Genomic DNA, 116,067 nt, shown 5'->3' on the forward strand with positions numbered 1-116,067 from the left:
TTCACAGCTCCCTGTACTTTAACGAAGGGAGTTAATTTGCGCAGTGTAATTGAGACAAGTATCAACGGTTATCTCAATTACGTGGATATAAGGTATTTATGAATAGAAACAATAAAATCTATGAGACGATCCTTTTTGAAGCACAAAACACAATAAAAACATTAGCAGACTAAGTTTAAATATAATCATTTAATGGACACCAATATCCCAAAGGATCATACATAATAACAATGTGGGATACGTCTGACAGCAGGCACACAAACTGCTGTTGTGTTAGTATATCAGATCTATAAGAAGATTCTTTGGAAGCATTGAACAAAATAATAACAGACTCGGTTTGATTTAGTCTGTTTGTTCAAGAGACTACTGTAGTGTGCAAAATACCTCAAGTCCCCTTGCAACGACGTAAGCGTCTGAACTCTATTATGCATGAATATGAAATGATAGCCTCAGACTTCAAAAATCACTGAGTCCAGGGGAGATTTTTCATAGCCGCACCACGTCAGTTAATGAACCGTCTTGTGATAGAACTTAGTTTAAAAGTTTAGAAGACCATGTTAAAATATATATCAAGAAGTTTTATAGAAACACTGGAGCTTTTTCTAACCTTAACATTTTGAAGTCAGGTAAAGTTTCTGTGCGTGACATTGTACCTTGCGCGAGTAAATTAGGGAAAAATGTTTATATTGCTTATGCTGTTGTGAATACCGTCATCATATTTACATCATATCACTGGTCAGTAAAATGGGCCGGCCGCACCATGAGAAAACCAAAATAGTGACCAACATTGGATTCAGATCAGCCTGCGCATCCGCGCAGTCTGGTCAGGATGCGTGCTGTTCGTCAACGGTTTCTCTAATTGCAATAGGCTTTGAAAGCGAACAGCATGGATCCAGACCAGACTGCGCGGATGCGCAGGCTGGCCTGGATCCATGCTGGTCGTAAACGCACTATGTTGGTTTTCTCATGGCGCGGCTCATTTATAAAGATTAGGATTCATCAACCATTCTCACTGTACCATATAAACAGAAAATAAGCTTGTTCTACATGAAAAATTAACTATCTGTTACTGGCGATGTTAATGGCGATGTGAATTTGCCACTTGCAAACGATGTATCTTTGATAAAAAGAACATCGTCATTTTCAAAATGTCAATGATAACAATTCGAGTTTTTGGTTTTGAAATGCAAAGAAGTTGCTGGTTTTTACAACGCTTAAGAAAATATCTCTGAGAGTCTATGTGAAGCGAAATGAAGAGCCCTATATGGATGACTGTTATAAAATCACGTGAGCATCAGTTTGCACGTTCATAGGTTTCTGTTCCGTTGTGACCATGAAGTCCATTCACAGTATATAAAAGGATTTCGCCGACACGAGTAACGGATGTTGCACATTGTGAATAATTTCCATAAAACCTGGAAATGTAACTTTCCTATTTTTCACTATAGCCTTCGCCGCTCTGAAGCTGCAACTGTCGTGGATTTAGAATTTTTATTTTGTTTTACGAGACCCTTTGGGAAATAACTATGTAAAAACGATCTTGTATGTATGTCTCGCTTGTTGTGCTACTTAACAGAAGTTTGCGCCGAATGCGAAGCATATACGGACATACATAAGGTTTATTTCGCCTGTAACTTAAAGCCTGCTTGTGACTGTTATGAATTGTCATTTATTAATAAAAGCTCATCTAGCAAAATTATTTGTTTTATATTAAATAATTTCTCACACATTATTAACAGTTTCATATTCATACAATAGTGGCGTTACCCTAAAACGCCATGTAGTTAACACCCCTACTAACCAAATAGTTTTAAATGTAAGTCATGAACTCTTGTTTCAGCGCAAAAAAATCTTATTTATAAATTCGTTTTATTTTAGTTCCTGCGGGTTCTTGCATGCGTAATGGATAACATTACAGAAAGATTGTTATAAAGTTGTGACGGTAATAAGATAACTGATATATTGATTGATTGAATTTATTGTGATAAAATAGACAATATGTCATAAAACAAATACAAATTCAATGTCAACATAATAGATGTGAAAATTAAAGTGCAATTGTAGATGAAATATAATCAATAACAAGGATAACACAAAAAGAGAGCATAGCGCTTACTTATTTCCAAGAATTGATCATTTGACATCGGAAAGGCAAATTAATTAATCAAGTATTACACATGTTAGATTAAATTTACATAGCACATATCTTTAACATATATCTTTAACATTTTTATTATAATATCATAGAAAGTCGTTTGACATTGAACAGATAATACTAAGACTAACACACTAGACTTAGAAATAACTAAATGCCAGAATAAAAATATTGACCACTTGGATTTGTATAAACTGTGGAATTCCAAATGTATCCACCGCTATGTCTGGGAGTCTACATGAATTTTCAACGTCAAACCCGTTTGGCGAACTATCGCGGAATGAAACAAACTCAACTGAAAATTTTCAGGTGAATACATCTACGCCTTTGAGAAAACCTGCGAACTCGTTCTTAATAAATAGAACAGGTTTAAAGTTAGTTACAATAGTTAGATCAGACAGTACTTCATCTCGTGAAAATAGTCTTGAAACTGATCCCGAGTCTAGTTTAGAATCTATAAAAACTTCAGTTGGAAATCATTCGTCTGGGAATATTACTCAACCTAGTAGTTTGTGTAATACAGATAATAACACTCTTAAATTTTGTGTCATAAATTTCCAAAGTATTTCAAAAATACCAAACTTGTTATCAAGCTTTGAACCGGATGTTATCCTCGGAAATGAAACTCATTTAGATCCTGAAATAGTTGATGCAGAAATATTACCATACAAAATCCCGAGTGACTATCAATATAAGATATTCAGGAAAGACAGGAAACTTTTAGTCGATAAAAATGGCGGTGGTGTCATTGTGTTAATTAAACCAGGCTTAGAATGTGAAGAATGTTTAGACTTACTAACAGTGAAATCAAATGGGTGAAAATCATTACCTCAAAGGACAAAATCCTAGTTGGGGCCTTTTATCGCGAACCAAAATCGACACTGGAAGCACTAGAAGAACTTGAGACTTCATTAACAAAAATTTCAAATAACCCAAAATACAGACAGTGTAAGTTATTTCTAGGTGGAGATTTCAATCTTGGTGATATCAATTGGGAAAGAGGTAGCCCAGTATCAGGGGCTAGAGACAAAGGTCATTGTGAAAAATTGTGTTCGATCATTAACACTTTTTTTTTTGGAACAGATAAATTGCTACCCACACGCCTTGATCGTACTTTTGATTTATTTATAACATCTCATCCAAACCTGATAACTAAATACTTCACGGATCCACCACTTGGTTTAAGTGATCATGATGTCATTTTTGTGACTACCAGCCTTCGTGCACTTGTACGTAAAAAAAACAGCAAGAACAGTTTACGACTTTAAGAAAGCTGATTGGGAGAAATTCAAAAATCTCACTAGCGATTTCAGAGATGAATTTTTGTCTGGCAATCACCAAAATAACACTGTGAATGAAAATTGGTTGAAATTCAAAAACTCACTTTAACTCACTTTTTGAATATATGAATGCTTCCATTTTAGCTAAAAATCTGAAACAGAAGCAAGACATTCCATGGATGGCAAAAGCGACAAAATAGATAATAAGGAAGAAGAAACGCATGTATAAGAAAGCGCGAGAAAGTAAAACTATTGATGATTTTACAGAATTCAAATCGTACCGTACGAAAGTTAGGAACAAACTACATTCAGAATAAAATCCTAGACTCGGAAGAAGATAAGACATCTAAAGAATTTTTGAAATATATCAAATCTAGAAAACAGGACTCTGTCAGTGTAGGGACGCTAAAAGCAAACGGAATAGTATCTGAAGATGCGTGTAGTAAAGCAAACCTTTTAAGTAATCAGTTCACATCGGTTTTCACGTGTTATAGTTCTAGTGACTTACCAGACAAAGGTCCATCTCCGTTTATTCCTATGAAAGACATTTTGATTCATGAAAATGGTGTTAAAAAGCAATTGATAGATTGAATAAAAAGAAAGCTAGCGGGCCTGATAAAATTCCAATCAGGGTTCTAAACCAATGTTAATCTGAATTCGTGTGAATTTTAAAAGTAATATTTCTACAATCCTTGTCAACTGGGGAAATCCTGCTAAACTGGAAACAAGCGAATGTTGTTCCAGTATTCAAAAAAGGTGACAGGACAAAACCAGAAAATTATGGACCAGTTTCTTTAACTGCTGTAATATCAAAAATGTTAGAACATATCATTGTATCGCAAGTGATGGATCATTTAGATTCGCAGAATATACTTCACAAAAACCAACATGGCTTCCGCGCAGAAAGATCTTGAGAGACAATCATTAATGACAACTGATGATATTTCTAAACACCGTAATTGTGGTAAACAAGTTGATATGGCCATTTTAGACTTTTCAAAGGCCTTTGAGAAGGTTAGTCACAAACGATTATCCTTAAAACTGGAATATTACGGAGTATCTGGTAAAACTAAGGATAGACTCCTTTTTGTCGAACAGAACTCAAGAAGTTGTCGTGGACAATGCTAAATCTGAAACAACATAAGTAAAATCAGATGTGACACAGGGGTCGGTATTCGGTCCTACACTCTTTTTACTTTACATAAATGACATAGCTGATAACATCACATCGACCATCCGTTTATTTGCCGATGATTGTGTTCTTTACCGGCCAATTACAAGTGAATCGGACAGTCTTTTACTCCAAGATGATCTTCTCAAACTTGAACGCTGGAGTGATATCTGGAAAATGGATTTTAATGTTAAAAATGTGCTATTATGCAAATCTCAAGTTCATCAAGAAAAAAGCATTTTGAATATAAAATGAAAAATGAGGCCCTTGAAATGGTAAATCACCATCCATATTTCGGAGTTGAATTAAGTGGTAATATGAAATATAACATTCACATTGATAATATCACAAAAAAAGGCTTCAAGTATTCTAGGATTTTTGAGACGGAACTTGCGTTACTGCCCACAAAAAGTGAAAGAAAAGGCTTATGTCGGGTTAGTTAGACCTAAAATGGAATATTCTTCGACAATCTGGAATCCGCATAAAAAAAACACAGATTAAACAGATTGAGCAAATTCAAAGAAATGCTGCTCGATGAGTAATAAATAAACCTTTTGAACCACACAATCCAACCACTGTGACGGAGTTAATAAAAAAGATTGCAATGGCCTAACTTACAACAAAGACGTTTTTGGGCAGATGTTACACTATTTTACACAGTTGTGAACTTTCTCGTGGCTGTCCTGAACTCCTACCATCCAGTTAGTACAAAATGTCAATTCAACACGACAAAGCCATAGTTTAAAATTTATTCCCTATCAGACGAGAATAAATAGTTATCAATACTCTTTTTTCCCGAGGACTGTGATTAGTTGGAACCTCATAGCGAACTCCTGTGCTATTTCTTCAAGCCTGGAGCAGGGTTGTAGTAATGCTAATGCTAATGCTAATGCAAATGCATTAATAATGCATTATTTTTTTCAAATAATGCCAAGTAATGATTAATGCCACAATTTTAGCATTAAAAATAATGCTAATTTAATGCCAAAGTTAGTAATGCTAATGCTAATGCTTAGCATTACTTAGGCATTATTTTCTGTATCACTGGAAATCCCAGGTTCAAGTTAACTTGGTGTGAACCAGATCAGATCCAGAGATATACCACAAACCTCAATCTGAAGGACATAAAACACAATCCAAATGTTCAGGTATGCACAATATTTTGCCTAAATACTGATAAAATTTAAATCATATATGGGCTATCTAGTTATGAAACATTTCTGAACATACAATTTTACTTAAAACACTAGCACTATTTGTTTGTAACCAATTAAATTTTCAATAACATTTACAATGTATCTAATGCAAATTAATGCATTGAACGATACATTTAAAATCTGGGACAGCTCCAAAGCGCAAATTCATAATAACAATTAAAGTGTGACATAATTAGTTTTGTCAACCAAAATATCAAACAGAATCATTGTTATCTTTTGACACCTTTTTATCAATTAACAGTATGCCACTGAAAGTGATGTTAAAGACCTTAAGGCAGCTAGCTTTTACATGTCATGTCAACTAGGCTGTTAGGGAGTCATTAAACAGGTACTTGAGTCATTAAGTGTTTTTTTATAAAGTAATGGTAATGGTAAAAGAAAAATTCAGATATAATATAAGAAAGTCATGCATGTATTTGACTTTAGATTACCTAGGTAAATACTGAAAAGCAGAGTAAACGCTCAAATCTTTGAGCAGCTCATGTTCATAAAATGCAACAGTGATAAACTATAATACATTAACAATATCAAGCACTGGAGACATAGACAGATATAAAAAATACTGAAGAATTTAAATGCTGTGTTTCTTATGGTGCTGTTGGATCATTTCAAGTATTTCATACAAATTATATATAATCCCTAGTTGGTAGATTTGATTCATTACAAATGATTGTCATGTGTTGCAGCTATGAAATAAACAACTAAAATGATTATATGAAAAACAAACAACAAACAAATAGTGATTCGGTTATAGCATGCAATGATTCACAAAAAGTAATGCTAATGCTAATGCACCCTATGTAATGCTAATTTAATGCATTATTTTAACAAAAATGAGTAATGCTAATGCTAATTTAATGCCGATTTTTTCTAAGTAATGCTAATTTAATGCATTACTTTTGCAAGTAATTATTAACAACCCTGGCCTGGAGGCATTTAAATCCTCCGTGCAGCTTGTACCATTCACAGTGTAAGGAAACTGAAAACTGTAGAGCTTAAAAACAAGTTGATCATCAGATCGTTTTTAAAGTGTAGTGTGAAACAATACACTAGATTCTGGCATTACAACACCGATAAATGTATATAGCTTTTTATTTTCCGAAGCACTTCACACTACACAACTGTAAAGTCACCCTTGGCATAAATGTCCACACTAGGATGTTGCCAAGTACTACTATTGAGGATGAGGTTTGAGGACCAGATAAAAGGACTAGACTGACACAGTTTGCATAAAATGTTTTTACAACTTTTTTAAAAATGATTAATATTATGTATAGATCTAAAACTAGACGGTAACCTATTCTACACCTGACATCCGTTATAAGCGAAAGATTTCTTCCCAAAACCCTTAGCCGTAGGAATGGAGTAACTGTTACTATCGAATAAGTGTGGACATTACTTGCTGATTTGAAATGCTCATAGCTGGGTGCACTTATTAAAGTGTATCTTATGAACATGACCAAGGATAAGAAGATCAAGCCTCAAATTACTGGGAACAAACCAACTTCCTCGAAGTGGGCCCTCCCAATAAGATAATAACCAATACAAGTGCTAACGAGTCGATTTTAAACAATACTTTAGACTACATATACCAATCCTCAGATAGAGTTATAAAATACTTTACATCTGTTTATGTCAAGTTACCAAAATAATATAAAAACCGTCTTAAGCCAGGCAAAGTTAATTTACAACCATCACAACATACTGCTTTCATTTGATATCAAATTGTTTTAGATCATCTTCCAAAATTAACTCTGATCTTGTAAGATTATTGAAGTTTTATTAAATATGGTTTATTTACATAACTTTTGATTTTTTGTCAATTAAAACTACCTGAGGAGCTGCCAATAAACCCACGCCCACAGTAGTAAACATTTCAATGAAACTTACGTAACAGCAAAAATATTCACATTCGTCAACTGCCATAAAATACTGACCCTAAATGCCAGCGACATACATTGATAAGATTCAATACTGTGATCTTCAGCGGGTAGTTTGCCCACGTAAAATTGATACAATTTCAATAAGTAGAACTCCTAAATATAGATAAATTATAAACCACAGGGCTTTGAAATCAGCCTCTTGAAAGTGATTATACCATGACTCGATGTTAAACTTTATTCTTCTTACCCAAGGGTCCACTGCCGTTTGGGTTTGAAAGAGAAATGAGCCGCGCCATGAGAAAACAAACATAGTGGCTTTGTGACCAGCATGTATCCAGACCAACCTGCGCATCCACGCTGTCTGGTCAGGATTCATGTTCTTCGATTTCAAAGCCTATTGTAATTAGAGAAACGGTTAGCGAACAGCATGGATCATGACCAGACTGCGCGGATGGACTATGTTGATTTTCTCATGGCGCGGTTCAAATGTAACTTGTTCTTGAACTTTCAGCCTTTGAAATGATATTTAGGTAAAGTTTGTAATAAATGGTTTTACTTTATGATTCTTAGATTAGTGAATAGAAACAAAAAAAAAATATTTTCCATGTTTTATTGTTTTATTTTGATGATTTGTTATATATATTAGCGATTTCGTATGTTATCTGTAATCTCTTAAACTGTTATTCCGTCTTTTCAAGTAATCACTTTATAATTTTAATGTATGCTATATAATTCCTTTGTCTTTACTTTTTTCTTTTAGGATATGTACAACTTAATTACAAATTTCGGAAAGTGGGTGATTTTAAAAACAAAACAAAGATAAATCTAATGTAGAATTCAAAACTAAGGTAGTGCGTAATACACGTGTTTGGTTGTACGTGTTTGTTTGCGAATTAGCAGATTATTTGCAAGAAATAATAAGCATGTTTATATCAGATTCTGTAAAAAATAATTGTTATTACATACTCGTTTCTATTTCCCGTTAAGTTACACTGGTACCGGAAACGTCAATATTTTTCCATACACTGACGCCTGAATTTCATATCGGGGGCGTGACGTAATTCAGTATGTGTTGTTGCACTATTGTTTCTATTTAGTTCAGTATTATGAATCCTGTTCAGGCTATTGAACATATTTATGATATTTACATAATATTTATACGTGTAGATGCGTATGTTATAAAAAGGTTATTATCTATGCATCGGGAAATACGCACTCGTTCTTCTGCAGAAGAATATTGCGCTCATAAAGTCGCGCAATATTTCCGCTGAAGAACTCTTGCATATTTCCCGATACAAAGCTAATAACCAATAATTATTGGATTTTTGCTATTTTTAATGTAAGATTCTTTCACAGGTTTTATGTGCAGATGGGAATATCCGGTTCAAGGATAAATGTTTAGATACTAACGAGGTTCTGCCGGGTTGTCGAAAAAACGGTTCGCACACAAATATTGTTTTAATCTTTTTTCTACCTTGCCATGTTCAACAAAAAGTAATAAAACTAATGGTTTTTTGATATCACACTGCCTTACAGTAGCGTATTTAGGCAAAGCGCGACAAATTTACGACCAAAAACGTGAAATACCTGATTACATAACAAAGGCAAAAACAACGTAAGATTTCCAGTTTGACTGAATCATCTGCATAGAAACGTTTTGTCTTTTTTATTCTTCTTCTGTTTATTGTTATTGTTGTTGTTATTCTACTGTAAAATAACGTTTTTGAATCGAGAAATGTACTACACGGAACGCAAAATATTTGAATTTTTTATCCAATTTTACGTAACAAAATACAAATAACTGCACGATTCTGTTACACAAATGTAGTTTTTACACGTCATGTACACAAGAGTCATCTTACAGTGGCGAAACATCAGAAGCTCCCGTCTAGAATGCAAGAATAATAATATCAGGACTTCATGTTTAAAAAAAAGATATCAGCTCAAAATATATAATAATTATTATATATGATTTTATAACAATTAAGTTTCATTGTGACTTGTCAGTTATAATAATGATTGTATATCCAATCTACGGTTTCACTGATAACATTTTGTATGTCATAAAGTGGTATGCAAAAGTTCGGGGGTTTTTATTCTAATTTTTCGACTTGCAAAACATAACATTTACTTTCACCTTCTGCAATATATGAATTTTATATCGCCGTTCATTGTTTCTTATCCCTGTGGAATTCGGCCATCGATTAGGCAAAGTGTTAAAGGTAAAAGGTCACATATCTGCAGGCATTCGAACCTCGATGCTTCTGAGGGATTGTAAATAAAGACATAAGATAAAAATCCATCCACACAATAGCGGAACGTCGCGTCATTTTGGGTGGGTTTAATATAACCACCTGCAATTGCAGTATTTCATATACTTAAACTTTGATATATATATTACAGAATTCCTTATCTGTGTTCACTTCAGTCTGAAACGTCGCGGTCAGAACTTTAATTATTTATTATTCAAATATTAATTTTAAATGTTCTAAAACTCATTTCTTGTATTTCAAAATTTATGTTTGTCAAAAAATTCTGTATAACGATGTAAAAATTTAGAAATTATTTTTTGTTTTGTTTAGAATGGATTAAACTAAAATATCAGTTTCAACTTCGAAAAACCCACAAAACCTCTGTGACTGGCTAACAATTACCTGTACCTAGAGTAGAATTAACATAACTCGCGTTTTATTTCTTTATTTAATAATTTTATTTGTAGACAGGTGGCCATGGACGGAATTCCAATAGTTTTATTCATCTTCTCCATTTTTACGGCAAGGATTGCAGATGGCGCCAGTAAGTTTTCCTTTTATTATTTTGTTAATTCCAAGTGTAGTTTTCATAACTATGTATATCTGTTTTTCTTAGATGTCGAGTCATTGGCCCTCGTCATTAACCCTTTAAGAAAACAGAAATGCCCATCTATATCACACTAATATTAACGAAACTCATATGCGCACGTGGTTGGATTTTAAGGCATTCATTTCTTTTTTCCATCTGTTATATCGTAGCATTTTATTTCCTCTTGAAAGTTTGTCAGCTGTATCATTATTTTGTTAATTGCTACTGTAAGTAAATATATAATATAATCTTGCTGAAAAATACTCATTTGATTGGTTGTGAGGCTGCGCCCGCGGGTGCGCAAAAATCGACAGTGACTCGAATTCTTTCACCATTGGTATATATGATAATAACTGTTGATTTTTGTTTCTGTCAATATGTATTTTTTTCATAAAATTTACTTGACAGATATGTGGTCAACAGCTTCGTGTTTTGAATAAAATAAAGACATTTTAGTAATAAAATAAAGACATTTTAGTATTTCTTGATATGCATTATCATAAAAAGTTTAAGACTGAGGAGTGTCACCTCTAAAGATTGACTCGGTCATACCGAGTACGCTGTAATTTGGTTTTCGATGTTGTAATATGCTTTCACTGGACTTTTCATAGATTTATGACCATCTCATTATTAGTCTTTGATTTGTCGTGATGCGTAATCCCTCCCTCACCCCCACCCGTTGGACTCAGTGTTGATATATGTTCATGATCATGGAGTCCATTCGATATGTGTATGTAAAGGAGTTTAATCCGTTGCTAGGTAGTGTTGGGGAGTTTTATTACCTCTAATGTACAGATCGAGAATGCAGTTGGTTGCTTTATATGATTCCAATGATGGGTGGGGTTGGTGGGGGGGGGGGGGGGTCTCCTTATATGTTTTTTTAATTGTTTAGTGAATTTTAGCAAAGCATCCTTATAACAACAACAACATTATTTTGACAGGAATATAGCGTCTTAACACTTTTAACACTGTGGAAAAAAATATCATTCATTTTCAAAATGTGTTTAACTACTTTCACATTCGTTGAAATGAGACAAGCATATTAATGTATTGGTTATATTTGTAATCAAATACTTGTTTCATATCGGAAGCATTATCCCAATACGATGTTTAGCTATTTTCACAAAAGTTAAGAGTTTATGCTGCGCTAGGGTGTATATTGCAAATGAAATAATTAACATGTTTATTCGCAAAATATTACTGACATCTTGATTAATATACAACGGAAATAATAAACATATTTATTAACTCGCCAAGTATTTCTTACATCTTGATTTATATACCATGGAAATAATAAACATGTTTATTCACCAATAATACTTACATCTTGATTTATATACAATGGAGTACTAATTATTACACGAATCCTTATATAAATCGCCGGTCCATAGTTTGTCCTATTGACCGGTCTAAAAAATGTGAATCTGAAAATTTATTTCTAATTTAACGTAATAAAACTTATTGAATGGCTTGCCGGTGAAAAATCTAAATATATTGACCGGCAAGCCTTAGATATGTGTAAATCATGATACCATATGTTAGACAGATTACAAATTCAGAATTATTCAGGTAAGTCTGCAAATTTTAATTCAGTATACGATATATAAATTCATATTTAAATACATCATAGAGATGTAAAACAGATGCTAAGTCACTATCAAAATATTGTCGATGTTTACGGGATAAAAATTGTCCTGTTATAGTTACATGCCTGGTCAAATCACGACACTGAAATTTCATTTAAAGTGATCACGTCAGTCAATATTATCATAACCCTTTGTCCGGTATAATACCGTGTCTTTATAAACTTTAGACCTCCAGATAAGCCCTCTTGTCAGGGTGAAAAGATTAATATTTGCTCGTTTAATGCTATAAAGGGTGCTACCCGGACACCATTAATGGGGAGATAATATTTTTGATATCGAAATTTTAATCCAGCCCTTGTGAATTGATTCCTGCATACCAACAAATTGTTTCATAATCTGATAGTACGTCGTTAAATGTGATAAAGTGTTAGAGATATGGACACGGGATTTGAAGGATGCCTAAGGCAATTTTAGAATTGACAGAAATCGAAAAAAAATAATGTACTGATCACAGACATGATGAAGATGGCAAATTTTAATTTGATGACAATTCGGATATATGTACCGCCGTTCTATGAATAAGAATAAATAGCCCCCAGTAGGAGACCTGTATGAAATATAACATTCTTTCTAAATATAGACACTGTACATAAATAAAAGTTGTTTTTTCTTCATTCTAATATTTGATTTTTGTTTGTATTTTAGCTACCCTGAGACCTGGCTAGAACTACTGCTTAAATACATACTAATATAAAACAGACATATATTATTGTAAAGTGACATATGTACGTTTAAAATGTATGGTAAAAAGTACGTTTTAATATTACACCTCTATTCTTGAGACATTGTCACATGTTTGTCTCATCCAATAAAAATATGTTTTCTTTTTTAAAATGTTGCTTTTTTAGTACTTTTTAAAAAGATGGTATTTAAATGTGCTTTTTGAACTACAAAACACTTTAGCAATGTATTTAATAAAACATTTTTACATTAAACAGCACAAATTTATGTTTAACTTGTACAATATCACGTACTTAGCTCGACTGCCATGAAATCACGTTCCAATTTTTAATTTTATCTTTTTATCTGTGTTGAAATTGTCATTAATGCAATACCATCATTAATTTGATACTATTGCTTAGTGTGGCATATTATTTTAATCTTCCAATCGTAAACCTATATTCTCAGCTGCGGTTATTTTTCTTGTTATACAAGCATTCTAGTTCCTTTGGTAAATCGTGTAAGACTTCTGTAACAACACTTACTGTGCCGTCACATCTAGTTTTGTTGTTGTTGTTGTTATTGTTGTTGTCGTTTTTTTTTTGTTATCAAAATAATATAGAGTGTATTCAGTAATATTTATACATTCTTTTTTCGATATTAATTTATAAATAGTGTCTCGGATAGTTGTCGGTATTTTTTAATCATTTAATGAATTACATTTTAAAAAGTAATGTGAAAGTTTCAAGCTCATGTGGCAATAATAACAATACATATCAATATTGGGACATGTAAAAGAACCTACATTCTCATGACACATGGCAGTTTCTCATAACGATAATATAATTTTGAAAATTCAGCAAAACAGAATTGCTATTCAGTAAACAATTTAATAAATGCATCTACAAATGCGCGGACATATCTGAATTTTAACGCTCTGTCCATCACATGCACAGAGCAAATAATTAACTATGTGTAAACCTTTAGCCTGCTGGTGGCAAGTGGTTTTGTCTTTGCGACCAGTGCAGACAAAGCCTGCACATGGTCTGCAATGTTCGCTATTCATCAGTAAATTTTCAGTAAACGCCCCTTCGAATACTAAATGGTATTGCCTAAATTGAATGATAGACCAGTCCATTTTAGAAATTTAGCATGGTAAGGGTTTAAGGGCTCATATAGCTAAACGCATGCCTCCCTAAAGTTTGAAAATACTCAGTGACATAATTATCACAAATAAGCTATACACTACGGAATTTGTAAAAGTACATTGTTTAAAATCAAGTTTCAAAATTACCGGCAAAATATGTTACTAAATCACTGTTGTAACACCAGAACTAGTAAACTACACTGCTGCTAACATTTGTTACTGAATATAAATATAAACTAAGACAAAATACTACAAAACTAGCATTATTTGTTATTTTGCTAGACTAGCCACAATATTGATTATAAAGTTATTATTTCCTTATTTTTTCACTTTTTGCCTGATTACTTTTCGTAGAGATAAAAGTCAGTCTATTCTAGTGATTTTCTTTGAGGAATAATGTGAAAAAATAGCATATGATAGTGGACATAGGATATAGACTGTTAAGTTACAAAATATTTAATAAAAGGCCGTTTTTTTTTTTAATTCAGAGCAAATTAAAGTAATCTGTAAAAAAACGCAAGATTGACAATTTGGTAAAATATGCACACGGCACTTGAGAAGTTATTTAAATACGTAAGATGTTTTGGAAGCATAGTACGTAACAAAGCTAAACATATACAGCCTCTGAGTTTGTATACAAGAGGGCATGAAAACCACAACACTCCCTCCTCCAGGCCGCATCCTCATACCAATCACGGTTTAGCCGAACCCTGTCATTAAACACATTGAATGGATTTCCATCGTGCCGAAGGACCAGAAGTGATGGCAACACTAAAGTTTTTATTTTGAGTGTACAGTATAATTATGTACTCGAAGATGGTATGAATGTTTAATATCCAACTGATAAATCAATTCAGTCTGTTATCTGTCAATCTGTATGCATACTAGGGCTCATTTATTGTTCTCCATGGAGGACATATGAAATATCTAGATAACGAAAAACTTAAGGTGAATGAGCGGTGAGATGTCAAAATTGATAGATTTATTTCATTTATTGAAATCTCTTAACAAGGATTATTTATTATCTATGGTTGGGCGTTCCTAATTTCGTTTTTTTTAAATCTTATCACGCATTTCAATTTGTCAAGGTTGGTTATAACGATGTTTATTAAGAGTTTATAAGCGTAACAAAAATAATTGAATTTTAAAATATTGGTGGCATTATCAAGAAATTACACCGTTTTCTCTAAGAAATATTTTGTACTTTTTCATTTGTATGCAGTGGGAGCTAGGGGTAGAGGTTGTAGTCTGTCTGGAGACAATCTGGTGTTAAACTTTTGATGGGAAAAGATATTCTTTTTGAACTGGCATCTATTTGTACTGCTGTATGTTGCTGCAAAAGTACTTTTTATGCAGACACGATTTTTATCCTGCAATATTTTACCATAATTTTATACAAGTCACCTCCGTAGAAAACGATTCAAGTAGTACCTAGTATCTAAACTAATATGCTATTTGAAATTTAATGTTTGACCTCACAATCCTTATAGAGCCATGCGCGCGTGTATCACCCTAGCTTATTGTGGTGTTGTGCGTAGGCGCATCAATGAGCCCTTTCCCTCTTTGCCAGTAAATTTAGTGTTCTGTTTGAACTGAAAGGTACTTGTTTATCCAAATGATACTTTATGTGTATAATTTCATTTATCTATATTGGGCTAACCATATTTATTGCTTTAAATGAACCCTTTCGGAAACGATTTTTATGACAGGTTTATTGATATATATGTTTTCGTGTTGTGCAATGGATGTGATAAATTTTATGAAAACTTTTCGACGTCTGTCAAAAACCCTTTACTGTAATAAATATTTGAATATCAATATATTTTAGGATTATAATTCATATTATTGAATTAGATATTAAGTATAATATTATGTACTTGTGTATGCAATATTGATGATATATCACATAATATAAACATTTAACCATTTGTATATGACACCGAATAAAACGTAGCATTTGTCCTATAAATAAGTCATTTAACTTAGAAGAATACTGCGAAATCTCATGAAAAACGAGAACGACTGTATGGCGATATTATTAATCAATCCCAGGTATAAGAGAAAATGCAGTTTTTAAAATATAAATTGATAATGTTATTTGCCAGGAAACAATTCTCCGTTTTGAAATCAGTTCTTCATTCTACGCAGCTTGAAATAAAACTACATGTTTTTTATTTACAATCATCTGGTAGCATATGTTAAATGCAGGTTCTGGTACATATGTTCACCGCAAATGAGAGTAACCCTTCCTTGATAATAATGAATTTTAAAAAAAATAATACATTAAACTTATATAAAAAGAGACAAACACGAAAATTTATGCATATAAGTATTTATAATATATACAAATGCTAGTGTAATTTCAAAAAGCATGTGTCCAGATTGACATATATGATAAAATATAAAGGTTTTGTTTTGTTGCTTTTTTCAACTGCGTAAGTCAAGTGAACGTTTGAAGTTCTCGTTGTGGTGATTTTAAACAAAGAGCTATAAAAATAAATTCTTTGTTTTAAATAATAAAGATATGTGACTTCTGATTTTTAGTTTTACAATGTTATTAATGAATGGTTCAGTTTTAAATGAGCCAATTCTCGTTATTTGTGCTTATCCTTGTTGTTATTTGTTATATTAAATCATTTCTAGTGGCATCCGGTTTTTATCTAACTATATAAGCAAAAATTATTTTCACAGAAAATTGCATCCTTGTTTGCCTTTAATAATGCAATAACTGGATCACTTTTTAAGATTGGACGTAGGAGGAATAATTTTTATATCGCAAATGTCACCTTCATATCTTATCGCGTCAAGGGGTGAATAAGTTTGTTTCTATATCAAAAATGCTTACTGCAGATAATCAATTTACGGTGCAATTATTGACAGAATGATATTTCTTTAGAGTACAATTTTGTATTGTGTATATTCGTTACTGAAAAAAAACTGGTATATAACTGAAAAACAGAATTAAATCCAGCAAATCATTTGCCCAGGATGTCAATTAAAATTTCTGTAAGCTAATGTTTAAGAGTTTATAATTATGTTTCACGCGTAGAAAATTCTATTAACATTAAAATGATTCAAGTTTTCATTATGCACTTAAATAACCTTAGAGGCATGTGAAATATAATCAGACATGCATGCTGTGTAATAAACATAACGTTATATGTAGGCAGGCTCTTGTAAATCTCTACCCTCTTATATTTATTTTCTTAAACTGAACTTCCACATATAGGTACATATTTTATAAGATGGCACTTCATGATTTATTTTATGGGTAGGCTTATTTACTTGCGAATCCAAATGATTTATTTATCATGTCACCAGTCTTTAAATCTTTTGGGGATACATACTGTCAAGTGCTCTTAGACATGTTATGTCACAAATGAATGACGGATGCAATAAATTGCATAACAAACCTTCTACGTCTTAAAAAAATAATCGAGCCGCGCCATGAGAAAACCAATACATAGTATAGTGGCTTTGCGACCAGCATGGATCCAGACCAGCCTGCGCATCCGCATATTTTTTTTAATAAAAGCCCAGAAGCACAACATCACATACTGACTAACATTCATCAAGGGCGGATTCAGCGCCGGTGTAATGAAGTATTTCGACCCCCATAGAATAATGACCCCACGGTCATTATTCTATAGAAAAAGTGACCCCCCGGTCATAGTATTATGACCTCCAGATCATAGTACTATGACTCCCCCACGTGAAGTAAACTGAACCTCACGAAGAATATTGACTCCCATAAAAAAAACGACCCCCGGTCATTTGGTCAAATTTAGTGATAACTCATGTATCTAAGGCCTAATTGCTGCATTTTATGCCCCCACTCGGGGGAGGGGGGGGGCATATAGATTTGCCCTTGTCCGTCCGTCCGTCCGTCCTTCCGTTTGACCATTAGCCCCAGATACCATCACTTGACACAGAAATCAGAGCATTCCGCAACGGGAAAAGGGATTCTATTTCTAGACGCTGTATCTTGGTGTATACATTTTTTTCAGGAAAATAACAATTCACAATACGTTCACAAAACACACCAGTGTCAATAATCCCTGCAAACTTCGGTATGAAGTAATTCTTCAAAAGAAAACTGCACAAGAAACTGCTAGCATAGAACTTAGTATTAATAGAAGTTGCAATACTTAGCAGTGGCAGTAAAGTACGGTAGCGGCAACAATAGAAAGTAGTAGTAGTAGTAGTAGTAGTAGTGGCAGTGGTAGTGGCAGTTGCAGCAGCAGCAGCAGCAGCAGAGGAATAAGTGACAGCAACAACAGCAGCAGGAGAAGAAGAGGTAGAAGTACAAGACGTATTAGTGGAAGCAGGTATAGTAGTATCAGTAGTAGCAGTTGTAGTAGTAGAAGTAGTAGTAGTAGTAGTAGTAGTAGAAGAAGAAGAAGTACATGTAGTAATAGCAATAGAAGTAGCGGCACCAGTAGTAGTAGTACAATCAAAATGTTAACTATTGGCAATGGGGGTATTAGAGTTGTACATCTAGTAAAAGTGTCCGTTAGGTTTGGTGGGGATCACTTTTTAATAGATATTATCGTCGAAAGTATTTTTAGGAGCCGGTGTTTTACACGGAAAGAGTAACTTTTTTAAATAGAATAATGTCCGGGAATCGATATTGTATGAGAATCCGAATGTAGTAATTTCGGCAGTGAGTATTTTACATGGAAGGAGTCACTTTTTCTATAGAATAATAACCGGGGTCGTTATTCTATGAGATTCGAAGGGAGTCATCTTTAGGGAGTCAGTATTTTACTTGGAGGGGTCAGTTTTTCTATAGAATAATGACCGGGGGTCGTTATTCTATAGAGTTTTCAAAGGGAGTCAGTTTTTTATAAGGAGAGTCAATATTTTACAAGAAAGGAGTCACATTTTCTATAGAATAATGACCGGGGGGTCGTTATTCTATGGGGGTCGAAATACTTCATTACACCGGCTGCGACACACTCCTGCTCGTCCCCTTGCTAAACGCTTGCATTTTTATATTCGAAAAATTGAGATATCAACCATTTTCGTCATTTTTTTTTGACTCGCTTCGTTTGCAAACCTTTATATCAATAGTATTTGTAATTACTGAAGTGGTTGGAGCAGACAATGATCAGATCAACTTGGTCAAATTGCTTTAATGAAAATTTACAAATCTAAAATATTCATGCTCGAATATGTCAAATATACTTTAATATCTGACGGGTTGGGGATCAGGGGACATGCCCCCGGACACCCCTACAAACTCCACGCCCCTCCCCTAAACTCGTATTGTGGATCCGCCTCTGTTCCTGTAAATTCTTTGCTATACGTGCAAAACAACTTTTGTTGACAAAGCAAAGGGACATAACTTTGGTGATATGGGTGAAATCCAAAACACCCTCGGGTACAACACTTGTTACCATTGGTGATGACACTTAAGTCAAGTATATATATGTACCTTTTTGAAATATCTACGACACAAAGTTGGTCGGACGGACGGATAGGACCGTCGGGCGGACAAACAATCAGAAAATGGCGAATCTAAGCTTAGTGCCCTCCCTCACCTAAAATGTTTGTCATACAGAGAATGCAGAAGTCGATCCCTGTTAGAAATAAATATGTTATTGTGATTTTATATTACTCTCATCCAACCTTCCCATATTTTTATACTAGTAATCGTTTTATTTCGACATAATTTCAAGTTTTACTTTTCCATTTTGGTAGATATTGTAGTATTTTAACAATTTGGACTGAAATGCAAGTTTCAAGAAAGTTTAAAGCTTTTGAACTAAATTTATCTATATATAATCTGCCTTAGTTCCGCAGCCAAGATGTACCAACGGGAGGTAATGATATGTTTACAAACGAACATTTGTAATGACTTGCTATTTAAACGAGTAATCGTCTTTAATCGTAAATCTTTAGTTTATACTAATTTATATAAGCTCAATTGTAATCTTTGACGAATGTAATGTTCTTGAGTTTCCGTATACAAAATATATTAATCAAATTTATATTGATGCTAAAATAACTCTATCTTGGTTGGGCAACCATGTTAGAAGAATTATGTAATATGAATATTTAAAGTGGACTGTTTACATGAATTAAGTGAATATAAACACGCGTAAATGATCAGTCGTTAAAGTTTCAAACCAGTCTATTATATGGTCGAAATCAAATTGACCCATTTTAACAAAATATAAGAAATATGGTATAAATCAGAATGAAAAATGGATATACTTTCATTCTAATTTCTATCTTATAACCTGGAGCTGACGTAAGAGAAATGCAAACCTGTTAAAAAGCTAGTTGCACTTTGTGATTTGACAGCGGTATTAGATTTGTCTAAACTATTTTTTTTTACAATTTAAAACATTGTTAGGTTACAATTACTTATGCATCTAAAGTAATTGACAATGGCATTAAACATGCATAAATTTGCATTTCTTTTACTGAGGCATGTTTTACTAAGTGTCGCCTCTCAAAATATCGTCGCAGATGAAATGAATGAATCGCTATCACAATGGTTCGTCAGTGTAGTGCATGCATATTTCTTATCTAATTGTGCCACTGGGTGAATTAGTTCGTTTCTACGTATAGAGAAAACAATGATTTTGCATTTACCATTTAAGACGGTAGGATATTCATTAAGGGATCGGTTCTAGATCAGTAACCACTATTTTGTTGCTGAAATTTGAAGATGAATCTGAAATTTGCAGATGAGTTTATTTGATTTATTCAGATTTATTCAGGTATAAGTCAGTAACACATTCCAATGAAACCAGGCAGTGAGTTTGTGTAGGTGCACAATGGACCTTGAATCGAAGAAATAAAGGCCAAACCGTAACAATATTTCTCTCATAAATATTACTTTTTTGTTTACACTTGCATAGTTTAGAAGCTCCGTTACATCCAAATGATGTTTTATATTTGATTTTTGATACAACGTTTCTTTTGCTTTAGCGAATCCTAGGTGATTTGTTGTTGCGTAAGTGAGATAAATGCATGTTATTAGTAAGTATGTGCAGATTTCCTATCTAGTGGAATCACGATAAGTTTGTTTCCATATCCAGAACGCTTACTGTGGATAAAACCATGGATAAAACTTTCAATTCATGATACGAACATAGACAATTAGGTGTATAAACCATTCTAAGGTTGGAGGAGTGGGTTATGCAATGCGCAGCTGAACTTCGGGAATATAATTGATGAAATATGTTTACAATAGATATACCCGCAAGCATTGATAACCTGCTTATTTCATTCAGTTTGTTAAGTATATTTACGTTTGTTTGTTATAGTTTGAAATTAATTCTAAAACTGTGTTATGTGAAATGTGGTGTTGATAGAAAATTCACTTGTAACATTAAAATGATTAAAATAGAAAAAGTGGAAACTCCACAGGTCGCTCAACACGACAAAAATGTTGCAGGCTCGGTTTTATTGAGCCTGTTCAAGGAAGATAGAGGAAATGCACGCTACCGTCCACGCCCTATTATAAACTTGCATATGATTGAATCATTTGAAGCCTACCCCATAAAACTAAAATTCTGCGTGGGTGAGCTTTTTTCAAATAAAAAACTAACCTCAATCACTGCCATTGAGATATTGCTTCCTATAAATCGTCTTTGTTTCCTATTTAAACATAAAAGATAGGTATATTTGTTTGTTAAGATGTTACTTAAAAGTTAATTTTAGGCTGTTATTTTGCTTTTCGTGATTTATTAAACTTCAAAAGGCTTGGGAATAAATATTACCATATGCTCTCCAAAATATTCTATCATCGTTGGATAATGAATGCAATAAATTGTATGACAAACTTTCTACGTCTCTAAACAATCAGTAACAGAATACAAAATCAGAATGGAAACTATACTTGATAATTGAATGTACATCATTTAACTGAATATTAAACATTACATTAATGCAGTTCATTGTACATCATTTGCTCGATGGCTTTTATATACTCAATTGACGTCTTAACATTTAAAGGAAATGCAGACCATCAAAATTATGTCCATATAGCTATGTACAAATACAATCTTACAACAGGATAAAACGTTAACCGCCATTACCCTGATATTTGTTTGTTTGTTGCCTTGTCACATTATGCCGCAAATGCAATTAATGTATCATTTCAAAAGAATGCGGGAGAGCCGTCGTGCAGACTTTTTTTTATAAAGTAGTCGGTTTTACTTCAAATCAGAAGAACTAATTCGGATACAATAATGTGAAGAAGACAATTTTTAAACAAGAAGACATTTAAGCAAATAGAGTTGTATCAGAAATTCACATATAAAATGATGTATTTTGTACAAACAAAATTTACACAATTATTTCATTGTCATTTGCATACGGTACCAAGAGCATTACCAAATAATGTGTCCATGTGTCCATGTGGCGGTTAAGAAATGAACATTGTCTTTAAAGCTGATCCTATAAATGACCCTACAGGACGTTGAGATAAATGCATGGTAGGTTATCTGTTATTTTAGGCTTATAAAATATAGTGAACCATTTCCATGCCATTATATGCAAACATACTTTTAATCTATATATATGCAAGAAAAATGTTTATAATATAAAATAAATGAAAAGCACTTGTTTATCCAAATGATATCTGATTGCATATGATATAACATAAAACCAATTAGTAAAGTAATCACTGTTTCTCTTTTTAGTATTTATCCAAAACATTTGATTTTCTCAAAACATAAACAAGTATTTTTCTGTCAATAGTTGCATTATCATCGTTACATATACTTGGAAAAGCAGAAATGACCCCAACAGGAAAGTCCGTATTCCAAGAACACATACCCTCAAACCAAAGCCCTACAGCTTTTTTTGTGTGTGTGTATAGATGTATTCAAGTTAGACATGCACACAAACATATGTAGACAAAGTAAAACACAAAGACGAAACAAACGTATACAAGAACACAGATTTTATAATGCTATATATATTATCTTAAGTAGTAATAATATATTTTTACTGTTTCAAAGGCAATTTCACCTAACTTTAGTGGCTTCAGTTCATGTCTCGAGCAAAAGTCATTAATTTTCCTAAAATGCCTCACGTCCGTTATGTTATCAAATACTTTTGTAAATAAAAGTTGTAAATCACATTTAATTGAAATGAATGTACAACATGAAATAAATGCGTGGGCGTAGTCCTTCAATGCACTCAGTGCAGTACACCTGATAAATTTGTTAGTTTACATGCTGAAAACTCGATAGAAAACAAGAAATAATAAAGTCAAAATATCTTATCTTTACAGATTGTAATATTATATTTATTGAAAGAATGGCAACAGATATCATGATTTCAGATTTGAACCATAAACTGATATTTTTACTAAACTGAATTGGATTTTAGATATCTTCTAGTAAAGATCTAGGTTTACGAGACGGTATACCAGACGCAGCAAGTACATACTGTATAAGTCAAAAAAGCACGTATAAAATGTCTTAGTATGCCTTTAAGCTTCAAGATAATATTTCTGAGCTGATTCTGGTTACTTAAACCAGTAATATTAACTGATTCCGCCGAAAATTCACGATTAGAAGTAATACAATCAAACAAAATCACTTTTCCATATTTTTTCTTTTATTTTCAGGTTGCAATACAAAATTCAGTGATGCATCATTTCTGAAAGATTTCGGCCTTAAAGCTTCAAGCGAATCCACAGAGAACAAGGCATCTCATGCTTTCACTGGTTTGTGTTAAGATATAACATATATTATATACTCGTTTCTATTCTCCGTTAAGTTACAATGGTACCAGAAACGTCAATATTTGTCCATACACTGACGCCTGAATTTCATTTCGGATGCGTGGCGTAATTTAATGTGTATCGTTGCATTAATTCTTTTATTTCGCTCAGTATTGTCAATCTTATTCAGGTTATTGAACAAATTCATAATCTTTACATTAAATTCATGCGTGAAGATACGTATGTAATAAAAAGTTTATTATCTTTGCATCGGGAAATATGCACTCGTTCTTTAGCGGAAGAATATTGTGCTCCTAAAGTCGTGCACTATTTCCGCTGCAGAACTCATGATACAAAGTTAATTATCTATAATTATTACCTACTCGTTTCTATTCCCCACTGTGGAAATGAAAACGTCAATAATTTTCCATATTGACGCCTGAATTTCATTTCAGGTGTGTGTCGTCATTTTGTTGTTGCATTAACTCTTATTTAGTTCAGTATTGTCAATTTTATCAGACTGTTGAACAAATCATAACATTTACATGATATTTAAAACTGTAGATACGTATGTAATAAAAAGTTATTAGCTTTGCATCGGGAGATATGCACTGGTTCTTTAGCGGAATAATAATGCGCTCCTAGAGTCGCGCAATGTTTTCGCTGCAGAACTCGTGCATATTTCCCAATACAAAGCTAATAACCTATAAATATAAATTTGAAGCTATTGTGTTTACATTCAGTATATTTTGATTAATGATAACAGTTTGGACATTCGGCAATAATTTCGATTTAAATACATTTACCACAAATGTATCTCTGATGTATGCATTTTCTTTCAGTCTTATTTTGTTGATTAAGTCTAATCATTTTTTATCAGTTGGTTGGTGTTCTGGTACAAATGTCGGATCACCAACTTTAGAAGTTGATTTTAAACAACCATATGGTATCAGTAGCATTCTTGTCAGTGGGCCCACAAACAGGGACGGTGACCCATACCCAACCAATGTGCTGGTCAAGTATGTACCCAACGGAGGCGATGTCAATAATTTCGTACATTTTCCGCTTCAAGAAGGAAAACTGGTAGGCTTCAAACTTAATTTGTAATGTTATTCTCTATATGAGTCAGTTCAAATATAGGTTATTGTGAAGCAGCAATGAAACATTATTGTCATAGCAATGGTTAGTTTTATCTTTTATTAATTATTTTGTCCAAAGTGCAGAATTTGGTAGTCTTTCATATTTCTTACAGTTTGTATTTTGTTGTAAATGACACGAAATTCAACGTGTTGTAAAATAGTTAATATATCTTGCAATCAATGGAAGATTTTCAATTCGCTTCACTGAAAAGTCAGTATTAATGTCGTATATTAGAATACGTGGTTTTCACCCAATGAAGTTCGAACCCACGACCTCTGGATTAAAAAGGACGTCCCCTAAACTATTGTACAACACGGTATTACTGATATCATTGTAGGAGATAAAACTGACTGAATATGGAACAGTCCAGAGCAATTTTGGCCAAGGAATTGCCGCAAGAAAACTTCAGTTCACAATACAGAGTTTCAATGGGGACGCTTGTTTAAAAATTGATTTACTTGGATGTACAATAAATGGTGAGTTGAATTAGATATGTAGCCTACAAGTACATAATACAACATACTATTTAACAGACGCAAGGAACGGATGCTTTATTCTAAAGACATTGAAGAGTGCGCCCCTGTGTGCAAGGGGTGATACCGTCTCACATGACTAACATCTTCCCATTTTCATCACAAAAAGAAATGAAAACACATTTATATCATTTCAATTTCTTTCTTTCTTTCTTCCTTGTTTTTTTTTTTTTTTTTTTTTTTTTTTTTTTTTTTTTTTTTTTTTTTATGTTAAAAACTTATGATGCAGCTATCTAAGTAGACGTAATGCATATTTACATTGTTTGAGAATATATGCTTTCAGTAATACATAATTATAAACTAATATAGTTCAGTATGGCCATAAACGGAGGTTATAAACAATGGATTCATTAATACTTTCCACTACGTTAATCAATAGTCAAAGTTTTGGCAAATATATGAGAAAAAAATATGAAAAATAGGATTAAACAAGAAATAGACATATTTTATGATCGTAACAAAAATTGGCAGTCTCTTTTTAAAAACAAAGGCATTATGAGCCTTTGATGTTTCTTGCAGAAAACAAAATACACAGAATCATGTCTAATGCACAGCATAAATCGATATAAATATATATTAGATGTACAATTATTTCAAGATGCAGCTGCAACGTAGATAAGATGTGCAAGTGTTATCTTATTTAATTGATACAAAATTTCTTACCTGATTATCATTTTACAAAACCTTTTCAGAAGAACTGCGATATTTAATGAAATGAAATATTGAACATATCAAATTTAAAACATGCTGCCCATGAATCCACCGTTTAGGGTAAATATTCGGGTTATGACCCATGTGTTGGTGCAAAAAATAAACAAAATTGACTTTTATTTCCTACATCATTTCCATAGATCTGTGCACTGGCGGTTGCCAAAATGGCGGGCTTTGTATGATGCAAGACACATGCCAATGTCCACAAGGGACATTAGGCAGCAGGTGCGAATCAAAAGGTAACTCTTCATTTTTGCGCGAATCTTTGACAAGAACTTGTCTTGAATATTTAAATGTATGCACTGTATTCCTAGGTATATGTCAGGTACACGTCAGTACATTGATGTAGTGATAAACTGGATTGAACCTATATAAATTTTTATTCTATACAACCGGAAACTGGACACTAATGCCTCACTTTCTCGTCTGTCTGGCTGAAATAGGATTATTGTGATTGAGCATGCTCTAAGCTTGTTTAAACACCCCAGTTCCCTTTACTAAGGCTAGTACTTGTTCAAAGGCACTTCCCTGTTTTTAACTTTTGCCCAAAAGTTTATTATGTATTCATTGCTCTCTTACAAGCTATTCATTGGTCCAGTGTTAATCCCCTCTCTACAGTACATCATTCCTCCTTTCCCAACTATTTCCACGCCATGGTACGTAATAAAGTATATGAGGCTCATCCTTTGTTATACATCTATATTTTCACTACAATGTTAGTTTGTGTGTCGATAGTGACATTGTTGCGCTTTTCCATGGATTTTTATTTTGAAACTACGTTCATTAATTTTTGTGAAACAGAATGCACACCTGAAGATCTAGGACTAGCAGACGGTCGTATTGGACCTGATCACATCCATGTCTCGTCTGAAGATCCTGTATATAATAAAGCTGAAATGGGAAATAGTAAGTTCCATTGAATATTGAAAGATTAAGATTCTTCACAAGTTTATCAACAAACATTTGTATGCTTATTACGAATACATGACGATCTCCTTATGGTAGTTCTGGACAATTAATTACAACGTATATTTTGATTTGATCCTGATTTTTTTAAAACTTCAGAATATACTAAGAAAAGTCGGCAAATAAAAAAAATAGGGTCGTGTGTGTGACTTTTTGCTAGACTGATTTGAAAAAACAAAATCTTGAACCTCGCACAAGTTTTCATAATGGTCGAATATGGGTAAATCACAATTTTGATAACATTTTTACTCAAACACGTTTTCTAAAATGTAGATTTTAAAGAAACGTTTCTGAGTGTTGCCATAAATTCATGAAACGATTTTCATTTCCCAATACCAGTCCAGACTTTATTGTACGCTATTATCCGGATAAATGACGTTAAGATATTACTTCCGGTGTATCGAACGTGCAACACTATCTTATATTTCATTTGTTGATGACTATAATACAAAGATACATTCAAGAATTGTTTTCAAAGTACTTTTTTTTTAGTAAAATGTATAAAGTTCCACTTTGTTGTCACTTTTATTTTTGAAAGTAACCATCTTATAAATTGTCTACACATCATTTCAGCCGGATCGAAGAAAGGTTGGTGTCCATCCGTTACAGATACGAACCCATGGGTAATGATCAAACTTGATCAACCGAAGGCTGTGAGCGTGTTTAGTTTCAGTTGGTCAGCTCAAGGCAATATCAATATTATGACAGAGTTCGAGTTCCAGTATATAGCACCTGTTGACACAGCAAGACGGTTTAGAACATTTGCTACGGTAATGTATAATCAGAAGTGACAAAATATCATCATATTTCATAACCAATGACTTGCTTGATAGGTTTTATTGAAGTCCCGTATTTAAAAATTCAGACCATTGTCTCTGGACAAGGAGATAACACAGCGTCTGTGCAAATGACAGAATATCATGCATAAAGGGTGTCAAAAATCTTAGTTGATTTTAGAGAAATAAAAAAAAGTTTGTCTAAAGCATGGAAATGGAGGGAGAAATGCATATGCATTCAACTATATATAATACTAATATATTGACATATTGATCACACAGAAAATTGGTTTATTTCTTATGTTCTTACTGGAGAAAATTCGTGTATTCTGATACATCAGTGTCGATCAACATGTGAAAATAAATTAGCATTACTTCATTCATTAATCATTACAATAACATTTTATGCCATCTCTTTAACAAATGTCTGTGTACTGTGAACACAACTACAATACTTTAAAGTAAGACTAACTTCTAAATATATTGCCACCTGACAGTTAGTGCATTTTCGGTCATATTATTGTAAAAAGTTGTTCCGGAATGTCTAGAACTTGTACTGTTCTAAATAAAATATGGTGCAGACAGAACCAACATTCGCTTGATAAAAATTTACATCAGTGAAAAATATGTCTTGGTTCTTATTAACTATAAATAATCGTAATAGTGCTAGGTACCAGAGCTCAACCATGTACTATTTCATTTCTTTGACATTAATTAGAAGATAACTCTAGAAATTGTATAGAATACTGTTCTAAAAAGTCAAGAGAATATGACCTTCCTTTTTCTTCAACGTTAAATGTTTAACTGTCAACGGATGTCATAAATTATACAATAGTGTAGAGTAATAAAACCAAACATATGATCATAGGTAATACTTCGGCGAAACAATTATGGTGAAACACATTACAACTTAAAACCGTCAATAAATTATATCTCTGCAATTACTTAAAATTAAAAAGACTTGTAAACTCTGATAACAAGTTTATACAGTTTTAAATCAATTAGCGTATGTTGAAATTTAGTAATATACTGTATTATGAATTACTCTTCTTCGATTATATCCAGGAGATACCAGCAATGAATAGCACTCATATTTTCACAGTAACTACACAACCTGTAGTTGTCACAGATACCATCCGTATAATACCGTCTAAATCGGAAGGTAGAGCTTGTTTCAAGCTTGAGATAAAGGGCTGTGACCCAAAAGGTAAATAACTCCTACTCTTTTACTTTTGTACACGTATCTGAAATATACTGATATGTCACTCTCTAAGCTCTCATCAGCATCAAATAAATATCATTTAATGGCAAACAATAACCTTTTAATGATCTGAGGTTTTGAATATTGAAGAATTTTAATGTTTCCTTATTATAATATGAAACATATATATTATCTTTAAGACTACGTATCACTTTCAATGATAGGCAATTTTTAAATTGAAGTTTTATAAACGTATAGGCCTATATATTGAGAAAGAATACAAATGCATGTAGTCAGCTAGTAATACTAACTTCATAATTGTTGTGAACATCTAATCAAATCTATAAGAAGCTTCATTATTTTGAATGGTAGCAAGCAACCAAGCAAAAAATATTAGATTTGGTTTGTTGAATCTGTTCATAAGAGGTATAAGAGGTATGACACTTTCAACACCTATCACGCCACCTAGCAACGGACCTAAAGACTGCTTCTGTGACAGTTAGTAAAATCATTTAAGTTGTTGAAATCTAATACAGATATCTCACGACTTTTTTTTTCAGCATTATGCTCCACTGGATGGTGTCAGAATGGAGGAACGTGTATGGGAGAGAACGTTTGTCTCTGCCCTTCAGGCTTCTTCGGCAGCCGGTGTGAACAAACAAGTAAATATTTTACTATAATTTCCTTATGTTTTCATAAATGTTAAAACATGCCTCTTCATAAGGTGACATACAAAGCTTTATAAAATTGTATTCGATAAAATTCTTTGAAAATGCTTTTAAAGCCTCTGTGCCTTTTCTACGATATCTAGGAAGTTTATAACCATACACACGTTGTGGAAACTCTAAAAAGATAAAATAAAATTGATCATAGAGCTTATGTCTACAAAAAATGTAGGTCACTAAAGAAAATAAAACATTTTACCAAAAGGTAACTAAGTTAACTTATGTGTTAGACTGTATAATTTCATTATGTTGTATTCAGTTTAATCGTGTATTTATGTGTCTTTTTGATGTTTTAATATTTTACATTACTACTTTAACCCAAGATACCAGAGGGTATGCATTTGAACTTGAGCGAAGGTGTATTCACATTTCAGAATCGGCCTATTCATCAGTTTAGCTTAAACACATTTTATGACTCTGCACATATGAGGGCATAAAAAAAATTCACATATCGCAATTCTGGGATACGATCCCATCAAGCCCGGAATAGTGTCTTTAGTGCTGTAAAACTCTTGGGGTAAGGGTTTATCCCTAGCTGTAAGCTTAAGTCAAAAACTAATTATGCACTTAACTTATTACTTACAGCTAGTCAGATCACAGTAACGAACATGACGTTTGTGAAAATTGAGCACAACGTTATAGTGACAACAACGACAACATTGCAATTTCTGGTCACCGGAAACGTTCAACTTAACGTGGTAGCAAACAAACCAGTGGTCTCTCTCAATGGCAATAACAGCTTCATTACACTGAACCAAACAACTGGATCGCCTTCTTGTGTAACTAACGTAAACCTATGTACAAACGGTTTTACATTTACCATTGATGTCAACTTTGGACATCTTCTAGACAACACGTACATAGTCTCCAGTGGTGGTCATCTTCCAGGACATAGTGGCATCACACTTTATTACACAAAAAACCAACTTATTTACATAGTCAGCACAAGTACACAAGTATGGACTCTAGTCGTGCATTACACGCCTGTGTTGCACATTTGGCAACATTTTGAAATCACTTGGAACAAACATCTTGGAGTAGAACTCTTAGTCAATGGCCATTCCCTGGGATCAAACTCAAGACCAGCTGGCCAGCCGACCACCACACATACGGTGGATTTATGTATCGGCTGCAGTCATACAGCTACCAATGTGAATATCAACATGCAAATAACAGCAATTCATACATGGACCATCGACCGAACTGAACTTGTAAATGCAGGCGTAAAAGAACGTAAGTATACTGTGGCATTATTGATATTGGTGTCGTCTGCATCTGTTCGTATAAATGTTTTATAATTGCCTGTTTGTTGCAAACATAAGCATATTCTTCTAGAAAAAAGGTATTTACAATAAGTAGAAATGTAGCTTAATCAAAGAAACATAAAGATCAAAATGTACAATATATATCACAGATATGTTCTCTGTTAACATGCAGCTGATGAACGTTCATGAAAAATTGATAGGCAAAAATAGACTATTAATTTCATTTTTTGTCTTAAGAAATATTAACTTAGATTTCTTAAATAATATATTTTACTGAGTATATAATTGGTTCATATGCGTTCTTACTCACTGCCAAAAGTAGAATTACTCATAACTCGTTGTTATCTATAGGAAAATGTATTGAAAACATTAGCTTATATCATAAGTTAGCAAGTGTTGTTCTTTTCTATAAAACTTTCTTGTCGTTCTTTAGCCCCAGCGACAGCCACAACACCTTTGCCATCAACAGCAACAACTGTCGCGAAAACAACAACAATAGCACCATCCACACCAACGCCAAGTAAGTTGCCCCTATTTCCAACTATCTCTGTGCGATCGTAATACAGTTTATGAGGCGTATCCTTTGTTATACTTCTATATTTCCACTACAGTGTCAGTTTGTGTGTCGATATTGACTTTGGTTGCGCCTTTACATGGATTCTACTCTTATACTTTATATTTTGAAACTACATTCATTTTATTTTTGTGAAACAGAATGCACACCTGAAAATCTAGGACTAGCAGACGGTCGTATTGGACCTGATCACATCCATGTCTCGTCTGAAGATGCTGTATATGATAAATCTGAAATGGGAAATGGTAAGTTTTATTGAATATTTAAAGATAAAGATTCTTTATAAGTATGTTAGCAAACATACCATGTTACCGGTCCTTGTGGCTCTTGTGGTATTTCATTTGCTGATGACTATAGTACAAAGATACATTCAAGAAATAGTTTTCAAAATGCTTTATTTTTCTATTAAAATGTATAAAGTTCCAACCGACTTTATTGTCACTTTTATTTTCTAAAGTACTTATCCTTATAAATTATCTACACATCATTTTAGATGGATCGAAGAAAGGTTGGTGTCCATCCGTTACAGATAAATATCCATGGGTAATGATCACACTTGATCAACCAAAGGCTGTAAGCGTATTTAGTTTCACGTGGTCAGGCAAAGGCGGTCACAATATTATGACAGAGTTTGAGCTCCAGTATATAGCGCCTGTTGACTCTGCAAGACGGTTCAGAACATTTGCTACGGTAATATGTAATCAAAAGTGACAATTTATCATCATATTTCATAACCAATGAATTGCTTGATAGTTTTATTAAAGTCTCATATTTAAAAAATTCAAACTATTGTCTTTGAGCAAGGAGATACTAGAGCATCTGTGCTAACAACGGAAATCAAGCTCATCAAAAGGGTGTAACAAAAAAAAAATTATTGTTGCTTTTTGGAAAGTACACAAGTGTAGCAAAAACATGAAAAGTAAGACATGCATAAGTTTTCAATTATGTAAAATGCTAATATATTATAGTTATTATAATAGTAGCTAGATCTGGGATACTGTATTCGGCTCGAGTAAATTTTTTCAGGTCGGATAACACAGCCGAGTGTAAAATCCACTAGAGTCGAATATGTAATCCCAGATCTAATTACTGTTATAATGATCCTTTCATTATACACCTCCGCCTTTATGTTTATCGTTTTGTTATCGTTTTGTTATCGAACGAAATCTTCAATCTTTTAAAGACCTACCACAAAATAGTGACCTACTTTTTCACCCACAAAATCTTCATGAAAATCATTCTTATAATAGGTAATATACAGCTATACTACAAGTTTTCAGACGGACAATTTATGCTCTTTCTGAATTAATGTGTTTTAACAACTTCATCTGCAAACTTATTCAGTCAATCTCTTTTCAGCATAGTTTTAAAAATATAGATGAATAACTATCTTACACTGTAGAAACAAAATTTGATTGAAATTTAATTAAATACACTGATTTATGTACAAATGTACATATGCTACATTAATTCAATAAAATGTTAAGACATTAAACACTCTTTCTTGGCCTAATATATGTCACTGTCAATTTGAAACTAAATTCTTTTATATCTCATATTTTTCATGCAAATCGTGTATAATTACCATCATGAAAATACAAAAGAATACAGTTATTTTGTGGCGCGTCTTTAAAGCGCGTCTTTAACTGTATTCTTTTGTATTTCCATGATGGTAGTTATACAATGTTTGCATGAAAAAATTGATTGAGAAATACCAAGTATCTAGTTACAAATTGTTAGTGACATATATATATATTTAGATTACAATAGTAGATGTAAATATCACATAGGGGATTGAATTAGAGGGTATATGTTTATCCTTTAACATAATAGTAATAACCCTTTTGTGATAGCATGCAATATGGGTTTTTTTATAAGTGCAATATAATGTGGAGTTTGTTTTATATGATATAATCTCTGATATAATTTATATCATGATATATAGTCTCAAGTAACTCAGTATTGAGTGGCAGCATTAAATATGTTATAAGATATTATATGTATTACAAATATGTACTGTGATTTTATTTATGTATGCTGATGAGACTTGAATAAAATAAAATATATAAGGCCAAGACAATGTGTTTAATGTCTAAATATATTATCAAATTTGTATGCACAGTACTTGATGTATTAAGGTGAGTTTAGACCTGACTTTGTTTCTACAGTGTAAGATACTTATGTACCATGTATTTAAAACTATATTAAAAAAGAAAAAGTTTGAAGATGAAGTTATGAACACATATTAATTCAGGAAGGGCCTAAATTGTCCACCTGTCATCTTATAGAATAGCTGTATTATAACAGTATTGTTAGAATGATTTTCTTGAAGTTCATGTTGGAGAGAAATGTAGGTCACTAGGTTGTGGTGGCTCTTTAACAGTTTATCGATATTAAATAAGACGCAAATGTGGTTTTTGTTTGCGCTATTTATATAACTGTGTCAGGTCATGCATATTAAATGAAAATAGTCCTGCAACATGCAATACAAAAGGTACAATACGGATTTTTTTTCTGCCAGTTTGCATTTAGTTATAAAATACAAGCCGCATTTTTTGACAATACAATGAATTCTGATACATCAGTATTGGTCAGCTTTTGAAAATAAATGAGCATTTAATTTCATTCATTGATCATAACAATAACATTTTATCCCAGCTCTTCAATAATTGTGTGTTCGTTTACTGTAAACTAGTTACTTTAAAGCAAGACTAAAATCTAAACATATTCTCCCCTGAAATTTAGAGAACATTTCGGTCATTTTCCTTTGACTTCTCCGAAAAAAACTTTACATACTCTTAGTCAATGGTGTGAAAATGAGTAGTGTTCCAAAATGTTTAAAATGTACACGGACTGTTCGAATTAAAATTTTGTGCAGACAGAACAGCCACGTAATAAACATTTACTACTGAGTGAAAAGTCTTGGTTCCTATCAACTATGGATAATCTCAGTAGTGCTGGGTACCAGAGCCGGACAGTGTATTATTTCATTTGTTTGGCAACAATTAGAAGATTGTTCTAGAATATTAGAACAAGTCAAAGGAAATATTGCCTTCCAAATTCTATAAAGTTACATGTATGGAGGTAAACTGTCACCGGCTTAATCTGGTTCCCTGTCCTATAATGGTTCCAATCAAAATGGCTTCCCGCTATTTTTTCGAAGTTCGCAAGGGACAAGTCTATCACCGACTTTAGTATTTAGGTGAAACAATACTGGTGAAGCAAATAACAAGTGAAAACCATCCATTAATGATATTTCTTCAATTTCTTACAAAGAATAAAGACGTATAAACGCCGGTAATGTAAGCCCATAGTCTGAAATTTTCGGCAAATTGGCTAATGTGAATACCGTTTTGAATTAACTACCGTAAGTTGAAATTTTGTTAATATACTATAATATGTATTACTTTTCTTCAATCATATCCAGGAGATACCAGCAATGAATAGCACCACTGTCTTCACAGTAACTATACAACCTGTAGTTGTTACAGATACCATCCGTATAATACCGTCTAAATGGGATGGTAGAGCTTGTTTCAAGCTTGAGATCCAGGGCTGTGATCCCAAAGGTAAATTCACGCATCACTCTTTTAATCTTTATTTCTTTTATACGTGTATACATATGAAGTATACTAAAATGCCACTCTCCAAGCTTTCATCAGCGTCAAATAAATATTATTTTGGGGGGAACAATGACATTTTAATATGCCGAGTTTTTTTATATATTAAAGAAATTTACCTTCTTTTCTTTTTATTGTAAAATGTATTTGAATATATATATTTTTAATTATATACGTATGAAACTAACATAATATCTTGAAGACTATGCATAAATAATATGAACTAAGGCAGCGCCTAGAATGGGGATTTATCGTTAATAGCGAGCTGGAGAATCGAGCTTTACGGTAAATACAGTGAATACTGATTGGAGTTTTAAGTAAACTGTGCGTAGTGCAATCGTTTTGTTTGTAAACAAACAGACGACAGGAAGTATGTCAGTTGACACGCGTGCGTTATCATGATGACGTACCTACTGGCCGGGCACCTGCGATGTCGGTGCAGTTCTGTTTTGTTTTTGTTTTTGTTTGCACTCTGCGCAGAAACTTGACGGCCTTCACACTGCCTTACTGTTTAAAAGATATTTTTCAGTTGCATATACATTTTCAAATCGGAATAAAAATAAAACAAACATGTTGGCACGGCTTATGAATTTCTGTAACTGATTTGTGTGCTCTGTTACTCATGCAGACAACCAGTCTGCGAAAAAGACATAAAATGGAACCGGAAGACAGCGAAACAATTGCCTCGGTATATTCAGACAACAAAGACGAATAACTATATACGGACGTTACCGTCTCGGGGATTTTCATCACCTATTATACTATTCATCAATGAAAGGCAATTTCCAAATGGAAAATTTCGATTACATATACGTATGTCTTGAGAAAGAATATAACTGTATAGCCAGTCCTTAATACAAAATTCATAATTGTTGTGAATATCTAAAAAAAATCTATACGAACATTCTTTTGAATGATAGCAAGCAGCCAAACGAAATAATAGTAGACTCGTTTGTTGAATCTGTTCATGAGAGATAATGACACTTGCAACACCCGTCACGCCCCCTAGCATTGGATCTGAACATATACGGTTTAAGTATGGCTAAAAAAGACTGCTTCTGTGACAGTTAGTAAATTCATTTAAGTTATTGAAATTAGATGTATTTACCATATGAATTATTTCTTCCAGCATTATGCTCCGCTGGCTGGTGTCAGAATGGAGGAACGTGTATGGGAGAGAACGTTTGTGTCTGCCCTTCTGGCTTCGTCGGTAGCCGATGTGAACAAACAAGTAAATATTGTACAATAATTTCATATGTTTTACCACAGTCCTGAATGTTAATCCGTGTCTCTGAATAAGGTGACATATAAAGCTTTATAACATTTTATTCGCTAAGATCCTTTGAAAATGTTTTCTAAAGATTTGTATCTTTTTATTATATCTAGGAAGTATATAACCCTACACACGTTGTGGAAAGGTCTTATAAATCTCTAGATATAAAAAAATGAGCATAGAGCTTATGTCTAAAAAAGTATAGGTCAGTGAAGGAAATAAATATCTTACCAATAGGTAACTAAAGTGACTTATATGTTTAAAGTTAGACAGTGTATTTTCAATATGCTGTATTCAGCTTAATCGAAATCTTTTTTATATGTTTTAATATGTACTTTAACCCAAGATACAAGAGGGTATGCTTGAATACGCATGTTTGAACTTGAGCGAAGGCGTGTTCATATTTCAGTATCGGCCCATTCATTAGTATAACTCAAACAAATTTTATGAGTCTGCACATATATGGGCATAAAATAAATTTACATGTCAAAATTCTGTCATACGATCCCTTTAAGCCGGAAATAGTGTTTATAGTGCTGTAAACTTTTTGGAGTAAGGGTTTATCCCTGGCTGTATGCCTTAGTCCAAAAATAATTATGCACTTTATTTATAACTTACAGCTAGTCAGATCACGGTAACGAACATGACGTTTGTGAAAATTGAACACAACGTTATAGTGACAACAACGACAACATTACAATTTCTGGTAACCGGAAACGTTCAACTTAATGTGACAGCAAACAAACCAGTGGTCTCTCTCAGTGGCAATAACAGCTTCATCACACTGAACCAAACAACTGGAGCACCCTCTTGTGTAACTAACGTAAACTTATGTACAAACGGCTTTACATTTACCATTGATGTCAACTTCGGACATCTTCTAGACAACACGTACATCGTCTCCAGTGGTGGTCATCTTCCAGGACATAGTGGCATCACACTTTATTACAAAAACAACCAACTTATTTACATAGTCAGCACAAGCACACAAGTATGGACTCTAGTCGTACATTATAAGCCTGTGTTGCACATTTGGCAACATTTTGAAATCACTTGGAACAAACATCTTGGAGTAGAACTCTTAGTCAATGGCCATTCCCTGGGATCAAACTCAAGACCAGCTGGCCAGCCGACCACCACACAAACGGTTGATTTATGTATCGGCTGCAGCCATACATCTATCAATGTGAATATCAACATGCAAATAACGGCAATTCATACATGGACCATCGACCGAACTGAACTTGTAAATGCAGGCGTGAAAGACCGTAAGTATAGCGTGGCTTTATTGTTCTGGTGCCGTCTGCATCTATTCGAATAAATGTGTTATAATTGCCTAAAGATTATGCACTTTCTACTAGAAAAAAATATATAACATATATCAATTAATAGAAATGTACCTTAATCAAAGGAACATAAAATGTAATATATTCTTATCTGTTATCTATAAAAGTTCATGAAACATTGACAGGCGCAAATAGATTATTTCATACCATAGCTGTTAATTTCTTAACAAACCAAAGTACATGTATACGAATAATGTCTTGTACTGAGTGTATAAATTTGCTTTAGTTGTGTACTCATATCTCGTCTTTACCAAACGGAGAATGTATAGTAAACGTTTGCTTATACATTAGCAAGACTTAATGTTTGCTTTATTTTTCAAACAATGTTATTATCGTTCCTTAGCCCCAGCGACGGCCACAACACCTTTGCCAACAACAGCAATACTAACAACAAGTAAGTTTACTGAGACATACAGTCAGAACAAAGATATCTACCCAAAAGCACTAGTTGTTTATTACTATAACCTTACCTTTCATGCTTCGCATTCATGTATGAAATACATGTTCGAATCAATGTATGAACATGAGCTATACGTAATCGGAAACTTCCATGCTTGCTTTATCCATTCCTTAAATTGCTTAATGTTCTTGCACACTTGATTCAATTAAATTACAGTAAACACTCTTTGAATCGGCAAAGCAATGGCTTTGTAAGAAATAAAATTTCTCCGAATTTCGCGATATGTACATAAGACGGAATGGAGACCTCAAGTGGAGTTATTCATGTAAGATAAATAACAATTTTTGGTTAGAGGTAAGACATAACTCGCAAAATGTTAACCTAGAACCCTACAAATCGACATCAATAGTTGCCCTTTCCTAAGCCTGTATAATAGTGATGGGCAAATCGGTTAGATTTGCCAACCGATTAATCGGCATAATCGGACAAGCCAACCGATTCGATTAATCGGATATAATCGGATAATCGGTTACTCTAGTTGCATATCTGTAAGTTCACATCACAATGTATGTTTTATGTCATTCCTTAAGAAATGAACCTCACACACATCAAATATCCAATTTCTATTGTATTCCTTCATAAATATGAGTAAGTTAACAGCATAAAAGTAAAATATTTGTGAAGATAGTAACCTTCAAATCAGGTACTGTCTTAATTTCACCAGGGACTTATCCAGTGCTATTATGTTATTAAATTAAAATTATTTGGAGCAAAAAAAGTATTAACGATTTATTAATTCTTAGTTAACGACTGGAATGATTTCAATCCCACAAAATCAAAACATTGAAAATACTTTTGCTAATATACTTGCGTAAGTCTTACGTTATGCTATGCATACCGTCATACTAATGTCAAGAGTTTAGGCTGATGGTTTTCCCGGCTTAATTTTGTAAAAGCCATATATCTTCCAAAATCTCGGTGATCACAGATGACATCAATTTCTTTTGACACTTTGGAGGAAGCCATATTTACGTAGAGTAGTTTCCCTTGGCGAAATTGCCCCCAAAGGACCGTAAATAACAGAAAGAAAAAGGTCAGAAAAAACTAAATTATCCGTTAGGGTGACAAGTAATTAATTGGCCAGTGATAAATGAAGTCGTTGATAGCGCTCATGAATGCAACGCCGACGATTATCCGATTGTCGCCGATTGTCGGCCCATCACTACTGTATAAAGCAACATTTACTTGCATTCTGCTTAATTACTTTCACCTTGCTTTATGTATTTTCGTTATTGAAATAATAGTACCGTCGACCACAATCACACAGAATGTTTACAACATCAGACAAGATCAAACAACAATGGAAACTGGCTCAAACCTTCCGTACACTCAAACAACAATACTGAACTCCCAAACAACTGAAACGGCAACAGAAACATCAACAGAACTTCCACTTTCTAAAGCTGTTACTAAAACAATTCCCACAGGATCTATTGACGAAACAACTACAAATATTAAATCAACAGGTAAAATTACAGCTACAACAATTACGCCAGATGTAAGTCTGGAAGAATCAACAATATCTACACCTTCAGGACCAAGATATAGCTCCACCACGACGTTAAGCTTAACATCAAGTATAAAGCCCAATGTAACAACGACCACAGAGATTCCAACTTCCATAACACCAGATCAAACCAGCTACACATCAACATCAAGCAAGGCAAGTACCACAGCTATAACAAAGAGCCAAGGTGTATCAGAGAAAACGTTAGCTTTGACTTCGCAAAAATTGAAAATCAATCTAACAACAGTGACTGGCAGTGTGAATGTATCTGACTCATCTACTTTACTTCAAAGAAGACCTACGACGAAACGAGGTACCCCAATGCTAGCCTCACAGATAGATAAATTTAGATGATTTGTGTTTGCTATCAGAAAGAATTTTATATTTCAGATGAGAGGATGTTTATGTATGAATGATATTTTAGGATTACTTTATCTATTTATGGTTTTAATGTATTGTAAACCCTGCCGAATAACGCACGCATTGAATAGAAAACCAAATATGAAAATTGTATATGTTTAATGGCAGGGTTTACACATTCATAAACACCAGAAACAAAATAATTTAATCATTAGTATTCCAAGTAAACATGTTCCCGCATCAAACAACTTTTTCGAAACCATCATTATCGGATAGGACATTGTCTAACTATATAAGATAAAGAGAGTCCACAATGTTTTGTTCAGAAATAAGAAAGTTGTCTAATTTTACTAAATTTTGATGCGGCATTGATGCAATGCTGAAATACACACATCAATACAAAAATGATGAAAAGGCGTTCACGTACGTTTCGGCTAAACCAATGAAATTGCTTGAATTAATAGTATTAGATGTTGGAATTATATGGCTGTATTCACATACATATTATATGTAGATTTGCTAGTAACTAGTTATCCGGTTTATGCATTTGAATGTGGATTTTCTTAATTGATAAACTGATACATTATACATTTTTCATAACATAAATCTTTTCCTAGCATTTCAGTGTTGTATTGTATTCAATTTTCATGATGTTTTAATGATAAAAATACTTTTCTGCATGTATGGTATACAAACTAGTTTCAGAAAATAGTGTAAGTGTTGTAGAAATGCATGACATACTGTTAATTGTAGTTTCTTTTGAAATTTTATATTTTATGATTCTGTTAGATATTTGCTTCGAATTTGTATATAAATCTGTATTACGTAACAAAGCATTCATAAACTTAATGATGCCATGCTTATTTAAAAATAACGCCAATGTAAGGTGTCCAGTTTTGATATACTAGTACCCGGTATAAGTAAAAATCATATATAGCAATCTTTGCTTCGCGCATTAGCACTAGATATTCTTAACTAACTGATACTGTAAAAAAACATTTCATTTGCATATCTGGCTGCATGTGATTATCTACACACTGTGCAATTTTATTTCAGCACAACCAGCGACATCTCCGCCACCGTTTCTACAGTACAATTTGACGTTTGTTGCCATAGTAGATAACATTCTTATCACACCAACCTTTAACTTTACTTTACACAATAAACCAACTCTTGAACTCCAAAATAACAGTCACACTGCTTTAGTCCTTGACTGCTCTAAACAACAGTATGTCGAGCTACCAGACACAGGAATCCCGTGCTTGGAGAACCTGGCGGACTGCGAGAAAGGGTTTACATTTAAACTCGAGGTCATGTTTACAAAACTTGAACCTGCAAAGAAGGCATACATTTTATCAAGTGGTGGTGATGTTTCCGGCACAAATGGAATGGCGATATATATCCAAAACAGCCAGGTCATATTTGGTGTTAAGAAGGGATTTAACCACTGGCATGGCACATATAATATGACTGGTATTGTTAAGACAGACGTTTGGTATAAGCTTGAAGTAAGCTGGAGTGCAGAAAAAGGTATACTGGTCTTAATAGACGGATATGAGGTTATTAAAACCAACCAATGGACTCCAAGTCCCTCAGCTGCTGCTACAAATCCTGTTCTCATTGGCAAAACGGAGGGTTCAAACGAAACAACCTGTATGAAAGTAAGAGACCTGTTCACTTGGACAACAGAACGTGAGGTTTTGGTGGACCATGGCATAGTACAAGGTTTGTATATAGATGATATAGAATAAATATGGTGTTGATTTTAATGCGTTTTCTACACTTGCTTAGCCAATCTTCTTTACTTGCACACTTCGCACTTATTCTTTCAAGAACGTCAATGGATAATGCTCTTTTTTCTAATATAGCTTAATGTTTCTTGCATGTGCAACAAAACACTGTCGTTTCATAACACAAACGTAGAAAGGAAGTTTATTTCTACTTGACAAGAATGCTGTAGTGAAATATTTTTTTCCGTTACAGATGTAAAACAACTATAATTAGTTGATTACTACACATTAATATACTGAAAAAAATATTCATATGTCATATATCGTATTATGTTTCATTTTTTAAGCTCCTAAAACTACATCACCAACAACACCAACAACAACACCAACAACAACACCAACGACAAAAGCTACGACTACTATTCCTACAACTACACAGATACCGGTACCAACCTACACGTGGAACTTTACAAGTATTACAGACAATATTATTATCGGAAATCACTACAATTTAACTGTACATGGCGCACCTCTTGTCATAAACGGTGGAATCCAAATAAACAGCACCACACAGTATATAGAATTCGGTTCCCATGAGCACAACTGTTTGATTAAACCAGAAACATGTTCTCATGGTTTGACCATTCAGTTTACGATTCAGTTCAACAAATTTGAAGAGAACACCTACTTTTTCACAAGTGGTGGCCAACTCCCCGATGGGGTAGGTCTTGCAGTAATTTATCGATTTGGTAAAATACAGTTCATTCTGACGACAGTAACACAATCCTGGTTCATCAACTGCGGTAAAAACCATGTAAGTCCGAATACACCCCACACAATCATGTTGTCATGGCAACTGACAACAGGACTGGAAGTGTTTGTCAACAATATCCTGATCGAGGCCACCAAGGTTCCATTTCCACATCAGTCTGTCTTAATGAACGCAACGACAGTGTATTTTGGAAAACAGCCGACAACTTCAGTAAAAGTTGACTTTTGGCTGCAGACGATCACCATTTGGTATGTGCACATAGATATCCTGGTAGAGCAGGGCAAGTGTGAACCGCCTGTCCGTCCAACAAGTAAGAATACCTTCTGTTTTCTAAAAAAATATTATAGATTGATAATATATAAAGGAAAATATGCTGTAAAACATAAATATTCATAGTGAATTGAAATCATTAATGTACCTTCGAAGTAGAAAGTAGAAGCAAATCTGTGCTGATAATGTGTCGGGCATGCAAATGAGCGTTAAAAAAATAGAAATACACTTGATCTTTTTACAGTGTGTTTATTTCTGAACTAAAACCTCTTTGATTATTGTATTAAAACTCTTAAGTTTTAATGACATTTGTAGGACATTTTATTTTTCCGAAAATTATCAACATGTCCATAAAGGTACCATTTATAAGTTTGTATCTTAATATTCTTCAGTATAAAAAAAAACATACATATTTCTTATGTCAGCGGCTGCCCCAACACAGTCGACAAAAGCACCAACAGTGACGTCTAAGCCCTCAGCAAGTACCAGTCGAGCAACCTTCACATCACTAGCAACAAAATCGAGCACCCAACAATGCCCTGCAGGATGCGTCAGTATAAGTAAGTCTCCATAAGTACTAAACGTAAACCACAGCTTTTACATTGTACCAGATACGCATTCGCCTGGGGAAAAAAACATTTTCAGTGATATATATATATTTGGGTAAAATTCGAGCATATCCATATCTAATCCAAAAAAAAAAATAAATAAATAAAGTTAGTTCTTGGCGTGATTTTATCTGTATCACCTTTTTATGTGTGCACATGCTATTTTATCAATATCAATACTTGGACAGATTTGATGTTCAAAAGATTTTTTTATCAAAAGAAATTGTTTTCAAGACAATAAAGGCAGACGACGTAAAATTCGTTTTCACTCCCTAGAAACTTGTGTATTTGCAAACTTGATTCAGTCATTACCTGTTGGTAATTATTTATACTTAATAGCAACTGCGCAGTCACAGTCATCTTCGAAACAGCCAGTTACAACAGCAAAACCGCCGGTAACCAGTGCAAATCCACCAGTTACAACAGCAAAACCACCAGTTACAACAGCTCAGCCTCCAGTCACAGCAACATCCAGAAAACCCACGACACCAAAGCCTACAACCAAACCAAAACCGCCTTCCACTACCAGTTCTTTTGTACCAACACCAGACACAGCAACTCCTCCTCCGCCAACGACAAGAAAACCTATCCCAGACTTCAGCGTTATTCCTAACCTACATGTAACAGTTGAGAAAGATAAAAATGCTTATATAGCTTGTGTGTTCAAACCAACATCACAAAAAGATGTACAGATAAAGGCTTCGCTCTATGTTGAAGGCAAAGTCAGGCTGGTACTCACAGTCGGTGGTAACACGGGGATTGCGATGTTTGCTGTGTCTAAAGTAGACATGTACATGTACCAAAAGAAGGTATTTCATCAATTTTTGGTTTTGCTTTGTTAAAACTATGAAATTATGATAATAAGATTTAAGGGAGATGACCCATAATGACACTCGGCATTTTCCGTATGTTTACCTACTCTCGTTATGAAATTCGGCATCATCCGGGCGTAAATTTAGCTGAACACGAACATCAATCAAAGCGCTGACAGCGCAGAAAGGTTGAAACCCGCATTTGATGTGCAATACACCACTCCGCTGTAACAGTTCAAGTCACCTCCATGAAGCAGTATAACATTCAAACTATTTGCATCCATGTTACATTATATACTAGAAATTCTGCTCTGACTAAAACCATCAAGTGTCTTGAAACACACTGACAAGTTGGGTAAGGCAACCCTATATCGCCTTAATTAAAATTTACTATAATAATATCAATGAAAAAATAAAGTGTCTGTTTCATTAAAAACACAAATATTCAAAGAGAATATAGATAACAGAAATATTAGATATTCAAATTTAACAGTTAAAGGCACTGGCCTCAAGATCAATTTGAAAGAAAGACCATTTTAGCCAAAATCTGGAGGTCAGTGCCTTTAACAGTTTGAAAGATATAAACGTTACTTTACGCTAAAGATCTATAGAAAATGCAATTTTAAACTGCCAGTGTGTCATAGTTTTTCTTTCGATTTTCTGAAGGTATACATCATTAGAAAACTTGTGATCTAGGCTTTTCAAAGATGTATGATTTGATATATTTTCTTTTATCATGTACATTGAACTGATTGTTAAACCTGACCAGGAACTTTTACATAGAAATTATGTAGAGTGATATAAAAGTAGTGCGAAAATAGAACTGCCGATTAATCTGATTCAGTGAAAACTGTCATTATTGAATTCTTGCAGTATCCAGAATACGGTTATAATAGGTTTCAACCGCTTCGCGATTTCAACCTAAAAACGGAAGAATGCTGAAACTGTATACGGTGAATACGTAATTTGCCGATAGGCAATACGGGTCTGCTACCTTAAGTCTAAAACAAAAGAAAACGTTACAGACTGAAGATTGTATTATATACACTATGAAGTTATTGTCATTAATTTTATAATATTTGCGAGTTTAAAACTGGTGTGAATTTTAAGCAGCATTATTTCCGAAAGCGAAGCGCGAATTTATTACATCGTGAATACGCATGCGTGAAATTTAAGTGACATGAAAATTAAAGAAGTTTGCCGTTCTGTATACATTCTGTTTCCGTCTGCAATCTGAACTGATTTACTTGGATATATGTTGCTTTTAGTTGTATTATAAATAGACATCATTTCGGTATCGAACGCTTTGAGCATTGGGATATACAAGCAATCACGTAAATTTCGTGTCTACAATTATAAAAATGTATTTTTATTTCAGATCCAATGTTCAGTATCAGCCCATTATATCGGAAGTGCCATGACAACACAAACATACTACAGTAATATATTTACTCCACAAATAACAGTAAGTAAATTTTACCACTGCTTCTATGATTCTTGATAAAACATCTTTGAAAGATTTTATATGTTTAGAAAACACAGTTTGTATACTGTGTCCTCAAGGTAAGGTACAACGTTCTCCGAGATAGATTTCACAATAACCAAAATCCATAGTTTGACCTTATTTTCAATTGGTACTGAATCTGCATCAGTTAAACAACATCTTGGTAAATTCTATTACTTATACAACACAGTTTACACTTTTGCTCTAATTCATGTGTCTCCGTGATTTTAACACAGTTTTGAAATAGAAATATAATTTTACAAAAACGCAGTTGGGACCAGTTAACTATTTTCTCTTTATTGTGTGTTTAAGGTTACCCCGGGACGAGTGATAGTGATTGAGGGTCATTCTACAGAGTTTGTGACGGTAACCTCCACAGCCCCTCCCCAGTTTTATTGTTGTTCCGGTTGCAAAGGAGAGTGTCAGATCCATATTGTAGGATCGTTCCACTATGAACGACACTTCCAGAAATGTGGAAAGGAAGTTATTGCCCAAGCAGTCATAGGTTTGTGGAATTTCTTTTTCAAACACATTTTGTTTTACACCGAAACTATTTTTGTCAGATACATGTTTTAGGGCGGTATAAAACCAATGATCAGGATCCATGCTCGCTTACGGTATCTATAACTGCAAAAGGCTTTGAAAGCGAACAGCATGGATCCTGACCAGACTGCGCGGATGCGCAGACTGGTCTTGATCCATGCTGGTCGCAAAGCACTATGTTGGTTTTCTCCTGGCACGACTCATATGTTTGCGTGTCCTCCAAATGCTTCTATATCAAACCCATACTAAAGACCGCCTCCGAATAAAGGTCATTATTATAAAACCCATGTATAAAAGCCATTGTTGTCTGTTCTCATTGATCCGTTTAAAGTGTAAATTTGCCTGTATAGGGAGACCAGCTGTCAACAAAGTTCTCATTTTACGTCTTTTTCTAGGGTGGTATTTACAGACAGGTTTGACTGTATGTATTTCTTGTCAGCTTTCAGAATATTTATTATGTTAATTAATTTTTATTTTGTCCAGTGTCTTATACAAATGCTAGTATTTTTCATTCTTTGATTAGGTTAGCATATACACAATGTACAATGTACGCTAAAACCGTGCCGTATCTTATCTTGATGACATTGTTAGCGTAAGAATATTAGGTTTGACCCATTTTCAAAGTGAAAGAACCTTGAAATTACCATTTGCATTTTGTCGTATCATCAATATGTTTATGTAGTTTATGTAACTTTATCATGCGGTGATTATTAATGTAACAAAACTGCATGCATTGAAATCTATATATTTATAATTCTAAATTTTTATATTCCAGAAAGTACGAAGCCACCAAACCTCAATGAGCAAATCTGTGGATATGCCTTAACTATAACAAATTGGAAACAGCAGAACAAAATTCAGATCAAAGCAACCGTAGATGGCCGTAGAGATGGTGATCACACAAATCATCTAGACATTATAGCAAACGTGTACCATCAGCCTCAGACCGCTCAAATCACTGTCAGGCCTAACAGTTTTACAGTGGACACTGTGCAGGTACATTATTGATAGTTATTGAGATATAGGTCGAATTACTTGACGTAGAGGGATGTTCAATAAATACCCGGAAAAATGCTCTCAATTCTTCATATATCAAAAAAAAAATCGACGAAACTGTTAAATAAAGCAGATAAGGGAATTTTAGTTGATATGACAGTTTTTTGTTGGTGTTTTCTTTATTGTTGCTTTTTGTTTTACATTTGATCGCTAAAGTGGTTGTGACGTTGCCTTAGAAACGGTAATTTAGTCATATTAATGTTTTATAATCTGTGATTTAAGTATCCGTATCAAATTTGTATTTATCTATCAGTTTTTCAAAATTCAGCAATGAAGGTATTAGAGCAATTCTCTGGGTATTTTTGAACATCCCTTGCATTTCATAAATTTTGAAACTTTACTTTAAAATTTGAAATGTCTTTTCATTGTACATCATGTACACGAACATTTTACAATTATAGAACTTAAAAGAAGTCCAGTAAAAAAAACGTCTTTTTGCTGAGAAAAGTGAAACTATTACACTACAATGTTTCAAAAATTATATTCCAGAAACAAGTGGCATAATATCAAGCAAACTTTAACCCATAGCCTGCTAAATTTTAAAATGGACTGGCCCATCATTTAATTTGGGCAATGCCATTTATTCTTCGAAGGGGTGTTTACTGAAAATTTACTGACTGAAAAGCGAACAGTGCAAACCATGATGTGCAGGCTGATCTTGGCCTGCACTGGTCGCAAAGGCAAAATCACTTGCTGCCAGCAGGCTAAAGGTTAAGAATTATTCATTAATTGACTATCTAAACCATTTAACTCTTGATTAGTGATAAGATATATTTTGCAAACAGAATACCAGAACAAGCAAGAATCTGAAGCACACTCATTTCAACCTAAGTTCTGTTGTAAAATATGTTTTAAATCACCAGGTCACCGTGAAAGACAATGACCATGGCACCTCTCAGTGTAAATCTATGAATGATCCACACATGACAACCTTTGATGGACAGTAAGTATTGAACAAATTCGTCTAAAATCATTTCGCTTTCAAAGCCTATTGCAAGTAGAGAAACCATTAGCGAACATCATGGATCCTGACCAGACTGCGCGGATGCGCAGGCTAGTCTGGATCCATGCTGGTCGCAAAGCCACTATGTTGGTTTTCTCATGGCGCGGCTCATTTAAAATTATATGAAATAGAATAATGAAAATAATGAAACACAGATATCTCAATCTCTTAGTCTTTTGAAAATATATGTGGTAAAAGTTTCAAAATGCATAGGCACGTTTATCATGTATAGGATAGAAAATAGAAGAGATATAACTATAATCTGACTTTTACAATAAAATCTTGAAAAGATAACTAGCTTTTGAATGATTGGATTCGTATGGTGGCGTATTTCTGCCACAAGATAGCTAGGTAACTATCACGATAGTATTGTAAACTTTTCAAGAAATGTGAGTATGTTTCTGAAAACATCACAGCAAACAATAATATTTTCTAGATAATTTTATTCATTCCTTTTTAATATTTTATCGCAAATTTCGCGTAAGTGCTCAATATTGCCACGACGATATTTTTAACTTTCTGATAAGTTGTGCATTTTTCTGAGAATACTATCGCAGTAAATTATATTTTTCTAGATAAACATTTATTGCCAGGCAACGTTAGGCTATAAAGGTAAACTTTTCAGATCATGATCATTTCTGAAAGAATCGAGATAGATATTTTGCTGGTAAATGGCAGATGTGGGTACTAAAATGTTTCGAGATACTCATGTCAATTATCGCAATAATATTTCAAGGAAACTATCGACTGTTGAAATAATCTTTTCAGAAAACTTTGCTTTATGAAGATATTTTTAAGTATCGCGACAATTATCTCGCTATCTCGTGGCAAACATATGCCATCATCTTACACTATAGATATGACAGAAACTGTACCCCTAAGTAAGTGTTTACACCTTAATTTTCCAAAGCTTTTACTTCATGTCTTAAATGAAGTGTTTCATGCTTATCGAAACTTTTTGTATTTTAGACATTACAACAACATGGTAGAGGGAGAATTTATTCTCTATAGGCATACCAGTCTTCCCTTTGAGGTAAGTTTAAACTCTAAAGAGTTTGGGAACCAGTTTCAACACTGTGCTTCTCATTGGTTAATTAACAGCTCCCAATCTGTACCCGACCGCTCGCAAGGCTATGTTATGGGACTGGTTTCAAGATTCATTTCTACGTACGAAGAACCTGATTTTTTATGCGTTTTTTTTTTCAAAATAACAAACTACACTTACCCATTTTAAAGGTTTTAAAGTAACACATATACTTGAAATGATGATGTATAAATTGTACATAAATTGAGCTGTTCATTTTTAACGCAAGTTTTGAAACTGTGTCATCGGGACCAGTGACTACAATAATATCTTGGTCATACAGTTATACCGGTCTATATTCATATTAAAGTAGTAAATTCCGTGCCAGCTACAAATTAGCAGTTGCAGACTCACCTATATGCTGATATATTTATATCTTAAAGGTACGGGCAATTTACTACAAGTGTAGCCGGAAGTCACATGCTACTTGCAACTGTGCAGTTGCAGTTAAATCCGGTGATGATGTAATCACTGTGACCGGTTGCCAAGGAACTGTTGGTGGTGGACATCCGGGTCAAGGTCATGGAGTAGGGCTACTTTTACAACAGTTATTTGGTACCCATGGCCATGCACACGGACACGGACACGGAGATGAGCTTGCTAAAACACCAATGACTATTCAAATTTATAAAAATGGAGAACTTACGCCGGGGACATATATACGGAGAATTGGTTGTGGACAGAAATACGAGGTAGGTTACCATGGCAATGACATAACTTTTTCAGTTACCCATTTACAAGAATACGATTGTACGGATAATGCTTTGCATTACCCCTGTTCTCTATTCAGCTTTTACCCCGATAATTTATAGAAGTTACATTTTTGCCCCGATAATGTATTGAAGGTACATTTTTGCCCCAATAATTTATTGAAGGTACACTTGCTCCAATAATTTATTGAAGGTACATTTTTGCCCCAATAATTTATTGAAGGTACATTTTTGCCCCAATAATTATTGAAGGTACATTTTTTGCTAATTAATAGCGTGATATTGCGAGACTGATAATTGCAAATAAAAAAAGAGGTTGAGTCAGTTCTGTATAATAGGCTTGAAATATAGCCACACCGATAATATGGCGCAAAAACAAGAGAGATTGCTTGTTCTTTACATGCTCCGAAAACATCTTAAATAGTATTGATTTATGTTTTTTCTTTCTTATTTACTTTACTCGCATATTTAAAATGTCTGAAACTGAGGAATGTCCCTTTACGACATATCTGGATGGGTTCGTTTTTTATTCAGATTTGGCTCCCAACGGGAATGGTTGTCACTGTACAGCAGAGCTGGAAACCGTTCATTAACATTTGGATAAAAGCTTCCAGCACAGACAGACACAATTCTGAAGGTTGAACAAACTATTATATTATATAATAGTTATACCAGTTTAATATATCGCACTTTTCATGAAAACGTTCAAACAAGCTAGGCACTCATGCTCAGCATGACATTATAATGTATCTTGTGTGTCCAGGTATAGGTTAGTTTGTCGTTCATTTCGTTTACTATTTGTAAAGAGGTGTGTCTTTTCTCTACAAGTGCTGTAAATTCATTTCATTTCGTGTGCTTAAAATTTCATAGTTTCGATCAGAAGTGTTATTTCACGTGGATACAACTTTTTGAAGACTAAATCAGTAGGAATGGTATATTTCATTGTGACTTAATTCCGTGGACTGATGCAACCAGAAAAACTACGAAAATTCGTCCTCATGAATATTTATTACATAACAGTATGATGTATAAATCATTTCAGGGTTGTGTGGCAATTATGACGGCCACAGGACCAACGATGTAAAACCAAACGTTAACTCTTTCATTAACCATTGGAAGTAAGTATTGTCTCATTAAAAATTATCAAAAGCCTTTTATAACACAGCCTTACAAATCAGCTTAATGGGTACTTGAGTAAGGTTGTATTTTCAGATAAGTAAGTTGACCAAAGATATTATATATCGAGTTTCATTCTTTCTAGTCCCGTCGTTCCCGACTACTTTTGAGTTTTGAGTACACTATGCGCTTGTAAGGAATATGTGGTACCTAGAGCTCAACGGATTTGGTGAACGACAGTTTTTTTTAATGAAGCAGAAATGACTGAACATAGCAATGAAACTAAATAATGACCATTATGTTAACCAACTTAGCATGTGGAGTCCTAAGTTTGGGCAAAAAGTGTATTTGAGTCATGATTCTTGTATATTTTGACCGGTTGATATTTTCCTGTCATAAATTTGTATCTATGCCTAGGCATATTTGACGTAACTCAAATTTTAAACATATTCTATTTTTATAACAGAGCACCCAGTGGTAACTTTTTCTATGGTGTTGGAGTATCGTCCCACTCTGCGACGTCAATGTACTGTAGTTGTGTGAAAAACAAGGATAGAGTCTGCCTAGCTGGTCTAGGTGCTTTTAGATGCTCTACTTCAAGTATGTACACAGCCTTTTCAGTGTTTACTAAAATGCCAAACATTTTAAGAATATAGCTTTACAAGTTTATTTCAGACAGTTATTGAAACAGTGTAACAATATTCTGATATGATGTGTTCTGACTTGACTTTGTTAAAGAACAAGTTTTATAGAAACACCAGGCGTATATTTCTCATATAGCCAGACATTTCCAAGTCAGACAGTCGGACAGTCAGATTGTTCCAAAGCTGCAAAATGAATAACTGAAACATAATCTTACTGATGCGTTTACTTCATAATTATATGACTATATTAAAATTGTATATGTTAACAATTTTTATTTTGTTCTTTTGCAGAATATGATATTACAGCCACGTTGGTTAGACAAGCGAAACGACCAGTGCTTTCAAGACACAAGCGTCAAGCAAACACAGATCCCGCTCCAACTGCTACAGTTATACCTACTGTAAGTGTTTTCATTCTGTATATATAGTAATAGTAGCTCTACATTCGATCAGTTTCCCGTTGCGAGCTATGTTGACCCTCTAATCCTTTTATGCTTATACATGTATATGTAATGGCATATAGAAGCGCCGTTTACTTTTTATCTATTTAATTACTTTTAGAAATTCCGTTTTACTTGTTTATCTTGAAAAAAGTTATAGCGCCGAAACGTAAATGAACTGTAAAATTATGTTAATATCGTTTTGGTGTTGATCATTTTAGTATATTTTGTTGTCTTCCGGACACTTTCGAACAGCTACATTGTTCAAGAACCTTTTTTAACATTTTTTTTTTGTTTCGCCTGTATCCTAATGGGAACATGAACTTTCAGACAGCGGCGCCATGCAGTAAATTGTACCATATTAATGATAAATGTTAATTTGCCTATGGAAATGTAAGATACGTAGAAGTCCGTCACAAAATTCTGATTCAGTCAGCACTGTGGTATTGGATGAATAGAAATTTATTCATAAGTTAAGAAATAAGGCAAGTTCTTTATATGCTACATGTAGAACGCTGTATTCAATAATAGATAGTTCTTATTTTCGTTTCAGTGCTCTAGAATAGTTTTTGAAATGTTACACAAATGTTTTCCACAAAATGCTGATAATGTTAACTAGAGTCTCAGCTAGAACATGTGAGATTGAAATTACATACTGAACAGTAAATCAAAGTTTTCTTGTCCGAATACTTGCAGGATGGCACCGAAGTGACGCTTGAAGAAGCCGAAAAGAAATGTAATGAAACAATCATGGAAAGCACGATCACGAAATCGTGTAAGCCCATTCTAACATCAAACCTGACACAGCAAATTGACAATTGCGCCCATGATTACAATGTAAGTAATGCAGTTGTTTGGCTATTCCATGAACAGGCCTATTACTAATACTAGTAACCCGTTTTAGATTCGATATATATCCGGCCTAGAGCCAATACGCCAGGTCACGGATCTATTAGTATTACCCAGCCATTTTAAAAGCACATACTCAATGAAAAATGTAATTCAGATTACTTTCAAATAAATTAAGTCCCGTTAAGTGTAGTCATGCCGGGGCTCCGTGGTCGAGTGGTTACTTGCTCCTCGCTTGGGATGTAGGTATTTTACAAGTGAGGAAGTCATCCAGTGATGTATGGAAGGTTGAAACTTCTACCCTAGTGCTCGCTCATGCCTGAAATAATGCATGAAGGGGCACCTGGGATCTCCCTCCACCAAAAGCTGGAGAGTCGGCATGGCATATAGGCATAACCTATTATTGTATCGGCGTGGCGTTAAACCCAACAAGATAAAAAATAAAAATAATACCCTTCGTTGGCCTGTATTGAAAATACATGAGTGTCTTTAGTTCAAATATGGTCATATAAAGGCTTTTCATTCGTTACTAAATCAACATAAATTTTCCGCAGTCTTGTTATTGTTTTCGTACTTATGACCAGTACCTCTGACTCATTTCCACAGTGACATCCACTGGTGTTTTAACATAATATATCTTTATGTATCTATTAAATTACTTTAAACATAGGTTTAATTTTTGTATTTTTTTTTCATCAGGCAACAGGGAATTTCGACTGGGCTACAGATGCTATTAGAGACATCATTGTCGATTGTGTCGATGCTGCTAACACGATAAGAGTTGCTATGGCTAATGAAACTGGAAATACAACTGATGAAGTAGATATTCCTGACAACATTGACGAAATCCTTGACAGTCTTGATGTATGTGTAGAGGACTGTGGTGAAAATGGAAATTGTACTGATGGTTAGTATATGCATATATAAGACATACAGCATGACCAGTGAATACTATCTATTTCTTTTTAAGAAAAAAAGGTTCGCAATAATAAATGTGATAAAAACATATGTAACAAACATGCATGATTGGTAGTTCAGTATAGCTTTTTCTTGTGTTCTGTTCCTTGATGTAATTGTGTATCTTTTAATTCATAGAGGCGTTAACGTATTTACATTTCTTAATGTCCCCGTGGATTACATATCGGTAGTTCCAATATATTTTTAGCCCATTTGTGAAATTGTGGATAATTCCCTTGAAATAGAATCAACAGTCGGTACCGTAGTTTGTGTTTTCATTTGCCTCAGTAGTTTGGTACAATAGGTGTTTGTGTCTGTGATCTCTATCATTTGTTTCATTTATTTAAACCAATGAGTTTATGGTTTTGATTTCAGTCACTTGTTTTATTTTATAGATGTTTTGGTTTGTGATCTCAAATACTTGTTTTTATTTTATAACATTATTTTGGTTCATATTTATTACATCAAGCTGTTTGGGGTCTCAGACACTTGTTGTCTTTTTATTACATCTAAGTACTGCTTGATCTACCTTCTCTCTATAAATGTCCTTCATTGAGTTATCTTTACTATTGAATCTAAGACAATATCATTAATGTTTAACATCATTTTAGACAAATGTTAGGTATTTGTACATGCAATCACAGTGACGTGTTCCATTGTTAATTACATCTAGATGTTTGTGATTGAGATCTCAGTCACATGTTTTCATTACATCTAGGTGTTTGAGATCTCAATCATATTTTTATTACAGCTAGATTTTTTGGGTTTGAGATTGCAATCACATTTTTCATTACATCTAGGTGTTTGTTTTTGGGATCTCAAGAACACGTTTTAATACATCTATGTGTTCGAGTTTTAATCTCAGACACATGTTTTCATTACATCTAAGTGCAGTTACATGTTTATATTACATCTAAGTGTTTGTATTTGAGATCTCAATCACATGCTTTATTACATCGTATGTGTTTGTTCTTAAGATTGCAATAACATGTTTAATTACATCTAGGTGTTTAAGATCTCAATCACATGTGTTTTTACATCTATGTGTTTGTGTCTGATGTCACAATCACATGTTTTAATACATCTATGTGTTTGTTTTTAAAAACTCAATCACATGTTCTTATTACATCTAGGTGTATGTGTTTGTGAGGACGGATATTCTGGTGTCAGCTGTGAAATATCAAAAGACAAAACCATACCAACAGTTATATCAGCCTCTTTCTTGTGTGACAACACGCTGACCTCGGACTGCAAGGCGGCACCTGTGTATGGAGATAATTTTGTTGAATCAGAGAGCCTCACATGTCATTATGAGTTTCTACAGGTAAACTTTGAGGATAACAGTGGTAATGAAAAGACTGCTCTAAATTTACTTTAAAGTGCACATTCCGGTGTGTGTAATGAAGGGATGGAGTGCTGAGAAGCAATAAACATTATAAAGAAACACAAGATATTGAAAGAAATTAGATGAATGTGAAAAGAATGTGTAGAGAAGAATATGTGCTTAGAACAATAAGGAGTTCAATTTCTTAATGTCATCTGCATTCAAACAATTCTTTTGAAAGAGGAAATTCAGTAGTTTTAGGGCTTTTTTCCATACATATCTCTCTTCTTTGGAGAAAGACGGTAAGATACTGTCAAACTATATTTCTAATGTCTGACATAATAGTAAACACGGGAATTTTTATATCGAAATTCTACTGAAAACTTGGACAAATGCCTGGTTTTCTCTGTCAGACATGTGCCCATTTCTTAGTCTTAAATTATATATTTTCTAAGAAAACCTAAACCAGGTCTTATAGTAGGACAATAAATGTTGTGTGAAGTAAACCCTGGTCTTTCTCTTCAACAAATATGCTGAAAAGAAACCTAATATTTGGAAAACAACTCTGTCTTGTACTAGATCTAGTCAACAGTACAACTTTTTAACAAGTATTCCTATGACCATAGAAGTAGAAAATATATTCATCCAAATTTAAATTAATTTTTGACAACTTATTTTCAGATTGGCGAATCAATAGTATCTACCGGAGAAAAGGGACAAGGAAGAGCCTTATATATTTCCATCAACCACGTTACGTGTCCGTTGCCAAGGGAACAAAGTGCCCGGATTAGTGTTAGCAATGACGGAAATATGCGAAGTAATGATACGACAACGCATGTGGTGTATAGTCAAGTTTGTTTCGAGTGCACTGACACACCGACTTGCACGAGAAAGGTATAAAATGATACTATCTGTAAGGGCATATATTTGTAGTTTCGAGAAAATGATTTCCACCCCTTATGCATTCACTTATGCTTTTATAATGTTACCGAGATATATCTACATTTAAATGCAAAGGAAAAATGTATTTAGTACTTTGCAGTATTAGATTTATGCCTTGCTAAAATACGCTTCAAAGGTTACAATGTCCAGCTATGTTGTTTACGGCGGAATATCTTTTTTTTAAAGTAACACTCTACCTTAAACAAAACTATTTTCAGGAGAACAGCTGTTTGATAAACAATGAATGTTACGAGGCTGATGCCACGAGAGAAGGGGATGCTTGCCAAATATGCCGCCCTGTTGCTAACTCTACAGCATGGTCAAGAAATAATCGTAAGTATTCTGAAACGTTGAATTAATGCCATATTTCCATTTATTAAAGTTCAAGATTATGCAATACTGTTCTCCCGTTAAAAGTAAACTGGACGCATTTCTACGCACTGAACGTATTGCTCGCACATATATCTCGCACATATATACATTTGTATATTGATCTTGTAAAAATTATTTTTAAATATGTTTGTAAATGCTATCACAAAGATTTCATTATAAGATTTTATATGGTTCTCCTGAAACCTATACAAAATTCCGGCTCAATTGCTCTTTCTGCTTGCTATACATAACTTCTTTCTCTTGAAGGATTTGTCATAAGTGTACTGATAAGTGTCGAAAGTGATAGCGGTGTCTTGTTTATTACAGTTCCCGAGTGCATATCGAGTCCTGTGGCTGTAGTTAAGAACAACAATGATGAGGAAAAGACAAAAGTATTGGCACTAGCCATAGCTTGTGGTGTTCTGGCGGCAATTGTCTTGATAGGCTGCATTTACTGCGTCAGAACAAGGTAGGCAGGCATATATTTTCTTCCAAAATTCTGGAAATATACCAATGTTTGACATTATTTTGGTGATGTATCCGCGCTGAATGTACGAAAATAATCTGCTAATACTATATAAATAAAATGTTGTTAATCATTATAATCTAACACTGTTTGAACGTTAGATAAATTATATAGGGTCCTACTTTCTGGTGGATATTTTTATCAAGACTTATTCGATACATTATGTAATTTGTTCAGAAAAAAGTAGACTTACCGACGTTCCGTAAGCTAGCTGGATAACATCCCAACTCGATAAATATTATACATAAACGAGGTTTTGAATACACAGTGGTGAGAGGCAAATTATTAGATTTCGCGACCTTATCCTCTCGGTCTATGAGGCACCAACCTATATAAATTGTAATGACGGTCATTTCATAAGTCTTTTATATTTTATTCTATTTCACAAGAATGGGAAAGCAGTCGTCAAAAAAGACCGAATTTGGAGAGTATGACGTTTCAGGTTCACAGAAACTCCACAGAGACCCTTATTTCACAGCCACAAACAATCCAACATATGTGTTTGATGAAAAATTGTAAACAGACAACTATGGAGATGAAATATTTCAACTGACTTGTTAATTGTTATTGTTTTTTGAAATTCTACGAGGACAGTGGTGTTATTGGTGCACAAAGTTTGGTTTTCAAATTGAGGAAAGCCATTTAACAAAACTGTAGATTAACTAGGTTTCCCACAATGTAGCCGAATTTAATGTTTTTATTTCCATGAATACATCTTAAAAGACATTTAGATCGCTTGAATATTACTCAATAAGGAGACGAACTGTGTGACTTCAGATGTTTGTCTTTTACCAATGAAATAATGCATGACCATTCTCTTTACTGAGAATCCAGTGAAAATTTTACAAAGCTTCATCAACATTGGTCAAAAGTTAAGGCGCATACATGTATGTAAATTTTCAGAACCACTTTTGTTTGAGAATATTGTTTCTATATTATGTTACGTCAGCATGATAAATATGTATTGGATTTACAAACAAAATAACCAAAAATACAGTTGATTAACATTTAAAAAAGCATTGCTCTTAATAAAAAAAAAACTACTGAACATTGTTCAGAATGATTGAAAAAAAAACGTCACTTCATCAGGTTCCCATGATGTAAAAGTAAAGAAAAGAAATACGAATCGATAGTCTAGTAGTTATCTATCCGTCCTTTAAATGTATTTACAAACCACTTAAGACACATGGTAATATATTTGTTTGCTTTTCGAGTTCAGTATTCGCCAAAATGTTTGGAAACCTTTAAATAGAATAGGGGAGTAACGATTATATTCAAAGCAACAAATATTAACAAATTATCAAAGGCGAACTTGGTATGAATAAACTGAACACAAATTATAGTTTCGTTTTGGCCATCTCAAATGATTACTGAAAATAATTATACCACCCCATATCAGCCAATACAGTAAATGGCATTGTCCTACATTCTCAAATGAGTTAGATAATTACTCAAAATATATATTATTAGACAACACATTATATATCCTTGTTTTAAATTTCAAAAAATGTTAAATTATTACTCAAAATATACCATATCAGGCAACACAGTTTATTGTCTTGTTTAACCATCTCAAAGAAGCTAACGATTTATCAAAATTTGCAGTATCATATATATATATATATATGGGTTATTTTTACCAGCTCAGACAGACAGACCATGATTTATAAAAATTTACCATTATCACACATTTCAGTATAGTTTCGTTATTGACCATCTCATTTTAGAGAGGATGTATTTAATCCGGATAAATCACATAGTTCCATTACACGTATATATGACATAACTGTCCTGCAATATGCTTCATTTCGCACGTGACAACATCAGCAACGAGCAAGTCCCCTCTGTTACAAATTAATGCTAACATTTTGTCAATTGTAATGTTATGAACAACATATTTTAGTTTCAAATAAAGATGCGAAACAATTGTATAGTTTTAGTTTTTTTATAACACATTATCAGCATGGCCTATGATACGTTTTTGTCGAGCCCGCTTGCGGTGAGCTCGATATAGTCGCCACTTTCGGTGTATGTGCGTATGTGCGTCCGTGCGTGCGTCCGATTTTGCCCGGACCATAACTTTGACATGCATGGAACAATCTTGTTTATATTTGGTATGAATGTTTACCTCAATGAGAAGGCATGTCATGTGCAAACCCCATGTTCATATCTCAAAGGTCAATGTCACAGTTGGAGGTCAAAGGTCAAATTGAAGTTTGTCTGGAGCATTTCTTCTTCATGTATGGTGGGATTTTAATGTAACTTGGCATGAATGTGAACCATTATAAGACGGAGTGTCATGCGCAAGAAGCAGGTCCCTGGGTCCATAGTCAATGTCAAAATTAGAGGTCAAATGTGCTGGCGGGCTCGACATTCTGTCCATGGGCATACTTGTTATTCTAAAATGTCTGTATACTCTTAATATATTTATTTTTCATAAAATAACGTTTCAAGTAGAAATCAAAGCCGTGAAATGTCTGATGGTCGCGGGTTTTTGGTAGATTTATTTTTTGTTTAAATGCCAATCTATGAATATACATGAATGAGAAACAAATATTGTACAATTTATTTGACCTGTCAAAACTTGTTCCCGGTTTTTCATTATATTCTGTTCATGCCTATATAAGATTAACATGAAAGCCAGAAACATGTTTTGACAGGTCAACTAAATAGTACAATAAAAATTTAATGTGCCTCATATCTAAGATGAACTCTGCCTGACCTAGCTTGTGATGTAACCATGGGCTGGAATACCTTATCATTGATTGTCAGAAATACACTTTTAACTTTGGTAGCGGGATCAACCCGCAACCAAAAAAACTTAAGTTTCGATATACCTTCGACGAAAGAAGTAACATTTTAATAATAAAACTTTCTTCTGTTATGATGCCTAATGGCATACAAAGACTGTTAGGTAGAAAAGGGGACACAACTCTGTTAAATGACAAAACAGAGTTGTGGGAGCTATGTATTTCATATCATAGCATCACAGTAACCTTTGATCAATTCCCAAAGTGGTTACTGAGATACCGGCTTACATACAAAAGCGTTACCAAAATTTGTTATATCTACAGAGGAGCTTGTCTTTGTAAAATAGAAAAAAAAATGGTGATATGCAGCCTACATATTGCATGTCAGGTCATCACAGTGAACATGTGTGTGAAGCTTTAATCCTTTCCAACGAGTGGTATATGCTTACAAACAAATTCTAAACGAAACTTGCTAAATCGAGAAAGGGACACAATATGAAGGAAAAGAAGAAAATAAAGCTACGGTACTTATACATAGTACAGTAAAATGGTGTAAAAATACTTCAGAAAATGGGAAAAGCATGAAACTTGGTACATAACTACTTTAGGGCAAAATACTGAAAATGAGCATGAGACCCACTCCGAAAAATCCAATATGGCCGAAAAATCCAAGATGGCTGCCATATATGTATATATTTTCAAAAATACATAATATCATATATAAAATTTCTATTGACACTTACAGTTATCAGTATAATAAGCTAAAACCACCTGCCTGAATAAATCCAAACATATCATATTAACAACAATACCGCTCTTCCAACAAAAATGAAAAAAGTTGTCTCCCTTGGATAAAATGTGCAATTAAGCAAAAGAAAAGTCATAATGCATTTATATGAATCAAAATTAAGTATATAATGGTAACTGGCATATCAAGAAAGTTTAAAAATGCAACAGTCTTGTGCAGAACTTTAAAACAATTGTAAATTAATTAATTATAGATACATTCGAACTTCGGTAACTGGAACCCATCAGGACCGACTAAATTTATTCGAATTATCGGTAGTACTAGTATGAGTGATCGAAAAATATATTATAAAGGAATTTGTTTGGGACCTGACGATAGATTAATTGAAGAATGGTGTTCGAATTATCAGAGTTTGAGCAAACGAAGTTTTAGTCTGTAATGTGTATTAGCGAATAAATGACACGTGTTTCACTTTGTCATTAGTTTTCGTGACTCAGAATTTGTAAGTGTTGCTGTATTCATTTCAATTTATTTACATTAAGAGAACTAATGACAGTTAATAAAACTATATAATTCATTAATTATGTTAGTGTGATAGACCATGTGAACATCCCTGGCCTGTCAGATCATCATGATTTCTTTGGGAAAAATCGGTTGATCAGCGTAATCAAATTTACATTTGCATGTCCCTGTAATATTCTGTTTTTGTCAAATTGTAGTACATTGTGCCATAATAATGGTTTTATAGTTTAATGTCATAAGCATATAATGTACAGTCACTAATGTCCTGATCACTCTCAGGCAAAGACCATGAAGATCATACTGCTTCCTGAAAATTTTGACTCGGTGGGGACGGGGATCAGACTCGAAAAATGTGCAGTTCTAAAGTTTATACTGCGCGCTTTTAACATCCTTGCCTGGTTCTCACTGCGTCTAACACGTTCACACTAATTTTCTTACCACGCGCTTCTTCACGTCCAGTGTGTTCTTACTACATTCTTAGTACGATCAGTCAGATTGCACCTCTCGCTTACCATGCTTTAACCATATGCTTATCACCTTTTCACTGCATTCGTCGGCTACTTATAGATACTACGCCATGCGCCTCTTTTTTTTTCATTCCTTCTGCAAGTTATATTGACATAATTGTGTCCGCATTTACACTCAACAACCATAAATTACAATAAATGACGACCCCCCATCCCACCCCAACGCCCCAATGAAGACAAAAGAGCAGTCTTATAGAGAGAGACTGCGGTGGAATAAGCAAAAGCAGTGTGAAGGATATACGGAAGTCCAAAATTCCACTACAAGCTGCCAGTGCTGCTGAGTCCATGATTATGTGGCAATTCCTGATGATGTTCGATACCAATTGCTGATTGAAAACGAAGTGATTGGGAATTGGATCCAGTATTCATACTTAATTATCAGAATCTGAACCAATCATGGTGAGAACCTGCTGCAAACGTGACATAGATGTGTTAAGAACCGAAAGAACATATTAATAACCTGCGGTATACTACAATGTGGCATGCACGTAGCATGGTCATAGCACACAAGCGTAGATAAGTTGTAGTAAGAACTCCATTGACATAGCAAGAACGCAATGATAACCCAATGACACCACAGCGAGCACGCCATGCAGCCTTTCCCGTCCGCACCACGCTTGTACTATCTCCTACTAGGTTTTAGTTAATCATTACTAAGTCCTTCCTGCTTCCTGATTAGACCGCATTCTCACTACATTTGTTTTGAACATGTCGAAAATTCGACCGCGTTCTCTACACTCATGGAGACCATAATTATTAATCATCATATTCTTATCGGAGTCTACTGTATTTCTTCTACATTGTACAAGTTCTTACTGCGTCCTGCTAGTTTTTACGACGTAGTGGGAACGTGGCTGAGTGTAACAGGGGTATAAATTAAGAGCAGAATCTATCATTTCTACAAGAAAAATGTGCTCTAATATCTATTTCTGGACATTTTACTGAAATTAAAATTAAATTAAATGTGAGTACTTGAGGATTTTTCTAATGAGCACAGGTACATTCGAAACACAATTTTAATACCAATTCAAATTACTAGTTTTAAGACGACAAATATTATCTATTTACCATTTGTACTTCCAGTTAAGCAGTCCAATGTAAGTATAACACTGTCTTGTCAAACATAACTAACCAGTACAGCTCGCGCTTACCGGTGAATCAAGCTTTTAAATGCATTTTCTACATCTTCCTACAAACAAACTGTTCGTATTATAAACTATTATATTTCTAGGGTATAAATGGAGGCTTTCGATATTCTTCTTTACAGCAAAACATGTCAAGTAGCTTGATCAACCATCTGTTCACATATAGATTAGGGCTATAATGTGCATTCCTGCATCGTCTGCACACCTCTTGAACATACTAAAAAAGGTTGCCCATTAGGTCGGGCACATATGGGTGTCGGGTGTTCTATCATTTTCCTAAAATTCCTAGTCAAGATAAATAAGGCTGACCAGAGATATCTTTGATATACTGGAACCATTCCAATAGTTTTTTGTCTCAAGTACCCGAGTCTCGTACCAATAGCTCCTTAAGTGCATTTGCAACCTCGATAAAGTCTGTCGAGGAAGACGTAATTTGTCAAACGTGCTGAAATGCTCTGCACTGCCTTATGCAAGTTAACTAAAGTTGTCGACAATCTCGTGCTTGTGTGTACTGACAAGAGTAACTGACATGTACCTTATTTAAGATTTCAGCTCACTGTTCAGAGTAATATATTTCACAGAATAGTTACTAAGTGTTGTCCATGACAACAACTTTTATATTTTCAGCCTTACTCTTCTTTGTTACACAGTTAGCAATTTATTACGCAGACATTGTGACTGCGGGTGCATAATAAGGAACATTGTTTCATTTGTTCCTACTAGCCCGTCGCTATAATCTATTCTTGCATTTCGAAGTCCCAAACTGAAAGGGGTAGTTGTCGTACTTGGTGTCAAAGAAACTACAATTTTATATAGCAACTAAGTTAATTGACCTTCACATTCTCCATATTACTTACCATCTATAAACAAGGTTTCATAAAGAAGTCTTTAGAATTTGCAATTTTGAAGTTATTGAAGAATCCGCCATTTGCAAATGATGGACCGACATACAGACGGACAAAATGATGTACAAGAGGAGAAAATAAGATAACAAGCATGTTCTCAATTTGTCCCTCTGTCTATGTAAAATTTCTCAAGAAACAATCTCTCCTTGTTTTGAAGAAATGCAGGATGACACTTTGTGTCATATTCGTGCACTATTTGTTGCCATAGCAACAACATTTGTTGCCATAGGAACAACATTAAATGACATTGGCATTCTCTGCATTGCCATTTATCCATGTACCACGTATCATGAAAAATTCTGCTGTAGTTTCAAAGTTATTACAGTATCCCACTCTGCATGGCTGACGTATTGACATGCATACAGGGGCAACCCATTTACACAATGATAATATTAAACTAAGTTTTAAAGGTTAGATTTTTGCCGTTACCATGGAAACAGAAAGAAACTTACATCATTTGAATTGATATTTTTGCATTTGATGCAAATTTAGGATTTATTTTATTATATACATTTATATTTAGTGCATTTTGGGGGTGAATGTAAATATAATGACCTTTCATTAGAGTTTTCTAAGGTAAATATTGAGTTTTGGCGGCCATTTTGGAAAATGGCCGCCATATCGGCCATCTTGACAGATATCAAATGGGTCCCATGAAAAAAATGTTTTTAATGCTTTAATAAATAGCTGTGCCAATTTTGGTGCTTTTCCCATTTTCTGAAGTATTTTCGCATTTTCTGTTACGAATTGATCGCACTAACAGTGAATATTGGATAATCACAGTAAACACACGATGTTTCAATGCATAGTGAATGCAATAGCTTTACACACCGGACCCTATCACTGTCTATTCTTTTAATCTTCGAGCTAAAACCTATAAGTATGATCATAAATCTTGTCATTGTCACCGTCGTATCGTCGTCGTTGTGATCATAGTCAACTCATTCCATCATTCTGCAAAATAACTGCAGTGAACAAGAATGGAGAACCATCTTAAAAGTATAAAAGAAGTATATACCATTTTAACGTCGTGTTGTACCATAATTTAGGAGTCAATGTAAATGCAATTGTTCGTAACAGCTTTTTGTATAGCTGATATATTTTTTTTAAATTAATTATAATCTGTAAAAGGTGGTATTCACCTTTAATTAACAAGAAAACCAGAAAAATGTGAAATGAAATCTGTCGGATCGGTTGTACCCGGATGGTAATCTCCTTGAATCTGCGAGTCATACATGCAAGCCATCCATACTTCGTCACCCTTGTTGAGCTCAAGTACGACATTGCTACTTCTTTCTATCCAGATCCCGAGATGATCTGCGTGAAGATACAACCCGACTTCGTTTGCGACGTTGTTTCTTACCATTCGGATATGGAAGCTGTTGTTAGGAGGGATTGATAAGGTCGCAAAAAATGCATAAGTTCCATTCACAGGAGCCGTGAACGTGCCATGTGTCGGACTGTAAGCTGTCCCTTTGTTCAGTTTAACTGAATCGAAAATAACGGGCTGCTGGACACCGCAGTGAGCCATATGGTGAGACATGGAGGCCATGAAAGATGGCTGACTTCTGGTTTGGGAACCAGTACCGTCACCGCACACTATAATGATACCAAAAAAAATTATAATGAATTATCTTGCATAAACGGGATGCGTCCTATTCGCATCCATTCACTCTAACACAAATCATCGCCTGTTGTTTTATTTACAATGTGACGTGATTAAGTAATTCATTTGTAGAAACGACTTCTTGATTTTATATGCTTAGTATGGACAGTTTAGGCAGTATAGAAAATTTCGGAGTATGGGCCTACACTTAAAGCAAGTCAGGCTAGCTTTTCTACACCTCGCAACAATTGTACATACATTTCAATCGATTTATGATCGTGTAAGATTTTGCCAGAAAAAAACCCTCGTAATCCCGAACGATATGTATTTCTTGAACGTGCAGTCCAACTCGTTCGAGAAACCACATCTATTAAAACACTTGCATTACGAGACCACTTTCTGAATTCCTTTTTGTGCTGTTAAAGAACAATTTATATTGTATTAAAAGGCCATCTGTTTTAAGAGACTTTTGTTCTTCCTTTGGATGGTCTCGTCAGGCAAAATTTACCATTCCAAGACCTCAACAAAATGCTCATTCTTACCACACTGGTCTTGGGAAGACTCCACAGATGACATTCTATTCGTGAGATCAGTCACTTTTGCTTCTAGTTTCATCCTCAACTGTTTCTCTTCCACCAACATAAACTCCAAAGCGTCCATTCTATTCTGCGGCACATTGTCACCGTCGAGGACCAATCCATACGAAATGCTAACAATAGCTGCAACACATAATATACGCCGAACCATTGTTTTGATTCTTAAATAATATACGATACAACTATGGACGTCACGTCATCAAAGATAAGAAATTGAATAAAGTGCCATGCTTAGAGATATATGGCAATTTCCAAAAATTCACGTGATAGTGAAATAGAATTGATTTAGTCACTGCTAGATTGTTGTTTAAAAATGTAAGTAGAATTAATATATCAGGGAAATAACGAGCAACAGAATCCTAACAGGCCGTTTTCGTAAATTTACGTCTCATCCTGATCAATATATCAAGTAAATAAATAAATAAATATTGTAAAATGCAAGGCTTTTTCATAAATAAACAAGGTCTCACTTGGTAATCACCAAATTTAATGGGATTTTGTTTTTGGCCTTTATGAGAGTTTCAGATCTCGACAAGAAAGATATAAACAACGTGTGCTGCAGTTCAGTAAACCTTGATTCAAAAGCGAAGGGATTTATCTGTAGTTACAATATATTTAAGAAACACCAAATGGAACGATAGTGATTTATGGTAAATATGATATAATATAGGCACAGCTACCCACCTTTCCCCTCAAATTTTGATATTTTGAAGAACATCTAGAGGCAAGCCTCTTTTATAATAATAGAGACTGTCATTTATAAATATTAGGTTATCTATAAGTCCTGTCACTAAGATAGCGTCAAAGCGTAAATGTAAAGTGACATCATATTTATTAAATGTGCACAGGAAAATACTTGTTGACCTGTCGGTTCTACAGCCATCTGGTTTGCATATTCAAGTCACCATACTCTCCACAAAAATAAAAAGTTATATAATGAGGTACATCAGTATTTCTCTAAGCCGAACTTTTTAGTAAGATAGATTTCTATATTAAGCTTAAGACAAAGTATAGGAGATCCTTTTTCATTGAATTAAAAGTCGGTACAACTGTACGTACTTTCTGTGATAATGCAGAAGAGATGAAGGTCTCAGAACAGGCTCTTAATCAGATTTCTTTTAAACCTACAATGTGTTCTTGATTTCTTTTTGACAACTTATCACTAGGTGAAATGTGAATGTTGCTTTATCGAAGCGGTTTAGATTACGAGCCCCGCCTTAATTCGGAGAACCAAAACTTAACACATGTAAAAAGATCTCGTTTTCACACGTAAAATTAGAAAATCGCCTTGAAAAAATCCTTGCAGGGAACAACAATATAGTTTTATCTTCTAAGCGTTATATCAAACATGTCCAGATCCTGCTCGAATTCCAAAGATCTGGCTGTGCAGACCCCTACCTGAAAGGAACGAATTATCTCGAATGCTGTATAACCTAATGATGTGATATTTGCCAATGTTTTACAATAGTATGCTTTATTACACATCTTACATAAATCGCTGGTATGACGCAATGACGCTCACTTCGTTTGGAATTTAGCCAAGTATCATTTATCGTAGTTAACAAAGTGTTGACTTAGCTTTTTACCAGAGGACCCAGTGTACAATATGACATGGATCTTATAAAAATCGCAAATTATGACCAAGTTTCATGAAAGATACAGTATAAAATATAAAGGCCCGGTCACACCGACCGAACTTTGTTGGAGCGTTCCTGGAGCGGTGAAAAAATTTCATCACCGCTCGTTACCGTTCACCACCGTTTAACAGAAGTTGGCCCCCGTTAAGGCAACGCCGTATACGCTCGGCCACCGCTGATGGTCCCTCCTACCGCTCCGAAAGTTTTGAGCTGCACAAAATATTGCGAGCGGTGAGGAGCGGGCAATTTTCCGCTCCGGCAAAGTTCACCACCGCTCTAACAACGCCCAGTCAAGTTTGGCACCGCTAGACGCAAGTTCGTGGACGCTTGGGTCCGCTAGGCCAACGCAGAAATCTTGAACGCTGGACCACCGCTGCTTCGCCAGCTTTGCCCGGGCGGTGATTAAACGTTGCACAAACTTTGGTGGAGCGGTTGTAAGCATTTTACGAGCGGACACGGGATTGCTGGAACGGTGTCGAGCGTTGAAGCAGCGATCCATTGCGGTGATGAACTTTGGTTTGGCGTTGGTATGGAGGTGTCGGAGCGGGACCAGAATTTGGCGCTCGCGTCACCGCTAAACCAACGCTCGCTACCGTTAAACCAACGCTAAAGCAACGCCGACTTCAGCGGTGCACCTCTAAGGCAACGCCCGTGTTTTCGATTGTTTTCCCATTTTGTGCGCGGTGACGAGCGTTGTCTAAATTCCGCCCCCTCTCCCTACCTTTGAAGGAATGCTCCAACAAAGTTCGGGCGGTGTGACCGGGCCTTAACCTCAGTGGTGTGTTTAATTAATAAGTTTGTTCTCCGATTTGACCTTTTAACGTAGTTTATACCTCTGATGACCCAGTATCAAACTTGTTTAAGAATTTACAGAGGAAAACATTCTGATCAAATTTCAGTTAACACATATCATGCGGAACACGATTTATTCTGCCATTGCGACCAGTGTAGATCATGATCAGCCTGCACATCCGTACTGTCTGATCATGATCTGCACTGTTCGCCATTCAATCAGTATATTTTTGGTAAGTACCCCTTTTAACAGTTAATGGTACTGTCCAAATTGAAAGATGGACCAGTCCATTTTAGAATTTTAGCAGGGTAAGGGTTAAGACCGTGTCAAAACTGGGCCCTGATTGTGACCTCTACTGTTTGCTCACAATGGACATGTGGGGATACTTCCAGCACTTGGTGCTAAAACTGTAGCCTGCAAAATTTCTCTCCGATACCTTCCATGACCATGTGGTTGTTAATGTCACCAGAAAATGAATATAGTTCTTAACATTGAGATATAGTCATAATTTCCCAACTGTCCATAAAGTAGAGCATATATTTTGTAAATCATGAAAGATGAAAGACATAAATATATAACATCAGATAGTAATTATATGAAAGATAAACTTAAATATTTACTTAAACTCTGTTTTACCTTCAAACACCTTTTGAAAATATTATACTTCTTTCTGGTACCTTTATATAGATATAATGTAGTAATAATTTAAGAACTTCAGCATAATTTTCAAGACTAAAGACTTAGTGCTGATAAACATTGATAGGTCTCCTTTAATGTTATAGTTATAAATATCTCTTCAAGTGTCACTGAAGTCTAAAAATAACTGACTGAAAATACTTAATATCATTTCAAGTGTTGAAGTGTAGGTGTAAAGGTTAAGTTCAAAAACACAACAATAATCTTTCAAATTTTTATTTCCATTTGAAATACAAAAAACATATTCATACTTTGTCTCGGCAAATATTTCAATCTGAATCAAGTTTTCTTTTAATTTACCTCACATAAAAAGATATACACTTGTATAAAAGATAAACTTCACTCAAAAACCTTTTAAATCCAAAATTATAGAATATCAACTCAAAATACAGTGGGTTCTCAGAGATGTAGGAAATCATATTCCCCTGATGCCAAAATCTTCAAGTGAAGACACTATCTTGTTGAGATTTTTCAAGTTTTCTTGTTGATTTTTTTAACAGTATCTTGTTGATCTTTTTAAACAGAGATTCAGTGTATTAATTACACAAGTACTTGTCTTTACGTACAAGTCCAGTGTTCTATGTCCTTTCAATTGTCCCCAGGGGGATACTTCTGGCTTTTAACTATGATCACCACCTGTTCTATGATAGTGACAACATCAGCTCTAAGGTCTAACTGCGTTCATACCCCAATGGATCACGTCCCTGATCTAACAGTTTCAGTGAAGATTCTCTCAGTAAATGAAGCACTCTCTGTATTTCATCCTGTCGGAACACCTGAAATATACGCAAATGTCAATCATACAGGATTTTTTATTATTTGGGAATGAAGCCTTTATCGTTAGAACTACTTGCCAACAGATATGAAATTTTTCAACTAGTTCATTTTCACCAAGTTTGGTGTAGAATGTACATATGACACTGAAAATGGTAAGGTTAGTGAAAATGAGAGTTAAACATTGGTAAAAAATCATGTAATATGTTGCTTTCGGCCAGTATTTCCAAAGCATAACAATGGTTTACTTCCATCATTCTGGACAATATGTTAGGTAAATGTAGTTTATTTAGTAATGTTACTCATATGTAGTTCCGTAACCGCTAGTTATTTTTAGATGCGGTTTTCGGCATATTATAGAGCAATTTATTGGGAACACAATGCTATATAATTTATAAAAATCGGTAGGTTCAAAGTAAAAAATATAATCATTTGAATGAGGTGTACTCAGGTATACTGGACAATAATTATAATTTAGATGTGCCCTGGGTATCAATAATCTCAGAAAAATAGAATCACTTGTAAAATCACAAAATTCTATCATTTTTCTACTAGGTAAAGCAATTTGTGATGAGTTTGCGTTTGTTTTGAACTATTTATTGCATCTTTAATTTTACAACACAACTAAAAAATCTAAACTCGAGGTTGATTCCATCTAGAATATGTGTTGAGAGCGATTAATCTAAGTTGTAAGAACTAGTTTCGCAATAGAGAATTAAGGTACTAGTATCAACTTAAAATACAAGAATTTTTTAAACGATGATTATCCCCTCTGACAAAAATTGCAGGTGCTTATTGTACTGACCTTACCATTTTTCGAGTAAAAATATACACACTCAATTTAAAACTGTTATAAACTTTTTTTATTTTAGTTTTCATATGTGTTTGTGAAGGTCATGGTTTGTTTTATCTGTTTAATCTGAAAATTGAACTATAGTTCTAGTTCTTGAATAGTACAATCAAGGAATTGCATGTTACAATCTCAATATTTTGGACATAAAATTGTCCAGTATACCCGAGTACACCTCGCTCAAATGATTATATTTTTACTTTGAATCTACTGATTTTTATAATTTATACAACATTGTGTTTCTAATAAATTGTTCTTTAATGTGCCGAAAACCGCATCTAAAAATAACAAGCGGTTACGGAACTACATGCAGAGTAACATTACATATTGAACGCCCCTCGTATTTCAGTGAGTTTGTACTGATCTGGTCACCGTCACGTACCTGCAATTTATCATTTTGAGATAGAAAAAAAAGGTCTTAAGTGTGTTTGAGTCACTTTAAAATTGTAAGTTTTCTGAAATCAGCAAATACTGTTTCCTTAAGCAAGATCAGAATACATAAAGGTAAAATTACAGGATAAAATGAAAATATGATAAGGGAACAACTGATCTTTAGTCAAGAATAACAATTTCTATGTAAACTTCAAGACAAAATACTTCTAATTTGATGGCCTTTAATTTGGCTATTTGAAATTCAGGTGAAAAAAAGTTCTTATTTCACTGATGTTCTGAACAATATTGTCTAACAAATTTGAAGAAACATATACTGGAATAATTTCATCAAGTTTTAAGGTGTAACATCCTGTATGGATCAAACCATTTTATTGCTTACAATTGATCAATATAAGTATACCTGGTACAGCTTGTGCTGTTCAGATGTTAACATATCAGCAAGTCGAACACATTCTTGGTACTGTTCACTTGTGTGTAGAACGTTATGAAGAAGGAATACGAGTCCTGGCAACACAAGGCGACGTAAACGATCCATCTGTTCCTGCCGTAACACATCGCCTTCACTCCTGTCAGCAATGTTTTCATCTGCCTCCTCCTTTACAAAAATAAAGGTATCCTCAGAGACATTTTCCAGATGTACCTGTTTAACCTTCGGCCTGCTGGTGGCAAGAGATCTGACTTTGCAACCAGTGCAGACCAAGATCAGCCTGCACGGATGATCATGGTCTGCACTGTTTGCTATTTAGTCAGTAAATTTTCAGTTAACACCCCTTTGAATAATAAATGGTACTGCCCAAATTAAATGATGGACTGGTCCATTTTAGAAATTCAGCAGGCTAAAGGTTAAAGCAGAAAGCTAGGTCTATAAAATAGAATAAAGAAATTAATTTATTTTTATCCTAGTTATACAAACTGAAAGATATAATATAATCAGCAAAGCCATGACAGCTTTTACTGAAGGGAGTTTTTTTTACTGGTACTATGAAGGATTACAACTCAGACAAGAAACCCTATAATATGACATTATACACATTTGAATTTTTTTACCACAATCTGATCTGCCATCCATCCACCATCAGCAAACAGCAGGACATTGTATATATGGTCTTTGGTTGTCTGAAAAAAAAAATCATACATTAATACATTCCATGAAAGAAGTTTTTCAAATATATCTATAACAAGAGCTGTCCGTAAGACAGCGCGCTCGACTTTTCTCAGTGCTTGACTCTGAATTAGAGCTTTGCCAGTAAAAACTCTGTCAAAATTCAAATTAGATTTATGGGAATTGTGTCTCCTGGTGTAGACTTTGATAGTAAATAACTATTTTGAGTTTCAAATCAAAAGTTTTAACAGTAACAGAGATATTTGACTTTTAACAAAAAATTCTAAGTTAACTAGAAATGTGTCCATGGGACACAGATGCCCCCACTACATGACATTAAAATGACAATTTTTTCCCAGGTCAGGGGCCAAAAATGACAATTTTTTCCCAGGTCAGGGGCCAGAACTCCTACAATACTGAATGAATCCGGATGCGAAACCCCAGGTGCACAACTGCACATGCTGACCAACATTCCTGTAAACTTTGGTGACTCTAGGTCAAATACTTTTGGAGCTACGCACGACACAACATTAAAATGACCAATTTTTTACTAAGTCAGGGGCCATAACTCCTACATGACTGGATGAATCTGGATGCAAAACCCCAGGTGCACAACTGCACATGCTGACCAACATTCCTGTAAACTTTGATGACTGTAGGTCAAATACTTTTGGAGCTATGCGCGACACACCATTAAAATAACCATTTTTCTACTAAGTCAAGGGCCATAACTTCTACATGACTGGATGAATCCGGACGCGAAACCCCAGGTGCACAACTACACATGCTGACCAACATGCCTGTAAAGTTTTGTGACTCTAGGTCATATACTTTTGGAGCTAGGCGCGACACAACATTAAAATGACCAATTTTTACAAAGTCAGGGGCCATAACTTCTACATGACTTAATGAATCCGGACGCGAAACCCCAGGTGCACAACTACACATGCTGACCAACATTCCTGTAAAGTTTTGTGACTCTACGTCAAATACTTTCAGAGCTACGCGCGACACAACATTTTCGGAAGGATGGACGGACAGACGGAAGGACGGATGGACAAGAGCAAATCTATATGCCCCCCCCCCCCCCCCAAAGTGGTGGGGGCATAAAAAGGGGCATAATTCTGTCAAAATTCAAATCAGAGTTATGGATATTATTTCTCCTAGTGTAGACTTTGATGGTAAATAAGTATTTTAAGTTTCAAGTCAAAAGATTTTACTTATCAGAAACTTTAACCAAAAATTCTAAGTTAAAACGAGGCATAATTCTGTCAAATTTCAAACCAGAGTTATGGGAATTGTGTTTCTTGGTGCAGACTTTGATTGTATATAACTATTTTGAGTTTCAAGTCAAAAGCTTTAATAGTAACAGATATTTGACTTTTATCAATTTTTTTTTAAAAACTCTAAGTTAAAAAAGGGCATAATTCTATCAAAATTCAAATCAGAGTTATGAGGATTGTTTCTTCTGGTGTAGACTTTGATGGTAAATAAGTATTTTAAGTTTCAAGTCAATAGCTTTGATAGTAACAGAGATATCTGACTTTATCAAAAACTTCAACCAAAAATTCTAAGTTAAAAAGGGGCATAATTCTGTCAAAATTCAAATCAGAGTTATGGGGATTGTTTCTCCTGATGTAGACTTTGATAGTAAATAACTATTTCAAGTTTCAAATCAACAGCTTTGATAGTAACAGAGATACCGTATTTGACTTTATCAAAAACTTAACCAACGGCGACGCTGACGCGGACGCCGTTGCTGGGGCGAATGCAATTGCTCTACTTTTTCTTCGAAAAGTCAAGCTAAAAATAACTACTTAGATGACAGATAATTCTTAAGAATTCAATGAGTGGTTTAAAATAAGTCTCATATTCAATTTCGTGTAACTCAAAGTTATTCTGAATTTATACCAGTAGATCTGATGTGCATTTTTCAAAAACTAAATTAGCCACAAGCTTTTGAAAAATTTTAACATTATTAATAACATATCATTCAGCCTGCACTTTGGATGCTCCTCTATACTTAACAGATGTCATGTTTGCTGTAATATGATCTATCAAGAATACTTGAAATATGCTAAAACAAGATAGCAAGCTGGAATAGATTCTTTTGGGTATTTAGTGTGTGACCCACCTGGTTAGCCCCGACAGTAAAACTCAACACAATAAATCAAGCGTTGCAAGTCTGATCCACTGAAATGGCATAATGTTTTCTGTGAAACTCTGACAGATGACAATTTTCTGATATGATTTTTCCTCTGACACTAATATGATTATCATACTGCCTATTTAACTGAAATACGACTGAAAAATGATAAAAAAAACAACAAAAAAACTAATAAAATATACAAACAAAACATTAGGTGTACCTGTGTTTGCATGAGAAGGTTACGGTGCCAACGTTCCCGCTCCTGTTCGAACTGTTTCATTCGCTGTTCATATGCCACTCTGTCTGTGAATGATCCACCCTCAGGCGGGGCTGGTCGTGTTGGCTGTCCGTGGTGATAATGCTGGATCCAGTCATTGAAACTTTCCATTGCGTCCTGTGTAACAGACATGGAAATTCAACAAACCAAGCAACCCAAGCAAAATATGAGAGTATAGGCAAACAAAAGGATCGGGCAGCATGGATAAATTATCTAAAAAACAAAAGTTAGCTTCATGAATAGGGTGAAATAAAGTGAATACTTTATAAACACAGATCCAAAATGACATGGATGTATTACAAAACAAACAAATATATCAATATATCATTGGTTAAAACTAACCGTCATTCTGCAACAATGAAAGGATATCCTGCTGAAACAAAAAAATTCAGTGCAAAAAAACTCCTTACAGAAGTAAAAAGAAATGACTTGTCCTTACCAGATATGCTTTAATACACAGGTACTCTCTGACAGCATTTCTATCTTCAGCTGGTAAAGTAGTGGTCCCTGTCTAAATATATACAAAAATATCTATGTGTTAAACAATCCATGAAATAGGCAGTCTAAATTTACAAATACTTCACATTTACTGAACAGATACAAAACCAGTCACTTTTACAATGTTGTTTTTTTTTTTTGGTACAGATACACTTTAAAGAAGGTTATGACAACATGAATATTTCCCATCCCTTAGCCTAAGTTTCAGACATAAACATTGATAAATACAGGCCAAAAGCACTCCTCAATAAATTTCAGTTCAACTGATTTCATCTGACATAGGCTGACTTCTTTGTTTTACTTGTATGGGTTTAGTCACACAAAAACTGTTCAGGTCAAACTGTTTTTTCAGCTTTCGATGGTGATGGAAGATCCAATAGGCTCTACAAGTACAGGTGGTCCCTGGGTAAAACCAACAACATTCTACAAGACCGCTGGATGACCTCCCTATACGACGGCCTGAGCAAGAGTCCTAACACAGAAGTGAGTGGAAAATGATCTAGGGGTCACAAAAAATAACTTGCCCCTCACCATCTATCCAGCTCACCTGTCATCATTGCACTTAAGGACAAGAAGGTCAAAAAATCATAATCAAGATCAATCAAAAGAATCATGAGAAAATATAGTTGAAATTTTCCTAAAGGTACAGATATGTCAAAATACACCTATAAATTGGAGGTACCATCCATGTTGTACCACAGGAAAGTGGTCTCGGTTTTTCCCTACGGCCAATAATAAAAAAAAACTAAATAAGCTATTTATAGTAACATAAAAGGGAAGTAATTAAACAAAATTATTGTAATGGTTATTGTTATGATGACACAAGTTTTTGTGCAAGTTTGATTAAATTCAAATCATAAATGAAGCTGCTATTATGCAGACAAAGTCAAAATAGCTAATTCTAGCCCTATCAGGGGCCATAACTCTGGAACCCAGAAAGGAATCTGGCCAGTTCAAGAAAAGAACCGAGATCTTGTGGTGATACAAGTTGTGTGCAAGTTTGGTTAAAATCAAATCATAAATGAAGCTGCTATTGCGCAGACAAGGTCAAAATAGCTAATTTTGGCCCTTTCAGGGGCCATAACTCTGAAACCCATTATGGGATCTGGCGGGTTCAAGAAACGAACCGAGATCTTATGGTGACACAAGTTGTGTGCAAGTTTGATTAAATTCAAATCATAAATGAAGCTGCTATTGCGCAGACAAGGTCAAAATAACTAATTTTGGCCCTTTCAGGGGCCATAACTCTGAAACTCATTATGGGATCTGGACGGTTCAAGAAAGGAAAAGAGATCTTATGGTGACACAAGTTTTGTGCAAGTTTGATTAAATTCAAATCATAAATGAAGCTGCTATTGTGCAGACAAGGTCAAAATAGCTTATTTTGGCCCTATCAGGGGCCATAACTCTGGAACCCAGAAAGGAATCTGGCCAGTTCAAGAAAGGAACCAAGATCTTATGGTAATACAAGTTGTGTGCATGTTTTGTAAAAATCAAATCATAAATAAAGCTGCTATTGTGCAGACAAGGTCAAAATAGCTAATTTTGGCCCTTTCAGGGGCCATAACTCTGGAACTGATAATGGGATCTGCCCAGTTCAAGAAAGGAATCAAGATCTTATGGTGATACAAGTTGTGTGCAAGTTTGGTTAAAATAAAATCATAAATGAAACCACTATCGTGCAGACAAGAAATTGTGGACGGACGACGGACGGATGGACGACGGACGAAGGGCGATCACAAAAGCTCACCCTGTCACTATGTGACAGGTGAGCTAAAAACAGCAGAAAATCATAAACTATTCAATAAATATTTATGTTAAATTGTTTTCATTTGATAAATTTAGGACTACCTGTTGAAGCCAGGTCTTGTGTACAACATCTACCGAGTCTGGCGGCAGTTTCTCAAACACTGCACGTGCAGCATCTATCTTCTTCATTGCTACAAAATAATATAGACAGTATACAATACAGCTGCTTACTTAAGTAATATCATAAAAATAAAGAGACATTCAGCTACCTTTCAGAAATAGAAAAATCAAAATTTAAACCTATAACTCGATAAGCCAGCTGGATGGCTTCCACACATGAAGTATTCTATGCCACAAGCATAGTTTCAAATCCACAGTGGCAAGGTTGGAATAGTTTCACATATCCACATTTTCAACAAACTATTTGAGCCTGCCATGAGAAAACCAACATAGTGGCTTTGCGACCAGCATGGATCCAGACCAGCTTGCGCATCTGCGCAGTCTGGTCAGGATCCATGCTGTTTGCTTTCAAAGCCTATTGCAATTACAGAAACTGTAAGCTAACAGTATGGATCCTGACCAGACTGCACGGATGCGCAAGCTAGTCTGGATCCATGCCGGTCACGAAGCCGCTATGTTGATTTTCTCATGGTGCAGCTCATTTCTAGAACAATGTGTGTAACATGTCAGTAACCATACTGACTGTATATATAACAAGAGCTGTTGGAGGACAGCAACGCTCGTCTATTCAACAACCTTGTTAATTGAATCAATACAAGTCGAAAAAGGGGCATAATTTAGTAAAAAAGCAAAACAGGGTTATGGAACCTGCATAGGGCTTATCAGCTCATGACAGTGGACAGGTGTGTGAAGTTTCAATCCATTCCCATTAGTGGGTACCGAGATACCAAAAACTCATAAGTTGAAAAAGGGGCATAATTTTGTAAAATGCGAAGTAGAGTTATTGACCCTTTGCACTGCATGTCATATCATGACAGTGAACAAGTGTTTGAAGTTTCAATCTTTTCCCATTAGTGAGATATCAGCTTACATACAAAACCTTAACCAAAAATTTCTATGTCAAAAAAGGGGCATAATTTTGTAAAAAAAGCAAAATAGAGTTATGGAACCTGTGCAATGTAAGTAAGTTTATCACAGTGAAAAAGTGTGTGAAGTTTCAATCTATTCCCACAAGTGGTTACTGAGATACCAGCTTACATACAAAACCTTAACCAAATCGGGACGCTGACGCGGACGTAGACGCGGACGCATGGGCGAGTCCAATAGCTCTACTATTCTATGAATAGTCGAGCTAAAAATATTATATCATAATGCAGACAAACTTATTCAATATATAATTTCACAGAGAACTTACCAATAAAGGTTCTCATAACAGCATTGGCCTGTTTTAATGCTTCAGCACGCTGGGCAATATCAAACACCAACCAGTCTATAGCTTCTATCTTATGTCTGTCCTCCTATAATAAAACCAAAACTGTTCAACCAGACTGACCTATCACTGTATCTGTTACACATTCCCTACTTCTTGTACTACAAAATACATGAGGTGGATCCTGCAGGAAGCAGTAACATGTCATAACAGAAATAAAGAAATATCACTTAGTAATGAAACGTATCAATGTCATTCAATTCTTGTAACAGTTATGGTAATAGCTTAAGTGTTTTAACAATCTCAAGAGATTTCTGAATGGGCTCAAAATTCATGCCCATTAATTTTATACTCAACAATGATTTATATCTTATATTCATGATATTAACAGTTTTGTTTTCACCTCTTTACACACTGATTTGATTCCATGTTGCATTCTCTTTAAGATATAAAATTTCTAAAAAGAGAGAAGGTAACTAAGCCTTGCAACCTCTGGAATTCTTCACCTTTGAGTTCCAAATATTTATAGGACCTGGAATGTAACAGCTGAATATAAGCTTTTTCAAGGGAAACACATTTGGACTGCAAATGTGTGCGTGTGTGCGTTTGGGTATAGTGTCCTTTTCAACAATTCTTCAGTCACAAACGATTGTGTCTACCTGAAGCAGTGAAAGCACCGCCCAACTTTATAGTATATCAGGCTGTAGACATGTGACCTGATACCCCATCCAGAAACATTATACTGACACCGGGTTGACCAGTTGTTGAACTATTCTCTTAATGCTGATTGCCAACTGAAGAAGTTCATATTACCAGTTTTGCAACCAGGGAGCGAACCCACTACCTCCTGAATTCAAAGCTGGAACTCTACCACTAGGCTACTAAGGCAGTCACTGTAATTATTTAAGATTGGTTTAAAGCAGTAATATATTCTTCACCACAATGCCTACCTCTGAAATGACAGTGTCAACAGAGTCCTGCATCTCATGTATACGCGAGAAGTCTACGTCCGACTTCATGCGGATATTTTCCACGACCTTCTTGGTGACAGCGGCAAGATCGAGACCAGCATCCTCGGCAAGGTCAAGGTAATGTTGTCGCTCATCCTTGTTTGTGATACCTGCAATGTGATCATCATGCCCTTCGAAACAATCATACATTTAAATTCTGTATAGTATGACTTACCTACTTGTTAATAGGCTGCAAAAAATCTACACTGGCACAATACCATAGTCAATATCGAAGTGTTAATAATCCCTAAAACATATCTGTGTTACTTACAGCTGTTCATTATATACCTTAAATGCAAATGTGCAATGCTATCTAGAAATAAATATTGCAAAACACTTAAAAATAACCAGTTATTGTGCATGCCTTTGGTTTTTTTACACGAAAAAAAAAAAGGTAGAGGTAGATTTCCTGGAAGCATAAAGCACCACAAACACAGCCATAGAAAGGTATGGCATAATCCTTTCATTTTGGTCAAAGCAAGAAAAACAACAGAAAAGAATTAAAATTTTATATTGGCTTTAAAACTTGACATTATATTTTTTATATAGCTAAACAAACATACATGACTACACATCATCTAAATTCTTACTCACCTTCTAAGAACAATGCATACCAATGGACCTGTGCATTTTTTGGTAACTTTGACACATAGTAAGCAATTAAACCATAGTGCTTCTCTCTGATCAGTCTCTCAACATAACACTTCAGTATAGAATTGCACAACTCCTCCTGAAAGTTCAAATTGTAGTTGTTTGTAAAATTCTATTGGATTTTTAAGTCCCACAAACATAATTTAGGTCATATTGCATAGTTTCTAGCTATTACTAGTGAAAGGTCACCTCCCAGGAAATTATATGAAGCAAGTCCAAACACCTTGGTAGAATCACTGATCTTCAACAAAAGATTATTTTTTAGATGATCTGGATAGAAGACATCCTTAGAACAAGGAGCTGCGTTCAATAAACGCTTGATGCCGGCATCCTTGTCGATACAAAGCAACTGAAGTCCAAAAGGAGGTCAAGTTCAAGGTCAAACTGAGGTCAGGTGATGTCTGAAGATGAGGAATGGTCACAGGTTACATCTGCATTAGTATCCAGTCATTAGTAAGGGTATTGATGCTAGACAAGCGGTCCCATTTGGTTAACCTCATATGGACAGACAGACGAATGCATGAACGGATGGACAGGACAATCACTATATGCCTCACGCATCAGTAGATGCCGGGGACATAAGAAATATCATGATTAATTAAACATTTTTAGTAAATCATTTATGGCTTTATCTTGCCTACCATCACAGTGATATAATTCATTGTCACACACTTTAGTTTGGAAAATATGACATTTCTTTCATTCACCTGTAAAATTTGCAGAAAAGAAATGGAAATATCAATTCCATAAACTGATCCATAAATTAACCATACATAACAATATTATGAAGGCTTACCTTTGTGTTTTGTTCGGAGGTTCTGAGAAAGAGTACAAAATGAGCCATGAACCGGAGTGTGTGTAGTGAGATATCTTGTCCCTGTTGTCTAACTCGTTCATACAGTAAATCTAATAAACCTGAAATATAGTTTATTCTAACTGATTCTAGCTTGACTGTTATGAAAGCTTCAAGCTTATTTGAATCACTCTCAAGTCTTATTCCTAGAAAAACCAGTACTGGTGTCAAAAGAGAAGGCATATTCATGGCCAAAGTGAGGCTTGAACCTATGACAAATGGACTGAGCGGCCAACACGTTTACCATCAGAAACCTGATGTATAGCGATGTACACAATAATTAAAGGGACATACCTCCAGATGAACATAAAATTTCTAATTTTTCAAAACAGATAGAAACTGATATTAACAGTAGATATCGAGAATGATAAATAGGTAGATATCTTAATATGTATAATATAAACAAGAGTTCACAGAACACGAAATGCCCCCCTTGATGCATTCAGTGATTGCACAAGGGACAGAAATTATCTGGTCACTGTACACAAAAAATCTACTGTTCTTGGTCAAAGTGACCTTTGACCTCAAAATAAATAGGTGTCATCTGCTGCACATGATAAACCTCCCAATTAATATTTGTGATCCTAGGCCCAAGCATTCTCAAATTATCGTCCGGACACATTTTAACTGTTCCAGGTCACTGTGACCATGACCTTTTACCTACTTATCTCAAAATCAATATGGGTCATCTACTGGTCATGATCAACTTCACTATTTAGTTTCATGATCCTAGGCCAAAGCTTTCTCAAGTTATCGTCCGGAAAGGATTTTACTGTTCCAGGTCACTGTGTCCTTGACCTTTGGCATACTGACCTCATAATCTATAGGGGTCATCTGCTAGTCATGACCAACCTCCCTACTGACTTGCGTGATCCTAGGCCCAAGCCTTCTCGAGTTATCAAAAAAACGTTAAACTGTTCCTGATCACTGTGATCTTGACCTTTGACCTACTGACCTCAAAATCAATAGAGGTCATCTGCTGGTTATGACCAACACCCTATCAACTTTCATGATCCTAAGCCCAAGCATTCTTGAGTAATCATCCAGAAACGGATTGGTCTACATACCAACCGACAGACATCTGCAAAACAATATATCCCTCCTTCTTCGAAGGGGGGCATATTTACAGCAAAATTCATTCTTTTGAATATCTAACTAACAATATGAGAGTTTTCTACATATTTTTGGGGCTAAAAGGGCGTTTAAATTGATAAAAACTTCATAAAATGTGCAAAATCACTTAAAAATTTCTTTATACTGTACCTATTAACTAATGAAACTATTAACTAATGAAAGCCTTTTTCTAAATTTCAACAAATTTTGACATAAATCTGGAAGAATGCAGCATTAACATCTTTCCATAAAGTTTTGTTCTCCTTTTTTCTGGGCAGTTTAGAGAGGCTCACAAGTTCAATTTCTGGCTTTACAGGTGGAGAAAATACCTGGTTCCTGTCAAGAAACAATATTCAACTTGGGCTGATATCTGCTTTGAGCATAAATTCTTAGGGGGATCTGAATGGTGTCCTAACAAGGAAGAATAAGGCAATCCCTACTAAGAAAACATGCTTATCAAAACGACATTAAATTACAGTCCTGGTGAAGTCTATTAAATAAACTCCATAAATCGCTATAAGATATTGATGCTTTTGTTTAACTTCTCACACAATACCAAGACTGGCCTTTTTCAGAAATGGGCAATAGTTTTTCAGTTTTGACAAAATAAATCAAAATAATCTGAACACAATTGGTAGAAAGCCACCCAAGGGTCATGTTAGTGAAATACTTGACTGTGAAATCTAGCAAACGGTCTCTGACAAAATGAATTCCCTCTATATAAAATGTGGAAAACTGACCACACCCCAAGCAGCCATGTATTTTCTTTTTTGATTTTTGTATTTTCTGATGAACTGAAATACTTTCAAGTCTTTGTAGTCAACTAAGGCTAAGTTGTGTCAAGTTTTCTCCATTTTTTTAACACGGTGGCAAATTTGCTGCAGAATGGAACTGTCAGATTTTGTTCATTTTTAGTGGTGTTTTTCAACAGTATTTCAGTTTTAAACTACTCTGAAAGAGGCCAATCCAAGGATCATCCATTCCAAGTTTCATCAAATTACTCCATTATGGTTTCAGAGATGTTGTTTCAAAAACGCTCAGAGGAGCTAAAACGTTAACAAGAAACCTGAGTTTACCTGAAACATCACCAAGTATGACATATTTCTGTATAAGATGGTACAGACCACCAGCTTCCTTCTGCATTACATCATTTGCTTCTATCTCCTTGAATACAGATCTTGTTGTCAAACTGGAAATATATTTAATGCAAGTAACCTATGTTTATTCTATTAAAACTGATTAATGGTGTTGTGTTTTGAAATTTCCTGGTTTTCAAATCAAATATTTCATATCAGACTGCAAATTAAGAATGTCAAGTTATATGAAAATCCAAATGTCTTGATATGATAGCATTTTGTCCAATGAAAATGAGTCATATCAAAATTAAAGCAATAAAATTTCTGTGCTCTAAGTTAACTTTCAGCCAAATCTTGGCCAGTAGAACCCTTTCTTTTGCAGCTACTTGTTTTAAGCAGCCACATTTCCAAGTTCTAATTTCCACATATACAAACTAGAGCTGCTTTTGAGAAAATCACATGTCACCCACAACTGCCTTACCAGACTTTCAGTGCTTTGATTATAAAAAAAAAACAAGTTTCAAGGGCCACAATTCCGAAGTGCCTAAGCCGATTTGGCTAGTTATCGAACTTCAGCGAGGACTTACTGGCAAACACATTTTCTTCGAGTCTGGTGAAGATCGGATGTGAAATGTTCTGCTTAAAGTGTGGACAAGATTTATGACAGACAGACAGACAGACAGACAGACAGACACACACACAGAGGAGTAAATCAATATGTCTCCCACATCACTGTGTGGTGGGAGACATAATTAACTTGATCCTCTATTAAATAGTCACTTATTATTTAGAAGCTATTTTGTTAACTTGTTCTCTTAATGTCACTGTATGCAGGTTGGACTGTAGGTATGAGAAATTTAATTCCCCCATTTTTCTAGGAGTAAACAAGAGCTGAACCTGCCTTAGCAGTCACTTAGCCAGTTAACTAACTTCGAAAAACTGAATTTTTGTTCTTATGTCAACTTGTCTTATGCAGTGATTTGCATCAAGTAGTCAAATTTCACCACTCCCCTGGCTGGCTGCTTCATACAGGTTATAATGTTTTCTAAAACATGTATTACTTTTTCTCCCAGTATTCTCCAGGAAGTGCTTCTAAAGATCTGTTGATTGTTGTTTTCAACCTTATCTCATCCTCTACCTTCCTGTCGACCAGAACTCGGAAATACGCCCACACATAGTCCAGCCACGACTTACACACAGGTAGAATTCCACGCAGATTGCCACATAATGCTGAATAGATGGCCTTTTCATATGTACTAACCCTTGCCTGAAAAAAACATGTTAAATTTCAAAATGCAGTGTTTTAACAAACAAACAATTGTAACAAAGTTAAGTGACTTGCTGCAAGATATTGAAAAGGCTTGAGAAAAAGCTTCGCATCTTGAATTGTATAAAGTAAAAGTAAGGTAATTCAATAACTTTCAACGCTTACAAAACATTTATGTTGTCTGTAAAATGAGCCGCACCATGAGAAAACCAACATAGTGCGTTTGCAACATGCATGGATCCAGACTAGCCTGTGCATCCGCGCAGTCTGGTCAGGATCTGTGCTGTTCGCTTTCAAAGCCTATTGCAATTATAGGAACTGTTTTGCAAATAGCATGGATCCTGACCAAGACTGCGCGGATGCCCAGGCTAGTCTGAATCTATGCTGATCACAAATGCACTATGTTGGTTTTCTCATGGCGCGGCTCAAATGTGTAGAAAAATCACAGTGGAGAATCCCTTATTCTGTAACTAGTTAAAAGCAAGGACATGAGGTAGTTGATTAATGCAATATTCACACCTGTTTCAAATTCCTCAGATGTCATGTTTATAAATATTAGCTTTAATAAATAAAACCATCAAATAAACTGTCCTTTTTTACAGAAGATGGCAAAATAATAATGTTAAGTTTCTGCACCTAACCAAAGTTCCTGGATTTCATATCAAAATAAACCTATTCTCTACAAGTACACAAGTTCCAGACATGAATCTGAGGTGACTAATGATTTTTGCGAATAACTAAGGAGAAAATACACCTCAACCACATGTGAATCTGCAACTTCCTGAAATGAAGTATTCTTATCTAACAAGCTAACCCTTCTGGTTACTATGTATATCCAGCAATTACACTAAAGTCTTATAGCCAAATTAAACATTTCACCTACATCTTGTGCCATATTCCAGCACACAGTTTTCCAGATATCTCTGTGTGGATTCCCCTGAATGGCTTTTCTCTGACATTCTGGGCCCAAACCTTCAAAATTAGGGTCATGGAATAACTTCCAACCTTCCAGTGTGGCTGCCCTCCATGCCTGACCACAGTCTAGACACATTTTCTGAGCCTTGAAAAACAGAATACAACATCTGACCTCAAAGTACAAGTGTTAAACTTCCTTTTCCTAATGCATGAATAAAAATTCAACCTGAACAAGTGGGCATAGGAATTCACTCACATACTGAAGTTTACCCCTTCAAAAGGTTTTACCAAAGAGCAAAACTGTTGTAAAACAGAAACAGATACAACAGTAAGGTTTTGCATATAGCTGTTTTTTACTGTGTCTCAAATAAGTTCTGCTGTTCTATCTCAGCATATTTTTTTCTTCATAAAATACTAAATTTTTTGAACTAACAATAAAGATGTTAACAAAATTGATAAGAATGATTCATGTATTTTTTGGTTGAGTTTAATGTCACATGGACAATTTTATACATCATTATAGAACCACTGCCCATCTGCATGCCAGCTGGATAGCTTCTTATAACGAAAGAATTCTACACCATAATCAAGGTCTTGATTCCTGTCTGAAGTGGTAATTTGTACATAAAATTTTCTTTTGATCAAACAAAGCTTCTTTAACTTAACTTCTTCCCATTGATTTACCTTTTCAAGTTGTCCAGCACGTAAACACACAAAGATATACTGCAATAATCTATCTTCATCTTCTTTGTCCAAGTCATCTAGAAGCTTGTTTTGTCTGACTGGTGCATCTGGATCCTAAAATACATAATTTCATTTGTTTACTGCATGTTTGACGTCATGGGAGTCATATAATGTCCTGTCATATTTTTGATATTACACTAGTGTAATATCAATTTGATGCTCATGTTATTTCAAGTATAATTTTTCTTGTTTTTGAATTAGTGCCATTTTCAAATGTATTTCACTTATATAATGACAGGCAGTTAACTTAACCAGAGTTCCTAGATTTTGTACCAGTACTAACCTGTTCTTTGCCCATACAGTGCAACCTCTGTAGAGCAACACCCTTTGGGAGATACAAATATTGACTGTTATATAGAGGTTGTTGTTCTGGAGAGGCAAATTTGATAGTATATTTCAGCTTAGGGAAATTTTGATGTTGTTACAAAGAGGTTTTTGCTTAAGAGAGGGCCGCTCTGGAGAAGTACTGTATATGCCAACTTCTAGACAAGAATCCCAGGTGGCATGGGTGGTGAACAAATGATTTCAGACACAAAGTTTTTTACCAAATCACTACTGAGAACATATTATCCTGCACAGAGATTGAACTGGCAACCCTGAGATCCACAGATCTGTGCTTTCCCTACTGAGCTAAGTGAGTGGGTTTAGTTTTAAGTGTAGAAGAAGTTTGTCAAATTGACACTGTCAAATATAGAAGATGTTGGTCAAACTAATATTGTCAATAACAGATAAAGAAACCTTGATGTTTCAGCAGTGAAAGTAAACATGTGTAAAAAGAATCTTACACTTATGTTTTTCTACATAGCATTTTATTATCTTAGCCAACTTGTTAGATCAATTCAATATGAAAAGACGCTCATGTGAGACCCTCTATATACATATTTTCTTCTGTAAGACTGTCAAAGAAACAGGTTTTCCCCCCTATAAATCTACCTCTGGTAAAAGAAGGCAATCCAAACGAAAACAAGGAGCTGCGCTCAATAAACGCTTGATGCCCCCAGTGGCATCCTTGTCGAAAAGACTGCACCTAAGTCCAAAACGAGGTCAAGGTCAAGGTCAAACTGAGGTAAGTTGATGTCTGAAGATGAGGAATGGTCACAGGTGCATTAATATCAAGTCATACTAGTAAGAGGTATTGATGCTAGACGAAACGGTCCCATTTGGTTAAACAAGAGATGGCCCATATAAAGCAACCTAAGTCCAAAATGAGGTCAAGGTCAAACTGAGGACAGGCGATGTCTGAAGATGCGGAATGGTCACAGGTTACATCTGCATTAGTATCAAGTCATTCTAATAAGGGGTATTGATGCTAGAAGAAACGGTCCCATTTGGTTAACCTCGTATGGACTGATGAACGGACGGATGGACAGGAAAATCACTATATGCCTCCCGCTGGGGGCATAAAAAAGTATGTTTTTTTCCCAATTCTGAATTTATAATTCCAAAATAAGTGTTACTTTTTAGGGTTTTTGCTAGTTAAATTGCTAATTTGTATGTATATTTTGGTTATTAAAACAACTGTTATACTGTTCAATGATTACTGAAATGCAATCCATTAACATTTTACACAAAAAATATCTATACATAGATTTTAGTAATTTGCAAATTTTCCCAATTAAGACAATTTCCTAGAGCATTTTTCCCAATTCCACTGGTGTTGGTGGCATTCCCAAAATGATGAAAAAAAGGCCTGGAAGACAATTTCTAGAATGATTGCCCTGTACTCTCTCTACCCCACTAGACTGACAAGCTCAATGGTTTAATAATAACTAGCACTGCAATTTTACTCTTACCATACCTTTTCAGACACAGAGTCTTTCATATGTGAGAACATAGGTAATGGTTGAAAAGCCTGGACCATTATACTAGATAAATATGAAAATTTGTTCACTTTGTAAACTGAAGTTTCAGCTTGAATGGGTAGAAAACATGAAACATATTAGAATCATAAACTTAAGTAGAAATTGTGCGCCAACTTACTGCCAAAAATACAAAAGATGATTAATGCTCCCTTCCTTTCAACCTAGGTAAAAACAACTTACAAGCTCTGTGATAAGATTTCTTTCAGCACCTGTTGGTACTCCCATCTGCTGATTCTGTAATCTATGACGTGCATTCTCACTGTAAAGTTATACATGCAACTTTTTAAACAGACCAAAAAAGAGTCAAAGGCTTTTAAAACTGAAGTCTATATTAACAACAGTAGCTTTTAACAAGAGCTGTAGTGTTTACAAAACACACACCTTCCCCTAATAGGTATGTAATTTTCTTTGACAAATGACCACAGAATCAATAGAGATCATCTTCTGACTGCAGCAAGTGTCACTCTGCTATGGAGCCACTTGCTACGATTTCATGGAATAAAACTCAAACATTCTTCATGTGGTTCTTAAAATGAGGCTTTTTTTTTTCTCAAAAAAAACTCTGAAATGTTTATGGTCTGCAAATTGAAATACAATGTATGTAGATCAAGGCTTTAAACAGAAATTGAAACAGCTATCAGTCTCAAGATACAGAGACTTATCTTTGAACTACTGACTGTATAACAAAAACGTCCCGTCTTCTATATACCACAAGCAGGCATCTTAAAAAGTTTAACAGCAATAGGCTTAAGCTTCCTCTAGTTACTGAAAGGAACCTCGTGGTCTATGGCAAACAAATAAACTGGCACAAGCAGACCAATGTATCCCCTATGAAAGGGGCATAAATATTACAATATATTACTCTGAAAGCCTATGAAATATTCTGTGTCTTATGTTAGGTTACCATCTTTTCCAGCAGTACTGCGAAATCATTAAATTTCGTGGGCATGAAATTTCGTGCTTTTGGTCAAAACGGCAATTTCGTGGGGATATCAATTCTTGGATTTCAACTTTTTAACATAAAATGAATGGGAATTTTACCTGTTCGTTGAGATTAAATTTCGTGGATTGACTCAACCATGAAATCCACGAAAATTAGTCCCCCACAAATATTTATGATTTTACAGTATTTCAAGTAACATTAAGCATTCATAAAACATGATTACATTTTCTTTCATCTCAAAACTAAGACTATGAATACTTGGTAAAACCTTTTGCACTGCCTGGTAATCAAGTATGCATCCACTGCAAAGGTACTCCAAATCTTTAGCTAAACATGCATACTTCTTAAGTGCATTTGCACCAAATTACACAAGACAAATAATAACTTACAAGCAATATACTTACTATCCCACAGCTCTGTCTGAGAAGAATTTGATGTTTTCTGCAAAGTTTTCACAGTCATCCTGGGCACAACTCTCTAACCAGTCCACAACTAACTGTTCAAATACACAACATAAATAGTGTTTAAGACTGCATACTTTTTGCATCTCCTTTATTTTACAATCTAACGGACAAAAACAATATTTGTACTGTTAAGAATTTACATGTTGTACTGGTAGCCTGTATTACTTAGATAGATAATGTTGCTTTATACGCATCACTGATTTACATTTGTGAAACACTTTTTTCCAAGATATCATCCAAGAAGCCTTGTTTACCTTGCAAGTTTTCATAACAAGTACTTCTTCCTGTCACTGACATGTTATTTCATGTATGGAGACATTAACATTGAATTAGCTGATCTATGAGGCAGAACTTTTTTATTATTAAACAGTTTAGGAAGATTTTTGTATAAATCTTCACAATATCAATTTCATTTTCATATCACTTCTTTTTCAATTAACTTTGTCAATTTCACCAACTAATTTTATCTGTCAACTTTACTGGTACAGAATAGCCTTTGTAAAACAACAAATTTTTGTTTGTTTTTGGTTTAATACCATTTTTCAACAGTATTTCAGATACGTAATGGCAGGCAGCTAACCTAACCAGTGTTCCTGGATTCTGTACCAGTATAAACCTGTTCCCCACAAGTAACTGTCAACTTCCCAACAGGAATCAATGGTGGAGGACAAAAAATCCCAGACACAATGTCTTTTATGAAATGTCATGGATAGCATACTACACCTCCCTTTGGGGTAAGACTCATGGCCCCGTGATCCATATATCAGCGCCTTACCTAATGAGCTAAGCGTGCTGGTTTTCCACAAGCTAGATAGATGGCTTCCTCAGATGACATGATTCTGATCAAGCATGAAACCACTAATACTGGTAATGGGTACTGTAAAACTTGCGTAATTCTTTGTGGATGAAACTTTGTGGTTTCAATCAAAGTGGCTATATTTCATTGGGATAATTTATCTATTTAAAAATTTAGATGCAAACTAACTCTGTGAAAATTGAACTAAAACCACAGAATATGACACCAACAACCTTTACCACTGTGACTCCTTGTTTGTCTTTCTTTGTTGGGTTTGATGTCACACTGACAAATTTATAGGTTATATGTTGACTTTTGAGGGTGTACCTCCAGGCATAACTTCAGACATGGGCAAGCACCATGAGCATTTCCATAAGACCCTGACCTCTTATTTCACATTGGACAAAGTGGTAGAATATTTTACCTGTGCTTCTCTCACTGACTGTTCCCTATCAAACAGAGCATTGACTATCTTCTCATCACTCTGGTATATCCCCTGAAACAAGAAATTCTACAAATAATTCCTACCATTCTAACTAGACGAAAATGAGAACAACATGAAAACAATAATTGAGCAGTGCCATGAGAAAACCAACATAATGGCTTTGCGACCAGCATCCGCGCAGTCTGGTCAGGATCCATGCTGTTCGCTAACGGTTTCTCTAATTACTATAGACTTTGAAAGCGAACAGCATGGATCCTGACCAGACTACGCGGATGCGCAGGCTGGTCTGGATCCATGCTGGTCACAAAGCCACTTTGTTGGTTTTCTCATGGCGCGGCTCATTTCTACAATTGTAATAGGCAACAGAAAGGTATTACTTTTCTTTGACACCAAATGGGTTTATTTGACAAATGCTGTATCATAACAAAATAATGTTTGACATGTTTGCAATACAGAAAATTCCAACAGCCATCATTTTTAGAAGATCTAATTATCGGTATTCTTCTAGGCATTTATAAAAGCATGTAACCCTGGATAAAGTAAAACAATGAAACAATTAAAAGAACTGAAAAACTGTGCATACAAGATTTTAATTACAGTTTCATTAGTTTTCAATTTTAGCCCAAAATAATATTGTACCTCCACACGTTTCTCATCACACCCAAGATGTCCTAGTGTAATTCACACCCAAACAAAAATTATAAAAAGTCTACCAGTACTCATTTTATACATATTTAGCCTACTATGGTGAACATTAATATTCAATGGGGACTATTTTTGTAGATTTTGCATTTTCATCAATCCATGAAAGTTAATTCCAACAAAACATATAAAATTCCCATTCAATTTATCTGCAATAACTGAAATCCACAAATTCAGATTTTTATAAAAACAAATTCATATCTTTATAAAATAGCATCGCCTTGGCAGCCTAGTGGTAGAGTGCCCGCATCAAGTGAGAGAGGGCAAGGGTTTCATGCCTGGCCGCATCATACCAAAGACGTAAAAAATGGTACTAGTAGCTTCCTTGCTTGGCACTCAGCATAAATAGGATAGTGCCAGGACTGGTCAGCCAATTGTCAGTATAATGTAACTGGGTGGGGTATCATTTCAATGTCTATGGCGTGAAATTCCAGTGAGGCAGCACTATAAAGCTGGGCATTGTGCTCACTGCTACAAGTAGACACCATCAGTTATATGACTGAAAAACTGTTTAAAAAGACGTTAAACCCGAACACACACCTTATAAAACAGCTGTTTTGGCCACAACTACAAAGTTTTACACCAGGGAATTAAACATTTTTACAGTACCAATACCTTGTAAGAACATCCGTACCTGTATTACTTGTTGTTCATCCTCGTCTCCCTGCTCCATCATGAAGTCTTCCTTCATACTCGTGTCCTGTCTATCCCTAAACAAACTCTTGATTAATTTCCAGGTGGCCTCTTCCTCAAACAATTCATGTAACACTTGAAATGTTTTTCGAAATCTAAACAAAATAAATAATGAGACGTTTTAACAAACTACCAATTTCCCTAACATGAAATGTTAGTTTTTTTGTTTGGTGTGGTTTAGAAACATACTGTCAAATCAGACTGAGACTCTCCAGCTTTAATAGTGGCTTGAGACCTAAGGTGCCCCACAAGGCACACGTGATTATTACAGTAGAGCTAGACATTATTTATTTAGTGTTTTAGGTCACATAGGCACAATTTTAATAATAGGTCATGTTCTTTAACTGATGGATGAAGTGCCAGGTGCCCCTCTCGGTATTACCTGGGGCAAAGAGGGGTACCTCTGGGAAACACAAAACCACCCTCTTCCATTAGCTAGTTGGATTGCTTTTTTACATGAAAGAAACATACACCCAAAAAGAGGTTTCAAACCCCCAGTGGTGAGGGACAGGAGATTAAAAACCTCTAGGCAACTGTACAATCATGCACTTGCTGGATACCTTTCTCAACATGAAACATGAACACAGTAAATATACTTAGTAATACTAGATAATAGAAATGAAAAAGCCTTGCATCAACAAACTTCATGTAGAACAATTATATGTCTTCAGATAAAATAAAAAAAAAATTTCTAAGTTTATTGGGATTTACTTTTTTGGACTGACAAAACCACGATATCCACAAAAATTAGCCTCCTATAAATGTCATGATTTCAAAGTTGTCCGCTACAAATTGCTAAAACCACATCATACTTTTCTTCTTGTCTTGAAGCATGTGTGATGAGTTTTTTCAACATGATAACTTGTTCTTGACATGTCTTTTCGTATTCCTCCACCAGGACAAATAGTTCCCCCTCCGAGGGATGAGCCTTGAGGCACTGCAGGAAATCTTCAAACAAACCCTTTGATGCTGAAATCATAAAATAAAAGCAGTGTTCTTGAATGACGTTTTATTTGCAAGTAACTGACAACTTCACTACATGAACTTGTGGTTGATATTAACTGACTTCTGATACACTGTCTACTGTCAAAAGATCATCTCGGATCAACTACCTGGGCTCCTACGTGACAGCTAACACTATACCTACAGAGCTAAGTGAATTAGAAATACTGGTCAATAAAGGAAATAAGATGTTGTTTGTTTGTTTGTTTTGGGTTTAACGCCGTTTTTCAACAGTATTTCAGTCATGTAATAGCGGGCAGTTAACCTAACCAGTGTTCCTGGATTCTGTACCAGTACAAACCTGTTCTCCGCAGGTAACTGCCAACTTCCCCACATGAATCAGAGGTGGAGGACTAATAATTTCAGACACAATGTCGTTTATCAAATAGTCACAGAGAACATACGCCCCGCACGAGGATCGAACTCACGATCCCGCGATCCGTAGACCAACGCTCTTACCTACTGAGCTAAGTGGGCGGGTTGAAATAAGATGTCTCTTAATTAACCTGAAAACATGGCTGCCTTTAAGCACCATTTAAAATATATCAACTATGTACGTCTGAAAACATTCCTCAAAATAATAACTCCATAACAATAATATTTCTTTGCTTTATATCTTTGTCAGTTCAATAATAAGTGAAGCAAACAATCGCTGTTACTGGAGACAGCGCACTCAACTAGTTGTGGCCCTTGTGTCATATGATGTGAGTGATGTTGCTGAACAACTATTTTAAGTTTGAATCAAATCCATTTAGTAATTAGGCGTGAAAAAAAAATTGTTTGTTTCCAGTATCCCGACCTACCCTAAATTTTTGGCCCGACCCTAAATGTTTTTATGGCCTTGGAGAATATTTTTTTCAACTTTTTAACAAAAAGTTGCAAAACTGCATGTTTTATGCTTTAAACATGCTCAATCAAACTTACTGATGCTCTAAAGGTATAACCCCCTTGTTTGTATTCATTTTTTGACACAAAAATAATTTCTGAAAAGTCTCCCTTAATAAAAAATATTCCAAAAAAAAATAAGAGCTGTCTGATGACAGCGCGCTCGACTATTTGAAGAATTGATTGAAGAATGGGGTCAAAATATTCCACGGATATTCAAACAAAAGAAAAAAATAGATTAGACAAACAATGTTCCTGTATTACTTTGATTTCGATAAGTCTTGCACTAAATGGCAATATATGAGCCAATTTCAAAGTCCAAAAAGGGCCATAATTCAGTCAAAATAGTTATGTACTCTTGCCTACAGATGAAAATCATAATGATAAGCAAGTGTTCAAAGTTTACAAGCCATATGTCAAATAGTTTTGACAAAACATGGACTTGTATGAAAACAGAACCAATTTCAAAGTCCGAAAAGGGCCATAATTCAGCCAAAATAGATGACAGAGTTAATATGTTCTCTTTCCTACAGACAGAGACTATTATACTAAACAAGTGATAAAAGTTTCAAAGCCATACGTCAAACACTTTACAAAAAATATAAACTGGTACGAAAAACTTAACCAAGATTTCTAAGTCAAAAGGGGCCATAATTCAGCCAAAATCCTTGATGGAGTTATGTACTCTTGCCTATAACTGGACATGGTGATGGTAAACAGGTGTTGAAAGTTTCAAAGCTTTATCTCAAAAGACTTTGTCAAAATATGAACTGGTACGAAATATTAACCCAGATTTCTAAGTCAAAAAGGGCCATAATTCAGCCAAAATCCTTGATGGAGTTATGTGCTCTTGCCTATAACTGGACATAGTGATGGTAAACAAGTGTTGAAAGTTTCAAAGCTTTATCTCAAAAGACTTTGTCTAAATATGAACTGGTACGAAAACTAAACCAATATTTCTAAGTCAAAAGGGGCCATAATTCAGCCAAAATCCCTGATGGAGTTATGTACTCTTGCCTATAACTGGCCATGGTGATGATAAACAAGTGTTGAAAGTTTCAAAGCTTTATCTTAAAAGACTTTGTCAAAATATGAATTGGTACGAAAAACTTAACCATGATTTCTAAGTCAAAAAGGGGCCATAATTCAGTCAAAATCTTTGATGGAGTTATGTGCTCTTGCTTATAACTGGCTATGATGATGGTAAACAAGTGCTGAAAGTTTCAAGGCTTTATCTCAAAAGACTTTGTCAAAAATGTGGTCTGGTACGAAAAACTTAACCAAGGTGTGACGCCGACGCCGTGGTGAGTAGGATAGCTCTACTTATTCTTCGAATAGTCGAGCTTAAAAATTCCGACCTACCTACCCTAATTTTTTTTAGCATGTTACCGGAAACAAAGAATTTTTTTTTTTTAGGCCTTACTGAGATAGAGTGAAAGTGCATCAAAACTTTAACCCGAAATTCTAAGTAAAAGGGGGAATAATTCATTAAATATTGGTACCAGAGTTACGGACCTTGTGTCATATGATGTGGGAGATGATGTGAAACAACTACATTCAGTATGAAACAAATCCATTTAGTAATAATTGAGATAAACTGAAAGTGCACCAAAACTTTAACCTGAAATTCTAAGTAAAAAGGGGGGATAGTTCATGAAATACTGGTGCAAGAGTTATGGCCCTTGTGTCATATGATGTGAGTAATGATGTTGAACAACTATTTTAAGTTTGAATCTAATCCATTAAGTAATAACTGAGATAAAGTGAATGTGCACCAAAACTTTAACCTGAAATTCTAAGTAAAAAGGGGGGGATAATTCATGAAATATTGGTGCCAGAGTTATGACCCTTGTGCCATATGATGTGGGTGATGATGAGGAACAACTATTTTAAGTTTAAAGTAAATCCATCAAGTAATAGCAAAGATAAAGAGAAAGTGCATCAAAACTTTAACCAAAGTGCGGACACGGAAGGACGCCGACGCTGACACCGACGCCAGGTCGAGTAGGATAGCTCTCCATACTTTGTATAGTCGAGCTAAAAACTGTTTGTTCTGATAAACAACGAGTTTGACATGTAAATCAGAAACAGACCATTATCACGTATTAAAGATTTTCCTACAAGACATGTTTCATAACAATATAAAGATGGTAGCTCAGCATATTTGTGACTATTTTATGAGCATGTTCAAATGAAAATAGGCTAAAACCTTGATTATTCAATAATTAGAAACATCCTAGCTATATAAAGTTGTTGACTAACCAGAGATTCCAGGATCTTCTTCCAAAAGTAGACCAACATTTGTCGTTGTTATATCTTCTGTAACATCTTCCTGTAACACAAATATTTTATACAGTACACATTTACTTTTACACAGTACATCTATGAAAACACATGTTACAGTTTTGTTGGGTTTTTTTTGGGTTTTAAGTCTCACGAAAACAGTTTCGGATAGTATGGTGTCTTTCCAGCTTTAATGGTGCAGGAAGACCCCAGCACTCTTTAAGGCATGGATGGCAATTTGGTAGAACCACACATGGTCACCTTCCACAAGCTAACTGGATGACTCCCTCACATGATGACCAAAGCAAGGCTTGGACTCACAAAACTCAGGGCAAAGTGTTTCAAAGTCAGCAACTTTAACTACTTGACCAATGAGGAACCTAATTCATCATACAATGCAACCTTTGTAAACTTGAAAGTACGGCACTAACTTTGTTGATCTAAAAAGGTTTTCTATGAAACTGATCTTTTCAGTGGGAAAATATCTTCCAATATAGGAGGACTTGTGCTCTTCAGTAGTGATGTTAAAAGAGATTCTTTAATCTGTAATATGATTAAAGAAGCAATACCAGTAAATATGATTTTATTTCAAGCTTTTCCGTGGATTCTTGAAATATATCAGCAGATTATGTTTGAAATATTCACTGTTTCAAAGTAGTAAGATTTTTCAAAATGATAAATTCAATGGTACAAACTACCTTCAAATACGGAAGAGTATGAATGATAAATTATCAGAAATTCCAAACAAAAGTGTACTTCAATTAAGACACAGATGTGCATTATGCGCAATTGAGAGTCCATCAAGATGTCAACAAGGAAGACATAACAAGATATCAAGTACCTCTTGCAAGGGTCTGAGACCTGATGTGTTGTGAAATGATGATTGAAGACTGTCATCATGAAGTGACTGAAATAAAAAGCTAACAAAATAACTCACAATATCAAAACAAAACTAGAGCTATCACTAAAGGTGATGAATGTACACCCCCCCACCCCACGCATGCACTGACACAGTACATTGCAATTTGACGCACACAAAATTGCATAATTATGTGGACTGTATGTATATAGACTGTATGTATACAGTATAGTAATAAAAAACAAAGTCCCATAACTATGCAGAATATTTATCTAAAAGAACGTAACATGCACCATGCACAACTAGGGTTGGTACTGATCACTTGTGTGAAGTTTCATTAAATTGTGTGCAAGGGTTCGGAAGATTAGGCTTGCACAAGATTGCATATGCAGACTGAATGTACATAGTATGTTAACAAGAAACAAAGTCCCATAACTCTGCAATTTTTGTTGTTGAAAGGACCTAACATGCCCAGTGCACAACTACTGCTGTTACTGATCACTTGTGTGAAGTTTCATTAAATTGTGTCAAGGGGATGAGGAGAGATGGTGCGCACAAGATTGTGTCTATGTATATTGTATAGTAACAAAAAACAAAGTCCCATAACTCTGCAATTTTTTTTTCTGAAAGAACCTAACATGCCCCATGCACAACTACTGTTGTTACTGATCACTTGTGTGAAGTTTCATTCTACGGACAAACAGACAGACAGACAACCTGAAACCAGTATACCCCACTTACAACTTTGTTGTCGGGGGGTACAATGAAACAAGATACTAACAAGAGATCACAGAGTGATCTTGGCGCCCACCAATGTGCCATTTTTGAGTGTTCCAAATTTCAAGACTTACTGACTAGCTCAAGGTCAAATTTCATTTCCATACACAACACTGTGCATGTGGTCCAAATTCGAAAGCTGTAGTTTGAGAAATGTGAAAATAGGTGACTAGGTCAATGTCAAGGTCAAAGTTTGTTTCGGTACACAATCCTACGCATGTGGTCTAAATTTAAAGCCTGTAGCTACAGAAATGTGAAAGTATGTCACTAGGTCAATCTTAAGGTCAAAGTTCATTTCGGTACACAAAACTATGCAAGTGGTCCAAATTTGAAGGCTGTAGCTTGAGAAATGTAAAAGTAGGTCACTAGGTCAAAATCAAGGTCAAATTCTATTTCGGAATACAAAACTATGCATGTGGTCCAAATTTGAAGCCTGTACCTTCAAAAATGTGAAAATAGGTCACTAGATCAATCTTAAGGTCAAAGTTCATTTCGGTACACAAAACTATGCATGTGGTCCAAATTTGAAGGCTACAGCTTGAGAAATGTAAAAGTAGGTCACTAGGTCAAAATCAAGGTCAAATTTTATTTCGGAATACAAAACTATGCATGTGGTCCAAATTTGAAGCCTGTACCTTAAAAATGTGAAAGTAGGTCACTAGGTCAATGTAAAGGTCAAAGTTCATTTCGGTACACAAAACTATACATGTGGTCCAAATTTGAAGGCTGTAGCTTGAGAAATGTAAAAGTAGGTCACTAGGTCAAAATCAAGTTCAAATTTTATTTCTGAATACAAAACCATGCATGTGGTCCAAATTTGAAGCCTGTACCTTAAAAATGTGAAAGTAGGTCACTAGGTCAATGTAAAGGTCAAAGTTCATTTCGGTACACAAAACTATACATGTGGTCCAAACTTGAAGGCTGTAGCTTGAGAAATGTAAACGTAGGTCACTAGGTCAAAATCAAGGTCAAATTTTATTTTAGAATACAAAACTATGCATGTAGTCCAAATTTGAAGCCTGTACCTTCAAAAATGTGAAAGTAGGTCACTAGGTCAATGTCAAGGTCAAAGTCTTTTTCGGTACACGAAACTATGCATGTGGTCCAAATTTGAAGGATGTAGCTTGAGAAATGTGAAAGTAGGTCACTAGGTCAAAATCAATGTAAAATTTCATTTTGAAACACGGAACTATGCATATGGTCCAAATTTGACGCCTGTACTTTCAAAAATGTGAAAGTAGGTCACTAGGTCAAAATCAAGGTCAAAGTTTTTTCCAGTGCACAAAACTATGCATGTGGTCCAAATTTGAAGGCTGTAGCTACAGAAATGTGAAAGTAGGTCACTAGGTCAAAATCAAGGTCAACTCATGTCAAGGTTCATCTTGCCACTCAAAAATATATATGTGGTCCAAATTTGAAGGCTGTAGCTACAGAAATGTGAAAGTAGGTCACTAGGTCAAAATCAAGGTCAACTCATGTCAAGGTTCATCTTGCCACTCACTACATTACAAGTACCAAAGCCCTAGGCTTTGTGGTTTGGACAAGAAGATTTTCAAAGTTTTTCCTTATATAAATCTATGTAAACAATATGACCCCCAGGGCGGGGCCATATTTGACCCTAGGGGTATAATTTGAACAATCTTAGTTGAAGACCACTAGACGATGTCACATACAAAATATCAAAGCCCTAGGCCCTGTGGTTTTAGACAAGAGGTTATTCAAAGTTTTTCCCTATATAAGTCTATATAAACCATGTGACCCCCAGGGCGGGGCCATATTTAAACCTAGAGAAATAATTTGAATCATCTTGGTAGAGGACCACTAGATGATGCTTCAAACCAAATATCAAAGCCCTAGGCTCTGTGGTTTTGGACAAGAAGGTTTTTAAAGCTTTTCCCTATATAAATCTATGTAAAATATAGAAATAAACAAAGGGCCATAACTCACTCATAAATCGTTGAACCAGTCTGATTTTCAGGGGGACACAACTAGGGTTCCAATACATCATTCTGACAAAGTTTGGTCAAAATCCCCCCAGTAGTTTCTGAGGAGATGCGATAACGAGAAATTGTTAACGGACGGACGGACGGACTGACGGAATGACGGACGGACGGACCACGGACGCAGAGTGATTTTAATAGCCCACCATCTGATGATGGTGGGCTAAAAATAGAATTTAAATTTTCCTAAAGTATGTTATTAAAGCATAAGCAAACTCCTCTTGCAGTCTGTTCTGCTAAACCTTTCTTATAATTTAGCCTCCTGCAAGTTTATAGTATTTCTACATACAATGCATCAGCGGACGTCCCATACTGAGCCTGTACTTTTCATATCAGGTTCCCAATGAATCAAATGATTCAAAATATTTTTCCTTATTGAGCCGAGCAGCTGGGTCAATATGAATTTTAACAATAGGTTAATAACATCTAAATTCAACAAATACCTGTAAAAGCAAAGGGTAGACAGCAAAATTAAATCATTTAATCGTTTTCTTAGTAGCTCTGAATACAGATATACTGTCTCAGAAATTCATATTAGTTTTGTGATTCACCTGGACTTCTTCAATAGCTTATACCCAGTATCAGATCACCAACAAACCATGTGTTCGTAACATCTTTTAAATGGATATCATATAAGACATATGACCTTAAAAATAATGTTTTAATGCTGGACTTCAAATATGTAAGAAGTTGAAAATAAAACCCTGAATACTAGTGGTATTCTAATTTTTAATATAATAGTTTCATTACCCTCTGAAGTGATCTATTTCCTTGAGGTGTCTTTTTTGGAGTCGGCCCAAGTCTTGTTGAAACATCAAACTTTGTTCCAGAAGACAGCAGTCTTGGTGTGTCTACAATTATATAAACAGTAATAAGTGGGAATAAAGCAGAATATTAATTTTCTTAAAATAGATGCCATATTATGAAAAAACAACTCTGAAACTATTTCAGAATCTCAGTTCCAGTCAACATAATAACACTACACAATTTGACTGATCATTCCTACATACATGTATTTCAATGGGAACTTGATTAAAATAAGATCTATTAAATATTTATAAAACATCGTCATGTATCAAACAGATATGTGTAAAAATACTCGACCAATAATGACTCTTTCACCAATGACATAATATTTTTCCTAAAAAATTATTTTACTTTTTACGATTTTTTTCATTCTATGTACCAGTACTTCTACCAGGCATGTCTTATGCAGTGTGTACACAGGAAAAAATGAATTTAAAAATATTTCCTACATGTACTATGTCTGAGCGTCCCTCCGGGTGTTCTCCAACCTTTTGCTGATGGAGATCCCACACTCTCATCTAACAGCTGTATTGCTGTGGTTTTAAGTTAAAGAAAATTACTTTGTCATGGTATGGGCAGCTTGCATATAGTTTCATATAACATATAGCAATAGTTTCAATTCACTACACTTATACTTCTTACTGTAGTTGTTCAGATTTATGTTACTGGGCTTATTTTAAACCATTTTATCAGTGTATAATGTATATTAATCATTAACCCTAACTCATAAGCATACAAAGAAAAAGAGACTAGGAGTTCAAACACAGGACATGCTTGTTAAGGTTTTATCACCACTTTACAAATGGCTGCCGAAAAATGAAAGTAACGGTTTGAGCTCTAAATTCGAGATTTTTTAAAATGTTCAATTTCCTTGTAGCACGCACTTATAAAACTCTCCCCTCTCTTTGGACAGCAAAAAACGGTTCATAAAAATGCTTCTTATAAGTGAAAAATAGACAGTAATCATTAGGGGACCAGTATTTTGTAATAAAAGGATACATTTCTGTACATTTAGTGCAGTACTTCTTCTCTTGAAAGTTTTACTGATTTGTTGGTCTCGGACTGCGGGGGAACCTGCATCCAGCATTGCCTCTAACGTCTGCAGACTCCTGGAACAATCAAACATGCAAACTGGTTAACTGGGAAATTCAATCACAATAAATTAAACAAGAGCATCGCCTTGCGGGTGCAGACGCTTATCTGATTTTTTTGTCTCTGTATAATAGAAATATTGTCCTACCCATGATTTTGTAAGTCCAAAAAGGGCCATAATTCTTACAAAAAGCAGGATGGAGTTATATTTCTTGATATACAGAGTCAGCTTATGATGGTAAACAACTGATGCAAGTTTCAAAGCAACAGCTTTGATAGTTTAAACTTTAGAAGAAAAGTTTACCTAAACATAAAACTTAACCAAGAAATCTGATATTTTCTAAGTCCAAAAGGGGCCATAATTCTTACAAAAAGCAGGATGGAGTAATGTTTCTTGCTGTATGGGGTCAGCTTGTGATGATGAACAAGTGTTACAAGTTTTAAAGCAATAGCTTTGATAGTTTAGGAGAAAAGCTGACCACAAGTTTTAACCAAGAAATCTGATTTTCTAAGTCCAAAAGGGGCCATAATTCTTGCAAAAAGCAGGATGGAGTTATGTTTCTTGCTGTACAGGGTCAACTTATGCTGGTGAACAAGTGTTGTAAGTTTTAAAGCAAAAGCTTTGATAGTTTAGGAGAAAAGTTGACCTAAACATAAAACTTAACTAAGAAATCTAATATTTTCTAAGTCCAAAAGGGGCCATAATTCTTACAAAAAGCAGGATGGAGTAATGTTTCTTGCTGTATGGGGTCAGCTTGTGATGATGAACAAGTGTTGCAAGTTTTAAAGCAATAGCTTTGATAGTTTAGGAGAAAAGCTGACCTAAACACAAGTTTTAACCAGCATTGCCTCTAACATCTGCAGACACTCATCTGATTTTTTTGTCTCTGTATAATATTTTCAAAGCAATTGCTTTGATAGTTAAGGAGAAAAGCTGACCTAAACATAAAACTTAACCTGGCAACGCCGATGCCGACATCGATCAAGTGATGACAATAACTCATTTTTTTTCCAAAAAATACGATGAGCTAAAAACAAATGAATGATCTTTTCAAAATCAGTTTAAGTCTCCAGGAATAAAATTTTGATTACTACATGCCATTTAGTAATTGCAATTATCTAAGTTTAAAAAATCAGTCTTGCTCCTAATAATATATCATTTAACTCAAGGTAGTGGGAGGGGGGCACAATGTACCACATTTCCTCATACATCAAAACAAGCAAAATGTTAGAAATTTTGTACCCTTTTTTTCAATGTTTAAAGGGGGCCTCCATGGTGGTTATGGTCGCTGACTTTGAATCTTTTGCCCCTAACCGATGTAGGTTCGAGCCTCACTCAGGGCTTTAAATTCTTCATGTGTGAAAGCCATCCAGCTGGCTTACAGAAGGTCAGTGGTTCTACCCAGATGCCCGCCCATGATGAAATAATGCATAAAGGGGCACCTGGGGTCTTGTCCTCCTCCACCATCAAAGCTGGAAAGGCCGCGATATGACTAAATTGCGTTGCAGTGTCAATACGATGTTAAACCAAGCAAAACAAACAAATCAATGTTTAAACGTTGTTGATTGCTGCAAGTATATCTCATTGAAAAATTGGCCGAAGCTCTCATTTGAATATCCACAATAATGACGTCTATAGAACAATCACAAACCTCCTGCCATGCCTCTGTGCAGCAAATGACTCATCTCTGGAAATATCCTGTTGAAAATACAATAATAAAGATATTTAGGTATGGAGAGAACTAGTCTAATCAGTGTTAAAAAATGTTAACGTGATAAAAGATTGGCCTTGAAACCAAGGACATTGTAGATAATTTTATATGAATATGAAACTGGTTATTCATACTTCGTCCGAAATGTTATTTAACACATTAAGTTTATATTTCAAGACAGTCATCCTGCCTGCAAGCCACTTTCAGTCACATTATATACTTTGAATCATTCTATGTTTCATGACTATTATTTGTTCAAATGCATTATACTAAAATACCAATCACTCAAAATTGCAAGGGGATGAGCTAAATGCTCCAGTTTAATATCCAGAGTTTTGTGTGATCACTAAGAATATCAGGAAAACTGTTGGGCTGTTGGGACCATATGAATTCCGCAAATCTGTATGACAGCATGAGCATCAATGTTCCAGAAAGTGGTTTTTCATTGTAATTTTGTTGATATTATATTTATCCTTTATGGAACTAAGCTAATATGTATCAACCACTTTAAAATTACCAATTCAAAAGCAGATGCTGCACAAATCCTCACTGGCAAAATTTAAGAGTTAGTGACATCAGATATTTTACTCTACATTAGGGACTTGGGTCTGAGCTGTAGGGTAGGGGATTGACATTTGTTTGTTAATAGATGGGTTTACAGTTCCCGAGACTTAACATAGATATCCATTTAGTGTATTACATTGGACAATAGTTTAAGTATCAGTCTAACGTATTTTGTAATAACAGAGATAGAAAGAATAAAATCTGTGACAAGATCCTTTGGAAGCATAGAATGCAGCCAAGCAACGTAACAGCAGACCCATTTTTTGATCAAGTCTGTTCATGATGATAATAGGTAATGAAATGTGCAACACCCTTTAGCCCCCAAGCACTGGCTTTTAAAAGCAAAATTCTTTTATAGTAAAACTTTATGTTCTCCATGATCCCAAAGGATCATGAAATATAACAAGAGCTGTCCATAAAACACAGCCAGTGCTTGACTATTCTAATTGTTGTCCCAGAAGCAGGAATATTACCCTAATGTCAAAATATCTATAGAGTTTCAATCAAGTAGCTGCATTAGTTTTGGAGTAACTTGCTTGCAAAACTTTAACCAGAAGTCCAAAAAGGGAGCATAATTTGGCCAAAATACATGTCAGAGTTATGGGATTTGACCCAGTGAGGTTGGTTATTGGCCTAGATAAAGATAAAATAAGTTTTATATGCTTTTAAATGACAGCTATAGTTACTTGCACGCAAAACTTTTACCAGGATTTTCCAAGTCCAAAAGGGGGCATAATTTGGCCAAAATGCATTTCAGAGTTATGGGACTTGATGCTATCACCTAGTTTCATAACCACGAAGACACATGTGAGGTTTCAATTCAATATCTGCATTAGTTTTGGAGATAGTAACTTGCATGTAAAACTTTAACCCCAAAAGGGGGCATAATTCAGCCAATATACATGTCAGAGTTATGGGACTTGACCCAGTGAGGTTGCTAATTGACCTAGAAAAAGAAAAAATAAGTTTCAAAGCTATATGCCTTTAAATGATAGTCATATGTACTTGCATGCAAAACTTTAACCAAGGTGTGACACTGTTGCCGCTGCCAGGGTGAGTAGCTACTCTATTCTTCCAAAAGTCGAGCTAATAACACTGAGTCTAAGTATGGGGACTGTAATGGGCGAGACAGAAAACACGAGTACGGGGTTCAAATCCGACTCTGGGACTAACTAAGGATCAGACCTGTATTTGAAGTAAATCAACAAACTCCAAAGAAGACACTACATTTAATATTTTAACCTGTGTCTTATCCCACTAATTTATAAATTAATTAACAAATGTACATGAATTCTACATATCAGGCAGAAAGTGAGGGAACTCGACGCTTGTGCAGCGAGAGAAGGAACCCCTCCCGATCAGTCGTCGTTTTCCCATTTATGCACATTTTACTGCGTAAATATACCAAACAATTGTTTCATTGGTCGCAGCTATAGTATCTAGGCAACTCATTACAAAACAAAACTTCGTAGCTTTCCGTAAGTGCAATTGACCAACCATGCACAAGATGAGTTAAGTAAGAATGATTGGTTATTAGCGGTGCGCGTTCCAATCAAATGCCTCGTAGAAGCAGACGACAATTACCAGATGTCAAATAACAGAACATTAGCCGGTGTAATAAAAAAAGTGTGTGTCATCCGTGCAGGTCATTTACACAGTTAAATTCTAAAAGATAAAGGTGTGTACCGGGCCTGGGGAGACTTTTTACAGCCACCACACATCACTTAAAGACTGCTGTTGTGAAAGTTAATAAAAATTGTGAAAAGTTCTTTTGGAAGCAAAGAACACAACCAAGAAACATAATAGCAGAATCAGTTTGATTGAGTCTGTTCATGACAGGTAACGAAAGGTGCAACACCCTGGACATTAACTTTTAAACTAAGTATAAATGGGGAATAATTTAGGAAAAAGTGATGCACATGTGTTATATCATGTGGCTAATAATGTGGATTAACTATTTAAAGTTTGAATCAAATCCTTTTAGTAATAACTGAGATAGAGCAAAAGTGCATAACAACTTTAACCTGAAATTCTAACTAAAAATGGAGGGTAACTAAACAAGAGCTGTCACAGGAGACAGCGCGCTCGCCTATTTCGATGCTGGATAGTGAAACTGGGCACATCTGAGGAAACTAGAGCTGTCACTGGAGTGTTTAATGACTCCAATTGTGGATGAAGATATTGCACAATAGCCTGAGTCTATGTCAAAAATATCAACTTAAAGTAATAAGAGAGGTAAAGATAAAATGTATCAAAACACTATATAAGTATATCCTAAGCAAAAAGGGGCATAATTCATTAAATATTGGTGCCAGAGTTATGCAGCTTGTGTCATATAGTGTGGGTGATGATGTTGAAAAACTATTTTAAGTTTGAATCAAATCCATTCAGTAATAACAGAGACAGAGTGAAAGTGCATCAAAACTTTAACCTAAAATTTTAAGTAAAAAGGGGAAATAATTCATGAAAAATTGGTCCCAGAGTTATGCACCTTGTGTCATATGGTGTGGGTGATGATGTTGAACAACTATTTTAAGTTTGAATCAAATCCATTCAGTAATAACAGAGACAGAGTGAAAGTGCATCAAAACTTTAACCTAAAATTCTAAGTAAAAAGGGGAAATAATTCATGAAAAATTGGTCCCAGAGTTATGCACCTTGTGTCATATGATAAGGGTAATGATGTTGAACAATTGTTTAAGTTTGAATCAGATCCATTCAGTAATAACAGAGGTAGAGTGAAAGTGCACCAAACTTTAACCTGAAATTCTAAGTAAAAAGGGGGCATAATTCATGAAAAAATGGTACCAGAGTTATGCACCTTGTGTCATATGATGTGGGTGATGATGTTGAACAACTATTTTAAGTTTGAATCAAATCCATTCAGTAATAACAGAGATAGAGTGAAAGTGCATCAAAACTTTAACCTGAAAATCTAAGTGAAAAGGGGGGATAATTCATGAAGTATTGGTGCCAGAGTTATGACCCTTATGTCAGATGATGTGGATGATGATGAGGAATAAGTATTTCAAGTTTGAATCAAATCCATCAAGAAATTACAGAGATTAGTTGAAAAAAGAGAAAGTGCACCAAAACTTTAACCAAAGTGGGGACGCGGAAAGACACCGACGCCGGGGCGAGTAGGATAGCTCACCTTATACTTCGTATAGTCGAGCTAAAAATTATTGGTGTCAGAGTTATGGACCTTGTGCCACCTGATACAGGTGATGATGTGGAACAACCATTTTAAGTTTGATCAAATCCATTTAGTAACAACAGAGACATGGTGTAAAAGTATCAAATCAAACTTAAATTGTAAGTAACAAGAGCTGTCACAGGAGACAGCGTGCTCGACTATTTCGATGCTGGATAGTGAAACTGGGCACATCTGAGGAAACTAGAGCTGTCACTGGAGTGTTTAATGACTCCAATTGTGGATGAAGATATTGCACAATAGCCTGGGTCTATGTCAAAAATATCAACTTAAAGTAATAAGAGAGGTAAAGATAAAATGTATCAAAACACTATATAGGTATATCCTAAGCAAAAAGGGGCATAATTCATTAAATATTGGTGCCAGGTTGTGCAGCTTGTGTCATATAGTGTGGGTGATGATGTTGAACAACTATTTTAAGTTTGAATCAAATCCATTCAGTAATAACAGAGACAGAGTGAAAGTGCATCAAAACTTTAACCTAAAATTCTAAATAAAAAGGGGGAATAATTAATAAAAAATAGGTGCCAGAGTTATGCACCTTGCGTCATATGGTGTGGGTGATGATGTTGAACAACTATTTTAAGTTTGAATCAAATCCATTCAGTAATAACAGAGACAGAGTGAAAGTGCATAAAACTTTAACCTAAAATTCTAAGTAAAAAGGGGAAATAATTCATGAAAAATTGGTCCTAGAGTTATGCACCTTGCATCATATCATAAGGGTAATGATGTTGAACAATTGTTTAAGTCTGAATCAGATCCATTCAGTAATAACAGAGATAGAGTGAAAGTGCATAAAACTTTAACCTGAAATTCTAAGTAAAAAGGGGAATAATTCATGAAAAATTGTGCCAGAGTTAAGCATCTTGTGTCATATGATGTGGGTGATGATGCTGAACAACAATTTTAAGTTTGAATCAAATCCATTCAGTAATAACAGAGGTAGAGTGAAAGTGCACCAAAACTTTAACCTGAAATTCTAAGTAAAAAGGGGGAATAATTCATGAAAAATGGTGCCAGAGTTATGCACCTTGTGTCATATGATGTGGGTGATGATGCTGAACAACAATTTTAAGTTTGAATCAAATCCATTCAGTAATAACAGAGGTAGAGTGAAAGTGCACCAAAACTTTAACCTGAAATTCTAAGTAAAAAGGGGGAATAATTCATGCAAAAATGGTGCCAGAGTTATACACCTTGTGTCATATGATGTGGGTGATGATGTTGAACAACCATTTTAAGTTTGAATCAAATCCATTCAGTAATAACAGAGATAGAGTGAAAGTGCATCAAAACTTTAACCTGAAAATCTAAGTGAAAAGGGGGGATAATTCATGAAATATTGGTGCCAGAGTTATGGCCCTTATGTCAAATGATGTGGATGATGATGAGGAATAAGTATTTCAAGTTTGAATCAAATCCATCAAGTAATTACAGAGATATGTTGAAAAAAGAGAAAGTGCACCAAAACTTTAACCAAGGTGGGATCGCGGAAAGACGCCGACGCCGGGGCGAGTAGGATAGCTCTCCTTATACTTCGTATAGTCGAGCTAAAAATGGGCATAATTCATTTAATATAAAAAATTGTACTAGAGTTAAGGACACTGCATCAAATGATGAGGATGTGAAAGAACTATTTTAAGTCTGAATTAATCCATTCAGTAATAGCAAAGATGAAGAGAAAGTGCATCAAAACTTACCTGAAATTATAAGAAAAACGGGGGGGCTTCAAGAAATATTGCAAAGAGTTATGGCCCTTTTGTCATTTGATGTAGGTGTCGACTGACAATTTGGAACAACTGTTCTAAGTTTGAATCAAAATCCCCTAGTAATAACAGAGATATAGTGAAAATGCATCAAAATTAACTTAAATTTTTAAGTAAAAATTTAAATGGGGCAGAATTCATGAAAAACTAGTGACAGTTATAGCTCACATGTATATTATGTTGTTGATGATGCTGAACAACTATGATGAGTTTGAATCAAATCCATTTAGTTTTAACAGAGATTGGAGTGAAAGAGCACCAAAACTATAACCTGATATTCTAAGTGAAAAAGAGGTATAATTCATGAAATATTGGAAAGAGTTATGGCCCTTTTGTCATTTGATGTAGGTGCCGACTGACTATTTGGAACAACAGCTCTAAGTTTGAATCAAAACCCCCTAGTAATAACAGAGATATAGCGAAAATGCATCAAAATTAACTTAAATTATTAAGTAAAAATAGGACAAAATTCATGAAAAACTAGTGCCAGTTATGGCTCACATGTATATTATGTTGGTGAATTGATGATGCTGAACAACTATGTTGAGTTTATCAAATCCATTTAGTTTTAACAGAGATCAGAGTGAAAGAGCACCAAAACTATAACCTGATATTCTAAGTGAAAAAGAGGTATAATTCATGAAATATTGGTTGTTATGGCTTTTAAGTCACATGATGCAGGTGATGAAGGGGACTAACTACTTTAAGTTTGAAGCAAATCCATCAATTAATAACAGATAAAGTGAAAGGTCATCAAAACTTTTACCAAAGTTTGGATACAGATGCTAACGCCAGGGCAAGTAGGATAGCTCTTCATATACTTTGTATTGTCAAACTAAAAATGAAATGGCAATTTGTTTTGACTAAGGACTTCTGTGTATAAGATGAGGACAGCTGCACTGTAACAATGGAAAATGAAAGTAGAAACAAACTTAAAAAGAGATACTACTGTATGCTTTTTAATGAAATTAAGTCTGTTCACACTGGTCTGTCAAAAATCTGTTTTTCTTATCATTAATCTATCTTGTTGTATGTCTTTCAGATCAATTCATAATTTGAATGGCGCTTCTGAAAGCCCAATAGCCTAGCAAAATCATTCCCATGTGCTTGAAATTTATAAGAACTGGCAGTAATGATGCATCTTACTGTATCATAAAATATATGCTTAAATATTCATCTAATAAATCGCACTATATCTATTAATAACTAAAGCAATAATAAAAGACCAGGCATCATCATGTCCGAATATTTATTATCCGAAAGAGCTCTAAGTAGAAAAATAGACAACTTTTGCTTTTTCAACAAATAAGGACTACATTCAAAACAAGCTTGAATTTACCATCTTATCTTTGATTTCTTTTCCAATGACAAAGATAAAATCATAGAGAAATTCTCGTAAAAAGGCCGAAAATGTATTCGGCGCCACCGGCGGTGCGCAAGTAATTTTTTAACTTCCGGTATAATATGACTCTAGGTTTAGTACTACTAAACATAGTTTAAGGTTAAAGATGACTAATTTAAATTTTAATCGAGTAGACTCTTCAACGCGTTTATACTATATATTCTAACACGACCAGCAAATAACCTATATACACATACGAGAAAATCAATCAACAGTTATTTTGCGATAATCCACGCGCGTGCAAAGTAGTGACGTCCTCTATGTATAGAATGATCCAGGTGCGTAGCACGAAGTGTAGTTCATGTCGTAAAAAGTAGTTACCATTTTTTCTAACAATGCTGGTACTAGTATGCCGTGTTAGAATCGAAATAACAAGTTCCCAAGTGTGATTTATCACAGAATAGTTTTTCGTTCTTATGCGAAACAATATAGTTATGTAACCATTTTATCTTTACTCTTCGTTTTTAATAATCATATTTATACTGTTAGTAAAATAGCTTTTAAAGTTGAAAAAACACGAAGCAATGGACGGATATAACTATATTATAGAAAATTTATCTTTAAATTTCAAATTTATGAAATGTAAAATGTTTGCACTATTGAAACATGCAAACTTAATAAAGTGAAATTTAACTCGCTCCTTTCATTGTTCGAGGGACAAGGTGTTATCTTAACTGGGACTTGAAGTACGATTCAAGAGATCATAAAAAAAGGATAAATATCCAACAGGGAAAGCCACGTTCCAAAAACAAAGCCTCCCCAAACGTTAACCCAGCACGCGGACGTGCACATGACCAACACACACACACACACTCTCACACAAAGCAAACACACCAACACACACTCACACAAGCAAACACACTAGGACAAAATGAACAAATAAAGGAACACAATGGGGCATCCCCTTGGAACGGTTAGTGGCAAAACCACCACTGGGGAGCTTAAACCGGTTTATGGTGCACCTAACCTCACTCTTACCCTCCCCCCACCCCACACACACCACCACCATGTTCCAAAGTCACAGGACAGTGTAAATAAAGTTATCCCCGCCAGGTGAAACCCTAACATACGCAATGGCAACAGAAGGCATGCTATGTAAAACACAAAAAAATATTAATATGAAAAGCAATCCTTATAAACCTAAAACGCATGTACTCAATGCCTTTGCAGAAGACAGAGCAACAAGGCAAACACACTTATAGGCCCGACAAAACAGGTCAGAAGACAGAAATCAAAATAGCTCTGTCCCGGTCGGATCTAAGAAATACCTGTCATAGAGTCCTCCGCCTGCTTCATCAGACACAATCAAAGAGGAAAGCGTAGCGTCCAGCTGTAATAGGGCTGAACACCAAACATGCGGTGTGTCTCAAAGCAGTTGGGTCATAACCTCTTTTAATAAAATGTTTGATAACTAAATAATATAGGAAAATTCCCATGACCTAAAATTTTACAAAGTTTGTAAACCACATCCCCATAAAATCGGGTTTTGATATAGCTTCTCGCAGGTGTCTTTAAATCACTATTATATTTTAAAACCAAACCTGAATTATGACAGTAAAATTTAGCAAAGTATTTACGTAATTTATAATAACGTTAGGCTTGTTGAAAAAGCTTATTTGTAATTGATATTGATTACGTTCATTGAAATCCTTAAGATGACTACACGCTATTGCTAACCGGGTTAATTGAGAAATATATATCCCGTAAGATGTTGCCTGGGATACATCCCCATCCAAATGGGGGAAATTTGCAATACTAAAATTAAAATTATCCCTCTTGTCATAATTGTTGGTATATATTCAATTGTCATAAATAGAGAGATGTAAATCTAGAAATCAAGCAGTAGTATCCGAATTGTTAGTTTGTTGTTTTTTAACCGGCGCTGTCGGGGATAAAGAGTATACACCATTTGAGCAAAAACGGATGGTCCATATTAAGAATATCATCAAGATAGCGTGATGTATTATTGAAAGCAGTAATAATGTATGCCTGTGTATCCGGAGAAAGGCCCAACATAAAATCTCTTTCATAACAATATGGAAACAAATGCGACAAGGAGTGCACAATTTTTTCCTATGGGAATACCAATTACTTGTCTGAAAACTGCATCCCCAAACCTGACGTAAATATTGTTCAATAAAAAGGAAACAGCTTTACAAACTCCGTCTTGGGTCCACATAGTATATTTAGTTTATTTCACACGTACTTAACACACTCAACACTTTTGATTAATGACATGTACTCGCCAGTTAGTTGTATTCCAATCAGAAATTAATATCTTCTATACCGTTTATCACCGCTGTTAAGAAAACATCCAATCAAGCAAGCAAAAAAAAAATATTTGCGAAATCAGCATACACTATACCTTAATTGATTAATTTTAACTAAATACAAGCACATCATCCATCTCCTCAGTAAATTACAAATCCTATTATCTCATTATCATTCTTGGGAATAATAGTAGATTATAATCATTTTACAACTCCAATATAAAATAAGTATTGAAACGTAGTACAAATTGTCCTAAAACTTGGTCTGGGTCGTCCATGACACGCTCCGGGTCATCCACAACATTGACCAAGAACTACGGTTTGGTATTTATCCTTGTTTTTTACTAAAATGAACATTGTTCGTTTTCGGCTGTACTAGTTATTCTGAAACATCAAGAAACATATATTTTGTAAAAACGATAGTGGTGACATGGTCCAGGTCGTTCTAAAACGTGGCCCGGGTTGTCCCGAATATGGTCCGGATTGTCTGGTCCGGGTAGTCTGAAGGTCCGGGTTGTCCCAGCACCATTACAGACATAACGTGCTGCTACCATGTTAATAATTTCAATTTTGTTAGTAAGGGTCTTTTCCATGGGTGCCAAACAGTGGAACAATAATTATTCTAACTTGGGCGGACTTAGGTGTTGAAAGCTTTTGTTTTTATTCCTTTATCAGTTAGTAGTTTTTGTCCAGATTTCAGAGAATTTCTCTGGTCTCCCCTAATCGATGCATATATTAATGGACATCGGTTGATCAAACATTTTTTATTAAGACAAAGTGCCAGTTGATATCATCAGTGCCACATCTAACTGCCTCTGCTACAACTGTTAAGAAATCACTGCATGCCTATCCTATCTGCAGATAATTCATCATTTATTCACTTATGACCAGAGACACACATTCAAAATTTAAATTCGAAAGATGATAATATTCAAACTATAAAATGTAAATACATAATTGTCTGTGTACAACATTAATCATTTAGTATGTTAAATCAAACTCATGACAAATATAGGACTTTAAACAGTTTTTGAATTTCTTATTTATTTTAAAATATTATGAATATAGCACTCTGTTTTGGAAAGCAATCTAAACAAACATAAATTTAGTCTAAAGGCAACATATAGTTACTGTTATTTATAGCTCAGTCTGTATAAAATATAAAAAGTGTTTTGTGAATAAAAAAAACCTTGAATACATGGTATAATCAAACTTCATTCGCTCAAACTGAAATCGCTCGAACACATGCTTTACTTTAACTCATGTTCAGTCTCGACAAAATGCCTATCTTCTACATATCGTTCTACCTCGATCAGATAGCTGGAACAGTGATGGCTTGATGGCCGTAAAATGGATAATAGAATTCCGCTTAAGCCGGTACTACTTTCCACTACCTTCCATGAACAGACTCTGTCAAACCGAGTCTGCTATTATTTTGCTTGTTTGCATTCTATGCTTCCAATTTATCGACTTGGTTTGACTGAGTCTGTTCATGAGAGGCGATGAAATGTACAACACCTCTCACGCCCCCTAGCACCGGCTCAAGCGGAACTCTATTACACATCTATTGAATGGACCCCATGATCCTAAAGGATCAGAAAATTTACTGAACAGCAAAAAAACTATCCAGAAGTATAACTGGGGTATTTTTAATAAAACACTTAAGTTTATAAATTTCACTTGTTTTCTTCATATCACATTACACTTGAAGAATTAATCGTGTCCACTTTTTTAAAAAATCGATCAACCGTGAAGTCAGTAGTCCCACAATAGCCGTTTTGCACGACATTCTGGCTATATCTTCTTCGCGTCTGTTACATCGTAACATCAAGATTGTGCGCTTGCGCTGAATTTGATTCACTCGTGCCATGCAGCCAACAATATCTTCTTAACTTTTTGCTGTTTTTCAAGTGAGTCGATCATCAATGTTTCCAATGACAATAAAATTTCACAAAGAAAATTGCTAATTACTCGCGCACGGGAATTTCGTGCAAAACGGCTATTGTGGGACTAGTGACTTCACGGTTGAATGATTCTTTAAATTTAGCACGTGAAGTTCTTCAAGTGTTATGTGGTATGAAGAAAACAAGCAAAATTTATACATTCAAGTGTTTTATTACAAAATATCCCAATTATATATATGGATAGTTTCTTTTGCTGTTCAGTATATAACAACACTGAATCCAAATACGGGGAGAATTTCTACAGCCGCCACACGGCACTTAAAGATCACCGTCACCTCTCACCTACCAGAAACTAAACTATGTAATTTCACATTAATTTTACGCACACAATACTACTCTAATTCTTTCTTTCCAGGAACAGTTCGTCTGTGGAATACCCTCCCAAGCAACGGACAGTCCTGTCAAGTCTTAGTCTATTTGCTAAGCGGCTGGCTACAGAATCATTTCAAAGTATTTTGTTTGCCTCTGTCATATCAGCAGCATTGGTTGTGCAGGGTATTCGCAGATATTGATGTAGAAGGCACAACAACAAGGGAAAAGCCATAAAATGCCCGACGAATCAGACCGAAAGAAAAGTATCAAAACAAGGGCGAAGATCTATTAGGAATATGCACGTTTCAAGATTGCAGCCTCTCCTAAACGAAACGCTATGACTTACATTTACATACAATTATATAAACAACACAGAACAGTTAGACAACAAGACTTAAACAAACAAAGAAAAGAGAACGGTAGGGCGCCGCCTTTAACACTTGGGAATTTTAACTGTTTATTGTATACCACAATTCATTCAAAGCAACTTTAAGAACTGCCTATCGTAGACTAAACCATACGTTCTTTCAAACACAATTAAAGAGGAAATCAAACGTCCTACTGTAAACACCAAACATAAAACAAAAAAGTAGATTAACCAAACAGAATTGGAAAATTGCAATGACCCAGAACCTTACAATGTTTGTACATAACAGCTCCATAAAAGTCATGTTAATTTTAGTTCCCGAAAAGTGGCACTGAAAGTAGTGAAAAGGAATCAATTCTGGCGGTTGTATTTAAAGATATACACTGTGTTAACTTAATTTTATGTTTTCATAAACTACATATGATGTAATTGATCGTGTTTAGCTTTAACCTTTAATGAAGCGTAACTTTCATATATAAATGCTAGCACCTATATTTTCTTTTTTCTTCTTTTATAGTAATGGCAAACATTCTTGACAGAATATAATGGCCATGCGTGGGGGTTAGTAAAGTGACACCACAATTCATTCAAAGCAACTTTCTAAATTCCAGTTTGTTTAGTTCTGCTCATTGTTTTCTCGTTTATGGCAAACCCATTATTTTAACTGGGGACCATACGCCGCTTTTCATGGAATTACACGCTAGTGTAGCATTGAAGGTTCCATGTGCACCGCCATA

The 116,067-nt window shown here is 34.8% G+C and overlaps 4 protein-coding genes across 6 annotated transcripts; 2 read left to right on the forward strand and 2 right to left on the reverse strand.

Annotated features, from left to right (window-relative positions):
* The first annotated feature begins 9,971 nt into the window (after positions 1-9,971).
* Positions 9,972-26,995, forward strand: LOC128559330 (uncharacterized). The gene is made up of 7 exons (XM_053550647.1): positions 9,972-10,041; positions 10,426-10,502; positions 23,596-23,694; positions 24,572-24,774; positions 25,169-25,307; positions 26,216-26,314; positions 26,877-26,995. Exons 2-7 carry the CDS (start codon positions 10,436-10,438, stop codon positions 26,993-26,995), a joined length of 726 nt encoding a protein of 241 aa, XP_053406622.1. The 5' UTR covers positions 9,972-10,041; positions 10,426-10,435.
* Positions 26,996-27,627: 632 nt separating this feature from the next.
* Positions 27,628-59,337, forward strand: LOC123547456 (uncharacterized). 3 transcript variants are annotated; one of them, XM_053551698.1, is made up of 32 exons: positions 27,628-27,811; positions 28,883-29,024; positions 29,579-29,680; positions 30,329-30,976; positions 31,442-31,528; positions 31,723-31,827; positions 32,076-32,272; positions 35,010-35,151; positions 36,332-36,433; positions 37,096-37,743; positions 38,165-38,215; positions 41,205-41,873; positions 42,226-42,960; positions 43,346-43,480; positions 43,868-44,337; positions 45,719-45,805; positions 46,157-46,349; positions 47,163-47,383; positions 48,307-48,386; positions 49,416-49,479; positions 49,914-50,222; positions 50,775-50,877; positions 51,283-51,358; positions 51,823-51,956; positions 52,292-52,401; positions 53,137-53,277; positions 53,989-54,196; positions 55,380-55,570; positions 56,252-56,464; positions 56,731-56,845; positions 57,212-57,353; positions 57,800-59,337. In XM_053551698.1, the coding sequence occupies exons 1-32, from the start codon at positions 27,668-27,670 to the stop codon at positions 57,927-57,929; spliced, it is 6,894 nt and encodes a 2,297-aa protein (XP_053407673.1). In that variant the 5' UTR covers positions 27,628-27,667; the 3' UTR covers positions 57,930-59,337. The 3 variants fall into 3 exon arrangements, with proteins under 3 accessions (XP_053407673.1, XP_053407674.1, XP_053407675.1); XM_053551699.1 differs by lacking the exon at positions 41,205-41,873 and having other exon boundaries at positions 27,629-27,811; XM_053551700.1 differs by lacking the exons at positions 30,329-30,976; positions 31,442-31,528; positions 31,723-31,827; ... (1 more) ...; positions 35,010-35,151; positions 36,332-36,433 and having other exon boundaries at positions 27,632-27,811.
* A 5,743-nt stretch (positions 59,338-65,080) lies between these two features.
* LOC123548129 (caprin-2-like) lies at positions 65,081-66,394 on the reverse strand. Its single transcript, XM_045335364.1, has 2 exons — positions 66,156-66,394; positions 65,081-65,606 (listed from the first exon to the last, which is right to left on the reverse strand). Exons 1-2 carry the CDS (start codon positions 66,358-66,360, stop codon positions 65,152-65,154), a joined length of 660 nt encoding a protein of 219 aa, XP_045191299.1. The 5' UTR covers positions 66,361-66,394; the 3' UTR covers positions 65,081-65,151.
* Positions 66,395-69,535: 3,141 nt separating this feature from the next.
* LOC123547461 (nuclear pore complex protein Nup107-like) lies at positions 69,536-110,471 on the reverse strand. The gene is made up of 26 exons (XM_045334591.2): positions 110,355-110,471; positions 103,409-103,455; positions 101,664-101,773; positions 101,114-101,197; positions 100,608-100,708; positions 97,063-97,128; positions 96,201-96,270; positions 92,864-93,020; positions 91,993-92,146; positions 90,636-90,707; positions 89,356-89,447; positions 88,189-88,267; positions 86,087-86,200; positions 85,371-85,547; positions 84,282-84,487; positions 83,221-83,333; positions 80,975-81,093; positions 80,122-80,257; positions 79,468-79,637; positions 78,503-78,605; positions 77,230-77,318; positions 75,320-75,391; positions 74,824-74,997; positions 72,400-72,468; positions 71,753-71,947; positions 69,536-70,111 (listed from the first exon to the last, which is right to left on the reverse strand). The coding sequence occupies exons 1-26, from the start codon at positions 110,355-110,357 to the stop codon at positions 70,007-70,009; spliced, it is 2,877 nt and encodes a 958-aa protein (XP_045190526.2). The 5' UTR covers positions 110,358-110,471; the 3' UTR covers positions 69,536-70,006.
* Between the last annotated feature and the right edge of the window lie 5,596 nt (positions 110,472-116,067).

Source organism: Mercenaria mercenaria, chromosome 9, assembly GCF_021730395.1.
Source record: "Mercenaria mercenaria strain notata chromosome 9, MADL_Memer_1, whole genome shotgun sequence".
NCBI classification, from domain to species: domain Eukaryota; kingdom Metazoa; phylum Mollusca; class Bivalvia; order Venerida; family Veneridae; genus Mercenaria; species Mercenaria mercenaria.

Bases quoted from the DNA above. Each gene is read 5' to 3' on its own strand.
- LOC123547461 (XM_045334591.2), bottom strand. The intron at 96,271-97,062 runs GTACTTGATATC...TTTGTGTTACAG, and splicing joins GTCTCAGACCCTTGCAAGAG to GAAGATGTTACAGAAGATAT. The intron at 81,094-83,220 runs GTAAACTCAGGT...ACTATATTTCAG, and splicing joins CATACTTGGTGATGTTTCAG to GTTTATTAGATTTACTGTAT.
- LOC123548129 (XM_045335364.1), bottom strand. From the start codon at position 66,360: ATGGTTCGGCGTATATTATGTGTTGCAGCTATTGTTAGCATTTCGTAT. The intron at 65,607-66,155 runs GTAAGAATGAGC...GTATCATTATAG, and splicing joins GTCTTCCCAAGACCAGTGTG to TGTGCGGTGACGGTACTGGT.
- LOC123547456 (XM_053551698.1), top strand. From the start codon at position 27,668: ATGATCAAACTTGATCAACCGAAGGCTGTGAGCGTGTTTAGTTTCAGT. The intron at 41,874-42,225 runs GTTTGTATATAG...TCATTTTTTAAG, and splicing joins GGACCATGGCATAGTACAAG to CTCCTAAAACTACATCACCA. The intron at 56,846-57,211 runs GTAAGTATTCTG...TGTTTATTACAG, and splicing joins AGCATGGTCAAGAAATAATC to TTCCCGAGTGCATATCGAGT.
- LOC128559330 (XM_053550647.1), top strand. From the start codon at position 10,436: ATGGACGGAATTCCAATAGTTTTATTCATCTTCTCCATTTTTACGGCA. The intron at 23,695-24,571 runs GTTTGTGTTAAG...ATTTTTTATCAG, and splicing joins GGCATCTCATGCTTTCACTG to TTGGTTGGTGTTCTGGTACA. The intron at 24,775-25,168 runs GTAGGCTTCAAA...ATATCATTGTAG, and splicing joins CGCTTCAAGAAGGAAAACTG to GAGATAAAACTGACTGAATA.